The sequence below is a fragment of the Athene noctua genome, chromosome Z, assembly GCF_965140245.1.
Source record: "Athene noctua chromosome Z, bAthNoc1.hap1.1, whole genome shotgun sequence".
NCBI lineage: Eukaryota > Metazoa > Chordata > Aves > Strigiformes > Strigidae > Athene > Athene noctua.
In genome coordinates, this window is record NC_134077.1 from 42084353 (window position 1) to 42228531 (window position 144179).

Genomic DNA, 144179 nt, shown 5'->3' on the forward strand with positions numbered 1-144179 from the left:
AGGAGAAAGAGGAGGAAGAAGCTGGTCCTTCAGCAAAGGTATCAGAAGAGGGAATAACAGAACTGAAACAGGAGACAGAAACTACCCAGTCCCTGACGTCATCAGAACTGCGAGACCTGCGAAAACACTATTGCCGCCAGCCAGGTGAGCGGATCGCTGCCTGGCTGCTGCGATGCTGGGATAATGGGGCAGATGCTCAACAGCTGGAAGGTAAGGAAGCCCAACAGCTGGGTTCCCTTGCTAGAAATCGAGGAATTGAAAGGGGAATTGGAAAAGAGACAGCAATTTGCAGTCTGTGGAGACGGCTCCTTTCAAGTGTTAAAGCAAGGTATCCTTTTAAGGAAGATCTTATGGACCACACCCCAGGGAAGTGGGCTACTGCAGATGAAGGTGTCCAGTACCTGAGAGAATTAGCAGTGATGGAAGTCATCTATGGTGATCCAGATAATGATGAAGCCCCTAAAAATCCAGAGGATGTCCCATGCACACGGGCCATGTGGAGGATGGTGATTAAAGGTGCGTCATCCTCGTATTCTGCCGGCTTGGCCGAGATGTACTACCCAGAAATGGATGCAGGAGAAGGACTAAGATGTATGCCAACTGTGGAGGCAGTCTCTTCCTGGCTTCAGAACTTTGAAGAGAGTCTTTGTACCTCCTCATCTCTACGGGCGAGTGCCCTGGATGTTAGGAGCTCCCCAAGAAATCATTTCTCTTCTGTCCCAGTCAGGGGGAAAGGAAAGCCAAGGCGCATGACACGTGGCGAACTCTGGTTCTTCCTGCGCGACCAGGGGGAGGACATGAGGAAGTGGGATGGTCAACCCACCTTTAAGTTGGAAGCACGTGTACAAGAATTGCGAGGAAAGACCCCTGCCAACAAGAAGACATCTAAGAAGGTTGTTAATGTAGCTGGTGTAAAACCACAAGGAAGTAACCAGCGATCTCCCAGATACAGAAAGACTGAGATCACCTCCCTTGATCCTGAAGAAGGAACCTCCGGCCTGGCATGGCAAGAGTCAGACAGTGAGTACTCCGACCAAGAACAGGAATAGAGGGCCCCTGCCTCCAGCCAGGAGGAGGAAAGGGATGATCGGGTGTATTGGACAGTGTGGATTCGATGGCCTGGCACATCAAATCCACAGAAGTACCAGGCTTTAATTGACACCGGGGCACAATGTACACTAATGCCATCAAGTTATAGAGGGGCAGAACCTATCTGGATCTCAGGAGTGACAGGGGGCTGTCAAGAACTATCAGTATTGGAGGCCGAGGTTAGCTTGACTGGGGACAAGTGGGAAAAACATCCCATTGTAACTGGCCCAGAAGCCCCTTGCACCTTGGGCATTGACTATCTCAAGAGGGGATACTTCAAAGACCCAAAAGGATACCGATGGGCTTTTGGTGTGGCCAGTGTGAATACAGAAAAGGTAAAACAGTTGTCTAATGTGCCTGGCCTCTCAGAAGATCCTTTTGTTGTGGGACTGTTGCAAGTTGAAGAACAACAGGTGCCAATTGCTATGAGGACCGTGCACCGACGGCAGTATCGTACAAACCGAGACTCTCTGGCTCCCATCCAAGAATCGATTCATCAACTGGAGAACCAAGGTGTCATCAGTAAGACACATTCGCCTTTTAATAGCCCAATATGGCCAGTGCGAAAGTCTGACGGAGGGTGGAGGTTAACAGTAGACTATCGTGGCCTGAATGAAGTGACACCACCACTGAGTGCTGCTGTACCAGATATGTTAGAGCTCCAGTATGAACTGGAGTCAAAGGCAGCCAAGTGGTACGCCACAATCGATATTGCCAATGCATTCTTTTCAATTCCTTTGGCAGAAGAGTGCAGGCCACAGTTTGCTTTCACGTGGAGGGGTGTCCAGTATACCTGGAATCGACTGCCCCAGCGGTGGAAGCACAGCCCCACTATTTGTCATGGACTAATTCAAACTGCACTGGAAAAGGATGATGCCCCTGAACATCTACAATACATTGATGACATCATTGTGTGGGACAATGAGGCAGAAGAAGTGTTCAAGAAAGGACAAAGAGTAATTGAGATTCTTCTGAGAGCTGGGTTTGGCATAAAGAAAAGCAAGGTCAAGGGACCAGCACGAGAAATTCAGTTCTTGGGAATAAAATGGCAAGATGGACGCCGTCATGTGCCATTGGATGTTGTCAACAAGATAGCAACTATGTCTCCACCGACCAACAAGAAGGAAACACAAGCTTTCCTAGGACTTGTGGGATTTTGGAGGATGCATATTCCAGGTTACAGTCAGCTTGTGAGCCCTCTCTATCAAGTGACCCGAAAGAAGAACAATTTTCAGTGGGGTCCTGAGCAGCAACAAGCCTTTGAGCACATCAAACAAGAGATAGCTCGGGCGGTAGCTCTTGGGCCTGTTCGGACAGGACCAGCTGTGCAAAATATACTTTACACATCAACTGGGGAGCATGGACTCACATGGAGCCTCTGGCAGAAGATACCAGGTGAAACTCGAGGTCAACCATTAGGATTTTGGAGCCGGGGATATCGAGGATCAGAATCCCACTACACTCCGACTGAAAAGGAGATACTGGCAGCATATGAGGGGATTTGAGCTGCTTCAGAAGTTGTTGGTACAGAAGCACAGCTCCTCTTGGCACCACGGCTGCCTGTATTACATTGGATGTTCAAAGGAAACATCCCTTTCACACACCATGCAACCAGTACTACCTGGAGTAAATGGGTCGCGTTAATCACGCAACGGGCTCGACTGGGGAAACCCAACCATCCAGGGATCCTGGAAGAGATCGTGGACTGGCCAGAAGGTAGAAATTTTGGAGTGCGGCCTGAGGAGGTGGCTCGTGTGCAAGAGGCACCGCCATATAACGAGTTACCAGAAGATGAGAGGCGTTATGCTCTCTTTACTGATGGATCCTGTCGTGTGGTAGGAAGCCATCGGAAGTGGAAAGCTGCTGTGTGGAGTCCCACAAGACAAGTCGTTGAGGCCACTGAAGGAGAAGGAGAGTCAAGTCAGTTCGCAGAAGTAAAAGCGATCCAACTTGCCCTAAAGATTGCTGAACGGGAAAAGTGGCCAGTATTATATCTCTACACGGACTCCTGGATGGTGGCTAACGCTCTGTGGGGGTGGCTACAGGAGTGGAAGAAGACCAATTGGCAGCGCAGAGGTAAACCCATCTGGGCTGCTGCATTGTGGCAGGACATCGCTGCCCGAGTGGAAAACGTGGCTCTAAAGGTACGTCATGTAGATGCTCATGTGCCCAAAAGGCGTGTCACTGAAGAACATCAAAACAATGAGCAAGCAGACAAAGCTGCCAAAATTGAAGTAGCTCGGCTGGACCTGGACTGGGAGCGTAAGGGTGAGCTGTTTGTAGCTCGATGGGCCCATGAAACATCAGGGCATCTTGGCAGAGATGCAACGTACAGATGGGCTCGTGATCGAGGGGTGGACCTGACCATGGAGGCCATCTCACAGGTCACTCACGAATGTGAAACATGTGCTGCAATCAAGCGAGCCACACGAGTAAAGTCTCCCTGGAACAGAGGGCGATGGCTGAGTTTTCAATACGGTGAGGCCTGGCAGATTGACTATATTGGACCACTGCCACGAACACGCCAAGGCAAGCGCTACATACTCACCATGGTAGAAGCAACTACGGGTTGGCTAGAAACGTACCCTGTAAATCATGCCACTGCCCGAAATACCATCTTGGGTCTTGAAAGGCAAATTTTATGGTGACATGGTACTCCTGAAAGAATCGAGTCAGACAACGGGACCCATTTTCGAAATAATCTTATAAACTCCTGGGCAAAGAAACATGGCATTGAGTGGGTGTATCACATCTCTTATTACCCACAAGCATCTGGAAAGATTGAAAGATATAATGGACTGTTGAAGACTATGTTGAGAGCATTGGACAATGGGGGATGGAAGCATTGGGATATAAATTTAGCAGAAGCCACTTGGCTAATTAATACCAGAGGATCTGTTAACCGTCCTGGGCCTGCCCAAACAAACCCCCTTCATACTGTGGGAGGAGATAAGGTCCCTGTAGTACACACAGGGAGGTGGCTGGGGAAGGCAGTGTGGATTGCTCCTCCCTTGGGAAAAGGCAAGCCCACTCGTGGGATTGTCTTTGCTCAGGGACCTGGATGTACTTGGTGGGTAATGCGGGAGGATGGGACTACTCAGTGTGTGCCTCAAGGACATTTAACCTTGGGGGGAAAGTAATCTGTGGGATGAGTTGTATGTTGCAGGAAGTGATGGAGGAAGTAGGAACGATGAAGAGTGAACCAGACACGTGCAATGACGACCCAAACCTAGCCGGTGCTGGAGTCCAACGGTCAAGCATACTTCTGTCCTGAGCATCTATCTTGACAGATGGAAGCCAAGTCGCTGAACATCTGAAGAAGTGAAGAAAGCTTATGAAATAGATAAATGAATATTATGTGGGAACTGGGCATAACGTAAATGGTATGGAATAAGGGGTGGAGACTGTATTGGGTCTGGCTGAACTGGAATCGGTTTTCCCCTACAGCAGCCCTCACGGTGCTGTGGTTTATGCTGGGAGCTGCAGGGTGTTGATAGCACCCTGGTGTTGTGGCTGCTGCTGAGCAGTGCTTACACAGCACCAAGGCTCTTTCTGATATTTTCCCCAGTGGGACGGGGTGGGCAAGATCTTGGGAGGGGACACAGCCAGGACAGCTGACCCAAACCGACCAAAGGGATATTCCATACCATATGACGTCTGCTCAGTATAAAGCTGGGAGAAAGGAGGAAGGGGGTGGGGTCACCCTTGGTCCTCCGAGGCAACTACTATGCGTATTGGAGCCCTGCTTCCTGAGAAGGCCTGACATCGCCTCTTCATGGGAAGTAGAGAATAAATCTGCTTGCTTTTGCTTCCGCGCATGGACTTTTGCTTCGCTTTGCTTATATTAAAACTGCTTTTGTTTCACCCACAAGGGTTCGTTTATCTTCTTTCCCCTCTTTACCCTGTTGAGAAAACAAAGGGAAGGGGGGGGGGGGAGGGGGGGAAGTGATAGAGGGACTTGGTGGATACCTGGCATTTAGCCAGAGTCAAACCATCACAATCAGCTCTGGCTTGGGCCTGTTGTCCGAGCCTTAGCACTTCAGCTTCCATTGGTGAGCTACTCTGCTTTGCAGTAACTGCAAAGATCTGAGTCTACCCTAAGTTTAGGGAAGCTGCTTGAAGAGGAGTTTTTGATTGTTTATAAGATATATTAGGAAGAGACAGCTTTTTAATTTCTACCTTTACTACTTGGCTTTCTTACTCATGATTTTTTGTCTAATAAGCCACCTTCAGATTTGAATGGTAAAAACTCCAGAAAGTAATTTCTAGGTGTGCTTGGCCCCAGGGCTGATTTATTGCAAAGAAAGAGGTGTTTGTGCTGAAGTGGTAATGCAGTGTCTGGGAGGGAGCATGCATGGCAATTACCAGAGTGTCACCTTGAAATCTTCCTGCTCACTGATCACAGCTAAATGATCACTGGATGTAAGTGAACAAGGAAGCTAACACAAAGTGAGGTGAGCCAGACAGAGCATGTGTGTCTCTTTGCACTGTTAATTATGAGTGTGGGTGAGTGCTGCACTTCTTTATAACATTGCAGAAGTAACACTCATGTCGTTATTGAGATGGACACGACTGTGGTGGTGCAATTCTTACCCCTCCCTGCCGTCCTTGTTGGGCTGCTTGGTGCCAGGTGTGATTCCATCCACATTCCCCCAAGCCATACACCAATCTGTGGAGATAAGGACTGATAACCTTGAGGAGCCTGGCTCCTGCCCCTCCCAGTTGCTTGGAAAAGGTTATAATGGCCCATCATCTCCTGATGGCCTGACATACCTATGCCAGGGATGTGACCAGATGGAGAAATAACAGGGTTGCATGTTATTCAAATTCTTGTGCAACTGCTGGAAGGCACCAGATAGTATCTGACAGAAGTCAATTATCTTGGATCCTATAAACTGCGACCACCAGAGAGACCCTTTGAGCTCTCCTGGATTGCAGCGGGCCTGTGACCAGCGTCTCCCCTGAGCTGGGACGCCTCTCAGGTGTCGTCTGCTCCAGACGGAAGGCCAGGGAGAAGTCCACCCGCTCGAGTCTCAATTATTGCCCGTTGAGGAATGCCAAGGCATTGTGAGTATTTACTCTAAACTCGAGAGGGAAATTTTCTTTGAGCTAGCTTCTATTTCACCTGTTTATTGGTGTGTGTGTGGGGGGGGGGGTACGTACCCTTGCCCTTGTTCCTGTGTGTTTGTCCCTTTTGTGTTCATTTTACCGAATCCAAACCCCTTTGTTTCTGTATGTATATGTCTGGTTTGTGTATGTGCATGTACATATGTGTGTAAATCAAGGTACTGTTAAGTAAGTTAGAGTGAATATTGTCATTTTAGAATCTGAATAAGTTGCTTTTCTTTCTGAGTTATTTTGTATTGACAAATAGTTGTTAGCTATTAATAAATCTAGATTATTTTTCTAAATCATTACCTTGTCAATATTTTCATCTGCAACAACTACAAACACCAAATTGTGCAAAAATGGCTACTTCACTGCTCCAACAAGCCTTTTTATAACTTTATTAAGAGTATATGTCCATATATGATTGGTTTAATTAGAGACTAACAGTTCATGATTGGATGATCTCTTCTCTGTTGCAGCCTCAATAATCTTCCTTTCCTTGTGGTCAGGCAGTTCCAGTCTGGTAGTTCCTTATTCTTGTTTATTCAGCTCTTCACAGGACTTTCAAGCCTCTTAAGGGTACACAGTTACCTGCTTAAGGTCAATATCAAACTTATATTCTGATCCCTCGGACCAGCCAAGGTGTCCCATATGCTCAACTCTTCCCCTCCATTCTCTGGGACAGCAGACAAATCTGAGTATCTGCCTTCTTAAATCGCCTGGAAATAAAGTGCCCACTGAGAAATGAGAACACATTAAAGCCTATTCATATTGACATTTAGGAACAGGCAGGCATGAAAAAGCATTGCTTTTTTTCTTCCCCTTCTACAGCATGTGGGGCAAACAGAGTGCCAGAAGAACGGCACAATTTTAAAAGTACTTTAATTAAACAGAAGCCCTCATGAAATCCAGAATCTTGTATAGTTCAATTTTAAAATGCTGACATTTCTGTTCCCTGCTTTCATTTCTGTTTTAAAAGATAGAAACATTCTGCTTCTATTAATCTGACAAGCTATTTAAACTGTGAGTTGTACTCTATCAAATAAAAATAGAATAAAGCTGACACAGAGAAAGAGCTAATCAAGAAGAAAACTGTGGAGGAGAAGCCCTTCACAACAGATGTTTCAGGAAGATGACATCTTTCTCACATCCAGATTTCCGCATGCTATCAGACTCTGCCTGTCCCTCCATGGCCTGAAAATTGCTTTCCACCCTATCTTAGGTTTCTGATGTTTGTCTTTGTACCAATGCTTTTCTGCATACAGCATAAGCCAACAAACAGATAAATTGCTTTTGTTGGAGGGACCACACAGTATCACTTGGCTGTACAGAGAAACGGAAGAGGGAGCAGCAGCCAGAAGTGGACATGGGTCTTCTGCCCATGCTCATTCTATCACATTGGCCAGGGATAGGCAGGCGGTCATGTTCTTCTGCAGCAGCTACAGGAAAACAGGTAAATTCATGCCCTCTGCACTTCCAAGTACAGTTTTCAGCCCATCACACCTCTAGACTGAATGTATTTAATTCCATTCATGTACAGAGCTGAGATCTTGATGATAAAGGCATTGGCTAACCTCACTAAAATTAATTCCAGCTGCATCAAGAAGAGGTACTAGAACCATCTGCTTTGACTACAGAGCAATTTCATTTAAAAATTGCTTGATTATACAACACAGTCTTCTCCAATCCTTTCTCTTTACGTCTTGGGACATTTTGACTCTCTCAGGGTGCAGCTGATGGAGACCCAATTGCTAAAGCAAGTAGCAGCAGAATGCAGGTACCAGAGCTGCCAGGCTGTTACTTTTCAGACAGAAACTCAGAGATATTCTCCTTAGTAGTTCACATCTAACTACAGAAAGACTTCTTTATTTCACATCAGACATTTCTTGGGTCCTTTGGAGGTAGTGTGCAACCAAAAAGAACAGACTGTGTATCCCTAGGAAAAGACAGACTGCTAAGGCATGTTAGGAGCATCTGCTGGAGCCCAGCCCAATGCTCTGGGGACCAAGGCTCTCGACCAGACTGAGGAATGCAGCTGCCCCTTTCCCATTTGCAGGCTCAACCAGTAGCAAAGCTGAGCACGTATCCCAGAGACACACAGAGGACATTGACACAGCTGGTCACATGCAGTGCCAGAGGCAAGATGCTGACTACAACAGCATCCACATACAGGACTCACATAAGCACAAGCACAGACAACCAGTTCCCCTCCTTCTCGTGGGATGACTCATCCCACAGGCACCCCACACTCACAGATCCCCCCAAATATTAGCATGGACCCTCTACCCACCTGATACCCTAGCCCAGACCTGAGGCTCCCCCAGCTTGCCAGCTGGTCCAGTTTGAAGATAGTCAATGAATTACACATACACACCCACCGACTCATATGCAGCATTTTTGGGGACGATACAGACACTTGTCCTCTCCAGCAGCTGGCAGCAGGCACATGGGTTTTAACCTGTGGTCCCACTCCAGCCACTGGCACTGAGCCCCTCAGTCACACTGATCCCTCCAGTAGCTGATTTTCAGGATACAGAAGCATTTGCTGACCTGGTTAAGAGTGGAGGGCCCTGGCACAGCCTCCTGGGTTCTCCTGGGGCTCTTCTTGTTCCCCACAGGTAGGAATGGGGGCAGAGAGGGAGCTGCTAGGACACCCACAAAGGGCAGCAGCTGTGCTGATGGGGAGCTCATCTCTGCTGCATCCAGCAGGGCTCCTGGAAAGGGCTGGGCTGGGGGCAGGAGACAACCCCTGAGAAGCTGCAGGGTCAGGGACAGATACGGGGCTGCCCTCCCACCCTCTGGCCCAGCAAATGGTGCATCTATTTCCTGCACCATCACAGGGGAACATGAATGAGTCAGTTCATTACATTGTTGTGCAGCTTCAGAGGGAGGCCTGCATCAGCTGGCCCAGCATAGTTTTGTCCAGCCCAAAGGGGTGCAGCATGGATATGATGATGTGTTCCACCATGACTGCCTCTGAACACTCAGACCCAGATAACTGCCTCATCTTCCTGCACAGCCAGGGCAGCAGGGTCCAGAGGAGATCTGGTTATACATGTAAAAGGGATGCCTAGACATAGGAATGGAAGCTGTCCACTGGATCCCCTAGCACAAGCCCCACAGCTGATGACTGAAATGCTGCAGGGCAATGGCATTTGTGAGCCACAAGCTCCCCTTGCTTGGTGGAAGATTACTGATGACTCCACACATATTCTGAAGACATGCTCTTCAAAGTTATTGTCAGCTTGCACAGAGAGCAGGATGGAAGTCATGCTCCTCATGTAGGGAGGCACTCAGGCTTTCACTCAGCCCACCACAAGATGTGGGTTGTTGGAAGCATGGCATCATGTAGCTGGCTGCCTCCCAAACATCCAGGCATATGGGACAGAGGTTGTCAAGTGTCATGACCATGCTCTGCATAAGTTGCAGTGGGCTGGAGAGAGCTTCTCCTAGTGTCATGCTAGAAAAGGCCCAGCCCCATAGCACTTGAACCAGGGAAAGGGTTCCAGCATGTCCATAGTGCCAGGCTACATGGCGCTTTAATCAGGGCACCTGGCTACAAAGGGCTTGGCCTTCTGCATCAACAGTTGTCCTGTCTTGCTATGGAGATCATGGTTATGCAGCAAAAGAAAACACGAGCAGGTACATGGCCCTTTTTTTTTGCAAGATTTTCTGCCCAGCTCTGTGTTGCTCTATCCAGTGCTGGTCATGGATGGAGGTCTCATCTTTGGCAACGTGGGGAAGCAGACATCCTTGAACAGCCTGCCTCAATCATCTTCCTCTGCCTGGATGGGGCAGTGCCCTAAGAGGTAGTCTTCTGTCCCCCTTGGAGGCCTGTGTCCTGCTCTCTCCCAAGCACAGCATGGCCCACTGGGACATCATGGGGAATGTGGCCATGCCATCCTTGGTAAGGCAGAGGATATCTGGTAAAGAGCCTCCCTGTCAGTGACACAAGTAGCCCACCCTGCACCCTGTGGGGCTGCTAGATGGGGCAAATGTGATACATGGGACTAGCCCAGGGTGCCATCCCACCACCAGAGCCAGGCACAGATTGCAGGAAGCAGCCTAACTGCACCTAAAGCTCAAGCACCCACATCATCTACTCTCTGTGCAGACCACTGTGGAAGCATGCTTGTTATAATCAGACAAAGCCAATTTTTATAAAAATATATCTATTTTTATTTGGGTTCAATCTATTTAGGGTGGGAAGCAATAAGCAAAGCAGCGCTGGGTGCATGGAGAGCCGCAACTCTGCCACACGCACGCCGAGTTCAAAAAAACAGCGGTTTTTTATACTTCTGTGCCACCGTCTTTAACCAATCCTCTCTCATCAGATGATTGTCCTGCTTTTTCTCCATTGGGTCCTTTGAGTTGCTTGGGTCTGTGTCCTCCTCCTATGGGGTCTTTTGGAAGTCTCGAAGCCTTGGTCTCTTGGCGTGCTTTTCTCCTATTGGATCTTTTAAAAGCCTCATGATTCCACCTTTTGGCGGCTTTTCTTCAAGCAGCAGTTACAGGTTATCTCTAGGTGGGGGGGGGTGGGGGCGGTTTCCAAGAAGCAGTTACCTATTATCTCTAGGTGATGGGGTTTCCGAGAAGAAGTTTACCTATCAGCTCTAGGTGATGGGGTTTCCGAGAAGTAGTTACATTTTTCCAACCGAATGGCATACTTTATATTTTATCCATATATATTCAAACATTCATTGTAATATAGGTTATAGTAACTGCAAATCATTTCAAAACCCACACAGGGTACCATATTCTATTTTTACAATACTTTAGACGGCAGGATAGTGTGGTTTAACATTTACAGATCATTCAAACCTATCATACCCTCCTTGCTTAACTTAGCAAATTAGTTACAATAGTTTATTACAATGCTCATTGCCTCTGCACTGAATATCTGAGCTTGGAGAAGGCCGATGTTCAGCTGCTTGTCACAGGGCAGAGGCAGTGGGGAGAATAAAGAAACTTTCTTGTTGTGGTTTAACCCCAGTGGGCAGCTGAGCCCCACATAGCCACTCACTCACTCTCCCCACAGTGGGATGGAGAGAGAGTCAGAAGGGTATAAGTACTAAAACTCATGGGTTGAAAGTAAAGCAAAAACTACATGTGCAAGCAAAGCAAAATAAGGAATTTAAGAATTCATTAATTACTTTCCAGTCCACTACTTCAGTCCAGTTGGTCCAATTAAATCAAGAATTTACTAATACAGGTCTCAACGGGTTGCCTACCTTAAGCTCTGGATGGTTGGTTACAAATTTAACACCAGACATCTTTAGTAAACGATGAGTCCTCTATCACATAGGGATTATATGCACGTACTCTCAGAAATACTCACAACCTGTTAAGGGACATTAGGAGTGTGACCACCTCCTCCAGTAGCCTCAGACAGGACCCCTACTGCCTGGCTGCTGGAGCCTAGCCAGGGAACCAGGGACCATGTTCCCCACCCAGACTGAGAGATGCAGCTGCTGCTTTCCTGTTTGAAGGCTCAACCAGTAGTGAAGCTGAGCACATATCCCAGGGACACACATAGAGTAAGGACAGTGCCACAGCCAGTCACACAATCTGCCCAGATACAGCATTTTTGTCAACAGCACCCACCTATAGGATAAAACACAGACTTCCAAGTCCTATTTCTCCTCTTCAGCTGGTGGGGATAAATGTTCAGTTAGTGAAAGCAAACACACAGGGGCACACGCACACACTACTGTCTAGATTCACAAGTACACCCACATTTGCGGATCCCCTGAGTACCAGCATTGTCCTCCTGTTCTCTTGCTACTTGTGTGTGAATTCTGGTATTCTTTTTTGCAACCTTCAACACTGTGGGGGTCTTTAGAAATATTTAGCAGGGACCAGTCCAGCATGGTACAGAGTGTATTTTTGGTTTAAGTCCATTTTTAAAGTCCTTTACAAGGATACAGTCTCCAGGTCTCAGGTCATGGCACAGCACAGCTCATCTCAAGTGCATCTATACCAATGCATGCAGTATGAGCAACAAACAGGGGAAGCTTGAAGCCATGATGCAGCATGAGAACTATGACATAGTAGCCATAAGAGAAATATGGTAGGATGCCTCACATGACTGGAGTGCCGCAATCAATGGCTACAAGCTCTTCACAATTGATAGACAGGGAAGGAGAGGTGGTGGAGTGGCCCTGTATGTTAGAGAATGCTATGACAGCTCAGAAATCAAGTACAGTGATAATGGGGTTGAGAGTGTTTGGATTAGGTTAAGGGTCAGTAAAGCAGATCTTGCTGTGGGATTCTGCTATAGACCTCCCAACGAGAGCAGTGAGGTGGATGAAGCCTTATATAAACAGCTGGGAGAAATCTCACCATCACATACCGTTATTCTTGTGGGGGACTTTAAACTCCCGGGTATCTGCTGGGATCACAGCACAGCAGAGAGGGAACAATCCAGGATGTTCCTGGAATGTGTGGAGGATAACTGCCTCACACAGCTGGTGAGTGAGACGACCAGGGAAGGTGCCTCCTGGACCTGCTTCTTGTGAACAGGGAAGAGCTTGTGGGGGAGGTAGAGGTTGGAGGCCATCTAGGGTGCAGTGATCACAAGATGATTGAATTTTCCATCCTTGGAGAAACAAAGAGAGAGGTTAATAAAACTGCCACCTAGACTTCCTGAGGGCAAACTTTGACCTGTTCAAAAGGCTGATTAACAAAATCGCTTGGAGGCTGCCTTGAAGGATATGGGAGTCCAGGAAGGCTGGACATACTTCAGGAGAGAAGTCTTACAGGCACAGGAGCAGGCTGTTCCCGTGTGAGGGGAAACAAAGCAGGCGGGGAAGGAGACCGGCCTGGCTAAACAGGGACCTTTGGCTGGATCTCAAGAACAAAGGGAGAATCTATTGCCTTTGGAAGAGGGGGAAGGTCTCTCATGAAGACTATAAAGAGGTAGTGAAGCTATGCAGAGAGAACGTTAGGAGAGCCAAAGCACAGCTAGAGCTCAACCTGGCTACAGCTGTTAAAGGTAATAAAAAATATTTCTATAAATTCATTAACAGCAAAAGGAGTATTAGGGAAAATCTCCCTCCTTTATTGGATGCAGAGGGAAATAGTAACTAAGGATGAGGAAAAGGCTGAGGTGCTCAACGCCTACTTTGCCTCAGTCTGTAGCAGTGGAACGGGCTGTTCCCTGGACACCCGGCATGAGTTTATGAAAGGCAGGTCCCGCTTGACAAACCTGATCTCCTTCTATGACAAAATGACCCAACTATTGGATGAGGGAAAACTGTGGATATTGTCTGCCTGGATTTTCAAAAAGTATTTGACACAGTTCCCCATGGTGTTCTCATAGAAAAACTGGCTGCCCATGGCTGATCATGGCCTGGATGAGTGTAGGGTCTGCTGGGTCAAGCACTATCTGGATGGACAGTCCCAGAGTAGTGGTCAATGTAGCTAAATCCAGCTGGTGGCCACATCCAAAATGCAGAAGAATTCAACATCATAAAGTGAAAATGGAATATGGCTACCACGAATGCCACAGAAGTGTATTTTGTCTCTTTGGATTTATGACTTGGAAACCATGCTCTGTTCTTTTGAGCAACAGCAAAGAATAAACTAATGTACTCAGGTGAATTACACAGCACCAAAGTGATAAACTAAATATATCCTTCTAAAGTTGAGTCTATGCAGTATAATTTAAGGATAGCTGAATACAACAAAATGACTATTAGATGGACAGGTTATTTTTTCCTGTTTTACAGTTAACAAAATTTGGGCAGCCTGAATGGGCCAGAACACCAGTACATGTGTCTTGTCTATTCTGAGCCCTGTTTCTGCTTAGTGCTAAACCACACATACTGCCAAATCATCTGGCATGGTCATGAACACAGGTCAGGTGCAGCTATATTTATTTTGTGTGTATCTGTTGTCCTTTTGCATGCCAGCAAAAATGGGAACAAAACCATATATGCGTAAAAGATCCCATCTGTTTCAGAAAGTGATGGGGCAGACTCTACACTGCCTTCATGATGATACCCAAAATACAGGACTGAAAAAGGAGTTGGCTGTGACAATTAACAGGTCCTTGATGGCCCTGATTCCAGATAAAAGGGATGTATTGTATGTTGGGGATGCAACACATCTCTTAAGTCCCTGAACCTCAAGGGATACTGGGCAAATAAAGTCCCTCTCATCATAGGAGATCGGGTTTGAGACCATGTGAGGAATCTGAACATACAGAAGTCTGTGGGACCCAATAAGATCCATCCCAGTGTCCTGAGGGAACTGGCAGATGTAGTTGTTAAGTAACTCTCCATTATATTTGAAAAATCACAGCAGTCAGGTGACATTCTTAATGACAGAAGAAAAGGGAATATCACACCTATTTTTAAAAAGGGTAATAAGAAGGACCTTGGGAACTACCAGCAAATCAGCCTCACCTCAGTGCCCAGTAAAACCATGGAACAGATCCTCCTGGAATATATCTCAAAGCATATGAAAGACAGGCAGGTTATTAGAGACAGACAACATGGCTTCACAAAGGCAAATCATGCCTGGCTAATCTAGTGTCCTTCTACAATAGTGATTCCATCGGTGGACAAGGGAAGAGCTATACCTGGAGTTGGGAAGAACATTTGACATGGTCCCACACAACATTCTTACATCTAAACTGGAGAGATAGGGGCTTAATAGATAGACTATTTGATGGATAAGGAGTTGGATGGATGGCCTCATACAAATAGTTGCAATCAACAGCTCAATGTCCAAGTGGGGTCTGCACCAGAACTGGTACTGTTCAATACATTTATTAATAGCATAGACAGTGGGATTGAGTGCACTCTCAGCAAGTTTGTGGATGACACCAAGATGAGTGGTTCAGTTGATAAACTGGAGGGAAGGGATGACATCCAGAGGCATCATGACAGGCTTGAAGAGTGGGCCAGTGTGAATCTTGTGAAGTTCAACAAGGCCAAGTGCAAGGTCCTGTACCTGGGGGAAATCCCCACTGTCAGTACAGACTGGGGGATGAATGGATTGAGAGCAGCCCTGTGGAGAAGGACTGCGGAATATCAGTAGATGGAAAATTAAATATGAGCCAGCAATGTGTGCTTGTAGCCCAGAAAGCCAGTTGCAACCTGGGCTGCCTAAAAAGAAGCATAACAACAGATCAAATGAGATGATTCTCCCCATCTACTCTGCTCTTGTGAGACCCCACCTGTCCTATGAAGAAAGGATGAGAGAGTTGGGGTTGTTCAGCTGGGAGAAGGAAAGGCTCGGGGGACACCTGTTGTGGTGGCCTTTCAATGTATAAAAGAGGGCTTATAATAAAGATACAGAAAGACTTATTACCAGGATCTGTAACACCAGGACAAGGGACAATCATTTTGAACTAAAAGAGGGTAGATTTAGATTACATATAAGGAATAAATTTTTTATGATGAGGGTGGAGAGACACTGAAACACAGTGCCCAGAGAAGCTGTGGATGCACCATCACTGGAAGTGTTCAGGTTGGATGGGCCTTTGAGCAATCTGATCTGTTGAAAAATGTCCCTGCCTAAAGGAAGGGAGTAGGACTGGTTGAACTTTGAAGGTCCCTTTCAACCCCACCATTCTGTGATTCTGTGGGGAGGAAAAAGTGCTCAGTGACCAGCTGCCAGTGAGGTGGGTGACCCTGAGTGAAGGACTTCCTCTTCTGCCCCCTGTTGTAGCCATCAAGCACTTTACCCTCATCACTGATTTCAGCTGGCAGCATCCCCTTGTAGTTTTTCACCCAAATGCCTGAATGGTGGTTTGTCTTTCAAAAACTGCACAAGGTGTCCCTCTGCAGGACTTGCTCAGGACTTCAAAGGACAAGGATTGTGCTCTACTATGGTTTCTACTCGAAAACCAGTTCTTCCTTTTGAAAGCCATCATTAGACACGGCTGGTGGCCAGATCCACATCAGAGTAGATATGTGTGCTGAGAACAGTGTACTCAGGGCTCGGGGTTTCACTATTGGTATCTCCTGCAGGAAAATCCTTCTCTCATTCTGCAACATCCACAGCTCAGGGGCTTGGAGGGAATAGACATAAAGGAAGAAAAATATGCTGTTTCCGTGCCACATAAACACACAGCAGCACTGTCACCAGAGGAAGATGTGTAAGCAATGCTGTATCATAATTAAAAAGACAAAATCAGACCATAGTCCATCACAGCGGTAGATTTTTCCTAAGCCTCTCGCACACATTCTCCCTACAACTCTCCAGTGTGTTCAGTGAGAAAATCAAATGGACAGTGGCAACTTGCAGTCGATTACAGACAACTGAATGCTAACACTGCTCTGCTGACAGCAGCCATGCCAAATATAGCAGAAGCAGTTACCCAGATACAGGGAGCATCTCATTCCTGAATGGCAACCCGAGATATTAAAGAGATGTTTTTCATTATTCCACTTCAGGAACAAGATAAGGATCAGTTTGCATTTACTTGGAAAGGAATACAGCATACCTTTAACAGGTTACTTCAAGGGAACAAACACTCCTCCATCATTGTCCACAATGCCTTGGCAAAAATTTTAGCAGATATTTCTTATCTGCCAAGTGTTACAATATGTCAATACTTTGATGACATACTAATAGGAGGGGAAAACCCTGAAGAAGTTAGGCATGCCATGGAAAACATACAAGAAAAATTGACAGCTTTAGGACTACACATTACACCATCCAAATGTCAAGAGCCAACATGAGAGGTTAAGTTCCTAGGAGTCTAGTGGATTAAAGGAGCTGACTCTGTTCTCCCAGACACCCTAGAAAACATAGAACATGGACAGAATCCAGCTAGTAAAAAGGCATCACAATTAGTTTTAGGGACTTTATAGGCGCAAATACATCCCTGGCTTTTCTCTTATTGTCTGTCCTTTGAACAACCTACTGTAAAGGGGCAGATCATGGGAGTGGACTGAACAACATGACATTGCATTAGATTTACTGATTAAAGAATAAAGACTTTTCCAGCAATTAGGTCCTGTATGCCTAATCACGATTCAATCCACGTAGAACAGGGATTTAGTGATCATGGCTCCCATTGCAGTCTATGGCAGCAAGGACCAGAAGAACCAGAGAGACCATTAGAATCTAGCTCTCGCTCCTTCAGTGATACTGAAACCAGGTATTCAGATCCCGAGAAGAGTATGTTATTATTGGTACGAGCCCTGAGTCGAGCAGGATTGATAAGGGAACAAAGTGTAATAATCCGGGAAACTTTCTGTCTTCTGGAAGTAATCAGAAAGGCCGCAGCGCCACCCACTGGCATTGATCAGAAGCCAACAGTCCGTAAATGGTATGCTTATTTGGAAAGCATTAATAAAGTCATCTCTATTACAGAAGGTAATATCAAGGTATCTAAACTCCAAAAAGACATAGATAGCAATCTGCTATTTCAGACCCCACGAAGCAGACCATATCTCATTAGGGAGGCACCTCCATTAAAAGAGGGCAATGATCTTAAAGAGGTATGATTTACTTATGCATCATCCTACAGACAAAGCAATGAGTGGAATTACAAAGCAGTGACACCAAATGCAGCCACAGGAGACAGGCTGAGCAAAACAGGCAAAGGCAGTGCACAAGTAGGGGAACTTAGGGCAGTCCTACTAGCAGCACAGCATGGTACTGACCATATCTATTCTGACTCATACACAGTCTTTAAAGAAGCAACAGACTGGATAGGCCCCTTGGCAGTTAACAGTTGGCAAGTGAATAGAGTCCCAGTCTGGCAAACTGATAGCTGAAAACAATTTTTAGAAATAGGAGAACAGAGGACATTACATATTGGATGGGTGAAATGACATGATCCAGCAACATCAGTAGCTGCTCGATTTAATCAACAAGTTGATAGCCTTACCCAGTTGTGACAAGTGGATATCATAAATGATGATTATGAATGGGAACAACACTTACTTGAGTGGCTACACATAAAATGAGGCCACACTGGACAAGCCAATCTATATTGGGAAGATACAGCCCAAGGATGGCCTGTTTCTGTAAAATTATGTGAGCGAATAGTAACGGCCTGTTCACACTGTCTTTTAGAGCTCAGCAAAGATAATCCAGGTAAAGCATTTCCCTGACACATCCGGGATAAGAAAATGCTGTGGCACACCTGGCAAATAGATTACATAGGCCCTCTACGACCCTCAGGTGGAAAAAAATATATCCTGGTAGGAGTAGAAGTTATTTCAGGAATTACCATGGCCACAGCTGTTACTTCTGCCAATGGAGAAAAGAACAGTCCATAGTCTAAGAGGATGGTTTAGCACCCTACCCCTTCCAGAAGGGATTCAAAGTGATAACAGAACCCACTTTTCTGCTGCACCAGTACAAGAATTGCAAAAGAAGAAGGTATCCACTGGATATTTCATACTCCATATTATCCCCAAGCCCATGGTATTGTTGAGAGATTTGCTAAAAATTTACAACTCACCAGTGCCATCTATCAATAGATGGAGTGGAAATGGCTGCCCCAGGATGAAAGCTTGCTTGAACGACTGCTACAGCCATAGCACCACAAGTGCATATGGAGAATACCCTATGGGTCTCTATGCAGGACAACCTGTGTTAGTCAAACTACCACAGATTGGAATGGTAGAAATGGTACTAACCACTCCAGAGAATCTCTATGCTTGGACTTGGACAAAGGACAGTTCTGGAAAAATCCATCAAATTGATACCAGATGGATAATGCCCTCTTTCTAACCCATTGTGCAGTGGTTAGACAGAAGCTGAGCAATTCTTCCTTTTTTTACACAGGTTACCAGTACCCTATATGTTGGACAACTGCTCCTGGAGTGAAGGACTCCCCTATAGTAGTCTCGAGTGTCCACAAGGATTATTAATTTTTGTTTGGTTTAATTTGTGTATGTGCTTGTAAACCAAATGTTTTGGGGAATGTAACTTTTCATTGTGAACAAGGATGCCAATTGCAATTTCCACGTTCACACGCTTAGTTAGATAACGCTTGTAGCTAGGATTAGCAAACATGACATTTATAACCTGTATTGGAAAGATATGTTTTGGTTTAATGTGTTTTTATGTGTTATGGAAATGGATGACACACCACTGGAGTCAAGAAAGCACTCAGAATAGGAATAGGCAAACTTTACCTGTCCAAACCACTCTTGGTTTAGAGGATAACCTAGTCTTAACCTTGATAAAGGGATTTGCAATTTCCCTCAATGAAGCTAGTATTACTGCTTGCTTGCCCCTACCCAAATCTGTGGAAGACCCTCTTCCCATGGGTATTCTTCCCACAGATATAGCAGGAAGTCTACTAAGACTGTGGAATACAAGTGGTATCCTCCACATAATAAATGCTTATTCCTCACATAGAAAGCAAGTTGCTGTGTGACTTGGTCGTTCAATTTTTCTACCATAGACAAAACAAGTTGTATGTATTATGCAGATGAACATATAACTCTACCCTGTAATTGGATCATATGGGGTACCACAGATTTGCAACCTTGGGGACAAGCAACCAACATATTACAACATAACCAACCTATAAAAGCTTCCTGGTGCATACAGTGTAGTGAAGAGCGAGACTGCTCCAAAAGAAACAGCTGTAGCCATGACTTTTGCTATCTATAACTCTCCAATACTGACTGCTGCGCTTACATCCCTAGTATTATGCAGGACCTCAACAGCCAACTAGAGAAGCCACGGCAAGTAATGAAAGACACACGCAAGCTACAAGAGTCAATGGATAACAGCTGGCTTTAAAAAGCGTTTGGACTTGGTATTATCGGTTAGATCCAAAATTTGTTACAGTATGTGTTCATGTTCATTGTGCTTTTGTAAATGTACCACTGTCATAGCAATAACTTGTATAAAATCAACTATAATGAAAACTGTTAGCATAAGAATTATTCAACAAACTAACTATATCCCTTTAGAGTAGAAGAACCCAGTCAACTCCCTGGTCCTGAAGACCTTAATTAGAGACCACATTCAAGGGCATGGGTGTCACTGTAGTCATGGGGTGAAAGTGTTGGAAGTGGGGGAGAAGCAAAACAGCAAAAAATCTGCAAAACACACATTTTCTTAACATATGGTGCCCAGAACAAAAACAGGACAGGATAGAGATCCAGTGATTCATGTTGTTATTGAACCAAGGAGTATTGTGAAGAAAAGCAGAGGCCGTGCAGTCCCGTTCTTTCACTTTTCTCAAGGAACATTTGACGTGACTATGCAGATTTATCTCCCTCCTCCTTTTCTCTCAAGGACTGTTTTGCTCTGCTGACCTTATCTCTCATTCTTCCCCTTCTCCCACAAAAACAGCACACACCTTGCACCAAGAAATGTGCTTTCATTACTCAAGAAACAATGGCTTGAGCACAGTCCCACCCACTCACACATACATACTTAAATAAATACTACCCCGAGTTTTTATCTAACTTGGAGAGATGATAATCTGATATCAAATCAGAGGGACAGATCGATGCTCCTCCACCCCCTTTCCCTCCAAAGGGACACCTTTTGGTAAGATTTGGGCCCTTGGCTACACTGAGTGATTATCCACGAATTATGTGTGATATTGAAATTGGGTTCTTTGTGTAGTGCTATATAGCCAACCTGCAGTTTGTGCATTTATCATAGGCAATCTCAAATAATCTGTATATGTTGTATAAGAATAAACCATACTATTCATGAACCTGACTGCTTCTCTTGAACGCAACTGGACCTACAGCATATGGGCTGTTTGTGCATCTGGTGTAAGGCCTATAGTCACAGCCATAATTGGCACACTTATTAAAAGATAAATCCAGCTGCCCCTAGCCCCTCTAATCTCTGTGGACTGGCTAGAATGCAAGGGGATTAATCTCTTACCAAATTAATTCATTATCTTAAATGCAACAAGTAGTTAGAAGAATGACACCTATGCAAAGCCGGGTCAGTGGAACAAAGGAGGAGGAGGAAGGGTGAGATTTGCAAGTGCAGAGCATCCCTGCAGTCCATGGTGAGATTGCAGGGCTGCCTCCCTGTCACCCATGGATGTCACAGGTGGAGCAGATGCTGACCTGCAGCCTGTGGAGATCCCACACCAGAGCAGGCAGCTGCTCCCAAAGGAGGCTGGGACTCTGTGGGAAGTAGTCCCCACTGTTATAGTTCAGCACTGGGAGGATTGCAGCACACAGGGGTGACCGGAAGGACTCACACTGGAGAAAGTTTGTGGAAGACTGTCTCCCATAAGAGAGACAACACACTGGAGAAGGGGAGAATGTGAGGAGTCCTCCTGCTGAGTAGGAAAGAGAGGCAGATAGACCATAATCCCATTCCCTGTCCGCTGTGCCACTGGGAGTAAGAGGTAGAGATATCAGGAACAAAACTGAGCCCAGGAAGAAGGGAGGGGTTGGGGAAGGTGTTTTTAAGATCTAGTAATGTTTTTCATTGTCCCACTCTGTCTGTTAAGTGTTGCTAGTTTTAGTGTTTGAATTAAAGTGATGCTCTTTTTCTTCCACTAATGAGTCTGTCTTTTGCCCATAACCTTAATAAGCTACCTCTCTCTGTCCTTATCTCTATTTCCAAGTCTTTTTCTTCATTTTCTCTTTCCCAGTGCTGGGGGGGGGAAGGGGCAAAGTTGTCCTCTGGGCTCAAACCATGACACCAGGATACTGGGCCAGGGCCAGACCTTTGGTCTAATTTAGGTCAGTTGAACTTACCTTCTGAGGCTCTTCTGCTGAAAAAACTGTAAAGCTTCTATGAGGAGCAAAGCACTACCAACCTTAGCAATAGGATGAGGGTTTTGCTGCCAGAGCGCATTAGCAAGTTCCAAACGATTCTGTCTGTTATGTCCCATCTATAGCTGAAGTTGAAATTGTTTTAATTTGTGGATAAGCACAAGTTGCACTGATAACTCACTACAACTACAGACCTGTAGTTAGGTAAGTTTATAACTATATGACTATAGTCTAACTAGACTATAATTTGCTTGCCTGACCTGTTAAATGTTGTCATTGCATTTATTCCTTATGCGTAAGCATAGGACAGTATCTTAGAGAAGGGATTACAGAACATGAAAGAAGTAGAGCTAATAGCTGGAGGAGGGAGTAGTTTACAGGGTTAAATAACTTCAGGAACACTGATGTCATTCTTTGAGCATGTTTTCTAGGCCATTTACAAACCTATCTAATTATAGATTATAATTATAAAGCCTAGCATACTGGAATAGTAGCACCTGCCAAAATCAGTAATGTCAAAAGGTGGACATAATTAAAAACAATTAATTCTTCCAAGAATCAGCTCTGGCACACTGTACTAAACAACTCAGAACAGAGCTGTTCCACTGGGTTAATCAACAACCTAAGCTACAGCCAGGTTGCCATCTAGGTTGCAATCTGTAATGCCAATTCTAAGGTTGCAATCAAGTAATGCCATTTTCCTCTTACTCACTCTTTCCTCTAAAGAAAAAAAGTGTTTAATTTAATTTAATGTCAAAGTGCATGGTTCCATATCTTGTGAGTAGTTTCTGGCTGTAGTCTGACCACAAATCAAACTGTCACCCTTGCTATGCACCCCATTTCCACTACAAGTTTCAAAGGTCTTCCATTTGGATTGTTTCAGCTTGTGCCAGAGACAATCTTAAAGCACAAGTGGATGCTGTGAACAGCTGAGATCTTTAGTGGTCTCGCCATATCTTTTATTTCCATTTTCAGGTGGCCTTTATGCTGGCTTGTGCTAGTAGTAATGGACCAATCATTGCACATGTTATTGTATCATGAGGGAGGCTAAAATCTTCGCTTCTTCCAGCTGAACCAGGAAATTTCTTTTTAAACCTATCAGTTTCTCCCTTCCAGACGTGGAAGGGAAGAATATACAAGCAGATCTCAACAGTGTGATGACAAATGAAATTCACTTACCAGACAGAAGAATCACAAACCTGCAGGGGCCAAATGACATCTTCTGAAGTCCCCCTGCAGTGTTGTCAGTGAAATGTGTAGTTATTTGCCCTCATCCATAATGCTGCCCTGCACACACACATTGTGCAATGAATCTAAGGGAACAGACTGCTGTGTTAGGGTCCTCGTCAGGGAGTGGAAAATGTTTGCTTGGTTTTGCTTACTAATGTTCTTCCCCATTGACACGGCTATCAAGATTTCCAAGTAGCTTTCTGTCCACCTCCCTTTGCCCAGTTCCAGGAGAGCCATTCCAGACAGCCTTCTCAGGCTTCTTGGTCTCTTACACATGCAGAACAGAGCTGCTGGTGACTAATCAAAATGTTTGCAAGAGGGATCATACAGCTTGTGGCCACAACTGTTAAGCTGCATATGAAGCATCATTCCAGGTTACATTGCTATGAACTCTTCTTTTGCACTGTGATGCAATCTGTTATACATTGAGGCAAAGAACCAGGCAGGCAAGGCCTTGTGACAACTTCCTCAGAAAACTCTCCCCAGCTTCTGGCTCCAAGACTGGTCCTTCAGACCTGAAGAATACCAATGGCAGCCATGTGTCCATAACATGCAAAGCGCTGCTTCTGTAGAAGTGTGTTGGATCTGTGTGCATGGCAGGGTTTTTGGTAGCGGGGAGTAAGCTACAGTGGTGGCCCCTGTGGGAAACTTCTCAAAGCTCTCCTGGCTCCAAATCGGACGCACCTCTGTTAATTAATGTATTACAACATCATCAGCATGGTGGGAGGGGGAGAGGTGAAATTTAAAGCCAGTCAGAACATCGTGCAGTGTTAGTGTCTGACACTTTGTCCCTCAGCCTACAGACCTTGGAAGGATTTCATTCTATACCAGCCCAAAGAAACACAGCTTGCTTACTGTGTGTGACAAAGCTTCTGTGGATTCAGAGCAAAGAAGCAATTCATGTTTTAGCACAGCTGGACCCAAAGGATGTTCCTCCCCAGCTCTCCCCAACTCTTTTCTGTCCCCACTGGTGTCAATTTCCCCAGCCACAGCTTGTGACATGGTCAGCCACTCCTGCACCAAGGCAGGAATGTGAAAACAACCTTGCTATCTTTATGGAGGTAGACTAAGAGGGCGCTGGCATGCCCTGATGCAGATTGCTGCTGGTTTGGCCACGCTGCTCAGCCAAGGCTGACATCACTGAATTGCTGTCTTAAACAAAAGCCATGTGTGGATTTAAGATGCTCCAAGCCCAGGATCCATCAAGCAATAGCCAAAAAAGTGTTAAATATAGTATTTTGCTCAGAGCCACACCACACGATTAGACCTGTCTATAAAATTCACACTCTGTTCAAAGGAACTTGCATCCAGATATGTGACAGGTTGTCCTGGTTCAGCTAGGATAGGGTCAAGTTTCCCCAGCAGAGAGAGAGGGGGAAGGGATCTCCAGCCAGGTTATTCATACCATGGTGACGTCAGGTCCAGGGGCAGAGCCTTTTCCTTTTTATTTTGGCTTTTGGTTTTGGGGTTGCGCACACACACGCGGCGGGCTTGTTCCCTGACCATTTTGCGGTATTTCTCTGTGTATCTTTTGTCTTGTTCACTGTTATTGCTGTTTATTGTTGTTATCATTGCCACTGTTGTTGTTCAGATTGTTTTATCACACTGTTGTATTAAATTTCTTCTTATTTCAGCCCGGGGTCTGTGCTTAACTTCCAGCCCGACCGGCTGCGGGTGGGGGACGGGCAACAGCAACATGCTCTCCGGTCCCGGCAGGGCTGAAACCAGCACACAGGTCATGTGACAGGACATAACTTTTAAACTTAATCTGTCATAATGATTCTCTTTGCCCAGCAGAGAGGTGTCAATATTTCAAACACTTAATCCTCACTGTGACCCATCTTTTTCCATATTTCTCTGGTGAGGAAACAAGGGTCCCAATAAAAGTACTCAAAACTCTTTACCAGTACTTACCAGGTTTGCAAACTTAGTAAATAGTGATTATTGCTGCCCCAAATCAGTCTGATGTCAAAAGCAGAAAAGATTTGTCTTTCCCATCTCTGAGCTTCTTTCTTTGTCTCTTGTCCAGGCTGCAATACAGACAAGCTCTATAGGCAATGTGAGGATCCCATCCACTCTATTGCAAATTCCCTACAAGAACACAGAATACAAACACTATTCCTAGCCAGAGAAAACTATTCTATCACCAAGTCTATGAACAGTACATTTTAGTTGAACATCTAGTGTTACTTTTCATAAAAAACAGATATGTCCATTCATTTTCTAGAGTTTGGCACTACATTAAAAATTATCTATAGTGATACTCATTTTTCCAAGGTATATATCAGTAATAAATCACACAGAAATAAGAAAAAAGAAATAAAAATATTTAGTGGTTACCTTCTCCACATATCAGTAGGTTAACGGTTTAATTAAAAAAGAACACACAAGACCACTTGCAGAAAACTCATTTTAGAATTAATTTTGAAGTCGAATCTGGCTCTCCTGGAGCAACCGTAATTCACTCTTTTGACCTGACTTCTGGAACCAGATGAAGAAAAGCAGAGGTGTAAAAGACTTACATTAAAGAAGATAGCTGGGAAAAGTGCAGTGACATTCTCTAAATTAATAAAGCAATGAGACAAGAACTTGCACTCTCAAAAAAGGTAAATACATAACATATTTGAAGGAAAATAAATTACACCTAGCTTAATAAACTTTATTCTGCATTAAATTAGCAGATATTTTACTATATTCTGTGGCATTACAAAGAATATATATTTTCTGAATATTTATAAGGGTAGGGGTTTTTTTATTATTATCCACCCAAATTACTTTTCTGCAGTTTGACTTTAAGATTGTGGTCTGCAAAATTAAGTAATGAAAATTAAGCGAGGAATAAAATCATTGATTGATGCTGAAGGACCTTCGCTAATGTATTTTGGGTAATTCTGCCAGCTAGACTTGTTCTTAATATAACTCATAGTTAACAGAAGGCAGCTTGCTGTCCTCACAGAAGTCACGCAAACAAAAGTCTCTGAGAGAACTGAGGGCTTACAGCATGAGCCGCTTACCCACATGCTGCTGCTGCGGCCCGGCAGCGAAGTGTGTGCCATCACGGCCGCCCACAGGCAGTGTGAGGGGCCAGCCTGCAGCCCCCCACGGGCACCATGGGGCTAGTGGGCTACCCCACAGCAAGGAACAGGAAGCAGCGTTTCGATTTTGCCTTTCCACAGGGGTTCGCTTCCACCTTTTCGGTTGGAAGGGGCTCGTTTGGGTGTGAAGGTACCGTGATTTTGAAAAGGTGAATTTTACGGTGACTCCATGGGGTTGCTGGGGACGCAGAGTATAATGCAGGTGGAGGATGACTCTTGGGAGAAAGCAGTCTTATTCCAGCTCTGAGGGGAAAGTCCAAGACTGCAGGATTTCCCCAGGTAGTTCCTGTATAACAACATTGCCAGGATCAGAAGTCTTAAATGCCCTGTGCACTGAAAATGCATCATCCAAAGTAGGTTGTATGGAAGTGAAAAGTATCAGTCACTGCACTATCATTATACATGTACTTAATTAAATACACTGTTCTCCCAAGAGAAGGTATGAGGATTCTCATGAGAACCATAAGGGATGGATATGTAGCAAGAAATACTGAAATTTCTGAAATAACTAAAAGCTAGGCTAATAACTAAAATCTAAATTATTAACTTCCTCTTTTGGATCACCTTTTATCTTAACAAAAGAAGTTTTATTTAATAAAAAGGTGATCCAAAAAGAAGGATAATTTTTTGAAGACTCAGTGTATTACTCAGAAATGCTTATATCATTTGCTTTGTCTTAATTTAAAAAATAGCCATAGGCTGTCAAAAGAAATAATGTTTACTAATATAGCTCAGCTAGGAAATTCTCAGTAGGACTTAATATTGGCAGGTCAGGGAACATAGAAGAAATAGTAACACTGAAACTGTTTGGGTGGTGAGCTCAGTTTCAGTTCTTTCAAAAAGAAATCTAGCATGACTTTTTTGTTCAAATAAACCATGACAATACTATAGCAGATGTGAATGAATGAATGAATGAATGAATGAAAAAGCCTAGAAACCAAGATCAGAAAAGAACCTCTGATACATCAGAATCAATAGAACTGATGTACTTGCCTGCCTCTACACGCTCAGAAAGCAACACTAATCAGCATGCACAGGGACATGAGAGAAAACTATCAGCAATGCAGTGTACATACAAACCTCCTGAGTTACTTTTGTTAGAGACTCTGTCTGAGGTATCTTAAGTCTTTGCAGCCACAGACTGAAAAACATAGATAGTGTGCATGGAATGAAGAAGATGCAAATCTGTAATGACAGAGGAGGATTTTTACTCAGCCTTCCACCAGCCTGAATCTGCCTTCTGGCCAGACTCTGGAGCACTCTGCACCATTACATTGGTTGCTTATGGCACCAAGCTGCTGGGCAACTGCACAGACAATCAACTCAGAGGCCTGTTTTCTTCTGAAAATCTAAAGTAGCCACATGTCAATCGGCTTGTCAAAGGACAGCATTGCCTAGAGCATAGTTGTCTAAAAGACAAAACAGAGGGAAGAAAGGCAAAAAGGACAAGTCCTTCTGCAATTTAGCAAACTTTTGTTACTTCAAAATAGTGCTGCTCTAAGTGGCCTCACAGTCACTAAGAAATACAGCAGGTGACCACAGTTCAAAAGCTGTGCTATGGTCAACCTGCTAGTATCTTCCCTCTAGCAGGCATGTACTGGTTGTTTACCATCAAGCTACAGGGAGAGGTCAAACAGGCAGTGGACAGAGATGACCATGGAAATGACTATTTAGTGTTTGATCAGTTTTGGGAATACTTTTTGGTATAATACAGTTTAGGTTCATCTCAGGGGCTGACAAAAGGAGAAGCCATGAAATAAACATACTCTGGGCTGAAGCAGAGTCTCCTTTCCTTCTCTCAGAGAGAATCTAAGTCAGTGTCTAATGCCTTGAGGATTTTGCAGTGCTGTGTTATGTCTCACACATAACAGTACTGGACAGCACCACCAGATTATCATGCAAAACATGACACATCTTTAATTTTGCAGATATCAGTCCCTCATGAGCATTCCTGACAGTTCTGATTTTTTTTTGAAAGATGAAAATGTTTTCCGGAAGATCTGAGGCCTTAAGAAAGAAACCTGGGACATTCATATGCCATCTCTTGTGTGTAGCTTCTGAAAGAGGAAAAGTTTTTCAAAGACACTGTAGGAAGGAACCTTCTGAATTGTCTGTGTTCTGGGAGAGGTTCTGAAGGGCAAGCAGTGGAATAAATCAGTAATTCTTTCTTTCTGCAATACATGTTTTTTGCCAAAGCTTGAAGAAAAATGAAACCCCCAGAGCATTCTGGTTCAGAGTTCATGTAGTGACACACAAAGGTAACTCGCAACCTTGGCGATTAGGTCATATGCTCCATCCCATCTCTCATCAGATTAACTGTCTGTTTGTGAATTTGCCTTTACAGGGGCTGCACAGCAGACTTGATTTCTGATTGCTTTCAAACAGTGCCACTTCCTGGTTTAATTGGAACCACTTCACTTCATTAACCATTGATTTGTAAGAAAAGCTGGGATGTGGACTAGACATTGTAAGAGACTGTCAGCTGTTTTGTCTCGACATTGCTGTTGCACCATTACCACTTCCTGAGCTGTGGGGTGGTGTAAGAGACTGTGTCAAACTGAGGTCTGTTTTGACATCGCTGTTGCACCACTGCCACTTCCTCAACTTAGCCTTGACATCCTGTTGATCAGCCTGAAGCTGAAGCAACTACACCTTGCGTAACACTGTTGTGGTTTGAACTCAGCCAGTAGTCAATTACCATGTGGCCATTTGCTTACTTCCTCGCCCCCTTCCTTGGTGAGATAGGGGAGGGACAAAAGAAGAAATTCATAGGCTGAATAAAAAAAAATTAATAATAGTAACAAAACCAACAGTCACAATAGTAAGTCCAGATAAAATGCAGTAGTGGCTCATTGAGTGGTGTCCAGTACGAAGCCTGCCCCCAGCAACGATCCTGACTGCACTGGAATATGCTACCACACTGACCAGGAAACCGAAATGGGGCACGGGAGAGCATGTGTCCACCTATATACTGAGTATGATGTCACATGATATGAAATGCTCCAATGATAGATCAGGACCTGGCCCTTCAACTATACTCCCTCTCAGCCCAAAGAAAGTTAACTCTGTCCTGGCCAAAACCATGACAAATGCCTACCAAACTGCGCTTGCATGCAAGGCCATGTGAAGAGGAAATCAGCTTGAGGAAGATATGCAGAGGCTGAAGGCATTGCCAGTCAACTGCCCCCCAGTACGACCACCTCAAAGACTTGAGCATTCACGCATGAAGGAACATGGGGCGGCAAGTATGACAAGGAGCTCCATGGAAATGGGCAGGCTTTTCATAGAATCGTGGGAACTGGGAAGATAAAAGAGCTGTGTACTCTTCTCTCAGTGAACTCCCCATCATCTGCATCGAGAGGAAACCAGTGGAACGCTGCTGGATACAAGGTGGTGGTAACTGATCTTGTTGCATCTCTTCCATTTTTCTTGCTTAGTTGTTTTGATCTTTTCTTCTCTCTGTCTGATCACTATTATCTCTTATTGTAGGAATAAAGTTTAAAAGGTTGTACAGCATTTGACCCTGTTTGTGTCTTAATCTCGCTCTTCGGATCATATCAAAACCTCCCCTGGCATTGCATCAGGACAGACACATCCTAGGCAAAAAATCCGTCCAGGAACGTCCACTTGCACTACTGTAATGGGCTAAAGTCCTAGGTCTGAAAGTGAGGTGACTGAACCAAGAGGAAGTCTGATACTCTTCTTTCAAAGTTTGTTCATATCCTGACGAAAGTTTCAGTAACTATTTTTGGAGCACCCTAACCAGTCACAAATCCTCCGTTTACTCTTCCTGACTAAAACTCTTTAAGAAACACCAAGCTACAGCATGCTTCAAATGTCCCCAGCTAGCTCCCTGGGATAGATGGGAGAATCTCTACTCATAATGTAATTTCCCAGACATCTGCTGGAAATACAAGAAAGCGGAGCAGGACCAGTCCCAGACATTCCTGGAATGTGTGGGAGATAACTTCCTGACACAGCTGGGGAGTGAACCGACAAGACAAAGTGCCCTGCTGGATCTCCTCTTGTGAACAAAGAAGGACTGGTGGAGGATGTGGCACTTGGAGGCTGACTAGGGCACAGCGATCATGAAATATTGGAGTTCTCTATTCTTAGAGAGGCTAGGAGACAGGGAAGCAGAACTGACATCCTGGACTTCCAAAGGGCTGACTTGATCTTGTTTAGGCACCTGCTTTTCATGACCCCTTGGGAGACAGTCCTGAATGGTATAGGGGTCCAGGAAGGCTGGACACTCTTTAAGAAGGAAATCTTAATGGTACAGGAGCAGGTGGTCCCCAGGTGCTGTAAGAGAAGCCAGTGACAAAGACCATCCTGGCTAAACAGGGAGCTTTGACTGCAACTCAATGAGAAAAGGAGTTTACAGCCTTTGGAAGAAGGGGCTAACCGCTCACAATGACTACAAAGATGCTCTGAGGCTATGCAGGGCAGAAATCACAAGTTCTAAAGCCCAGATAAAAATTAATCTGGCTTCAGTAATTCAGGGCAACAAGAAATGTTTCTATAAGTATGTCAAAAAGAAAAGAAAGACCAGGGAGAGCCTTCATCCCCTGCTAGATGCAGGAGGAAACATGGTAACAAGTGATGAGGAAAAGGCTGAGGTGCTTAATGCCTTCTTTGCCTCAGTCTTTAATAACAAGACTGGTTGTGCTGAGGGAATCCAACCTCCTCAGGCAGAAGACAGAGACTGGGAGAACGACCCCCCAGCAATCCAGGAGGAGACAGTCAGTGACCTGCTGCATCACAGAGACCCACACAAGTTCGTGGGACCAGATGGGATACACCCGAGGGTGCTGAAGGAGCTGGCTGGGGTGCTTGCCAAGCCGCTTTCCATCATTTACCAGCAGTCCTGGCTGACTGGGGAGGTCCTGATTGATTGGAAATTGGCCAATGTGATGCCCAGATATAAGAAGGGTTGGAAGGATCCAAGAAATTACAGGCCTGTCAGCTTGACTTCGGTGCTTGGGAAGCTGATGGAGCAGCTCATCCTGAGTACCATCACACAACACGTGCGGGACAATCAGATGCTCAGGCCCAGTCAGCATGGGTTTATGAAAGGCAGGTCCTGCCTGACAAACCTGATCTCCTTCTACGACAGGGCAACCTCCTTACTGGATGAGGGAGAGGCTGTGGATGTTGCTTACCTTGATTTTAGTAAGGCCTTTGACACAGTTTCCCACAGCGTTCTCTAGTGAAACTGGCTGCTCATGGCTTGGATGGGCCCATGCTTCGCTAGGTAAAAATCTGGTTAGATAGTCGGGCCCAAAGAGTTGTGGTGAATGGATTTAAATCCAGTTGGCAGCCGGTCATGAGTGGTGTCTCCCAGGGCTCGGTTTTGGGGCCACTCCTTTTTAACATCTTTATGGATGATCTAGACGAGGGGATTGAGTGCACCCTCAGTGAGTTTGCAGATGACACCGAGTTGGGTGGGAGTGTTGATCTGCTCGAGGGTAGGGAGGTCTGCAGAGAGACCTGGACAGGCTGGAGCGATGGGCTGACCTTCCTTCCAGAGCATGTGCTGTGAAGTCCAGGTGCCTTCTTCCTAAATCAACAAAATCATTCTCCCTATAATAGTGTCTCTGTGTCCCTTTGTTCGAGTCCCCCTTATCTTAGTTTGCCCATTCTAGGAGTTGCCCAAGTGTCCACTGAAGTCTTTGAGTCTCTGCTATCAATGATTTACGCAGGGAGCATTTTAATCTTGTCTAAACAGACAAAGAGGCCTAGGGAAACAGATAAGGAGTCAGGAGTCCTTGGAAAACAAACAAAGCAAAACATAAGCAAAGCTTTGAAATAAATGAAGCAAAACACAAACAAAGCTTTCAGGCATCACAGTTTAGTCTTAATCAATAATTGCCAGAAATTAATTTGTTTGAGCCTTTTCAATAGGAATAATGCAAGGCTGACCAGGCTAAAGGGAAAACATCAAATATCACATTAAACTGAGCCTAGCTTTTGTTACATTCTCTGGACTAGGGTGTGTTCCACTGAAGCCACAGACAGCTCAAAAAAATTGGCTTATGACAGTATTAGCAGAGACAACCCCAGAACAGAAACCAGGAGGATGTACAGCATAAAAACAGCCATTAATCTGAGTGCTCTATAAATTACAACAGTCTCTCCTGCCACACAACACCAGTAGTCCATCCCTGACTATGATCCCACTTCATTGTAGGTAGTGAATGTAAAGTCTTTATGATTGTCTTGGTTTCAGCTGGGATAGAGTTAATTTTTCATAGTAGCTAGAATAGTGCTATGTTTTAGATTCAGTATGAGATTTGGTATGAGAAGAATGCTGATAATGCATTGATGTTTACAGCTGTTGCTAAGAGATTAAGGACTCTCCAACTCCCCATGTCCTTCCATGCACAGGTGTACAAGAAGCTGGGAGAGGGCACAGCCAGAGTACCAGAACCAAATTAGCCAGTGGAATATTCCATAACATGTAACATCATGGCCAATATATAAAGGAGGGGCAGCCAAGAAGAAGGGGATTCTCTCACTTCAGGGATTGCAGTTGCAGGATCTTGGTTTGTCAGGATCACTAGCCAGGAACAGGCTGGGCATCAGTCAGCAGGTGCTGAGCAATCGCATTGTGCATTACCCACTTCTACTTTATGATTGTTTTGTTTTATTACAATTACTAAACTGGTGTTTTATCTCAACCTAGGAGTCTCCCTTTATCCCTACAATTTTCCCTCCATCCCCCAGGCAGGGGGGAGGGTGAGCGAGCTGCTGTGTGGTGTTTGTCTGCTGGCCAAGTTCAAACCATGACAATGATCTAAAACCTGATAGGGAGACCCGTCTGGAAAACACTGCTCCAGTCAGTCTGGGTGCCTAAGGCAAGCTTCACTTTACTCATCATGGGAATACCTCCTTAGCAGAGGAATAAGTGGACCAACAGCCAAGACGAACACAATGTATGTTTTTATTCACGAGGGTGTTCATTTCCAGTGAACTGGGACAGCGGAAGCAACATTAAAGGTTGTAAAAAACATAAAAAACATTCATATGTATGTAACTCCGAATTAAACCTGCTAAAACTTGGATCCAGGCTTGGATCCAGGCCAAACTACATTAAAAGACAGTAGTGGTTTGGCCTGGTAAAAGGATATTTTCCTCATCTTTCTTTCTCTCCCGTGTTGTTTTTTCTGTATTAATGTAATCACATATTGGAAATTGTTCAATAAAATACTGCTCTGGAGAGACTTGTGAACTCTAAATCCAAGCATCCTTGACCACCCATATTTCCCTGCTTTCCTAAAGGTGTTACCTTGACTACGGAAAAACTTCCTTTGTTTGTAAATCTCTGATTTATTACACATGAAACACAGAACTTGAAATTGGCAAAGAATCTGAGAGATTTAGAATATGAAGTCAATAACCATTTGGCCCTCAAACTCATCTGGTTAGCAGTGGCTGTGATTTGTGGAGAAATCACTCTATAACTTTTGGAGTTATAAAGTGGGTATGTTTATTCAGCGCTGGGCGCATGGGGGATCGCTCCACCACAAGCATGCGCATCGTTTGCAGCTCCCGTCCAGCTTATATGTTACAGAATAGTGCATATTCATAAAACGCCTATACATATACATAGTCTACCCCCGCCTCCCCTCGCTTCTCATGGTAATCAGGTCTCCTCCCTTTGCGCCTGCCTATTGAGCTCCTTTGGCCTTGTTCGGTGGTCGCAGATTTATGGGCGAGGGTCGCATAGATGAAGTATCTCCTCTTCCTCGCTGATGAACTTTTCACCTTGTTGTTCTGCGCAGTCTCAGTTGTTTCCCTGGGCCCTGGCCAAACCACCAGGTCAGTTTGTGCTAGAATCTAGGATGATTTGTTGCTGGAACATACAACTTCAAGGACCACAAGAAACTTCTCTTTGGGCTGGGAGATAGTTGCCTAGCAACGTTATCAACACCTGGTATGTCTTGTTCGAACAGTCCCATACGCCTCCCCTTGTTTTTGTGCAGACCTTGCACCATCAATCTAAGATTGTTTAGACTCCCTGTCTCATTCCCTCCTTTTCTTCTTACTTAGTAAATTCTTTTACTACCTATTTATCTACTTCTTAACCTATTTCCCTTGTCCTATAATATGTTAGTACTATCCTACAAATTAGTTAGTTTATTGCTTAAAACCCGGATTGTGATATAAAGCGTCATACATAGCTTGCAAGCGTTTTGTAAGTCTCCAGATCCATACATATATACCTACAGTAAGGATCAACAAAATTGCTACAGATATTAATAAAGCAACCCCTGGGTGAAGGGCTGTGTTTAAGATGCCAGTAGTTGTCGGCGACCATCCAAAGAGTGTATCCCACCAATTATGTTTCCCTTTCTGCTCAACCATCTTTAAGACCTTCTTTATCCTTTCCCCATCATGAAAGGTTGTGAGTAAAGTTTCTTGCCCTTTTTCCTTAACTTCTTCCAGTATCCGGTGTAAGTCTGGGTGTTTTAATAGGCTTTCTATATGACTGACATTTAACCCTATGGGGACAGGAAGTACCTTTACCATGAGGCTGCTTTTCAAGAGGGAATGTGAAACCACCGGGTCAGAATAAGTGAAATCACACCCCAGGATGATGGTGAAATTACAAATACAATAATTTAGATGCTGTATCAATTTCTTCTCTCGCCCATCTATGATTATTGTGTCACACAGTGTCCTTAAACATGCACATCCCTTTCCGGTATAGACAATAATGGTCCTCAAATCTACGTTGGGGCATGCTTCAAAGTGGCAAATCTTTTGGTCAGTATCTAAGCAGGTATCCTGGGTTATTAAGGTATTACTTTCACATATAAATCCCTGTTGTTCTTTTATGATACAGGGTTCGAGATCTACTGCTTGCCATTTATTACCAATATTCATAGCCCAGGTCTTATGTTCAAAGGGGTACAGTAGAGTCCCGTTGTAATTGACTCCAAGACTTACAATGGGGTGTATGGTGATTAATTTTGCATCATATATTGTTAACACAAAAGTTGTTACTGTATGTGTGTCAGGCCTATAGGTGAAGTTGACCATATTCCACCATGATTGTAACTTTGTCTCTGTGGCACTATCCCAAACTATTTTTCGAATTTCAGTGGGAAGTGCACCCACCTCTTCTTTCCTTATTACAGATTCTGCTACTGTTTGCATCCATAACTAGGCTTGTATGCAACTTAGAGCTATGGCGATATTACCTTGTAATGCTCCCAAGGTTTCAGCAATAAGTGTGTGGTCTTTTGTTTCTTTTTGCTCCCAATCTGGCATTACTTTTGACATTGCCCATTGATGTACCCCTAATGCTGATAGTGAAGACCTCAATGGCTGTTGTAATTTTGATATATCCCTTGTAGTAGCTGCTAATTTGTTCATGATTACTTCTGAATCTATTGAATTTAACACTCCCAATTCGGTTCCTAATACTCCGGTTAGGTCCCTCTGTGGTCTTTCCGGTAGCCAAGTTGTCCATCCTTTGTCTGAGGTTCGTAAGAAGGGGGAACAACGTGGCTCTATATTAGAAATGTTAACTTGCATCTGTAATTCTACCTTTTTTAGAGACCATTTTGGATTGATCAGCACTTGCTGTTGGTCTAAGTGTCTGATCACGTACGGGCCGACCTCGTATACGTTGGGTGTAAGATTTACAGTGATTGCTGTGGTTGTCATGGTCACTGTGCTTTCAGTTGTGGTTGTCACTAGGGTAGTCACCATGTTAAACTTAAAAGATAGCCCTAGTTTATCCTTGGTCCAGAGACATGTCACAGAGACAGCTGGTTGAGTCAAAGTAAAATTATACCAGCATTCTAGATCTTTTGGATCACATATATGACCAATACTTGACACGATATATTTGGGATTTAATATCTTGATCTCAGACACTGTAATCTGACGCACTGACCAATGGGTGATTTCATTCATTACTCGACACCCTACTCTAATCTTTTGCCCTACCGTTCCCCATAATTGCGGTACTCCATTGACGTCTTTCCATTCAGTTTCTGTATACACCTCTATTTCCCGCAACACTACAGTAGCTAAAGTCAAGGTTGAGTTAGTATTGGTTATACCCATGCTTCCAGTATACCCAATGTACGCTTGCGACCATGGCCATTCAGCAAACCTTTGACCAGGCATTTGGGGAAAGGAGATTATTAGACTTATCGTGAGAAGCGCAGTCTTCCCGGCTGAGTTTGTGTAACCTTCCATGGGGATTTGTGGGCCCTCTTTACTCGGGTGTGATGAATCCAGGCTGAGTATTCTTTAATCTTGATGGCCATAAACGTTGTGAGTAGCACTTGAAACGGCCCTTCCCATTGTGGTTCCAACGTCTTTTCTGTAACAGACTTAATATACACATAGCCTCCAGGCTGAATGTTATGTACAGGCCCATCTAACCCTCTACCCCGAGTTCAAAATACATGTTTCCCAATTTTATTGAGTTGTTTACTTAGTGCTATCATGTATGAAGTCATAGTTTCCTCCCCAACTTGCATCAATGTTCCTCTCTGTACCGCGTAAGGTCTGCTATATAACATTTCAAAAGGGCTCAACCCTTCCCTGGCCCTCGGTTTTGCTCGTATATGCAAAAGTGCCAGAGGGAGAGCCTGAGGCCAGGTCAGGTTTGATTCTTGTCCAAGTTTCACTATTTGCTGTTTAATCAAATGGTTTATCTTTTCTACTTGGCCACTAGATTGGGGACGATAAGGAGTGTGAAGTTGCCAGTCTATACCCAGATGGCGACTGATTTGCTGAACTACTTTCGAGATAAAGTGTGGTCCTCTATCTGAGGATATAGTTGCTGGGACCCCAAAGCGTGGAATTATTTCTTGTACTAATATTTTTGTCACTTCCTGAGCTTTGGCAGATCTAGTGGGGAATGCTTCTGGCCAACCTGAAAAGGTATCCGTTAATACCAGTAAATATCGATACCCCCCTTTTCTTGGAAGTTCTGAAAAATCAATTTGCCATTGTTGTCCCGGTCCATTTCCTTTTCCAATCTGGCCTACTTCTAGAGTGGGGGTATTTTTAGGATTAGTCTGGAGGTAAAGGTCACACTGTTGAGTCACCTGTCTTACTATGGTATACAGATTTCTAGCTCTAATACTCTTGACTAAATATCAGTATAGGGCCTCCGCTCCCCAGTGCCCTTTCCTGTGTTCCTCTCGCACCAGGTGTCTAGCTAAACAAGAGGGAATTACTGCCTTCCCTTGGGGAGTGATGGCCCAACCTTCTTCATTATGTGATCCTTCTAGGTCTGTAATTAATTTTTGATCCTCTTTAGTATAATTAGGCTTACCTTCTGGGATGATTTGCCCATCAGGAACTAAAACTCCCTCTATTCTTACCTCTCTTTTGGCTGCTTGTTTTGCCTCTCTGTCTGCCAGTTCATTTCCTTTTTCGAAATCTGAGTTCACCTTTTGGTGGGCCTTAACATGCATGATTGCCACTTTTCTTGGAAGTTGTACAGCTTCTAGCAGTTCCAGAATTTCCTTCCCATGCTTGATGTGTTTCCCTTGTGAGTTCAACAGTCCTCTTTCCTTACAGATTGCTCCATGAGCGTGGACTACCCCAAAGGCATACTTCGAATCTGTGTAAATATTCACTGTCTTGCCTTGGGCTAGTCCTAAAGCACGAGTCAGTGCGATTATCTCTGCCTTTTGTGCAGAGGTATTCGCAGACAGTGGTCCTGATTCCAGTATTTCTTGGGTGGTAGTAACAGCATACCCAGTATACCTCCTGCCGTTCAAAACATAGCCTCTCCCATCTGTAAACCAGTTCTCAGCATTTTCCAGAGGGGCATCCTTCAGATCTGTGCGGCTTGAGTATGTTGCCTCGATGGTCTCCAGGCAGTCATGTTGCACTGGTTGTCTTGTATTTCCACTTACGAAAGAAGCTGGGTTAATAATGTTAGTTACTACAATCTCCACATCACCTTGTTCTACTAATTCCGCTTGATATTTTAAGAACCTTTGGGGCGAAAGCCAATGTCCCCCTTTAATTTCCAATACTGCAGACACTGTGTGAGATACAAATACAGTCATTTTCTGGCCTAAAGTGTATTTTCGTGCCTCTTGTATATTTAGGACCACTGCCGCAACCGCTCGTACACATCCAGGCCAACCTTTAGCGGTTGTATCTAGCTGCTTGGAGAAATAGGTGACTGCCCGACAATACGGGCTTAAGTCCTGTGCCAGTATTCCCCATGCAATTCACTGTTTCTCGTGTGAAAAGAGAAAGAATGGCTTACTTACATCTGGGAGTCCCAAGGCCGGAGCTGACATCAGAGCCTTTTTTAACAGGTCAAAGGCTCGTATAGCTTCCTTATTCCATTGGAGATTTTTCTGTTGAGTGGCGGTTAGTGCATATAAAGGTTTAACAAGCAATCCATAATTATAAAAATCCATAGTCTGCACCACCCAGTCATTCCCAGGAACGTTTGCAGTTCTTTCACTGTCTGTGGCCTTGAAGTCTGGCAGATCGCCTCCTTCCGGGCTTGTCCTAAAGTTCTTTTTCCAGCACTGATTTCATAGCCCAGATAAATCACTTCACGTTGCATCACCTGGGCCTTTTTTCTGGATACTCGGTAGCCCTGAAGTCCCAAAAAATTTAAAAGGCTTACCGTCCAAGCCATACAGGTTTCTTTTGTCTTGGTGGCAATCAGGATGTCGTCTACATATTGTAACAGCTTTCCCTCTTTGGGTGGGTTTGGGGCTTCCCACAATTCGAGGTCTTTTGCTAGCTGGTTACCGAATATAGTGGGTCTGTTCTTAAATCCTTGTGGCAGCACCGTCCAGGTTAACTGGGTCTTCCGCCCACTCCTAGGATTTTCCCATTCAAATGCAAATATTTTCTGACTGGCTTCGAGGAGAGGGAGGCAAAAGAAAGCATCGTTGAGGTCTAAAACAGTAAACCAGATTAGCTCAGGAGTTAATTTTGTCAATAAAGTGTATGGGTTTGCTACCACTGGGTAGAGATCTTCAGTTATTTTATTTATTGCTCTCAAATCCTGAACTATTCTATATGACCCATCGGGTTTCCGAACAGGTAATATGGGGGTGTTAAAATTAGATTCGCACTCTTTTAATAACCCTATTTGCAAAAATTTTTCCATAACTGGCTGAATCCCTTCCCAATCCTCCTTCTTTAAAGGGTATTGTTTAATTCTTACCGGTTGTTGCCCTTCTTTGAGGTTTACCTCTACGGGCAGAGCGTTCTTCGCCCTTCCAGGTGTATAAGTGGCCCACACCCGGGGATACACTTGATTGACAATTTCCTCGCTAATTTCTCCTTCTGTGGGAATACTGGTTAGAGATAAGCTCATGAGTTGTATGAGTTCTTGGTCATTTACCTCCAGAGTAATCTCTCCCTTGTTAAAAGTAATAGTCGCTCCCAATTGTTCTAGTAAATCCCTCCCCAGGAGTGCTTTTGGAGAGTTAGGCATATACAAAAATTTGTGTATACCTAACTGCTTTCCCAACTTATATTTCAAAGGTTTGCAAAAGTATGCCTTTTCACTTTGGCCAGTAGCTCCCATCACCATAACATAATTTTCTTCTTCTAGGGGTATTAAGTCCATATTTAAAACTGAATATGTTGCTCCGGTATCCACCAAAAATTCCACTTCCTTTTGCTTCTTCTCTAGCTTTATTTTAACCAGTGGATGCGCTAGGGTAGATTCCCCAGGTCCTCGTCACTGCTCCTCTAAGTTAGTTAACATCTGCCGCCTTTGGCGGTCTCCCCTTTTTCCTTTGTTTCTCCACCCCCTTGGACATTCATTTTTCCAATGTCCAAACTCCTTGCACATGGCACATTGGTTTCTTTTGAGCGGGGTTTGTCCCGTTCTCCTTTGTTCTCCTTCCTTTATTACTGCCAGAATTTTCTTGTGCCCTTTCTTGTAGTCCTCTTCCCTATTCCGAAATACCTTCCATGCTTCTTCTAATAGTGTCTCTAAGTTTCTTCCCCCCGGAAGAGGTAATTTCTGAAGTTTCCTCCTAATATCTCCTGTGGCTTGCCCTAGAAACAGAGAGACTAAGTGCTGTATCCCTGCCTCTGAGTTCGGGTCTAGAGGAGTACTACGGCGCATTGTATCCCTCAGCCGATCCAGGAACTCTGATGGGGACTCGGATGGACCTTGTTTGATTCCATAAAGTGCTGATCAATTTATGGTTTTAGGAATAGCCCTTTCCATTCCTCTTGCAATCCACTCACGATATGTCTGTAATCTTTCCACGTGTGCAGACCGGTTAGGGCCCCATTTCGGATTGTCATGTAGGGGAAGGAACTCTTTATAGTCTCCCCCAGCAGCCCTGTAATGGTCCTCTGCCAAATTTCGTGCTGTTTTTAAAACCAGCTGTTTTTCAGTCTCAGTTAAGTGATCTAATAATAGCTGCATATCTTCCCAGTCTGGGTTATGCTGCCTTATTATAAAGCGGAAATACCTAGTTACACTTTCCGGGTCATTCCGGTAATCTTTAGCTTTCTTTTCCCATGTTTCTAAGTCAGAGGTGGAAAACGGCACTTTTACCAGCATTGTACCACCCTGGGGTCCCACCGCCTCCCTGAGAGGTGCTTGAAGGACCTTTGAGGGAGCTTGGCCCCGTGTTCGGGAAGATACTGGGCTATCAGGAGGAATAGGTTGTTCTTTCAGGTCCTCATCCTGTTCCTGTATCTGAGAAGGGGGAGGTCTAAATAAATCCTCCGAACTTAGTCCATTAGCCCTCCGAGTTTTATCTATTCTTGTGCACCTTTGCCCAATGCTGCATGATGAACAGCACCTTTTTAGCTTTCCTTTTATTTCTCCCCTATAATCCTTTTCCAGGGCAAGCACTAAAGGGTCTTGCGGAGGGATTAATCCGCAGTCCCTTTGCCACTCCGGGTGATTTCGGAGGGTAAAGAACATGTCTGCATAAGACACCTCGTTCCACTTCCCTTCCCTCCGTAAAAATAACATTAATTGTAACAGTGTATGATAGTCTAAAGTTCCATTTAGTGGCCATTTAGCCTCCTCTTCTAGTCTGTAAAGTGGCCACCACTGATTACAATATTTAATCAGGATTTTCTTGCTTTCCGTACTTCCCCTCCCGGCTATATCTTTCCAGTGCCTGAGTATGCAATCCAATGGGCTTTTCTTTACGATTCTTCCCTGCTTATTTCCCATAATTGTTCCCGATACTCTGCACACCTTGATCTCCTCGTATCGGACAGTACCACTTATATCAACAATGCACTCTGCTAATACCCAGGCTTAATGAAAATTACCAAAAGTAGGAGCATAGGAGCACAGAGAAAGCAGGGGATTCTCTCACGAACTCAGTCTGGTACTACCAGTCGCTCAGAAGGAGCTGTGTACAATCCTTCTAGCAGGTATAAATCATTTCCCTGTGCCGACCATTCACTCCTTCTACACAAATAATCCGACCAAATCTAATCCAAACCGACAGGGAAGGGATTCACTCTCCCATCTCCGGCTCATACAATGTTTTCACAAGACATACAAGGACAGTGTATTATTTAAACAAACATAAACTTCTCATTTATCTTGCAGCAGCTGCCTCTCAGTCACACAGCGGCGGCGGCCTCTCACTCACACCCTGCCCCTGCAGGCACGCAGGCACACAGCAGCCTCTCACTCACGCAGGCACACAGGCACACAGACACACAGCAGCGGCTGCTCTCACTCACACCACACAGGCACACAGACACTTAAAGGGCCCATCACACTTTTCACTCATACCACAAAATATACCGAGTTTAAACAATCACCAAGTCCGTTTGTAACATATATCATAAACCATTAAACAATTAGCAGTCAGTTCAAAGCCAGTATATCCACAATTAGTGCACTATACGATGACCTGAAGCAAGATCCTGCAGGTGACGGGAATTACCAGTACACTGCCCAAAATGCAAACTGCCTCTTATATACCAGTCATCGGTAGTTTGCCCCAAAAGATCTTACTTTCCCGCGGATTCCCAAAGCCAAAACCAAATGGGTATACCCCCTCCTCGGGACTGAGCCGTGCGCCAGACGTCTCTGTGCGTCTTACCAGCAGCCCGTTACCCTTAAACATACCTCTGTCCACGGATTAGATGGTCCCTGTCTGCTCCCGCAGTGGACAGCTGGGAGCGGAGTTCCTCCGAGAAGAGCTCGGGGTGCACCTAGGAAGTCCACCCGTCAGCAGTCGACGGCAGCCGAGCAGAGATAGAGTCCCATCTGGGTCGCCAAGATGATTTGCGGAGAAATCACTCTATAACTTTTGGAGTTATAAAGTGGGTATGTTTATTCAGCGCTGGGCGCATGGGGGATCGCTCCACCACAAGCATGCGCATCGTTTGCAGCTCCCGTCCAGCTTATATGTTACAGAATAGTGCATATTCATAAAACGCCTATACATATACATAGTCTACCCCCGCCTCCCCTCGCTTCTCATGGTAATCAGGTCTCCTCCCTTTGCGCCTGCCTATTGAGCTCCTTTGGCCTTGTTCGGTGGTCGCAGATTTATGGGCGAGGGTCGCATAGATGAAGTATCTCCTCTTCCTCGCTGATGAACTTTTCACCTTGTTGTTCTGCGCAGTCTCAGTTGTTTCCCTGGGCCCTGGCCAAACCACCAGGTCAGTTTGTGCTAGAATCTAGGATGATTTGTTGCTGGAACATACAACTTCAAGGACCACAAGAAACTTCTCTTTGGGCTAGGAGATAGTCGCCTAGCAACGTTATCAACACCTGGTATGTCTTGTTCGAACAGTCCCATACGCCTCCCCTTGTTTTTGTGCAGACCTTGCACCATCAATCTAAGATTGTTTAGACTCCCTGTCTCAGCTGTGCCCTCTGCATGACAGGCAAGCTAAACTGTGTGACACAAATATTGCTACTTGAAAACATTGTATGGGAGTTCTTCAGTCAGGAAGGTGTGAAACTATTGTTCCAGACCCTTGGTCTGTGCACAAGTTCTTAAAAACAAGGCTTCATGTCCCTCACAAGACACCTCACCTAATGGTGGAAGCACTATTACCCATACAAAACTGCAACGGCAACCTGGGCCCTGTCCTCCTCACCCAGCTGTACGAGCACTGTCCTCCTACACTGGAGCCCAGAGCTTTGCCCCACTGTGCAACACCTGTGTAAAAGAGCATGACAGGGCCTGTGTATGTCTTCCAGAGTGTGCTCAGGATGATGGTCTGGTTACATGTATGAAATGCCACTCCAAGGACAGTTTTTTTGCACAGTGAAATGACAACACCCCAGTTGAGCCAAGGTATGGCCCAGAACTTGGCAGTGGGCCAGGCAGCAGACCACTGTATGGCAGACACCACAGAGGTTGTAAAGCTTTGACAGAAATACGACTTTTGAAATCTATTCATTTTCTGAAATGTCCCTTAATACCGAAGTAAAATGGAGTTCTGTAGTTGATCAGAGAAATCCTGTCCCCATCCAGCATGGGTGAAAAGTCCCCAGGTGAGAGTAAGGACAGGAGAAACATGGAGTAAACTGAGAAACAACACCCCTCATTCCCACATCAGGCAGTGTACGTGAGCTGTGAGTTTCTTCGAGCAATGTCCTATATATAGACTTGTGATTAACAAGCATTATTCATAGTTTTCTCTCCAAGGCTTTTTTTACACAAAGGATTGCATTTAGGTGTCAGCAAATTGATTTCTTTAAAGTGCTCCAGGACCCCAAAAACAGGCAGGTCCACTGCCAGAGTATGTCATGGGAAGTATTTAACTTAGGCATGCCCAGGAATTTTAATAGTAATTTGATTCCCCTTCCCTACAAAGTAGGTTCAGGCTTTAGAAAAAACTACCTGATTTAAGGATTAGTGATAAAAACGATACGAAGGCTGAGAGAACTTGGTAGTGCTTGAGCCATGAGACAAAATACACATCTCCTAGGACAAGGATCACATTTGTGATGCTGCACTTGCCTTCCCAGCCCTCACTTCTCTGCATAAGCTTCAGTGTCACAAGTGCAAAACAAGACAAAATGGCATCAGGCAACAGGTGGTGTGTGGTCCCAGCACCCTGACAGTAAGGTAATTAAGCCAACTGGTGAAGGAACTTTGACCTGTTCAAAAGACTTGATTAACAAAATCCCTTAGAGGCTGCCCTGAAGGATATGGGAGTCCAGGAAGGCTGGACATACTTCAGGAGAGAAGTCTTACAGGCACAGGAGCAGGCTGTTCCCATGTGCGGGGAAACAAGCAGGCGGGGAAGGAGACCGGCCTGGCTAAACAGGGACCTTTGGCTGGATCTCAAGAACAAAAGGAGAATCTATTGCCTTTGGAAGAGGGGGCAGGTCTCTCGTGAAGACTATAAAGGTGCAGTGAAGCTATGCAGGGAGAACATTAAAACAGGCAAAGCACAGCTAGAGCTCAACTTGGCTACAGCTGTTACGGATAACAAAAAATGTTTCTAGAAATTCATTAACGGCAAAAGGAGGATTAGGGAAAATCTCCCTCCTTTACTGGATGCAGAGGGAAACATGGTAACTAAGGATGAGGAAAAGGCTGAGGTGCTCAACGCCTACTTTGCCTCAGTCTTTAGCAGTGGAACTGGCTGTTCCCTGGACACCCAGCCTCATGAGCTGGGACATGGGGAGGGGAAGCAGATAGAGGTCATCACAATTAAAGAGGAGGTGGTCAGAGACCTGCTACACCACCTGGATGCACACAGGTCTGTGGGACCAGATGGGTTACACCTGAGGGTGCTGAAAAGTCGGCAGATATGCTCGCCAAGCTGCTTTCCATGATTTACCTGAAGTCGTGGCTAACTGGGGAGGTCCCACTGGACTGGAGGGTGGCAAATGTGACACCCATCTACAAGAGAGGCAGAAAGGAGGATCCAGGAAACTACAGACCTGTCAGTCTGACCTCGGTGCCAGGGAAGGTCATGGAGCAGGTCATCTCAACAAGTCATATAATGGACAACCTGGGGATCAGGCCCAGTCAGCATGGGTTTATGAAAGGCAGGTCCTGCCTGACAAACCTGATCTCCTTCTATGACGAGATGACCCAATTATTGGACGAAGGAAAAGCTGCGGATATTGTCTATCTGGATTTTCAAAAAGCATTCGACACAGTTCCCCATAGAATTCTCATAGAAAAACTGGCTGCCCATGGCCTGGATGGTCTGCTGGGTCAAGCACTGGCTGGATGGACAGTCCCAGAGAGTGGTGGTCAGTGGAGTGGTGGCCTGTCACAAGTGGTGTTCCTCAGGGCTCAGTGTTGGGACCATTTCTGTTCAACATCTTTATTGATGATCTTGATAAGGACACAGAGTGTATCATCAGTAAGTTCGCAGATGACTCCAAGTTAAGTGGGAGTGTCGGTCTGTATGAGGATAGGGAGTCTCTGCAGAGAGACTTGGATAGATTAGATCGGTGGCCAATGCCAACGGGATGAGCTTCAACAAGGCCAAGTGCCAGGTCCTGCACTTGGGCCACAACAGTCCCATGCATGGCTACAGGCCTGGGGAGGTGTGGCTGGAGCTGTCTGGAAGAAAGGGAGAAGAAAAGCCCAAGGATTGCACAAAAAGAGATATTACACTTGTAAGTACTGATTTTTATAGCAGAATACTCAATCAGCCAAGTAAGAAAAGACCAGTTGCATATAAAATAATACCAGTTAGAGTTTTCTCACACTGAATTACTTGTGGGGTAAAAAATGCAGTTCGTTGCTATTAGTTGCAGGGCAGGTTTATGCTTCCAGTGCTAGTTAACATGACTATTAGCACAATTTCTTGTTGTAAGTCTTGGGAATTTCAGTCAAACTGGAATTGGTTTTACTCTTATTTATTAGATTAGCACCATGTTCAGTTCCATCATGTATTTCTGTTGTTTAGGTTTTCAACAGTGTTTTGCAGCCTACTTTTAAATGACTCAAACTAACACAAAGTAATGGTAATAAAATATAAAGCATCAGGTTTGTTTTTTTCTGTCCAAATCAAGCCAGAAAGTCTGAAGTTCTACAAGTATTTTTTCCTGAGACGATACAAAGCATTGACTTACAAACAATTGTTGCCACAACTATTTCAAAGGTCACATTCACAACAGACACTGATGGTGGTGCTTTAATCATTCCTGAAGTGAAGTATACATGTCATTCCTCCTGAAAATCTGAGAGATTTCTTCATGATGTATGTGCCAATTAAAGAGACCACAATTTGTGTACAGCACTAAGTGTCCATGTACTTTTGCTTGCATAGGTGAAGGAAGCTTCTGTCATCTCTTAACTACTCCAGCATTAACAGAGGTCAGAAAATCTTTTATCACACTCCCATGAAACAGAAGCCTTCCATCCAAGCACATCTCTAGACTTCTGTAATAGCTGCTGAAAGTGCAAGAAGGAAAGCAGCACACCGACCCAGGCCCATCACTGGTCAGTTTACAGACACAAGAAAGCAACCAGTAGTACAAAGTTCGAGGAAGTATTAGAAGCACTAATAATGACAGCATGAAAGATGTAAGAAATGTAATGCTTGCTCAGTTAGTACTAACATTTAGTTACTTTTAAGTGACTACATACAGGCAAAGGGACCTTTCCGCTTTAAGTCTCTCATGCTGGTATTTAAATGAGCTGGTATGTGACAAATGCCTAATTTCTTCAGGACATTTATACATTGGTACTATCAGTGCAAGTAAGAAACATGTATGAATCAAACCCTGACTTCAGGCCAGACCATAGTTGTTGGCAGCTCCTAACAAGCCAATAGCAGGAATCAAAGCCCTTCCTCCCTTCTAAGTATTTACAGAGGGTTTCACAAGCTATCAATTTGCATTACTACATATAAATACTGCAAGAAATTCAATTACTGTAGCTTTGCAGCTTCACTGTATTATTTTGTCTGGGCATTTCAATTAATTTTACTTAAAACTTCCCCCATACCTTTGATATGCTCAGGTATTAAAATAAATCTCAAGGATCTTGAAGGAAAAAGCTCTTGAAGTTACAAAGAGGGTAAGCACCAATGTTTGCCAAATACCACAGTAGACCTATTTTTTCAAAGGCAAAACATATTCAGTTCATTAAGCAAAGCTTCCTGTAAGTAAGAGGTCTTTTTCCCCTAGCAGCTCACCAAAGTAAAATAAAATTAAATCAGAATGCATGTGTGGAAATGCTTTATAATCTGGCATGTGTCTACATGAAAGCTGCAGTCAGCCCCTGTGCATCAACATCATCAGGTAAGGGTCAGATTGAAAGTAACACATACAGGTCGGAAAAGTACCTTTCTATCCACAGATGCCTAAAAACATCAGGACAACTGTGTGTTTCCTCTTTGTAGCTGAAGTCATATTGTTTCTTGTCAGTTACTTGCCACACACTTGTCACAAACATATTGCCATTCTGTGCAGTAGAGTAATACTTTGGGCCATGCTAGTTCTGAGTAAAAGGTTGATTATGACAATGCAATGCCACGCCACCATTGTTTCAGTCATGCTGTGTTTGTTCAGTGCTATATTATGATGATTAGTTCCTTATGTTCTTGGGAACAAATTGGACAGTAACTTGCAGCCTGACAGTATTTCAGTTAGTTTCTCTGCTTTTATTACCAAGCATATAATATTAATTGGCAAAACACTGGATACAAGCTTCGCTAGCATAAAATCAAAACATTAAGCAATAATCCCAAAAGGCTTATTCAGACAAAATTGGCCACCAATAGTACAAAAATTACACAGCAATGCAAAGCATAAAAAATTGTAAACTTTCAAATGAAGCTAAGCCAAAAATATGGTTTTATACTGTGACAGTTCCAGAATCTTTACTATGCCACATATAAGGATAAGGGCTTAGTGGTTGCACTGGCTTATTTTTCCTTAACTGTAAAATAATCTTGTTGCAGAAGGAAAGAACAAACTCTCCCTTTGTCCAGAAAAGTCACTTGAATTCAAGATTCCATTAAACAAATGCTTTGAGTTTCAAGTGAAAATAAAAAAATACTGGAATATCAGTATTAAAAAATTAGGGCTTCTTCCTTCAGCCACACCTGTTTGCATGAGTGGAACCATCCAGATTATTACTAAAGTTACCAATACAAATGTTCATAGAATTGGACATTTAGTTCCTACCCTACCACTAGTATCTGGCCAGGTCACTGTGGCTCTGAAAGATTTCCTAAAAGCCCTAAGGATGATCAAAGATGGATCAAATAGAAGAACCAGAGCTTTAATTTGCATATAAATAAACCATAACTCCACAGTAAAACATTACTGTTGACTTGCCACAAGACACAAGTTCCCAGCAAGCATCTGTATTGATTGCAAATTTAAAGCAGAGATTGAAGCACTGTCCATGTTCCTTAATGTTGTACTCTCTGCAACTTTTTAATTCAGCAACAGATCTCAAGATCTTAGTTACACTTAATTATATCTTATGTAGAGATTCTAGTGTATGTAAAAATCTTTTGCCTTGTTATCAACTGTAGGCAGACTAACTGAAGCACAGGTTGCATTAACATTTCCAGTGAAACATCCAAACTGAAATGATTACCTGAGGAAATACAGCAACTTGATTTTTCTGTACAGTCAAGCCTTCTGTACAAGTACTTATTTTAAGTACTTAATTCATCTTGCTGATTTTCAGACTGGTTGGCTTTTTCCTATTATATCTAGCTCAATGGCAAGATGCATAACGCTGTAAAATAGGCTAGTTATATGGTTATATTTATCATCCCGTAGAAAAAACTCAATCTACTAGGACTACCTATGATGTTATAAAGACAGTAAGAACCAGATAAGCTCATAGCCTATTGGAAAAAATAGCACCATCACAGTTGTAGTCTGCTATTTTTTATGGTCCCATATCCCCAGAGGTGATAGTGTTGTGTATACTATTGCACAACCAATAAAAATAAATATTCCCAGGTCTGATGGTACACCAATACACCAGACATAACTATGGCACAAAACATTTTCGGATAGGCTGCAAGTCTTGCCAATTGCTTCTACAATTCACATTAAGGTTTCTGCAAGATCTTTTATTTTAAAATATTGCTGACAGATAGTTCTTGTACTTACACAAATTTAAATCTCACACTTCACTCTTAAGATAAAAGGAAATAAAAAAAAGTCCCCTCAAATAGTCCCCCAAAAAACCCCACTTGAACAAGTGAGAGAAACCATCTACATTCCTTTTAAATTTAATAGTAAGTAGATGCTACATTTACAATTTAAACATATGCCTAATAAAATGCATGTTTCAAACCTATTGCACAAAAGCACAAGTAATGCTCTTTATCCATACAAAACAAAAAACATACAAATAAAACTTAATGTAAAAGGAAGAAGCTTGTAAAAACATCTTACAATTTCATTTTATATGCTCGTAAATAAAGCTGGATCACTGAAACCAAAAATACTTGGATGGTAAAATAAGACAGAAGGTTTAAAATAGAATAAATAATTTCATAAAGTTTAACTTTAAAACCCCAAATCTTATTTAAATTCCATATTATATATTCTATCTGAATTCTCTATGTTTAATGAAACTATATTTCATGAGACTCTGAGCCTGGGTGATTCATCAGTTTCATTGCTGCTGAGTATAATGCAATAAGATACTTCTTTACTGCAATTATTTACCAGCATAAGCAATTGTGAAAACTACTTCACAGTAATGGCATCATCACAAAAGCCAAAAAACCTAACATGTAACAACTAGCACTAAGAGTACCTATGCTGAGTCCAAATTTTAGTCTAACTCTGAACAGTATCAGGATTACTTTACCCAACATAATCTTGATATAAATTCACTGTCTCTTAGGCTTCACAGAAGTGAAACAAGGCTCTGACCTAAAGGAGACCTTCCTCAATTCAAATGTATTGTAGTCTTTTAGTAAGGCTAAAGGAAATAAACGTATGGTCCAGACACAGTCACATCCCTCCTAAAGGATGTAGCAAAGATGTTGTGACATGTGATTTACAAAAATAACTGAGTGGTTTTGGTTTTGTTTTTTTTTCTTCTTACTGTTGAGGTTTTATCAGATTAAAGACATTGTCAAAGCAGCTACACACTATTATGAGCAAAAACCCCAGCTTTAAGTATTAATACTGGCTTGAATTTATGTATCCATATAGGTATAAACATAGTTTTCAATATATTGATAGCACCATAACAAATTCAAGTGATTCTAAAGATGCTTCTAAATTTATATGTTCTGTATTGTAGATTGTTACAGCAAGAGATAGATTTAAAAGGCTTCTGAATTTGGGTGTTTGTAACTAATTTCTCAGTTGCACAAGTACACAGGAAAGTACCAAAATCTCGATGTACTTTAACAGCACTGCATCTTGTCATACAAAAGGTTTCTGCAGTACACACACACTCTGAGGTAGACAGATCTCATATATATACATGTATTTGTTTTTATGTGTATATATATCCTGATTAAGGTGGTTAATCAGAATGCTGCCTGGCAGCCTTAATTTTATGTCTACAACTGGTACAGCCAGTGTCTGTATACTCAGGATGCAGAGAGGGTGGACACTAACAGCCCTATTCATATTATCAGTGCCTCAGCAGCTGGAGTCAGTCTCTTATTTACACTAGGACAGTGACAGCCACATAAAGAACTCCAGAAAGGCCAAATACATCAGTTTTGTGTACACATCCATACCACCTTCATTCACTGTTTCATGAAAAGATTAGAAAACTGGTAGACCCATGATCTCATTTGTTCTCTTCTGCCAGTTCAAGTAATGTTACAGACAGAAAAAAAAAGCTAAAATACATATATCTGAGTCCACAAACAGTAAGACAAAACCACAGCCAAGTTCCAATTCCATTGTTCATATGCATGCACACACCACCACCCCCCCCCCCAACAAACCCAGCCATGCAGCCCAAATGTGGAGTTCTGTCTAACTCAAATGCAGCTATCCTACACACTCATCTGCAAGGACAGCAGCACTTTTTGGCCTTTGTGTGGTTCTCTTTTCCATCTCCACAGCTCAGTAGGCTCCTTTCATTCTCTGCTCACATGCTTTTCGTTTTGCCATTCACATCTGTGACTGTAACTAAAAATGAAGAGCCCTGTTTTCAAAGGTAAGCACAAGTGGGAGCATTCCTTCTGCAGCAACAGAGATGAGAAAGGAGGACTGAAGACTCCAGAGAAAGAAATTATGGGACACATGCTGAGGAATGTGGTACTTTGAGAACTCAAGAAGAGGACAAGGATTTAAAATGCTTGGATAAACTTCTTGCAGTATCAGCTTATGGAGTATTAGTTATGGAATAACAACTAATACTTTCTAGCATGAGAGGTGAAAGAGCACAGCTAGAGGAAGGGCAGTTACAGGCAAACTTTTTTATCCAAAATTTTCTTACTCAAAGACAATTTATCAAAAAAATAACAGGGTTTAATAATAGGTATAACAACTAGCATTTTCAGCTGACTGGAAAACTCTTCTGAAAATTAGAAGGTTAACTATTTCCAGCTGCCAATAATATGGCATAGCCTGTTTTCAGTCACTTGACATCTGTGCCAGACAAACACTCTCACAATTATATAGGCTATACTGTATATAGCTTGCAGAAATCACTTTCAACTACTGTTTTTAGAAAGTCAACCATCTCAAAAAGCCTTACAAAGTGCAGTGAACCCTGGTAGGTGCTACTGAGGATGCATCCTTTAACATATATAGATATAAGTGTGTAAGATGTATGCACACATACATACATTGCCTTGCATCCATTAGGGCTGATGCAAGAAAAATTATCGGTTAAGGCCAGAAGGTGCTAAAATAATCTTGTCTGACACTCCCCACCACCTCCACCCCAATACAACTAGGAATTGTGTTAAGGAAAATGCTATGGTTTCCTAAGAAAACAGGTAAAGGAAATATAAAGCTGCCCATAAGGATCTGAGAAATCAGTGAAATCAAAACTGTGCAGTATCACCCAAAGTTGCCCAAGAGTCAGTGTTTCAATAGCTACTGAGAGTAATTTCTCTCCAAATTAAAAACTGATTTCTGCAAGCCACAACTACATAAGAAATGTTTATTTTTTAAAAAGTTCACCAGTCTAGCACTTTTGAGTATTTGTTATTATGTGGTAAAATTTATGCCACAGTAAAATAACAGGGCACATTAAAATAAACTGAAATAATTTCTATTAATCTTACCAAATCAACATGCATAGGTGAGTATCAAAACTCTACTAAAACACAAAGTGAGGGAGAGCAATAACTGGGCAACAATGACAAAATTACTGGTTTCCCAGATTTTCAGAAGTTTTCAAAGCAGCATAATAAATTATCACCAGTCACTGTATCATCAGGCATGGTCAATGCTCTGCAGAATAACTTGAATAAAGCCAATGCAATCAGGCAATGCTATATAAGACTAACACTTTGCAAAAATATAGTTTCTAAAGATTCAGAATGTGAAAAGTAACTAAATACAATGGTGTCAAAAGCAACATTTTTTAAATGACCCCACAGCATTCTAACTTATTTCTGTGTAACTGTAAGAGATAAATCAGGCTGAGCTACATGGAACTGTGAAGAGTTTTCAGTATCCGTAAACTTAGTGCTGGTAGTGTCCTGCTGAGTTGCGCCTTTTCTTCCATACAAAAAAAAGTATAAATATTTTCTGTCCAGAAATCTAGGTAATACATCCCTAGAAGAAATACTCAGAAGGACAGTCCTCTATGAAAGCCCTACAGTCTTCCAAAATTATTCAGCTGGTTTGTGTCATGTGATTAGTGGTGCACTAAGAAGGTGCCAGATGATAGTCTCTGCAAAAAACTCTGTCCAGAAGGACAATAAAGTTCTCTCACAGCAAGTCCATTTTGGGTCTGTAATGTAGCAGTAGAGGTGCTTTCTGCAAGACAGAAATATCAGGGAAGTTAAGAAACAAAACCAGCACTGATTTGTTCAGTAAGCAACACACTTGTTTCCTAAACTAAAGCTTAAAAATGAACTATCTGACCCATCAATGCAATTTAATCTGTGGTGCTCAAACAAGAGATGAAGAATCTCTTCCGTTTTGTCTTGGGAGCTGATCACCTTAAGATCACTTCTGCCAGGTCTGTTGAACTTGGAAAACCCATTCCCAAGTGAGAAATGCAGATGTCTAGAAAGCAGCATAAGAGCACATGGTACTTCATATTTAACAGCTCTCACTTGATTCCTCTTCTGTGAGCCTATCCATTGGTTTTTTTATGAATAGTTAAACTTCTAACATCCACATCCTGCACCAAGGAGTTGTGTGTCTCATGAAAAGAACTGCTCCCTCTTGTTTATTATGGACCTTCCACCTCCCAGTTTCATTTTACATCCCCCACCTCTTTCACTTGTCAGTTTACAGTTCCCTTTTCCATGTGACTCACAAATTCATAGATTTCCATGAGAAAGGTGAATAGTAGACTTGTACACATCATTTTGCACATCAATTTGATGCTAGTTTGGTTCTCTTCCCCCGACCCCATGAAAACCCCTAACATTTGCTTTGTATCCTTTTATATGTATCTACATTGAACTTAAGGTGCTCACTAATCACCTGTCACTCAGAACTGTAAAGGCTTGCTTTAATCCTTTGTTATCAACCTGTCTTCACCATCCTAAAAAAACACAGCGTTGTCAGTGCACTGTTACTGCACTACTCAAATCCTTTTCCAGGTCCACCAGGAACATCATACAAAACAGACTGCGGTAGGATTCCACTCGTGACCTCTCTGCATTTCAAAGACTGACCATTGACTTCTAATCCTGTAACTCTTACGCAAGTCAATTGTTTTTCTATGCTAAAACAGAAAAATGCTTCCTTACTCCCACCTGCACTTCTAGATATGCAACCAAAGCCATCAAGTGGTTCTATGTCAGTATACACTGTAAGCTCAGACTGTGTTGCTTGTCCATTATGAACACTAACTCCTAATTCAAATATCCCCAAATACACATATACTGACATACAATGCATTCTTACACCCATTCCACTTGAGCTGCCATTATTAATGTGATAACTAATACTCAAAATAAATGCCTTGCTGATTACTATTCAATTGCATAAAGGAAGTTGTTTAAAGAAACCACAATAAGCAAGTCAAAGATGTACTCAAACATTTTAACCAGCCTTGTCTATGGCTACTAAACGTTGCTAGAAGTTTCCTTAACTAAGGCAGACAAGCACTGCAATTACTGCATCTCCCTTAGAAGTAAACCAGCCTTCTTGAGCTACAGAAGAGGACTGTGTTGAAATTTTCTGCCTTTTCTGCATAATAATCAATTTCCCCTATGTGGATTAAAACCAGTTTTACCTGGAATAGCTAAAAATACCTCCTTGTGGCTTCCACTTCCTTTGCGAGACTTGATGACATTTTGACAGCTGATGCAGTGTTCCCTTTTCCCTTGCAATTAATACTGAATTTCCATTTCCTTCATTTTATTGGAAACAAAATTAATACTTGGTGTTTAAGAATGCTGTATTAGATATTTATTAAGGTATATTTTTATAGAGTTTGCAGTTACTGCAGTTTAGTTCCAAATTATGCCTATTTTATAAACATTTTATTTGGCCATTTCATGATTTACTGGGAACCACTGTGTCATACCTTAAATCTCCATCTAGTAACAACTACAAACTTGAGCGTGTGGTCCTTGCCAAGAATCTCTTCATTGCATAATATGTCCAGCTGACAAAACAAAGACAACAGTTAATTCATTGGGACACAGTACCTGAAACAATGTATTTCAGATACTACTACAAATGTTTGACATTTTTTTTCTCTGAAGACACTGGAACTATTCATCTGCAAACTAAGTGGCGAGTCCTGTATAGACCCAAGAAAGGACAAGAAGATGGCTGTGTAACACATAATTCAAGAAACAGTGTATCCTTCTGTTTTCTGAAAGTAAAATCATACTAAAAGACATTCCTTTACAAAGGAACAATCCCACACTTTTCATAAGGTTTTTTTATCTGCAAAATAATTAAAAAAATATATATATTACCTCATTAAAAGAAGAGAGGTTAAGTTTTTTGGCAATGAACTTCTTTAGATGCAAGACTGTTGCCTGTGCCGAGCAACGAATCCATTTTCGCTTCAATCCACGCAATTTGCTGCTATTGCATTCCAAGCAGATGCTTACCTTCAGGAAAAAGCAAGAAGTCAGGACTGGCCAGAACAATTTTCTGCAGTTATAATTATGTATTCCATATACAGTTCTTATTAATACAACAATGTGAAAAAAGTACAATATTAGTTAGTATTCCTTAAACTGAAATGCCCATAGTCCTATTAAAAAAAAAATTTTCTAACATCTTGTCAGCTAGTAAAAAGCACTGTTGCAGCCAAACTGGATCTGGACAAAGAAGTTCAAGAAAGAATTCTGATGGTAAAACAAGGTTGCTCCAGTCCAAATTCACAGGCTGCCAATACCTCAAGAGGACCCTATGTCAAAAGCTAGACTAAGATAGATAGTAAGAATACCATTGCCACGTGGTTGCTTCTAACATCTTGCTTTTAATGCAACTGCTAAATCCAGTTGAAACCAACACTTTAAAGTGTTTAAAAGATAATTTATTGTTTAAAAAGGATACAAATGAAATAACACATTTTTTAAATTCTGAAGATTATCCCCACACACACACCCCGCCCCCAGATGTCTCTAACTTCTATGCTTCAATTCTCACTTTTTTACTCATCCAGTTATTCATTACTTGGTCTAAGGTCTTTGTGATGATTTACTTTATGCAGTAATTGGATCTAGTACTACATACAATCCCTTTCAAGGTTCTCATACATTATCATTGAAAATAAAATTAATTCAAGTTGTACTCTGGACACACATAACAGGAAAACATAAAAGAGATGGTTTGTTTATCCCAAAATGAGATTTCACTTTCAAAGATGCTTTGTGTTTAAAACTTAATGGTGAACTTCACAGCTTTCATACTATTTTTATGGTATAGAGGTTTAAAACAAAATAAATAGTAAGGTAGTAAAAGTGCAAAAGGTTTCATTCATGATTACTGATAAACATTCAGCTCAATGTATCACAATAACACTGTGATACACTCCTTCAGAAAGGGGGCTGAATAACCTGAATGTGTTTTGAAAGGAAATATTTTGGAAACTTATAAACAAACAGAACTATCAGATCTTAATGTAAATGTCTTCACTGCATTCTCCATTCCTGCTGAAACCCAAAGATTAAACTCATGCTTACACAAAAGCACTGAGCAACACTGCATCTTGTTTGTAGCAGAGGACAGAAAAAATAGTTTGAAGCAGCTATTTTTCTTCTTTGTTAGCTTATCAAAGCACTAAAGTTAAAATACAAGATAAAACTAAAACATGCCCTGTGAGCTCACCTGTTCATCACTTCGGTGGTAGTCATTATCTTCTTCATGTTTTTCCTCTGAAGTTTCTTTGTGTGAATTTTCATCTGTTTTAGTTTCACCTTAAATAAGAAACCAGATATATGGGATAGCACTCTGCAGCAGCTTGCGATGCTAATATGATTAAAGCAGCACAATTCAGGACTGCAGTACAGAATCAACTTGCTTTTCCTGATTTGTGCTTATCTGCTTAAGCAACACTAGCTGCTAACATCCCCATGCATCAAAGGGAGGAATACATACAGAGAGCAACCTTCAGTTCAACTGCTAGCAGCCCAGAAGCTGGGTAATTTCACGGCCCCCATGTAGGCACTACTCTGGAGATCTCCTTTGCTAAGAGTAATATGCTATGTCCAGCTAAAAAGAAAGATTCTGTGCACAAATAAGTGACAAATCAACAATCCTACACTCACTGCATTGTGCAGTGTTATAAAACAATTGTGATTGTAATAAACCAACTAGGTACATACCTCCAAATGTCTGTTCATCAACTTACTAGCCATCACCCGCTCAATACAGAATAAATAAAGACTATTTACCATTTCGATGGGAATCTAGGTGCTGTTTTGTAGAACACGTCTCCCCTTTGATGTCCCCTGGAACTTCCATGCCCAGTTTGTGATAAAACTCCCTTTGCTTTTTCATTTCCGCTGTTTAAAATTGTAAATATTAATCCCTGTAATAAAGTTCTAATGCAATATTTAAGAAGTTATTTCAAATCCCTTCCCTCTTCAGTGAAACAGGTTTGCCAACAAATAGCGGTATTGTCAGCATTTACTAATGTCTCTGATCGTATCAAGTCATTCCTCATTTTACTTTTCAGAGTTAGAATAATACAAAGTCATTCATATAGCTAATATTATAGCATTCCCATTAGAATTAGATAGTATGTAAAATAACATACCTTATTTTGAATCCCTCCCACAATATTTCAAATTACTGTTTTTGAACTTTTATTTATAGTTCTGATTTTCTATATACTAGACATAATTTTTAAATAATCTATTTAATCTTATCAATGTTTGAAAATATTCTGGTTTTGAAGCTTAAATGGATTAAAATACTCTATTTAAATGAGAGTTGTACCACACATTAAGACAAAAAATTACAGAGCAGTTACTATAAAGTACTTCTATAGGTAAAACAGATCCAGCTGCAAAGAGGATTATGCCTGAAAGTTACCTGCTACAAAAGGATTCACACAGTGGCAGAAACATCACTGAAACTAAATTGTTCTGCATTACATTCTACCTTTGAGAATTCTAGAAAGTTGGCACAACAGGTTTAAAGTACACAGTTTAACAAGACCAAATGAGTTAATGTGACAAACATTTAAAAGCTGAACCCTCATTCTGCTTTACTTAACACTGCTTTTCAAAGAAACATCCCATCTTTCCTCCCAACACCCTCACCCTCAATTGCTGCTAGTACAAGTATGAAATTAAACTACTCACTAGAAATTACACAAATTAAAAAATATGTTTTTCCACTGTATTTTCCTCAGTTCACCCTCCTATTTTCATCACCCAAAACTTTTTTAAGTGTTAAAACAGTATGTGCAAAACTACCTATAAGAAAGGTCACACAACAGCTTACCTTCTTGGAGGCCTGGCACAAGTTTGTAAACAATATCTTGCATTGTTCTGTCATGACTAGCAAAAAAAAAAAAAAAAATCCAAAATCAAAAGTCAACCATCTTGATTCAAAACATTTCTCTTAAAAAAGCTCTAGTACTAAACTGGTGTAAAATCTCTAAATTCACTGAAGAAGCATTTCAACTCTCAAATCAGTGTTTATATCACACAAGAGAGGACAATAACATGAAACAAGTTATGAAAAAGTACAGGCTAAGACAGAAACACAATGGAAGTTTGAGGAAGAAGGCTTGGACATCTAGAGGATGACACTCCATGGAACAGCCTCCTGCCTCAAGGCAAGTATGTCACTAATAATCTCAAAATTCTTTAACAACTGTGAAGTAAACTAATTATTACATAAGAATCACGGATAGTCTGTTTCTCTACCCTTACAGACTGATCTCTCACATTTCTAGATGACTTAGTTATCTCTACTAGGCTTCTCCAAAAATGCAAAAGAACAGTTTAGAGAAAAAGACCACAAAAATAACATTTTACTTTGCTCTGAAAAGCCAACATTTTAACTGTTAACAACATTGTGTAGTTGGTAAGTCTGTACAGGTAGTGGATGCGGAGATATGGACACGTACACGACCAGTATGATCAAGCAATGCCAATTTATTGAAGGTAAGCAAGCCCTTTTATAAGTTTCTCCTGTGCACACGAACGGTACACGGTGCAATCCTTATGATTGGATAGTTAGCTTTGTCCACGCGCTTCAAGCCTTCTCACGATTGGATAATAAGCGCCACACTCAAATGTCTTTCTCTGCTCAACCCATCTCCTGGATTTGGTTGCTGAGTTCTTTGTTCTATGTCCTTGCCGAGGCGTGCACATGTGTAGGATTGCTCACATGTCCATTATCTCCCAACATATCCCTCTTTTTGTTTTTGAGCAATCCACATTCCGTGCGGGCTTTCTTCCAACGATTATTAATACAACAAACTAAGCATGGCAAAATAATAACAAACATAACAATTCTAACAATTACAACAATTCCAACAATTTCCCCTTGTAACAACTTCTTCAACTATCTGTGAACATAGTTACCTTTCCTATGTAACTTGGGCCGCTACTGGTTTGGAAGGGATTTCAATAAACACGTTCAGAATGTATGAGCATTAATCACTGTTAGAACCATTGCAAGGCTTAGGATTGTGAGCTTGACATTCTTTCCAAGGCTGCACCCAGCGAGATGGAACCCACCGTAAGCCATGATCTGTAAGCAAACACATATAACCTCTGCCTGTTAATTGTACTTTAACAGGTCCTTCCCATTGCCCAGTATTTAAGTTTTTGAACATAACTAACAGTTGCTGTGTGCCCATAGATTGTTCAGCATCACTCTTTATTGCTAAACTGTGAGTCATCATTGGTGGTTCCTGACGTTCTCCTGTAAGCCTCAAAAAATTCAAAACATATAAAACTTTATTTAATCGTTCAGCTGGCATCATATCTGACATTCCCCCTTTTTGTTTTTGAAGCATTTGTGTCAGAGTTTGATGAGCTCGTTCGATGATTGCTTGTCCAGTGGGAGAGTGTGGAATTCCTGTGCAGTGTTTAATGCCCCATAAGATACAGAAGCACTGGAAGTGTCCAGAAATATATGCTGGACCATTGTCTGTTTTGATCTTTCTTGGCACTCCAAGTACAGCAAAAGAACTATATAAGTGTTTTTCAACATGTTTAGCTGTCTCTCCAGCTTGAGCTGTAGCCCAAATAACCATGGAGAAGGTATCAATAACAACATGTATATATTTTAACCTACCAAATTCTGCTATGTGAGTAACATCCATTTGCCACAATTGTAAAGGTGATAGGCCCCGTGAGTTAACTCCTGATCCCAGACCAAACCCTACTTTTTGACAGGATGGGCAAGAGGCCACAATGCCCTTCGCATCCGCAAGAGGAATTTTAAATTGTTTATGCAACATTTTTGCTGACTGATACAAAAAATTGTGAGATTCTCTAGCTTGTGCAAACAAATTTGGAGAGGGCCCAGACCAGGCTGGAGCAACCAATTGATCAGCTAGTTCATTTCCATACCCTAATCCTTCTTTGGATTGGTGACTTCTGATGTGAATAATAAAGTAGACAACGCTTCTCTGATCAAGAGTGTGAACTAGTTGTTGCAACAGTTTCCCTTCTGTATCAGGCACAGACATTAGGGCTTGACAAGCTATTGACGGCAATAGTCACAACACTTCATTAGAGAAATTGACTTGTAGATCTACTGCTGCAAAGGGTCCTGTACCTAACAACATTTGCGCTTGAACGAGATAAAGTGGATCACCTTGTGGTCGTGGCTGAGCTTGCTCATTATTAGCTAATTTAGCCCATGCACTTTCAAACAACATTTTTCGAGATGGAGTTAATGTAACTGCTGCTATTTGATCAATATCTTTTGGAATTAACAGTGATGATGAAAAAATATAATTAATAATTTGTTTTGTTAATTGATGATGAAGACCATTTTGCAGTACTGAAGCTCTAGCCTTTTCAAGCAATTTCCAGTCTAAATGATCCCATTCATGAGTACCGCTAACACTATTAATAGAAACAGTAAACACTTGTACACTTTCAGGAATAAAAGACCCCTCCACTATAGCATCTCTAATAATCCCTTTCCATCGGTGCATGGCCACAGAGGTACTCTGCACCTGTGAAGAAAAAAGATGTGAAGTTGTAGGATGAGACGAAGGAAGTGCAGCCTCTGCCTGTGATGATGGCAAGAATGGATTAGAAGCAAGTACTGAAACTGAACAGTCAGGTGGCGGGTCAGGAGCAGACGGTTGCAGTTGCTTGCCAGATGAAAAGGTACACGATCTGTGCTCCATCTTCTCCTCCCGTGTTGCAGCCAGTTTTTCAAGCTTGTCTATAAGTTGCAAGAGTGAAGTTCCTTTGTTTGAAACGCCGACTTGTGAGGCGGGGGTTTCTCTCCCTGCGAGGAAGGTGCAGGCGGCGATACGTCGGTTCTGCCCACATTCCCATCTGCGCCCCGCCCCCCGCTGGGCTCCGTTGATGCCCCCGCTCTCCCCTCGCTCTCCACTCTCATGGCGCCAGGCGCACTTCCAGCATCGCCCGCTCCCGCCCGCTCAGCTCCCGGTCTAACCCCTGCAGCTCGCTGCGGCCCCGCCAGCGCGACCGATGAAGCAAACAGTTTTTTTGGCTGACATAGCGCGATGGAATCTGCCAGCAGCGCAGGCACCGGAGGCGGCATATCAGAGCCAGAAGCCGCTTCTACAGCTGCAAAGGCAGAAGTACCAGCCATGTGGTCACCAGCCATGCGGTCGCCAGCCGCACGGTCACCGCTCAGCTCCTCTACTGTCCCGCGATTCAGCTTCCAGAGCACGGGAATAGTCACTCACTACTTCTGCCGACCTCCCCCCCTCACTGATCGCGTCCCAAAGCTTTTTTCCTATGGATTCCCAGGTAGATATCTCAAATATGAGACCTGCACTGGAGATAAGTCATCTTTCCCAGCTCCATTTCACCAAGCCTTTCAGGGTGGACTTATCTTATTTTATGCCCTCATGGAGAGGATATCTTGGAGGACTTTCACTACTGCTTGCTCATCCCTGCCGAGAACAGACCCCATTCCTCCCCGGCCGCCTCTTCTTTTCGCGGATCTTCAACCCAAATTACAGCGCACTGCTTCTCACCTTCAGACCCCGGGGCAGGGTCTGGATCAGTTTCAACCAGCTTTCCACCCTCGATTGCACCTCCTTCAAGTCCCCAGCGAAGACTTGTGCCAATCTTGAGGGTCCCTGTTCAGGCGCCAGATGCGGGAGCTATGGACAGGCACACGACCAGTATGACCAAGCAATGCCAATTTATTGAAGGTAAGCAAGCCCTTTTATAGGTTTCTCCTGTGCACGCGAATGGTACATGGTGCAATCCTTATGACTGGACAGTTAGCTTTGTCCACGCACTTCAAGCCTTCTCACGATTGGATAATAAGCGCCACACTCAAATGACTTTCTCCGCCCAACCCCTCTCCTGGAGCTGGTTGCTGTGTTCTTTGTTCTATATCCTTGCCGAGGTGTGCACATGTGTAGGATTGCTCACATGTCCATTATCTCCCAACAAGTGTAGCTCAAATAAATGAAAAGTAATAATCCCACTGGAACTGGAGCAGCAGGATTGGTTAAGATTCTAAACTTTAATTACCAGTTCATTTTGACAAAATTCTGTTTTACTCTAAAATAAGTCACTGTCTGAAAGAAACAAAGTATTACCCTAAATTCCAATTAATAAATAAAATCAGAAACATTTCAAATGTCTGCCTTGGCTGCTGCAAGGTCATTACCCCAAGTGAGTTTGCAATACCAAATCCTGAATCTGACTTAAACAGGAGAAGAGGCTTGCAAGAGTAGTCTCAGGCTTCTCATCACCTGACATATACACTTCACAGCAGTGGAGACCAGTAAAGTAGTACAGAAATGATGACAAATCAAGAGATTTACAGTCAACCATTACAATCTTTTAAGTAGCACTACAAAAAGAATCAAAGTATCATTAATTCTAAATTCATGCAATTTCAACAAGTAGAAATCCCATTTGCACAGGCTGGGACTTTTATGTGTCACATACGTATTGCATGAACATTTCCCGAAGTACTGCAACGTAATCAGCTATCAATCAGAGGTGAGAATTTAAGAGTACTCAGAAATGTGAAACAGGAGACACATTTGGTTTACCTGTTTTCCAGATAAAAGGAGATGAACAGGAATGCAAATCTACACTCTAAGACATTTTGTAAAACTCCTGACACTCAATTCTTTATTAAAAAACATACATATCCAGAAGCAGTGTGGGCAAAAGCTGTTTCAGTCTTGAAGGGGCGGTATTTTGGAACTAGTTCAACTAGGTCCTTTGCAGTGTATTCAAGGACCAAAACCAAGTAATAAATTTCCTTCTAGCTGTTCTCAATTTGATGCTGTTTCCTGGCCCCTTCTTGCACAGAAAAAAGCTTCTGAACCAAGGCACTATTATATTCCTGTAGCTTTACAGAAGACACATATGCTGTCTTGTCAGTTATTTGTTCTTGTCTATCGTCATCTACTTGTCATATAACATATTATCAATGTACACTACTACTCTTCAAATGCAGAGCTGGAATAACAAGTTTCAAGCTCTTGAATCAGGATCAACGTGAGCAATGTCTGTATCAACAGTGTTCTGTAAAAGTGAAGAGAAATCAGGCTAATTTTCTATAAGCTTTGCTTCAAAAGTTCTTTCAGAACTGAGAAAGGCACCCTGAAAACTACCACAAAAAAAGCAAACTCTTTATAAAGGCAGACAAAACACTATGTGATATGCAACAGCTAGGCCAGACAGACTGCCACAATAGATTAACAGATTTTCATCAGCAGAAGTGTTGTGGTTTAATCCCAATCAGCAACTACACACCATCCAGCCGCTCACTTCTTCCTCCCCTCTCACAGTGGGAAGGAGAGAAGAATCCAACGAAAAAAGAAAGAAAAGGTTAAGATAAGACTATTTTAGTAACTAAATAAAACAAAATATAATCAAAGTAACAATAATAACAATAAAATACAATAATAATAATACATTATTAAGGAATATATACTTGTACATATTGTAAGACAAAGGAATATAAAAAAGAGAGAGAGAAAAAAAAAACAAGAGAAGTGATACACAGTGCAATTGCTCAACCCCCACTAACCAATGTCTGAGTAGCTATCTGCCCCCACAGCAAACTCACAGAATAACAGAATTATCTAGGTTGGAAAAGACTTTGAAGATCATCTAGTCCAACCATTAACCTAACATTGACAGTTCCCAACAACACCATATCCCTCAGTGTTATGTCAGCCCGAATCTTAAACACCTCCAGGGGATGGGGACCCCACCACCTCCCTGGGCAGCACATTCCAATACCTAAAAACCCGTACTGTAAAGAAATACTTCCTGATGTCTAGTCTAAACCTTCCCTGGCACAGCTTGAGGCCATTCCTTCTTGTCCTATTGCTTGTTACTTGGTTAAAGAGACTCATCCCCAGCTCTCTGCACCCTCCTTTCAGGGAGCTGTAGAGGGCGATGAGGTCTCCCCTCAGCCTCCTCTTCTCCAGACTAAACACCCCCAGTTCCCCCAGCCGCTCCCTGTACGACCTGTGCTCCAGACCCTGCACCAGCTTCGTTGCCCTTCTCTGGACACACTTGAGTCATTCAATGTCCTTTTTGTAGTGAGGGGCCCAAAAACTGAACAAAGGAATCGAGGTGCAGCCTCCCCAGTGCCGAGTACAGGGGTAAGATCCCTTCCCTATACCTGCTGGCCACGCTAGTGCTGACACAAGCCAGGATGCCATTGGCCTTCTTGGCCACCTGGGCACACCGCTGGCTCCTGTTCGTCGGGCTGTCAATCAGCACCCCCAGGTCCCTCTCTGACTGGCAGCTCTCCAGCCACTCCTCCCCAAGCCTGTAGCACTGCTGGGGTTGTTGTGGCCCAAGGGCAGCCCCCGGCATTTGGCCTTATGGAAACTCCTCCAGTTGGCCTCAGCCCATGGCTCCAGCCTGTCCAGGTCTCTCTGCAGAGCCTCCCTACCCTCGAGCAGATCAACACTCCCACCCAACTTGGTGTCATCTGCAAACTCACTGAGGGTGCACTCGATCCCCTCGTCTAGATCATCAATAAAGATGTTAAACAGGAGTGGCCCCAAAAACGAGCCCTGGGGGACACCACTCGTGACTGGCCGCCAACTGGATTTAACTCCATTCACCACAACTCTTTGGGCCCGGCCATCCAGACAGTTTTTTACCCAGCAAAGCATTGTGCCCATTCAAGCCATGAGCAGCCAGTTTCACCAGGAGAAAGCTGTGGGAAAAGGTGTCAGAGGCCTTACTAAAGTCAAGGTAGACAACATCCACAGCCTTTCCCTCATCCAATAAGCAGGTTGCCCTGTCGTAGAAGGAGATCAGGTTTGTCAGGCAGGACCTGCCTTTCATAAACCCATGCTGACTGGGCCTGAACATCTGGCTGTCCCGCACGTGTTGTGTGATGGTACTCAGGGTGAACTGCTCCATCAGCTTCCCAGGCACCAAAGTCAAGCTGACAGGCCTGTCATTTCTCAGATCATCCTTCCAACCCTTCTTATATCTGGGCATCACACTGGCCATTTTCCAATCTGTTGGGACCTCCCTGCTCAGCCAGGATTGCTGGGAAATGATGGAAAGCGGCTTGGCGAGCACCCCAGCCAGCTCCTTCAGCACCCTCGGGTGTATCCCATCTGGTCCCATAGACTTGTGTGTGTCTGTGTGATGCAGCAGGTCACTGTCTCCTCCTGGATTGCAGGGGGGGTCGTTCTTCCAGTCTCTGTCTTCTGGCTGAGGAGGCTGGATTCCCTCAGTACAACTAACCTTGCTATTAAAGACTGAGGCAAAGAAGGCATTAAGCACCTCAGCCTTTTTCTCATCACTTGTTACTATGTTTCCTCCTGTGTCTAGCAGGGGATGGAGGCTCTCCCTGGTCTTTCTTTTGCTCTTGACATACTTACAGAAACATTTCTTCTTGTCCTTGATTGCTGAAGCCAGATTTTTATTTGGGCTTTAGACCTCCTGATTTCTGCCCTGCATAGCCTCACAGTGTTGTTGTAATCACTGTGAGTGTCTAGCCCCTTCTTCCAAAACTGTAAACTCTCCTTTTCTCCCTGAGTTCCAGCCAAAGCTCCCTGTTCAGTTAGGGTGGTCTTCTCTGCCGCTTGCTTCTCTTAGAGCACCTGGGGACTGCCTGCTCCTGTGCCATTAAGACTTCTTCCTAAAAGACTGTCCAGCCTTCTTGGACCCCTATACCCTCCAGGATCATCTCCCAAGTGATTCTGTCAAGCAGGTGCCTAAACAAGTCAAAGTCAGCCCTTTGGAAGTCCAGGATGTCACTCCTGCTGCCCCATCTCCTGGCTTCCCTAATAGAGAAATGTATTATTTCATGATCGCTGTGCCGAAGTCAGTCTCCAAGTGCCACATCATCCACCAGTCCTTCTTTGTTCACAAAGAGGACATCCAGCAGGGCACCTTCTCTGGTCAGTTCACACACCAGCTGTGCCAGGAACTTATCTGCCACACATCTGAGGAATCTCTGGGACTGGTCCTGCTCTGCTGTGTTGTATTTCCAGCAGATGTTTGGGAAGTTAAAGTCACCCACAAGAACAAGGGCAAGCGATCGTGAGATTTCTCCTAAATGCCTACAGAATATTTCATCCACCTCTCTGTCCTGTGTGGGTGGCCTATAGTAGACTCCTGCTACAACATCCACCCTGTTGGCTTTCCCCCTGATTCTAACACAAAGACACTCCACCCTGTCATCACTACACTTGTACTCAATACAATCATAATAGTCCCTAGCATACAGCACCACCCCACTGCCTCTCCTTCCTTGTCTATCCCTCCTAACAAGCTTATAGCCATCAACTGGTGCACTCCAGTCATGGGAGACATCCCACCATGTTTATAACAGTCACTACATCATAATTTTCCGGTTTCATCATGCCTTCAAGCTTCTGTTTGTTACCCATGCTGTGTGCATTATTATACATGCACTTCAGATGGGCTGATGTCCCCAGCACCTTTTTGCATTTAGAGTTCCTGAGTCCAGCCTGAGCTTTCACAGCTTTTACCATGGTTACTGATCCATCAATATCCCTTGCATCTTTGTCATGGTGCATGTCTCCATCCCTTGCCTCCACTGAGATGGCAGGATCATCACGGGCACAACAGCCCACAAACTGTGGTAATCTACCCTGGGGCTTATGTCTGGGAGTTCAAGTTTTGTCCCCCTCCCCTTTCAAATCCAATTTAAATCTCTCTCAATGAGCCCAGCTAACTCCTGCCCCAAGATCCTTTTTCCCCTCTGGGACAGGTGTATCTCACCTGATGCCAAAAGGTCTGGCATCCTGTAGACTAACCCATGATTGAAAAATCCAAAGTCCTGATGGTAACACCAGTCTCGGAGCCACAAGTTCATCTGTTGGGTTCTCCTACAATCTTCTTCATCCATCCCTGCACCTGAAGGGATGGAGGACAACACTATTTGTGGCCCCAACTCCTTAAGCAGTTTCCCTAAGGCACTGAAATCTCTCTTCATTGTTTTAGGACTTATCTTGGTAATATTGTTGCTACCTACCTGAAAAACCAAGAGAAGGTAGTAGTCCTTGTGTCTCACTAGAACAGGGAGTTTTACCCTGAGGGCCTTCACCTGGGCCCGAGGAAGGCAGCAGACTTCGCTATGAAGCAGGTCTGGTCTGCATATTGGGCCTTTGACACCCCTCAGAACAGAGTCACACACTAATATGACCCTTCTGAGTTTTCTTTTAGAATGTGTCGTAATACTTGGTCTAGAGTGACCCGGACTTGGTTGACCTTCATCTTCCTCCTTGTATGACTCATTTTCTTCATCCTTCTCTACTTCATTCAAAAGTTCCAGGGCCACTTATCTATTGTGGAGGGGTACCATGGAAAATAAGGGAAGTCGGGAGGGGATTTTTCCTGCCTCCCTGAGCTGGGACCTGTTTCCAGCCTCCCCCATCTCTCAGGTTCCCTCCTTCTGCCTGGTAGCAAGAGGGTGAGGGATCATCTGCCTCTTTTGGGGCCTCCATTTGCTCCTTATGCTTCAGGGGTGCTAAGGTGCTACTCCACCAGTCAATTTTCCTTTCACACTCCTTAATACTTCTTAATCTTTCTACCTATTCTTTGAGTTCCACCACCAGGCTGAGCAGGTCATCCAGTAGATGACAGCACACACAGGTGCTGTCACTGCTGCCCTCCAGCAGGATTGACAGGCTCAGGCACTCCCTGCAGCCTGGGACCTGGATTGCTGCATGTTTGCATGGCAACTCCGTCTGGGTCACCACATTCTTTCTGGTGGTGGTTCTGATGCAAGTGGAGACCATAGTTCAGTCTACTCATGGAGGACGGTATGAACCAGCTCAGATAAGCTCTAGACCCAGGAGAGGGACTATGCCCTGTCAGCTCACCCTGCCTGTGTGAACTGCCATGCCACAGCCTTCTGACACACCATGCCCTGTTTGCCCATCCCGGTCACCACACTCCCGGTTGCCACCTCCCTGGAGAGTTCTTGTATGTGAGGGGTGTTGGGCATCATCACTCCAGTCTTCGCCCACTCTGAGTCCCCGCTACCCTCGTTCACAGCTCACTCTTCCCCCTCAGAGCAGGGGGCGGCTTGAGGCACTCCCACTTCCCTGGGCTTCTGCCTTCTCAGCTTGTGGTTTTGCCACAGGTTTTTGACACACTCAGAAGGGTCCCCTGCCGCTATCCTCCTCTTCTCCACCCAGGTTTATATAGTGAGAACATGATGTCCTATGGTATGGAATATCCCTTTGGCTCGTTCAGGTCACCTGTCCTGTCTATGCTCACTCCCAGTTACTTATGCACCTGTTCACTGGCACTGGGAAACTGAAAATCCTTAATTTAGGATAAGTACTACTTAGCAACAAATAAAACATCAGTGTGTTATCAATATTGTGCTCATACTACATCCAAAAGCACTCTACCAACTACAAGGAAGGAAATTTAACTCTATCCCACCTGAAACCAAGACAAAAAGTTACTCCAGTAAAACAAAAGGAAAGCACTGAAGGAAAAGAAAGGGAATGTCTTTTCCAAAAATAAAAGACAACCAAACCAAAACAAAGCTACATAGGGAAAAAAAAAAAAGTAATTATGAACAATACCACATTCATATTAAGCCAGAAAGCGAGAGCACTCTGTAGGAATCAAAACAGAACGAAGGACAATATTGTTCCATTCTAGAGATTAAAGCCACTGGTTGAATATTTTTTCTGCCATATTCTTACCAGTTCCTATGAACTAAACAGACCTTTCAAAGATTAACTGAACAATAAAGCTGCAGTTATTTCTCTCATTACTCTGTCAGACACTGAAAAGCACTGTTCAACTAAGACTAATTATTTTGTTTCATTTACATAACTTTTATAACTGAAACATACAAAATGAGTAATGACTAAATCCTATTAAAACTCATAGAGAAATTAAACAGGAAGTGCATACTTTGCTTGCTTTCAAGTCTGGAAGAAGCTAACAGATGTCAAGGAGTTGCAAATTCATAGCAAAGTTTGATCCCTTATCTCCTCAATCACCTTCAAACTTCCTTTTAAATGTTGCTGGATAAGCAAGTAAGAAAATTTAGGAAAAAGCTGTGCTGCATTAAAGAGGCTGAAACAGTCTAGTGTGAATTTAGTTGCACTTCTGCTTTCATACTTACCCAATATACTGTAATGGGTGGCTCTGATGTATAACAATTCTACAGGTCGGACAGGTGTTGTTTTCCTCCAAATATTTCACTAGGCAGCTTCTACAGACTGATAATAATGACATTCATAATTAAAAAGAAATAAAAGAAGCATAATGAAGTTTGGTTTGTACAGTCACAGAAATGCACCTTACTGAAATTTACACAAAGTTAATTTTTTACGTCATGTAAGTGTGATGTCTAATCATGAAGAATACAGTTTCCAATATCTGTCACTAATGTTCTTGATACAGGGAAGTGATGCACCAGAATTAAGGCATCTGTACCTAGCATAAGTCTTCCTAATAAAGTATATAACAGAGAATTCTACTCCAGAATTTATTAGAACAGCAATTTCTATCAGGTCAACATCATATTGCTTGCATCATTCAGCTTGCACAGATGATATTACAGAAACTGTATCCCATTAAGATACTAAGCCTATTTGCCTTAACCATGGCCACATGTAAAAGTAAAGAGTTCAGTGGCAATGAACCCAACACAACAAGGTTATTTCAAAGTTGGATACTTTTTAAAAGAACAGAAAACTCAAAAAATGGATATCCAGGTGCTATTTAGATTCTAACTTTCACAAAGTACACTACTTGTTAAACTTCTACCAGGAAAAAAAAAAAAAAAATTACATGGGCACAGACCTTCAGTATTTGTAAAATGACCTGGTAGAAGTTGCTAATGCAGTCATTCATTATAAAGCTGCATAGTCTGCATAGTTTTTGAGCTGTTTCCATATGCATATATATAATCATTTCATTCAAAGTAAACTATTTATACTAATGCCCACCCCCTTTCAGAAACAGTACTCTATTACACACTGCTACATGATATCCTGACACACTTGAAGTTCCAACTCAAAAATGGAGAAAAAAAAAAAAAAAAAAGGGGGAGTAGGGTGGGTGCGAAAAGTCAGAATTAACTTTTTCTTAAACAGCAACACTTCATGTGATCTTGGTAGTAATGCACTCAATCTTATCACATAAAATTACTGTAACTATAAGGCCGTCACCCTCTCAGACAGGATGATAGTACAATTAAATAAACACCTGTTAACATAAAAAAAATATGGATCAGCAAATGAAGCATAGTAAATCTATGTTATTCATTGTATTTACACGCTTAGGATGACAGTACTGTTGCTGACAGAGGTTAGATCAAGCCTCGTAGCTTTGCACACTAAGCACAGATCTCACACAGCAGACTGTTTCAGTGGAGTGCCAGAGCAATAGATCCTTTTGAAAAGTGAAGCCAAACCCCAGTCTTACCAAGTCAGTAGAAGCAGGGACAGGTATTCTGGGAAGAGTAAAGGGACATTGCCCAGTTGTGTAGGGATGGGGTCAGGAACACCAAGGCGTGGCTGGAGCTGAACTTGGCAAGGAACACAAAGAATAAGAAGGGCGCTTCTATAGGTATGTCAGCCAGAAAAGGAAAGCCAAAGAAAGTGTACCCACCCAATGAACATGACTGACAAACTGGTAACAATGGACAAGGAGAAGGCTGAAGTACTTGAGTATTTTGCCTCAGTTTTCATTGGCAATCTCTCTTCCCACCCCTCTCAAGTGGATGGACCTCAAGGCAGGGACTGGAGGATCAAAGTCCCTCCCACTATAAGAGAAAATCAGGTTTGTGACCACCTAAGGAACATCAACATACATAAGTCTATGGGACCTGAGGAGATGCATCCCAGAGTCCTGAGGGAACTGGTTGATGTAATTGCCAAGCCACTCTCCATGATAGTCATGGAAGTCAGGTGAAGTCCCCAGGACTGGAAAGAAGGAAACATTGCACCAATATTTGAAAAGGATATAAAGGAAGGACCCTGGGAACTACTGATCTGTCAGCGTCACCTGTGTGCTTGGGAAATTCATAGAACAGAGCCTCCTAGAAGCTATGTTAAGGATGGAGGACAGGGAGGTGATCTGAAACAGCCAGCATGGCTTCATCAAGTCCAAGTCCTGCCTGACCAACCTAGTGGCCTTCTACAATGGAGTAAGTACATCAGTGCACAAGGGAAGAGATTGGACAAGGGAAAAAGATATAGATGTCATCCAAGATATGGATGGACTTCTGTAAGGCCTTTGACACGGTCCCCCACAACACCCCTCTCTCTAAATTGGAGAGATAGGGATTTGATGGATGGACTATTCAGTGGATAAGGAATTCGCTACATGGTCACAGCCAGAGAATAGTGGTCAACAGCTCAATGTCCAGGTGGAGATCAGTATTGACTGGTGTCCCTCAGTAGTCAGTATTGGGACCAGTACTATTTAATATCTTCAGCAACAACATACAGAGTGGGATAGAATACATCCTTAGCAAGTTTTTTGATGATACCAAGTTGAGTGGTGTGGTTGACACACCTGAGGGATGGGATGCCATTCAGAGGGACCTGGACAAGCTCAATAAGAGAGACCACGTGAACCTCATGAGTTTCAGCAAGATCAAGTCGAAGGTCCTGCACCTGGGTTAGGGCAAACCCCAGTATCAATACAGGCTGGGGGATGAAGGGATTGAGAGCAGTCCTGCAGAGAAGAACTTGGAGTAGTGATGGGTGAAAATCTGGACATGAGCCAGCCATGTGTGCTTGCAGCCCAGAAAGCCAACCGTATCCTGGTCTGCACCAAAAGAAGCATGGCCATCAGGTCAAGGGAGGTGATTCTGACCATCTACTCCACTCTTGTGAGACCCCACCTGGAGTACTACATCTAGCACTGGAGTCCTCAGCATATGAAAGACATGGACCCGCTGGAGCGGGTCCAGAGAAGGGCCAAAAAATGGTCAGAGGGATGAAATACCTCTCTGATGAGGAAAGGCTGAGAGTGTTGGGGTTGTTTAGCCTGGAGAAGAGAAGGCTCTGGGGAGACCTTACTGTAGTCTTTCAGTACTTAAAGGGAGCTTATAAGGAAGATGGGAATGGACTTTTTAGTAGGACCTGTTGCAACAGGACAAGGGATAATGGTTTTAAACTAACAAAATGTAGATTCAGACTAGATATAAGGAAGACATTTTGTACAACAAGGGTGGTGCAACACTGGAACAGGCTGCCCAGAGATGTAGTAGATGCTCCATCCCTGGAAATATTCAAGTTCGGGTTGGACTGGGCTCTGAGCAACCTGACCTAGTTAAAGACTACTCCTCATTACAGGGGAATTGGACTAGACAACATTTAAAGATCACTTCCAACCCATACCATTCAATGATTCTATGATTCTTTCTAAAACAACATCCCATTTCAGTACATCTTTCAGTTTGGGCTAGATATACACTAACCCTTCCTAAACTGAACTCATCACAAGTCAGCTTCGGTTCTGGCAGGTTTGTTAGTCTAAGCACAGCATCCAAATAAATGCAATTACATAGATTATGAAGGGTGCTGCAGTCTTCTAGTTTGGTTCCTTTTTCACAGGGTCAAGTTTGGATTAATAAATTCTCCTGAAACTGGAAGTCCTAGGATCATGGGACAGCCCATACGGGGGGATCATTCTAGGCTTTGAAACAATAGTATTGCTAGAGTTTTTATACTAACTACGATTTCCAAAGTCCCTGATCTCCATTTACCCAGATACTTGGGCGCTGATTGTAGGTCTGAACTGAGCTGTACATTTTCTTGTTATTTTTACAGTACACTTAAACACATCAGAGAATTTTCATTAGAAAAGGAACAGGCAAGGTTAATCCTCACTCTTTTTTTTTTTTTTTTTTAACAGTTTCATTCCTCTTCACTTTTTTCATTTCTATATCTAGCTGAAGAAATACAGTTGGTCTTTCACCATCCTCATGAACTCACAAAACAATACCTTTCATAAGATACGAGGATTATCCTTTCATAACATAAAAGGACAGCTTTCACACATAAACAGTAATGAAACTCAAATGAAACTCAAATTATAAATGTAAAGGCTTAACAAGACCTGCATATATCTGCTAGCCTAGAATTCTTATCAAGAAACCACATGTAAACTAGGAAAGACTTATCAGTGAGTTACTACTAACAAAGTTTTTAAATTATAGGCCTGCCTGTCACCAATAAACTAAGGATATAGCAGAGAGCAAAAAAGCTTCTTTCCTTCTGAATTCTGTTTTACAAAATGAAGTTGGCCCTGTCCCTCCAAAGCACTGGCCATGGTCCTCCAAATGACTCTTATCAAAGGACTTGAGAGCTACATTTACTACTGAAGTGAAGAGTCTCTGTATGTCTAAAGGACAGAAAATTAGAAAAAAAACAAAAGAAAAAGATAAGAACACCATGCAGTTCAGCGTAGAAACAGAGAAAATTTCAAAGTGCTGTAATTCAGCAGAGAATCCAGTATCTCAAAAGGCAGGTTACTTTCAGGATAGATTTTGCAAGAGTGCTTTTCCAGGAACATATATTATTAGCATTAACATACACAATACAAACAACACCAACATGTATAAAGTTTTTGAAACAAGACAAGGCTATGTGCCTCTACTCAGAAAACTGTAATTCTACAAGGCACACACTGAAGTAGTATTCTGAAAACATAAACTGCCAAAATAAGGGAGGGACAAGTCACAGGGAGCCGGTGAAACAGAAGCTAGAAAGGAGCGTTCCCTGGCTGTAGCATTGTGGATTAATCTAAAAATTTCCTCCACAAGCAAACGTAGGAAATGGTGTAGATGATGTTAGTGAGAGGGTTTTGTGGGTTTGGTTGTTTTTTTTTAAAGAACCATATCAGCCACATTAACTTATTACAATACTGGTTTTGTAGATAATCCTGTTAATAGCTGCATCAAAGAATTTGGCACAGAACTAAGAAGTGTAGCTTAAGGATCTCTATACTTCAAAAAGAACGCTATGGAAATTAAGATGTGAAACAGATGCAGAAGGGACATGAGAATAATCAAAATGACATGGAAGTGTGACAAGAACAAACTCAAAGCTGATGAACAGAACTACTAAATGGAATACAATGGAAAATGTAATCTCTCACAAATCATGAGCACTGTGTTTCCCCTTTGTAAGATGTTTTAGGTGAAGACTAACTTCCCTGAGACTTTCATTTTATGGAGATGAAGTCACTGTCACCAAATAACTCCTCCCAAGAAAGTTTAGGATTATGAGTCATTAAGCTATTCAAACAACATAACTAACTTTATCAGAAGAAAAGTAAAATACTGTGACATAAGGGCCACATTAAAATATGGGATGTTTGAAGTTGTATGGCAAATACTATTTAATAGATTAATACAAGTGCATATAAACAAAACAAATAATATTCTAAGCTCCGATCAGATGAAACTGGACAAATAGAAGCTCCTGGGTGACACAGATGTGGGTAAATTGCAGGGATTCTGAATACACAACTAGAAAAAAATACTCTTAGTAAAATTGTGTAATGTAAGGTGTAAAGGCATTGATGGGGCTGCTACAGCAGATATTTAATGTCAGTACAGCAGGGCTTCTGGACTGAAGGTTAATTCCTCAGCTGATACCTACCTCGGCAAAGGAAACTGATAATCAGAACAGATTCAAGACAGAGAATAGTACTGGAGTTACCACTTTGGACTATAAGGGTGCTTCTGCTCAGAAGGAATCTTTCCGGATCTTTGGTTGGAACTGTGCTAATATGCAAGGTTTCCACGAGAATATTGCAAACCCTAGCACTCCTATATCCCATGATGTCAACAACAAAGATGCTGGGATGGACTTACATACTCAGTTTTTTTGAAAAGGCTTTGCAAGGTTCTAGGGCATACTTCACCAATGTGAAACTAGAAATTCACAAAACAACATAACAACAAACAACTACCTCATTACAACATTTTGCAACAAAAGCTTATTTCTAGGGTACAATACAATATATTTGTTCTTTATTGATAAACTATAGCTGTTTTCTGCATAGGAACAGGAGATCGAGAGACATCTGGAAGGCTCCAGGTGGAGAACACCTATGTCAACTGTCACAAAAGAGAGAACTAGCCATTCCACATCCCTTTAGAGGAAGACAGACTGTATTCTTGAATGCATGATACCACTAATTGTATATGGCTTCATGTTTGTGTAGCACAACTTTAATGTTCTCTTCATTTACTTTATTAAAAAAAGTGGATAATCTGTTAAAAAAAGTTACATCTATGCACAATGGATTTTTTTTAATTTCAACTAAAACACATTAAAACATATCGCACATCAAGTTAAAAAAACAAAACCAAACCCGCTGTCTTTAACTTAATTATACTTCTACTTACAAGTATGTAAGCATTCTGTCACAGTAGTAGCATCAATCAGGTATCCACTGCACAGACGACAGGTTATATGGGCATTAATGTCCCAAAGCTTAATCTTTCTTGTTAGCATCTTTGGTGTCTGCAGAAAAGACATATCAAAGTAACACAGCTGTAGCAATCAGGTAAAAATAATTTGTGAACAAAGATTAACTAGAACTAACCCTGAAGATATGATCATACTGCTTTAGGCTCTCATATACTGTATGCATATGCATGTGTGATACCACTAACTTTTAAATGACTTCACAGAAGTGAAACAGTGTAAAACCCACAGCATTTTGCAAGTCAAAATTTCAATGGCATAGAAAGTCTTTCTAGTATTCAGTCCCTTTACCAACCAACGCACTTGGATTTAAGGTGAACCCCTATTATTCTAGCAATCTAAGTCATCATATTCAGTTAATAATAGGAAAAAATTCACAAAAATTTGGAGAGAGAAAATACTCAAAACAATTTGAGAATCAAAAGCATTTTGATAATTTCAAAGTCGAAATAACAAGGTCTAATTTGGCATAGACAGTTTAACCACACTTTTAAGTGTGCCTTGTTCCAGTATGGTTAAAGCATAATATTGAAGCTGTGTCTCAATAACAGAGTTGGAAAGTATACCTTCTGAAATCCCATTTTATTTAAAATCAATTAAAGAACACATTACAAACTAAAATAGTGTCATTGGCAGAGTTGCAGTTTGTTGTATTAAGAAACTTGAACTAGAAATTTGAGCTAGAAAATTTTTCTCCAGAGCAAGCGATGGCATAACCACTACTAAAAGGAAGAAAAATCAGAAATTAAAAATTAAACAGCTCATTTAACTATTTTGCAGCAACCTCAATTGCTTTTAGAGAAAACACCACACAAAGCCTATGCCTTAACAAACTGTTACCTTCTAACTATAGCTATATTTTATTTTTCACAATAAATTGAAATGAAAATGGTACTGTTACCATAAGTGGAAAGCATTCAAGTTAATTAACAGAACAGGCTAAACTGGCTTATAACCTATTACATTTGATTGCCACATTGCAGAAATCACACCCTACACTGTTTTCCATTAAAGTGACTTTATTCCCCTGACTTACAAATACTCATTTTCATTTAACTTATTTTGGAATATATTTCAAAATATGAAGTCTCATGTTTCCTAAATTTTACATAGAAGTATCATAACCAGGTTGTATGATCTTTTATTTAATTTGTTATGTACTTTTGCTATTTAATGAAGTGGTACTAAGCAAAAAGAACTATCAAAAGGCACATGTTCACACTGATCTGAACTATACCAGCACTGAAAAAGTACTTAATATTCCATTATAATCTTTGGAAAAGCACACCCATTGTCCTATATAAAAATGTCTAAGACAACTTCCATATCTCATGGCTAAAAAGTAAATGACACAAAAATCAAACTTTATGGTATCTGACATTTCTTAATGAAGCTAGTGACTAGCCATTACAGCAGAATGAAAATGCAACTTGGTTTTGCCGTACACAAGATAGTTCAGAATCTCTGCTAGGAAATTGAATTACTTTTCTAAATCGTATTTTATAGATTTATCTCTAACCAACTGAAAACCAGCCACATATTAAATCCTTGGAAATTAGTGCATGTGGTCTCCAGTTAAAGAAGCTACTGTAGAAAGTAAGTACATTTCTATGGCACAGGGGAAGAGCTATTCAACATCACTCTTTAAGTGAGTCCAGGAAATGGCTTAAAACCAGTAGTTAAAAAGAAAGCCAAGACAATGGAAAACATAATTCATGACTGGCAAAAAAGAAATTAAACTAAGGATACTTAAAAAGGCAATATCAATACAATTCCAGTTACTTGCCTAGGCAGAAATTCAGAAAAAAGTGTTCAGGATCACCACAGACTGAATCCAAGCTCTAATAAGGCAGAAGAGCCAAAGATATTACAGTGAAAGAAAATAAATGATGTTTTTTTTCTAGAAAAAGCATGACCATTTTTCCCCACTACACACACAATAGAGTCAAGCACTGCTACTAGGAAAAACCACCTGCAATTAACAAAAAACAGTTCAGATGGTATATAATATTATGAGAACAATGAATGAACCATACGGTGAAGAAGGTAAAAATACCACTAAATGGTAATAAAGCCCATTGTGTCAGAAAAAGAGCACAGCAAAGGTAATACACACCCCACTGACTGAATGGAAAACAAAATCATGCACTTTTTGGCAATGGAAAAATACATGGCTTCTAGAATATCCAGAGCAAGCTTGTCAAATCAACCTTATGAAAATTTTATATACCTTTCAAGAATGACAAAAAAACCCTCTCAGATGTCTAAAGAACAGCAACTGGGAACTATTGGAAGAAGCAGCAGAATGGGAACAGGTTTTTCCAGGTCATTAGACACCTCAGTTACAAAACAATACAAAGCCTCCTGTAGAAGATTTCTCCAGAAGGCAAGGCCCATGCTGCTATCTTGCAGCTGCTAGAACAAGAGAATGATCTCTTCTCTGAATATGCAGAGGCCCAAACATGGTAGCTGCAACACAGCTTCAATCTCCAATAAGCAATGCAACTTTCAAGGCCTGTAAGCAAGCTGTTGGATTTCACTTTAGCTTGCATCTTGTGTAATTGATACCTGTGTCCTTCTAATCTCAGCAAAAATAATTGGAATGCCTCTCATTTTTCAAAACAGTTACTGTATAACAATAAGAAGCCTTATTAAAAATAAGTTTAAAAAAAAAATAATTTAAAAGGCCAGACAAGTCCCTATCTATTTAGAAAGGAAGGGAGGAGCTAGCAACAAAATGGTGTATTACCAAGATATCAGTTCAGTTAGACAACATATTTAAAGACTCAGACTTTGAAGACAACTTTAATTGCTTCCCAGAGGGAAAGAGAAAAAAAAATAATTTAGCAAAACGACAGATATATGTAAGGAAGAAACAGAAGGACTATCATTGCAGCCTCATATAAGAAATTAAAATTCATTAATAACAGCAACAAATCAAAAACATGAAGTAATTCCACATTCGTCATCTGTCTGTTTTGTATCATTTCAGAGGAAAGTAGAAAACATAATTGCAAATTTTGCCACCAACTTTTTAAAATCATTATTAATGTATTTGAAAAGGATGCACAGTCATACTACAGAATACAAAGTTAAGCTACTATTCACAATACTTAGGAATAAATTCTGCATGTGGGTAGAGGCTAATATAGCATGACTTCCACATCCCTAATGGGAATATGCTAATGACTGTCAGCTCAGAAGGGATACTAGTCTATTTGAACCACACATCTGCTCTTGGTAAGGAGTCCCAACATTCCCATGTTCCTACAGCCTGCTGCCAAACAAAAGTTAAAAGTCACATTAATCATATAAAACCGTCAGGTTCTTAACACCCCACCAAAAAACCAGACCAAACATACTTTTTAAATAAGCATACATACACTGAAGTACACTGCTGTAGGGGAATAAGTGTGGATTAGATCTGAAGATAGAAACAAACCAAGGGTGCAAAAAATTTCTAAGACATGATAACAAGCATATTATATCATAAATCTCCAAGCTCTATTTCTATGTCATCTTAACTCCACCTTAATTATTATAGAGTACCCACTATTTCAGCATTACAAGTACAGTAATGAATTAAAAATCTATTTATTAAATATTTAAGATTATATATCACTCTAATCTGCTTGCAAATTTCAGTTAAAATATTGAGTTCATCAACCATGCAACAGAAAAACCTAGTTAATTTTTTTTTAACTGCTAGGCTCCCATGAAAGCAAGATGACATCTATCTTGATAAAAACTCAGTATCCTTCAGATGTTTCAGCATCTGTTTTTATTACTTAGGTAGCACTCTCAAAGAGCTACTTCTACCATACTAGTATGTAGTAATATAAAGAAAGGAGGAAAATCATGTTTAACAGCTGCTGGATGTCTCTTAACAATTCTGAATGAAATTACATTCTGCTTAGACTACTGACACTTTCTGTACATACCATTAATCCATGTTAGTAATCTCATGCAAATTGAAACTATACAGAAAAATTAAGTTTGACTAAGATCCACGAAGATTAGCCAGACTGACCTATTTTTCTATTTTCTAGGCAAATTCATGTTTCCCTTTAATACACCTCGAGTTGACATAGAGTTTAGGGATTATGGTGTAGTTAAGAAGGGTCAGTGTTAGGTTAATGGTTGGACTTGGATGATCTTCAAGGTCTTCTCCAACCTAGATGATTCTATGACTCAAACACCTCCAGGGATGGGGACTCCACCACCTCCCTGGGTAGCACATTCCAATGCCTAACAACCCGTTCTGGAAAGAAATGCTTCCTAATATCCAGTCTAAACCTTCCCTGGCACAGCTTGAGGCCACTCCTTCTTGTCCTATCACTTGTTACTTAGTTAAAGAAACTCATCCCCAGCTCTCTGCAACCTCCTTTCAGGGAGCTGTAGAGGGCGATCAAGTCTCCCCTCAGCCTCCTCTTCTCCAGACTGAACAACCCCAGTTCCCTCAGCCACTCCCCGTACGACCTGTGCTCCAGACCCTGCACCAGCTTCATTGCCCTTCTCTGGACACGCTCGAGTCATTCAATGTCGTTTTTGTAGTGAGGGGCCCAAAACTGAACACAGTCATCGAGGTGTAGCCTCACCAGTGCCGAGTACAGGGGTAAGATCCCTTCCCTATACCTGCTGGCCACGCTAGTGCTGACACAAGCCAGGATGCCATTGGCCTTCTTGGCCACCTGGGCACACCGCTGGCTCCTGTTCAGCCAGCTGTCAATCAGCAGCCCCAGGTCCCTCTCTGACTGGCAGCTCTCCAGCCACTCCTCCCCAAGCCTGTAGCGCTGCTGGGGGTTGTTGTGGCCCAAGGGCAGCCCCCGGCATTTGGCCTTATGGAAACTCCTACAGTTGGCCTCAGCCCATCGCTCCAGCCTGTCCAGGTCTCTCTGCAGAGCCTCCCTACCCTCGAGCAGATCAACACTCCCGCCCAACTTGGCATCATCTGCAAAATTCCCTTTGAAAAAGGAAATGAGATTTTTCCAAATCTGAACTCAAGGTGGTATCTTCCAGAAATCCCATCTTCCCATCTCTCACAGAGTGATATGTTGAAAAGAAAGCTAAAAGTTAATTCAGAAACTTCCAAAACAAGTTATCTAATCTTAAAAAGAAAAAGAACTGAAATGCAAAACCGTCTCTGAATACACATTCCCAAGCAAGCTTGCAGTTTAAGAGAATGGAAATGTTCAGACAACCTGATAAAGCACTGAGCAACCTGGCCTGACCTCACAGATTACTATACTTTGAGCATTTGGATTACAAGATCTTGTGATGTCTTTTCCAACTTGAATTATCCTATAATCCTAAGAACCTGCTACACTATTACACTACCTTCACCTAGCCATGTGACAGACAAGGTGAATTTCTTACTGTTTTGACTGCTCTCAAGCTTTAAACAATTCTTATCCAGTCATAATCACACAGACATCAACTCAATTAAGTTATTATGAGTCCAAAATCTAAAATTGATTGCTTTAAAAAGAAAAGTGATAGAATCAGGTTGAGGTTAAATCATACACACCAGCTCAAAGTAATAATAGGAGGGGATGATAAGTCTATTGTTCCAAAACACCACCCAGCTTGATGTCTTCTTGCAGAAAATTTTAAAAATCAAAACAAAACAAAAATGTATCTCCAAACTGAAACTTCATTAGAGCGACTTTATGAACTCACGTAGACTACGTATAGACTGCGTAGTATTAATTATGAGAATACAGCCTCTACAATGACCGAGACTATTTGAATTTCCCTCATTTTGTAATGTGACCCATCCATCACTGTGTAGAAGATGCATGCTCAAGAACTCTGAATCTTTCACAGGGTCACAGCCAAGTTTGGAAGCAGAAGTCTCAAAGAAAGTTATCATCCTATAAAAAAGCAAGCAACTTCAGAGGACAGAGCAGAATCTGAACATTTACAATGTCATTTTCCGAACCCAACAGCTCCTTTTTCACAGTTGAACACTGCAAACCTTAGGCTCCCATCAGACCTCTATGGCAATTAGTATACAACAGAAATATCATGCCTTAATTTAGCTTTTAGAAAGCCAAAGCCAAGCAAGGTAAATCTGTAGGACGCAGCAGTTCATTAATTCTTCTACATGGAGTTACCTGCTTACCAGTAACCTACTACAGCAAGCAATCTCACACAAACCGTAAGAACTGTACATAACTTTTGGAGAACTCTCATTGCACTGACTGAACAGTGACATCTGATAAAAAAAGCAAAAAACAAAACCAGTTTTTCACTCCTTACCTAGCCAACGTGTGAACACAAATCACAATCCTTCTCCCTCAAAACCATGTTGGTTTTAGGACAAAGTTACTCTAACTCCTTGGTTCTATAGTCACAAAACACTTTTCAACTACATATGTTTCTTAAAAAAAAACCCAAACAAACAACCAGAGTAAAACATGCAACAAAACACATCAACCTGAGCCTCACCTGTTTTTACAGGAAATGTAAAAAGAATAAAAAAAAAAAAAAAAAAAAAGGACCCCCCTCAGCAGGTCAGCAGGTTACAGAGATTTATGAAATAACATAGATTGGAAGTAATATCCAAACTACTTTAATCCAACCTTGTGCTCAAATTAGGCCCATTTAAATTGAGTTGCTCTAGGCCTATTCTTGCTACACACAGAAAACCTTCCAGAATGAAGATTCCACAGCCTCTCTAAGCAACCCGTTTCAGGGTCTGAGCACTCTCACTGGCAAAAAGTGCTCATGCTGTCTCACAGCTATGTCCTTTTTTGCAACTTGTGTGCAACGCTTCTCACCCTACAAGTGCACACCTCCAAGAATAGTGCAGCCCCATCTTCTTTATTTCTGTCCACAGGTGTGTTGAAAACAGCAATAATATTTCCCTTATTGTTAGCATCATTTTCTGTAGGACTTTTGTAAGTATAGCATGAAAACCAGCAACACCAGAATCTCAGTCAACAGCAGAAGGGCCACTTTTAACCCAAGTTCTTAGAACTTCACACTGTGAATTATTTTTAAGTCAGGACAAACAAATCAGCATTGAACTGCTTTAGAGAAATAGAAAACATTCTAAAGTTTCAGAAACCTGAGTCATGCCTAAAAAAGAATAAGGAGGTGCTGTTTAAAAAAAAAGAAAACAATGAGAGCCCTGAAAAGACTGAATTAGACCAATCTTTCTCTTAGAAAGACAAACAAACCCTACTTCCTTAAAATTTTCCACTTATGAGTCCTGAAAAGGATGGGAGACGTAATAGAAAAGCTATGCAGTTCAATTTTGAAGAGACAGTTTTCCTAACAGCTGTAAAGCAATTAATTATTCAGAAGCAACATACCGACAATGGAGAAGAGGCATTCTCTTTAAGTGCTAGAACATGAACCCCAAACAAAGACACAAAATGTTCCAGACATCCAGCTAATATGCAAGAAATGATCACTTGCACAAACTTTAGTATTTTTTCATCTTGGTTCCAACTGACATTCTTTTATACCACACAGTTGGCCTGATATCAGCTTCTCACTGCCTGGTAAGTCTTACATCACACCAGGACAAAGTGAGTGAAGACAATTACAAAAGCATCTGAACTATATTCCCAAATAAAAAACCAACAAACAAAACCCCACACACAGCATCATGAGAGATTGGCAGAGATATGTACATGCCAGCTAGTCAACTGGTTTTGTTCATGCTATACTTCATCCACTAGAGCAGTGTTCTATTAAAGTAACCAAGCAACAAGGTAAGCAGTGTATTGCAAATTTCTCTACTGGGTCACCAATAAAACAAGCCTAAATGTCTCTGTACAAGCTTTCACCTTTCAGACAGACTTCAGCACTGCAAACTATTATTCATGCAAGCTTACAGAAAGGATCAGCAGAAGGACTCCTTAGAAGTATGGCCTTATAACTTACATACATACTAATCAAGAATATTTTGGCCTACAGGAGGCATACCTCTTAAAACAGCATTTCTTTTCAGAGTCTGCCATCCAGAGACCTGAAAAGACAGAAAAATAGTCTGAAAGTTAACATCCCAAATTCCTCAAAATCCAGCTGCCACAAAGAAATATTTAGCTCACTAAATTTACCTAAAAGTTTCTAAGTATCTATATTAATTTAAGATAACAGCAGGGCAGGGGCATTTCTGAGTAAGAAAGAGAAAGGGGGAAAATACTGTCAAAATTAGATCCTCAGGAAAGAAAAAAGAAGAAAATCCTGTGTAATACAGTCCTATGAAAGGACACAACATAGGCAACAAAAATTACTCAAAAATCCAAGTAGTCCTGTCACCATGTGATAGCAAAATGAAAAGAAATTCATAATCTTCATAAATGACAGGGAAAATAACCAAACAAACAAGCAGAAACACTGAACCACACAACCTATGGACTAGATACGGGTCAGTCTGTAAGAAAACAAATTTTGAAGATCCACAGCCAGATGAATATTATTCCCACTTTACAAGCTATATTTGCAAGTAATCTTCTCTTTGTTTCTTAAGTTTCCAAAAATACTTTCGTTCATGGAAATAATTTGTATTTGTAAAACCTCTAGATATTTTCCAAAATAAAACTGTATTAACAGAAAAAAGAAAAAAGAAAAAAAAAAAAAAAAAAGAGAGCTTTGCCAGAGGATAATCTCACACAAATAGATTAGCTTGACAGAAGGCAGCAATTTTTCTTATTAATTCAAACAGGAAATACTCAGATGTTACAGAGACAGGTAAAGAGTACTATTACTTCAGCCTTGCTGTTCTAAAAATTTCAAAGGCATAGCCTGTAGTTACTGACTTTACTGTTACATTGCTAAGGGAATTATAAATACAATGATACAACTAGATATTAATAATAGCACTACATAAGAACACTTCAGTACAATGCAAGTAAAAATCTCTTAGCAATTCCACTGTGAACTTCCCTGACTGCATTCAGAGAAAAAATTAACTGGAAGCAATGCAGAGTTCTATGAGATGCTCCTTTGTTGGATTCCACAAAAAAAGTCCTCACCAAGGATGGAAACGCCCTCATATGGACAGGAAAAGCAACTCCAGAAGGCATTTCTCATAAAACCCCATCTATTTCTGCAGCAAAACATGGAGAACAGAGCAGTCAATGACACTGTTTCTGAAAAAAACTGAGCCAGAGGCTTATCACCATTCCAAGAGCATATCATAACATAAACTTCTGAGTTACAGCCTTTCAAAAGTAATTGTCATGCATCTTCCCCCACTTCTACTGGAAGAGGACAAGGTAACACTTTTGTTCAGCTGGAAGATAAAAGTGACACCCAACTTGCAGGGAAAAAGACAACAACCAAGTGAGTCCTAAATCACCACCATAAACTGCACATTCTATCTAGACAGCTGTTGGACACCAGGCAAGTGGATTGTTCTCCTGATACTGCACACTAAGTCAGAAGTGAGTACTAGTATTCCAAAATGGATTTCCTTTAAAGAACTGTTCAACTGCTATGACTGCTTTTGATAACTTGACAGATTAGCAAACTGTAATTCTCATTTGTACCACCTAGCTTTGTAAAGCAAACCAGGAAGTTACTCTTACCAGATACAAATCCAGAACTGAAGTGAATGCCTAAAGGATTTACAAACCGTTACAACCTTGCTATCTTTTAAAAGGATAAGCACATATATTTTTCTTTTGCTGAAATACAGTATAATAATGTTATCTTATTAAAAAGCAAAAGTATAGTGCTCATAGTGGAGCGAGCTGGAGAAAAAAAAAAAAAAAAGCTGCTTGTGGCAGATGCTTGTAATTTTCCTAAATAATTACTGAAAAGTACTAAGGTCACAGAGCACTGAAAGCTGAATGACAACAGTAATAGAAGCAGCAGGTATGCCTTAATTCACAAGGACAGTTCACTAAAGTGAAATCTGCAGCTCTAAGAACAAAACACGACAACAATGGAACTTTCAGACCCAAAATTTACCGTGGGAAAGAAAATTTTCAAACCTGATGCTTATGATGGCCTGGCTTATGCCAGGCATAAGCCTCACACACTTTTGTGAGTAGATGCATGCAGATGAAACCCAACAGACAAACCTATGTCTAGAACAAGTTGAATTAAACTGTAGAAAAAAACCCCAACAGTCCTTGCTACGGCAGACAGTTTAATTATTCTAAAATACATCCAATAAATATTAACTATTTTGATATTTTTAAGTATTAAATTTTTAATACTATTAAATATTTTAATTTTTAACACATGTTTCCACAATCTACAATATTAGCTGAACAGGCCTGCAAATATCTCATTTCGTCAAGGTAAGATCCAAAAAAAGCTCCTGACACTCTGAATATAACCATGAAGAGGACTAATGCCTCGTTAAAAGGTAAGTCTAATTCATACTTTCAGCACAATACAACTGAAGGCAGCATTGCATGGTCATCAAGTCAGTGATTGCAAAGAAATACAAGCAAAAAACTTTTGCCTCTTTAACTAGCTGGATTAAAACACAGAAATAGCCTCTTATTATAATCCATTGCAATAGAAAGATGTAAATTGTTAATGGCTGAACAGACAGTTTGGTATGGAAATTTACTTAGCAGTAACTTATTAGAATAAGATCATACTGACCTGCAACAGATCAAAAGAATTTGGCTAAATGAAACGATTTTAAAACTCCACTAGCTTAATATGAAGTACCTTGCACTCTTACAAATCTTTCCATCACATGGTAAGATATCTGCAAGTCAGAAATTCATTTCAAGAAAACAGAAAAATAGTCATACTCCTATTTTCATTGCTAACAAGGTCAATACAGCCTACACAGTACTCTAGAGAATGATGAGGATATTACCTGTTGAACAAGTTAAGATGCAAACCAACTTTTTTAAGAGGTAGAGGGATAAAGAAAACAATATTTGTGGATGCTTTAGTTTCAGATATCAAAGTTGTTTATTTCAACAGTTGTCAGGTTTATGTTGTTGAATTTGTACTTTCAAACTTAATGTGTTGGTCACTTTAAAAAAAGAGAACAGTAACTTCAAACATACTAGCACTAAGAAGGTTGGGCTAGATTACACAAAATCAATAACGTAAGAAAATTTTTCTTCGAAATTGAGTTTTAAAATATTGTAAACGTCAATAAAATTCTTTATGTGGTGTTTGCAAAGCACGATTTAACAAAGAAACTACCAGAAATAAACCTTTGCGTCGAGCATAAAGAAATAGGTTAAAGACTTCAATTTGCTTCAGCAAGCCAATTTAAGATTAACAGCCCATGTACAGTCTTTTATGACATACTTCAACGGCATAATTATATGTTAAGGCAACAAATGCATCCGTGTCCTCTCATGCCAGCAACTTCTCACATCTCAGTGCAACTCCTCACAAATCGCCTTCCCGATTTCCGATAAAGTATTAACACCACCAGAGGGCACCAGTGTCCTAACTTCAATAACGCAGGTATACACCTTAGTAGCAGAGAAAAAAAGGACACCACACACACACACCCCCAACCGGAAAAATAAATTAAAAACCACCTTTATAACTTTGTTGTCTCTGTCTTCTTAAAACAAAGATCTACTGAGCATGAACACAGCATTCAGTTAATTTGAATCAGTATAGTATTCTGACATTATTGTGAAAAGAGCACTACCTCCAGAATACAGGAAGCAGCATGTTTTCTCATGCATTTGTTCAGGCAGTTTTGTTGTTATTTAAGTTTACCTTCTGTTGAGTGGAATACAGCATTTCAGTTCTGTGCTTATTTCATGGGTATGCTGAGCAATTTGCCAAGATCACATCACATGTGAATGCACTGCCAGGTCAGGTTTCTCCAGTTCCAGTGGAAATTAAGGTATTAATTTTTCAGCATCTCAGAAAAAATAGAAATGGCCTGCAAGAATAGTACACTACTTTTTTCACTGTTCTGAGTATCTGCCTCACTGTTACATGGCTAAAATACTACTAAAAACTGATATGCAATTGGTCCCAAAGAAAGAATTCAAATCTCAAATAATTTAATATTACTTACAGGAATGAGTGTCATACTCTATTACAATACTCTTGCAAGGAAAGCCACTTGCCTTACAGTCTTCTTGAAGTATTTGTTCTTTTCCTCTGAAAAGATTTAAGAGTGATGATTGATCTCTTCAATGGTGAACACTGTGGAGGTGAAAGGCAGAGCAGCAAAGGAGACTTAAGGGAAAAATCAGGCTGCATCTGGTAGCCCAAAAGAGGAATGCTGCAGCAGCTCCAAGACCCCAGCCACAACTAGTAGAGAGGCTGAGTACATATTCCCAGTAGGGACATACACAGACAGAGCACACATATACAACAAATATACACCATACCTAGTGACAACAGATCAACCAAAACACACAGAGCACACATAAGAACGCAAATACACCAACAGCCTCACTCTGCTCCACTCTCTGGCTGAGTAGAATGGAGGTCAACTAGTGAGAACATATACACAAAAGTGAAAGCTGGATCTCCCCAGCAGCTGGACTCAGACCCCCAGTCTGCCCAGTAGCTGTCCCCTGGATCCCAGTCTCTACAGTTGCTGTCACTTCAACATACATACCTTTGAGGCTACAGTTTCACTCCAGTTGCTGGTACAGACTGGGGTCTGGTTGCTAATATGCATGCACACACAGAACTCGCTGTGACTCATTTGCTCTTCCAGTAGTTCCCCCCTCCACCTCCCACCACAGTGTCTCACACTTAAAGACACACAGGCACAAATATACAGATGCCTGAGACTCCACTGGTCTCCCAGTAGCCAAACGCCTGTGGTCTTGCCCTTACAGTCACACATTCACAAGCAGTTTCACCCTTAGAGATGCCCAGATCCTACAGTGTCCCTGGCAGTCAGCAGGACTCACTTGGTCACACCACCAGCCAGCTCCTCCTCTGGTCTCCCCCTTAAGAGAGGCACACATGCCTGGCCATGTCACCTACATGCAGGATAGCCTGGTTTGCTCTTCACTAACACAACTGTAATTGCTGGCACTAGGGACACATGGGCTTCTGACCCCTGATCCTACTCCAGTGTCTAGCACTTGGTTTTGCTCACTCCAGTCACTCCAGCAGAGGGTTGTCAAGCACACGATCCCCCTGGCCTGCAGCCCCACTCCAGCTGTGGTGCCCACACCCTCACTTGCTCCAGTTCTTGGCACCATGGACACATGGGCCCCAGTGACCTTGAGGTCCCACTCCTGTTGCTGGCACTTAAGTCCGCTCATGACAGTCTCTCCAGTGGCTGGCACCTTGGGCCCTCCAACTGGTGGTCTGACTTGCAGTTGCTAGCACTCAGGCTCCCACAGACACACCTGCACACAGAACAGAGCATTCCTCATCCAGGAAGGAGTTAGAAGGAATTTAAGAAAGTAAGACAGATTTCATCAGACATAAGGCATAGCCAGACACATGCACTGACCAGCCAACTATTTACACATGCCCAGGATTCTAAATTCCCTCTTACCCCTCTGTTTTCCTATGTTTGTTGCTCCCTGAATCACCTAAACACCTCTTTTCCCCTGCCTTTGGCTCTTCCCCAAAATATCCTGTAAGTCCTTTGCAATCCCAGAATGCTCTTCCCCCTGCTCCCTACATGTCCCACACCCCTTGAAGCAACACCTCCAGTCCCAGTCCAAATGGTGCTCCAGCACAGTCATGGGAGTTATGTCTGGCCAATGGGGCTGATGGCTCTCCAGGGAGAGCCCTGGTTATGTTATATACCTGATTGGGCATGCACCCTTTTATGTCCTTAATGTGGGTTCCCTGCCTGTCATTGTCTCCCTGTGCTACTCTGGGTTTGTGGAGATAGGCCTTTGACAAGCTGATGGGCCTGGAAGTAATTAAACAGGGTACAATTATTCCATCTCTGCTGCCATTGTCTCTCTGCATCTCTTTGTGGGTGTGCAGATGAGATTTACCATGTAACCTAATAGTTCTCTCTAAAAGCATGTTCCAACTAAATTGCAGATAAATGGTTTTGACAGATGGACTGTTAGATGGATAAAAAATTGGATAAGAAATGGGCTGGATGGCCTCATCCAAAGAGTTACAGTCAATGGAAGTGGAAACCAGTGGTGTCTCTCAAGGGTCCATATTAGTTCCAGTACTATTTGATATTTTCATCATTGACATAGTGGGATTGAGTGCATGCTTATGAAGCCTGTGGATGACACCAAGATGAGTTTTGTAGTTGACAGACTTGAAGGGATGTCATCCAGGGCAACCTCAATAGCTTTGAGGTTCACACTGGGCCAATGTGAACCTCAAGAAGTTCAACAAGGCCAAGTGCATGGTCCTGCACCTGGATCAAGGCAATCTCCAGTATCAAACCAGACTGAGGGATGAATGGATTAAAAGAAGCCCTGGAGAGAACTTGGTGACACTAGTGAGCAAAAAAATTGGCCATGAGCCAACAGTGTATACTTGTAGCCCAGAAAGCCAATTGTGAAGTGCAGCCCGCGGGTTAAGGGAGGTGATTCTCCCCCTCTACTCTGCTCTCATGACATCCCGCCCAGAGTACTGTGTACATTCAGAGTACAGTTCTGTGTGATTCACGGAAAAATGACTTTACAACTCAGAGTTATAAAGCAGGTATGTTTACTCTGGCCAGGGTGCAAGGGGATTTCTCCACAAAGCTTGCACACAAACAGCACATTTTACCAAAAACTTAGCGTGTGGTTATCCATATTCATTGGATTACATAACACAAACATATATACACACGAGTAAGGCTGGGTTAGTTCTAGAGTCTGGTGTCAGCAGTTTATGTTCTCTCTGCACCTGCGCATTGCCTCCTGGTGGGTGTCTTTGGGAGGAAGGCTCACAGTCCTCCTCAGCTTGTACTTTTCCTCGGAGCATGTGCACATTCTCTTAGCCAATTTCTTGAGTAACAAGGGGTTTTCAGCCAATTTACTCATTCTATCTTACCTAAAAGTACCAGTGTATCCATTTCTACCATTCATATATGGCTATCTTATTCATTACCAAGACTAAACTAGTTAGAGCACATCTGCTTTCCAAGGACAAAAACATATTCTTTGCTGAACAATGCAGTTCTTGGTAGGTTTCCACAGTAAACTGCTTTGTTTTGATGAACACAGTAGTCCTTGGTAAAATTCCACAGAACAGTCTGGGCAAGCAGGATTATTAATCAAAATTACCAATATTCAAAAATACTGTAAGTAATACTTATATCAATTTATAGTAAGCTGCAGTTTGTTATAAGTAAGTCTCAAAGCAAGTAATCATTTCTCTGTATCATGTGTCTCACAGCACAAGAAATTACAGCAGGTCCAGAGGAAGGCCACAAAAATGATTAGAGGGACGGAACATCTCTCCTGTGAAAAAAGGCCAAGAGAGTTGGGGTTGTTAACCTGGAGAAGAGAAGGCTCTGGGGAGACCTTATTGTAGCCATTCAATACTGAACGGGGGCTTATGAGAAAGATGGGGACAGACTTGTTACCAGGGCCAGAACTGACAGGACAAGGGGCAACAGTTTTAAACAGAAAGAGGGTAGCTATAGATTGGATATAAGAAAGAAAGTTTTTCTGACGAGGGTCATAAGACACTGGAACAGGCTGCCCAGAGAAGTTGTGGATGCCCCATCCCTGGAAGTGTCCAGTGTCAGAGGCTCTGAGCAACATGATCTAGTGAAAGATGTCCCAGTCCATAGCAGGGGAGTTGAACTGGATGATCTCTAAGGTCCTTTCCAACACAAACCATTCTGTGGTTCTATGATTCTAATCAAAGTAAATGTTAGCGACTATTCAGCCCTGCAAGAAGGAAATAGTTAAACAGAGGGTGCAGAACACAGGATGGATCCTCACCAAGAACAGTTCTTTCAAGAAGTTATTTCTCAGCTGACCAACAAGCAAGTATTATTTTCTCTGTACCAGACCTATAAAAATAGGGCATTCCACTGCATGCTTAGAAATAGTTATCCCTCTTTAGGCTCTTACAGGAATGCTTGTGGAGCATCCGAATGCCAAAACCAGAGTAAACTGCTGACAATTAGATACATACTTCAGCTGCAGTTCACAAAAGAAGAGAAGCACATATGCATGACCATGTAGTGTAACTTTACATTCATGTGCTCAGTCTAAGATAGTACAGATGATTCCTTAAGGAAATCAAAAGGAAATCTGCTAAATTAACATTTCATGAAGTCCCCTTAGTGTTTACAGTTTATCCAAAAAAAAAAACCAAAAACAAAACCAAAAAAAAAAACAAACCCCCCCAAAAAAACAAACCCAAACCACAAATAGTCAGCAAGCCTGGAAGTCATCATACCTACTTTTTAAATCCCATTAAAGCTAGTCCAAAGATCTTCCCTCCTCTTCCAAATACGGAATAGTCTACCAAATGTACTTAAGCATAGAGTGAACCCCCCAAGACTAATTCAGCCATGATATCTTTCACTCTGTGTATTGGAAACTGGAAATACATAGAAAGAATATGGCCTCTCAAAGTTCATATTATCTTAAGACATGACATTTAGAATAAAGAGCCTTAATTTACTGTCACATCTAAAATACTACCGCTAGAAAAAAAGGGTTTAACAACCCAACCTTTCCAGTTACACAGCACAGAGTGCACATAATTATTCAGATAAGCCACTACCCTAATGTTTCTTTTAGGGCCTGCCACAACTAAGTGTGAGTTAACAGACTGACTCTTATAACCAGCATAACATCTTCCACTATCTGAGTTTCTAGCCAGTTACAACCCAATCTCAGTTCCTTCATAATCACTATTTCAAAACACAGGTTTAAGTTAATTTCACTTAAAGATCACAGACTCATTTAGGTTGGAAAGGACCTTTAAGATCATTGAGTCCAACTGTTAACATAACACTAAGTCCACCACTAAACCATGTCCCTAAGTGCCATGTCTACACATCTTTTAAATAGCTCCAGGCGTGCTGTCTCAACCAATTCCTTCGGCAGCCTGTTCCAATGCTTGAAAACTCTTCTGGTGTGGTGAAGAAATTTTTCCTAAATATCCAGTCTAAACCTTCCCTGGTACAGCCATTTCCTCCTGTCCTTGCTTGTTACTTGGGAAAAGAAACTGACACTCACCTTGCAACTCCTTTCAGGTAGTTGTAGAGAGCGGTAAGGTTTCCCCTCAGCCTCCTTCTCTCCAAGCTAAACAACCCCAGGCTACTCAGCCATTCCTCATAAGACTTGTGCTCTAGACTCTTCACCAGCTTCATTGTTCTTCTCTGGACATGCTCCAGCGTGTCAGTGTCTTTCTTGTAGTGAGGGCCCCAAAACTGAACACAGTGTTCAAGGTGCAGCCTCACCAGTGCTGAGTACAGGGGGACTGATCATTTCCCTAATCCTCTTGGCCACACTATTTCCGATACAGGCCAGGATGCTATTGGCCTTTCTTGGCAATCTGAGCATACTGCTGGTTCATATTCAGATGGCTGTCAACCAATATCCCCAGGTCCTTTACCACTGGGCAGCTTTCCAGCCACTCTTCCCCAAGTCTGTAGTATTGTGTGGGGTTGTGGAGACCCAAGTGCAGGACCCACCTAGCCTTGTTGAATCTCATACTATTGGCTTTGGCTCATTGCTCCAGCCTGTCCAGATCCGTCTGTAGAGCCCTTCTGCTCTCAAGCAGATCAACTCTCCCACCCAACTTGGTGTTGTCTGCAAACTTACTGAGCATGCACTCAATCCACTCATCCAGATCACTGATAAAGATACTGAACAGAACTGGCCCCAATACTGGCCCCGGATTTGTGACTAGCCACTAACTGGATTTAATTCCATTCACCATAACTCTTTGGGCTTGGCCATCCAGTCATCTTTTTACCCAGCAAAGTATATGCCTGTCCAAGCCATAAGCAGCCAGTTTCTCCAGGAGAATGCTGTGGGAAATGGTATCAAAGGCTTTACTGAAGTCTAGGTAGACAACATCCACAGCCTTTCCCTGATCCACTAAGCAGGTCACCTTGTCTCAGAAGGAGATCAGGTTAGTCAATCAATTTAAAAACTAGGATATTACAAGGCCTATAAAAAAGTGGTATTATCAGAATGTACCTACCTTTCAGGAAGTGATTAGAAAGTCACCATACCCTCTAGAGCAAGCAAACATCAATACCTATTTCATTTTTACATATTCCAATACTTTGGGTTCTTTTAGGGGAGGAGGATGGGGTGGGGGTAGGGGTGCTGAAACATTTCACTGTTCCCTAATGCATCAGGAGCTTTCTTTAGAAGGTATAACTTTTTAAGCTGCAGGCAAGTTCTTGATTTCTTCCCACTATCTTGAATTATGAGAGGTTTGTGTCAGAGGTACTGGACCCTGGCATCAAGAACACTTTGCCTACAAAAGACATTCACAAAGACATGAGTCATACAACTAAGTGAAAGAGAAGGTGAAAAGAGGATAACTTAAACAGTACCTAAAGCTCTAGACCGCTATTACATTTTTATCTCTGAAGTATTTCCCAAGTCTAAGTTTATTTCTTTTAAGCACTGTTTTGAAGAACTAACAAAAAATAACAACAAAAACCCCCACCTTATTTTGTGGACAGCAAGTAAAAGCCCCTTCAAGACAGACATCTAAAAAATATTTACTTAACACAAAAGTATTACTATCCCTACAAGAGTACTGGAGAAAAATTTTAAAAATCCACTAAGCTCATGATCCCAGTTTTAAACTACGTAAGTTGGTAACTCAAGGGCTGTTTTGGTTTTCTTTTTAATCGCTAGTCCTGGTTCCATAACTAGACAGATGAGTGAGATATTTTTTCTTTCCCCTCCCTGCAACCAAAATAAGCTCTGCTTGAATACTTCTATAGTAAAATTGCCTGAACACAGTATGTATAACTTAATCTTCAACATTACTTCCCAAGACACTGCTTCAGTGACGGGTTTTATGCCAGTCAAATTTTTAAGTCAGAAATTCTTACTATTCCCTAGTTACTACACATTACTCAAGTTTTTAACACTTCATTCATGATCAAAAATCAAAGAAATGACTAGACAAGTCAGGCAAAGTATGAATAATGTGCTCTTTAGCCAACTTACTTGAAATAAAGTCTGTCATGTTATTTTAGAGAATTAAGATCATGATTAATAGTAATGTCATCCATGAGGTAATGAAAAAAAACCCCGAAGTAAAGACTCTAGTATCACTTTCATCAAAACATCCTCTGAAAATGACCACGTATTACTCATTTCTTTGATCTGTTATGCTCAAGAGTACTTCGGTGTTCTTTGAGGAGACTTGACTAACAGGTTAAAGAGAAACTCCTTGGGGTGTAATTACACCATCACTAATAGTTGCACTAGGGTGGCTTAAGAAATGTCCACCCCAAAGAAAAACTCATTCCCTTTTCCATGGGTCTCAGTCATGTCAACGCAAAGTAAAAGACATCACTGTTAATAAATGACATGTAAAAAGTAACACAAATGTTTGAGATAAAGTCAAAGTAATTATTAGGACACAGTAGCATTAAATCTATCCATTTAGTTTTTATTCATCCCACACACTTACCTTTTATGGTACAATGAGAGACTGATACTTTTCCATAAAACACTTGTTTCTGTCTACACAAAATGAGTTATGTCCTGCAGGAAGTTGTCAAAACAGAAAAGATGACAGTCCAGAGTTTCTGTCTTGAATGTTACTAAGTGAAAGACATGAGGAAATAAAGGACTTGAGTAAGGCAGAAGAAATAGAAGTGAAGTTGGAGACAACTGAGTGACTCAAAACTGGGTCCTATATCCCTTCGCACAAATTCTGGTAACTTATTTCCCGTCATTTCACTATGCAGAGAGGAATAAGGAATGTCAAACACCACCTCTTCCCAGCTGTTACAGGAATTAACTTTATTTAAAAACTCAGAAAATATAAGTACTATAAAAATGTTAAATATATTTTTTTAAATTCACAACAAAACTGAGCCACTCAATCTCACCTTGACATCTAATCATAAAAAAGCTCAAAGTTACTAGACACATGTTTAATACCAGGGCTGGATACTAAGACATTTTAATATAAGGTTTTATTTAAATATTTACTTTTATATATTGCTTAGATTTGGAGTCTCTATTAAAACTGCCTGTATTAGAGTTTTGAACAGTCAAACAACTACTTGTTTGCTAAATTTTAGCCAAACACAGGCACACAACTGATCTCTCAACGTGTCTGCAGCCAAAGAGATATACTAATACCCAAATTATGCAAGTTAGTTCTTTTTTACCTGACAACTGATGCTTATAAAGCACTAAATTAAGGAAGACACTTTGTAAATCAAGTAAATAATTAACTGTTATTCCTTTAATAAAATTAACTAAATAAGATAAATACCAGTTTGTCAGTAAAAAGGCAAAAAAATACATAGAGTTGTAATATGCAGTATTTTACTGTACTTTAAAAACTCATCTACATCTTTGTCTATCCATTACTGGAATAGAACACTGCAAAGAAGATAAACAACATCCCTGCATTGAGACTCATATTTCATTTTCTGTAAATGCTGAGTATAATTAGATTCATAGAAGCTCTGAATTCATAGTCACCATGACTTAGTAATATAAAATCCCCCATATACAGTGCCTTCTATCCAAACATGTGAAAGCACAAGTTTTAAACTTTAGTAGTATTTACTGCAGCCATAATCAGATATATATTAACTCAGAATGTGTCATAGGTCAATATCCATAGCCACAGTTTGCTGACAGTGCAATTTTGTAAGCCACTGGTGAAATACCTTCTGAATCAATGTTCAATTCTAGTTGAACACATTAAGGAAGAATGGCATAAAACTGGACCAAGTACCAGAAGAGTTATCACAATTAGAACACAGAGTGTGAATGAAAAAAACATCTGTCCTGCCTATATTCACCTATCACATCCTGGTCTGAGAGGGTAGTACAACTGCTACTTATAAGCTAAGGAGAAAGAAGAAAGAATTATTTAAGCTAAAAATATATGATGGAAAGGAAACACATGCATAAACTATCTAAGAGTTAAGTTTAGGAGAACTTTAGAAAAATGTTCCCAAATATCTGTAATAGTCTTACACTTCAGTTAACCTAGGTAATTGGGAACCTTGTTTATTTAACTAGAGACAGTGGGAGATGGTGGAAATGTTAGCAAAACTAACTAAATGATCCAGACAATATATTGGGCTTTTATCATTTCTCTATGATGGAGGCAAGGTCACAGAAAACTCAGGAAGATGAAAATACATACATGCTTTTCCTTCTCAGTATGCCAACTGCAGAGCAGCAAATGCAAGCTATGTAACACCTGCAACTCTTTGGTTTGCAGTGCATTTATTAATTGCCTCTTGTAAAGGCTACCTGTAACCTCTTCAAATCTGTCTTGTAGAAGTCCACTACGGAGTTTTGTTGCAAGAGTATATATATTGAAAGAAAGTGAAAGTTCATTAAAAACATACAAATGGGAGTTCAAAAGATCACAGGAATTAAGCACTCTGCTTCTATCAAGCTGGAGACAGATCTTGGCATTAGCTGCCTTCAGCTCTGAAGGTAAAAGCAAACACAGTGCAAAGATGCAAGACTAAGGTTTTCCTGACTTCAAGCAATGACGACTGAAAATTGCCTTATATGAATATGCATAAAGCATCAATATTAAATTGAAGCTGGCATTTTAAAAGGTTTTGTTTAGGAAGAGAAGCAGTAAGAGTAAAAAGTAAGAGAACAGCAGACTTTTAAAGTAAGGAAAATAGATATACACACTAAATGCAACCTGGCCTCCTTATTTGATTACTACCTACCCACCATCACAACTGTCAGCCACAGTATGTTATTTCCCGTATTCTGCCTCCTCCACTCTTACCACTGCCTCAACTCTTCTTACAGAGTCAGACAAGGGATAAATATGTATCACATCCACCCAAGACAACACTGGCAAGTGTGATTATGGAAGAGATCACATTCGCTTAATTCAGCAACAGGAGGCTTTTCAAGTGGCAACAGATGGCAGGCATTTCATCAGAAATAAAACATGATCAGGAATATAAAAGAACACAATAATATTTTTTTTATAGATAATTTCAGTTTTCTTTCAATCAGAGTATTAACTTACAAAGCTGCCTTAAGTGCAGTTACAAAGATCTACCTTGAGCTTTTAGATTTCAATACAGATTTCATTTTATAATGATGTGTTATCATAAAATCAACTCAAAAGTCATTGGAACTAATCCAAGACTCCTGCTATGCTGCCATGTTACAAAAGAGGGGAAAGAAAGTAAAATATAAAACCGTAAAAAAACCCACAAAATAACCACCAAAACCAAAAATCATGCATTCATGTAACTAGCCAAATATGTACAAGCCAGGATTAATCCAATTCTCAAGAGTACTCTAAGCATGACTAGAAATAATTTTTTATACCTTTATTGAAGTGTATTAAGATATTAGGGGGTTTTCTCATTTATATGGTGGTTTGGTTTTTTTTCCTCAAAGCAGCCATCTCAAAAGCATCATAGTACAATCAGTTCTTAAACTGTATTGTTCTCATGTATTAATATCATAAAGCTAGCCTGTAAACCTCAAAGAAAAAAAAAAGATTAAATTTTGCTAGGTTTCTTGAATAAACATTTATAATGGCGGTTAACATACTACCACAAAAATACAGGGACATTTAGTATTGTGAATTTCTATCATTTAAGACAGGACAAGAGTTAATTGACTTTTCCTGCATAGGTGAGTAGGCACCTAGCTAGGAAGTCAAATTTCAGAAGTAAGATATTATTAGCACCTGACTTTAACCACCAGCATTAGAATTCCAAATTTGAGAACCAGTACGGACCTCGTTTTCATCATTGGAGAAGTGTCTTTGGTAAAAGATCTACAATGAGCAGCAGCGTCTCTATAGACATTTTCATTCAACAGCATGACAATTCTGGTTCATTGTACCTGCAGCACCAGCTGTTAAGGGAAACAGGACCCTCTCATCTTCAACCCCAGCTTTCCCAATCACTTACTCCTTTTAGCTTCTGAGGCAAGTAATGTAATGGGCAGAGTAGGAGTCCACAGCACAAAAGCAGAGGGAAGGGAAAAGGCAAGATAAAAAGGTTTTGGAAATGTCAAAACTTTTAAAACTTGCTGTCTTGCACTGGTTTGGTTGCTCTGCTTGTAATCACTGAAATTAGAGATGTGGTACTTAACTACAGTGTCAGTTATTACAAAAATACTAAGCCCATTTAGAGAAAGTTAGGGTTAAATTTTATTACCAAGAATTTTATGTCTTTCTTTTACACACCCCAATAAACTGAGTACCATCTCAAAAAAAAAAAAAAAAAAAAGATAGAATCATAGGACAAGGACCTTTTATAACTTTTGCACTCATCTGTTAATAGGGGCAGCAGAGTTTTTAAAACTTACTTGACTGTCAAAAAACTCTACAGGTTTGTATTTAAACTCAGCCAGTACCATACCCTCCACAGAAACCATTTTCACACAGTTGCTTTCACTGGTTTTCAGAGTTGCAGAAGTATGCAAATAGTAACAGCAAGCATTCAATGTATCTACCAATACTCTAAAATCGTGTTACGGTGATTTACAGTGATGTAAGCTATTTCCATTTCATTCTGGTAGAGCTTAGACAGCTGCAGCATAAGCAGAGAAGAACTAAGTGTATTTCCTCATTTTCCCATCTGTCTCAAAGCAGACGTTTCATTTAACATTAGGTAACCTAAAGAAATCTGTCCCATTTGTGAAATAATCCTATCAGAAAAGGTGGTTTAATGGTCTCAAAGATCAAAAATATCAACACAATTATTTTTAATTTTTATTTTGAAAAATCATTTTAATCAGATGGGCCTACTACTGTATTTGTGGTTTGCTGTATAATACCTACATGCACAAAGTTCCTTCATATAGACTCATAAGGCATAAAATTAAAGTTTAGTTAATGAAACTCTTGTTAGAAAAGCTTTTACAGATTACATTGTCAGTATACTTTCTTTCAAGAAAAAGATTCTGTTGTCATTTTGAAGTAAAACAAATTTTCCCTTTTCTAGCTGTCTTGAGTAGCAGAACTTCAGAATTTCATCACTATATTGTTCAAAGCAGCTCTTAATAGAGTCTCCTTAAAACAGCATTTGCTGTGCTGTTAGTGCTGTTTCAAGGCTCAGAGATGCTTTGGGAATGACTCAAAGCTGTGGATAGTCTTCTGCCAGACTGATATATTCACTTACAGGAAAGTTAAAGGAGAACTTGAGAATGCTCAAGGGAAGAGGATGCACTACACAGCAAAAACTGAAGTTGGTTTGACAGCAGCAGCTTGGCTCCACAGTCTGTGAAACCACATCCTTCAAAACTCTTCAGTGCAGTACATTCCCGACACCTCTTCCAATCAAAACATGCTTAGTTGTTCAGATCATGAGTTGTTCATGGTAGGGTCTTGACACAGTCCTAAGAGCAAACTTACAAATACTGGGATGCAGAATATGTATGCAACAGAAGTTAAAATTTTCTGCAATGTTTGAATGGACAGATTTGATCCTACTGAACAATTTTTCATTTCTGATTATGATTTACATCCAAATTACTCTTTACCATCTGCTGTTTTCTTTGTTAGTGATGAGAGTGCAAGATCATTTCCAATCCACTTTCATTACAACCATTGATAAAACTGGGAAGTCGTCTTAAATTGACACAGTTCTTAAAGTCTTTAAAAATATTATAAACCAGCATTATCTCAGGTGTGACCTTCATTTCATTAATGAGTACCACTACAACCTTCTCTAAATAAAACCTGGCTCATTATCACAGATGAAAATCACTTCTAGAGGCAGGAGGCTTTTGAAAGAGACTACTCTTAACCTGAGTACTATCCCAGATTAAGCCTTGACAAAATGTTGTAGACCCATTTGTCATATACTAGAGAACATGTTCCCATATCCTCCTTGTTGAGAATTTAGAGACAGAGTCCTAGGTTCAGCTGGGATAGTTTTCACAAGAAGTTTGGAAAGGACACAGTCAGGACAGCTGACAAGACCTAGCCAAGGGGATATGCAACACCATATGACGTCAGGCTCAGTATGTAACTGGGGAGCCGGCTGGGGAAAGGGGATAGAGGTGGGATCGAGGCTTAGGAATGGGCTGGCAGGGGAACACCTGACCATCAGATTCTGGGTGGTGAGCAATTGCATTGTGCATCACTCGTTTTATAATTGTTTTATTAGTATTATTGTTATTACTATTTCTTCTCTCCTTGTGTTGTCCTATTAAACTGTCCTTATTACAACCCACGAGTTTTTACCTTTTTCCTTCTGATTCTCCTCCCCATCCCAGCAAGACAGGGAGAGGAGTAAGTGAGTGGCTGCATGGTGCTTAGTTGTCAGCTGGGCCTAAACCACAACAGACAGAAACTATATGCCATTAAAAAGACACTTTGTTTCAATTCAATACGCATGGATCAGAAGGAAAGGAACAGATTCTCGACTTCCAGTAACTAGAAGTTAGTCAAAATCAGCCTTGAACCTCATGAAGAACAAAGTCCTTTTGAAGCCAAATCTTCAGTGAGATTCTATCTGAACCCACATCACTTTTTTGAATGTTTTATATCCATGTACTTCAGAGAAAGTAATTTAGGGCTTAACCACAGCTGAAACACATTGTAATCTTCATTACTATGTCCTCTGCAAAACAGTTGAGCAACTCAAAATACCAAGTGACTTTTAGTTGCCATTTGAACTGGTGATGTAGATTGGCACTGACTGCTCTGACTCCATGAAAGATAACAAGGGCTTGAAAAGTTCACCATGGATAAGCAAGAAGCCTTATGGTCCTGTGCCATCAACTCCTAAAAAACTTTTAAGTTTTGGTTATCTTGTCCTTCCTCCCTCCTCTTACATACATATGTTTTAAATTCCATCATTCATTTCATCCATTCAAAAATCTCAATCCTCCAATGAAAACATCTAGTTACATAAAATTTTATATATGATTCTTAAAACCCCAGAAACCAACCACTTATTAACAAAGAGAAGGAAAAGGTGCATCCCTAGTGAGTAACTGTATGGTAACCTGAGTACTAGGATTTTGAAACCTTTTGTCTGAAATGGTTACAGATGTCTATCAGAAACAACAATTTTCCCCTTCTCATGCAAGTATTGCCTATTTTTGAAAAAGAGAGGGTAAAGAATCTTCATATAGGAACCAAAGATAATTCTTTTTGGTATTTTAGTAAAAGGCCTTTAAAAATTGAGGTTTTCAGCCACCTCACTCCACTTACTGATCCAGACATACTGGCAGCCCAGTAAAACAGTAGCTGTCAAAATGGAAATCTGTAGTGACAAGCCAGAAGCAGGAAGGTGATACAATTAATCTGAATGCACATTTTACCAGCAATCACTTTACAGGGGGTCTCTCCCATATTTCACAGTCCTCCCAGCGCCATAGTAAAACAGCAGGGGCTTCCTACAGGGGCTTCCTACAGAGTCCCAGCCTCCTTCGGGTGCAAATATCTGCTCTGGCATGGGGTCCTCAGCGGGCTGCAGGTGGGCATCTATGCCACTGGTGACCTCCATGGCCTCTGCCCTCTCACCATGGGCTGCAGGGAAGCCTCTGCTCTGGTACACCTTCCCTCCTCCTCCTCCTCTGTTCTTCCACTGACCTCAGTGTTTGCATAGGTGTCTCCCTCAGAACTCCTCACAACTCCCACTCCTCTTCCCAGGTTCCCCTTCTTAAATATGTTATCACAGAGATCTGCCCACAATTGCATTGGCTGGGCCTTTGTCAGAAGTGGGTCCAACTTGGAACCAGAGGAGCTTCAAGAAGCTTCTCACAGGGGGCTGCAGCTGCAGCCCCCTCCCCCACTACCAAAACCCCCTGCTACATACAAACCCTACACATTCTACCCCTCGCCTCTGCAAATCACATATTTAAGAATTTTCATTAAAATCCACATTCATTACATAAAACAATATTCACAAACTTCACTCACATCAACACAAAACCAGAAAAACTAAAAAAGACTTCCCTACATTAAAAAAAATCATCACAATTCTGAAACACAATCCACACCTTATTCCTCCACCACAATTACAACAGAAATTCCCATGATTATTCTGCTAACAGGGTTTAGTCTGTGTTTTGCCCATTACCTCTCCCAATTCCTATCCTCATCTCACATTCCTCTGCCCCACATTGGGCACCAAAAAGGCCTGCCATGGTTTAAACCCGGTCGACAGCCAAACACCACTCACTCTCCCCCACCCTCAGGGAATGGGGGAGAAAGTTGGAGGGCTAAGGTTAAGAAGATTCATAAGTTGAGATAAAAAACAATTTAATAACTGAAATAAATTTTAAATAATAATTATAATTATAATAGAAAATGCAAATGGGTAATGCACAATCTGATTGCTCATCAAATGCTGACCAATGCCCAGCCCATTCCTGGCTAGTGATCCCAAAGAAGAGAGAACTGTGAAACCACCCCAAAGACCTGAGTGGAGCTTCCTGATCAACCCTTATATATACTGAGCATGACATCAGATTCTATGAAATATTCCACTGGTCAGTTAGGGTCCATTGTTTTGACTATGCACCCCCCTAGCTTCTTGTGTACCTGTGCACTACCTGGACATGAGAAGGTGAAAAGTCATTGATTTTTTAGCAGCAACTAAAAATATCAGTACATTATCAACATTCTTCTCATAGCAAATCCCATCCTGAATCCAAAACACATCACTATTCTAGCTACTAAGAATGAAAAAAACCCAACCCAAAACAATTAGCTCTATCCCAGCTGAAACCAGGACACATCCTGGCGTAGTTTAAACCCAGATTACAGTATTTGATGCTTAATTAATCAAAACAAAATTTAAAGATTTTAAAGATCTGAAAAATAATCTATGCCTTTGGTTTAAGAACTTCAGCGATCAAAGCTTTCAACTTCACTGATCTGTCCAATAACGCTTCTGTGCTACTGTAACAAAAGATGAGCAAATGTTGCTAGAATTGCCCTATACCTTGCAAATGGTTAGTAGGTATTCTGTATTCTTTCTGGATTCAAATGTACACACAGTAACTTATATAAGGATAGCTACCCATGAACCATACAACTCAAATGAAAAGGAGCTTTTCAAAATATTTCTTCTTTTGTTCTTGAAACTCAAGGAGGGCTTTGAGATGTACTCCACTCACACTTCTCCTATTGTTCTAACATTCGGCTCTTTCAGATATAAATTGAACTAACCATATAACACAGTTATTGTCTCCTTTGAACTCTTACTGCTGCAGCCTTCTTACTCCACACAAGATCATAACCTTTCAGTTGACTGAAGTCTGAAAACAAACCTGATAGTTAGCATTATTTAGTACTAAATTATATAGCAGGATTCTAATCAATAGAGCAGAAAATATTTTTTCATTTCCACCAAAAATTATTCAGTCCCCCATATCTTCCAGTATTTGATTGCTTCAATTCTTACCTTGAAGTCCTGAAACTTAAGTTTTGAAAACATTTTACCTTTTTCTTTTTTTCTCTCTTAAAACAAATATAATTGTTAATTGAAAACATTGAGGAAGGGACACAAGAATGCAATACAAAATCAGGACCATCTGATCTGGGACTTGCAGGTGTTAAAGCAAAAGCATCAAATGCTTGTATGATTTCAAGACTGCCAGATTTCTCCTTATTAAAAATACTGTGCTACTAAAAGCTTTGTTTTTCTTAACAAGGAGATAAATAAATCATTTCAATAATACATCAGTCCATTAACAGTTGGAATAAAGCTACAGTTGTCAGTCACTGACAGCAGGAAAAATGTTCATAACCTCTTAAGTTTACTCCAATAGCTTGTAATTCTTTGTCACTATACCTGCAAAGGGCTGGATACATCATCTAAGAATTTACTATATTATTTCACTATTTTGGCATATTTTTCAAGTATCTAAGTGACCTCCCCTCACTATCTTTAAGAACATTTCGCTTTGTTCAACATAAAGGAGTTTGTACTGCTAGACTTAAGAGAACTTAAGAGAAACACTTAGCTTTGAGTCTTCACTGGTATAAATCCAACTGATTATAAAAACTAAAATTACACAGTTTTTAAGCCTTGTATCAAATTTAGACACCACTGCTAATTTTACAGCAGACAGTATTCACAAAGTACTTTATGTTTAGAGGATAAAAAGTACAGTGAGTATAAATAGCAGAGAACTCCGGCTTTATTATGCAAAGGCATACACCACCATTCTTTCAACTAGCTGTTAACATAAATCAAATAGAATCTGTTTTCACAGTGACCCTTTTCAAAGTTTTATAGGAAACACTGTTGCAACTACTCATCATTGCTTTAAGACCTCAAGTACAATAGGATAGGAGAGAGGGAGACTCAGATCATCTGCACTGATGGCATTTATGACAGTCTGAGCAATACCAAGTAGCCCTGCGGAGCAGGGCCAGTTTTCTTGAAAGTCCTCATAAATTTTTGGATTTTCAACACTCTCTGGCTCAGTGTAACATGAAGAAACTGAGGGTGACAAACAAGTTGTGAAGTCTAGTATACATACATCTTAAGCTCCACCAGCTTAAGCAACAACTCGGACAACACCATGTCTGAATTGTGTTCAATTCAGAGAATTGCTTTTCTATTCCACAATTCTCACTCTGCAATGTGCATCTGCCCCTTTCTTCGAAAAAACACACAAGTCTGAGAACAGAATCAGCCCCTTCAAAGAGCTGATTCAGTCCAATAATAAGCTAAGATACAATTACATATTTGCCCAAAAGCTGAAAGTGAAGAGAACCTCTTCAAGTGGTAAAACCCCACATCAGTATACTTCTCATTGATAAAACTGACTGTACAAGTCAAGGCAACGTAACCAAAAGGCTTGATTATTTTTAATAAGTGGGAACACAACAGTCCTAATATTTTGAGACAACACAGTAACATCTGACTTTTCTGTTAAGAAGACTTGCCCTTCACTAATACCTTGGACTGTGTCAACTGAACTACTGAATTAGTCCTAGGACAAACAGACTAAAGCCAAAAGTTAAAGTTTTCAGTGAGACGTGAATTGTTATTTCCACTTTATTGAGTAGAACTTTAGCATAAATGAAATATTAGGAACTTAAATTTTTAAAACAAAATTAATCTTTAGTTCAGTATGCTTATGACAGTATCACTGAAGTAGCCAATTCTATCTTTTCAGGTTCTGTTAGAGAGAAATCTACAGTACTTCATGTATCAATTTCAGTGTTAATAACTATTTTGATTGCAACAGCAGCATGGAACTTTTCAAATCCTACCATGAAGATCCTAGCCACTGTTATATCACCTAACTCTAAGCTAAGCTACATTGCTGCTTCTTCGCAATATTCCCCTTTCCCTCCCTCTCCACCACTGATAGACATACTAAAATACCAGGAGAAAATCATCACTTATTAGAGAGGGTGCACTTGTCATGAAGCAGCATCGGCTCCTATTCTAGCAGACCCTTCTTTAGTATCAGCCCTATAGGCCTTATGTAGCACACATATTTCTTCATTCCATCCATTAGATGTGACAAACTTCCCTTGAAAGACAGTGGACAGTCAGTCACAGTGCTGAAGGGCCAAAAGTAATTTCTGTCAACCTGCAATGAAACAGATGAAGTGTCAAGACACAGTGAGGCCCTCTATTCCACAGCTGTGCAAAAAATCCTCAGGCCCATTTGCCCTCTGCAGAATCAAGTGCAATGAATATACACTTGTCAACCCTACAAAGGCAGGGAAAAATGAATCACCTGGACAAAGGAAGTGTGCTCAGCAGAACTCTCCTTTTTTCCTGTTGTACCCATGTAAACTGCACTCAAGCCAACTGAGAAATAGTCTTTAATATAAACAGCACTTAAAATGAAGATTGCCATTAGAGTGACAAAAGCACATATGCTCGTAGTAGAAGAATGAATATTTGAGAAGAATTAGGGAAGAAATGGCGATGTTCAACAGGTAATAGAAAGTAATGAGAAAGATAGTAGTTTGAACAAAGGAGGAAGAAAGGGAAAGTTATTCTCCTGGAAGAATGACAAAATACACCACTGAAATACTTTATTGTGGGGTTTTTAATTCCTTCCAATTTGTAATTGTATTGGGTCTGGCTGAACTGGAATCGGTTTTCCCCTATAGCAGCCCTCACGGTGCTGTGGTTTATGCTGGGAGCTGGCAGGGTGTTGGTAGCACCCTGGTGTTGTGGCTGCTGCTGAGCAGTGCTTACACAGCACCAAGGCTCTTTCTGATATTTTCCCCAGCGGGACGGGGTGGGCAAGATCTTGGGAGGGGACACAGCCAGGACAGCTGACCCAAACCGACCAAAGGGATACTCCATACCATGCGACGTCTGCTCAGTATAAAGCTGGGAGAAAGGAGGAAGGGGGTGGGGTCACCCTTGGTCCTCCAAGGCAACTACTACGCATATTGGAGCCCTGCTTCCTGAGAAGGCCCGACATCGCCTCTTCATGGGAAGTAGAGAATAAATCTGTTTGCTTTTGATTCCGCGCGCGGACTTTTGCTTTGCTTTGCTTATATTAAAACTGCTTTTGTTTCACCCACAAGGGTTCGTTTATCTTCTTTCCCTTCTTTCCCCTGTTGAGAAAACAAAGGGAAGGGGGGGGGGAAGTGATAGAGCGACTTGGTGGATACCTGGCATTTAGCCAGAGTCAAACCATCACAGTAATGAAGCAGACTATAAAGACAGAGGAAAAACGTGCACTCAGGCAATAAGCAGAAAAAAAAAAAAAAAATCCCCCAATAGAGTAATTCTAGCTTTTTCAGCTCCTGGCTTGACATGTTGACCATACCACCTTTACCATACTAAAACAGAACAAGTATATAAAGAATATAAAGAGCAGCCATAACCTGATATTCTAATCCAGACATTTTACCTTTACAGCTTTTCAGGAGTTAAGTCCAATAACTTTATCCACTAAAAGCAGCAGAGAGCACAGGGGTTTAAAAGTATCTTTCAACAAAACACACAAGACTTTCATAACTACATTTCACCAGACATATTTCTCATAGGTCACATGTTCTGAACTCATCTTAAGATGTCTGTATTTAGGATACATCGCATAAAGGTAGGACTCCAACCTCACACTTTTGTCAGGCTTAATGAAATTACTACAGCAACATAAGCCTGGTATCTGGTACTCCCTTAAATTGCTATGTTGCTCATGTAAAACAAGCACTACATTTTCAAGTCTGACTGCAGAAGACAGTATTCACAAGTACTTGTCTAAATGACCAGAGATTTTTTTTTAGTGGGTTGCTTTTAGAGGGAGGGGGTTTCTTTTAAGACCTGAAGCAACCATCCTTTTGCATTCCAGCCCCAGTGCAAATGAATGAAGAATGCACCAACTTTCCTGTTCAAAAAGGTTCACAATATTCTCAGCAAGATAATAGTGTTTGAAAACTTAAACTTGGAGAAAGAATTATACCTTTAAAGTCCCCACATTCAGTTTATTTTCATTTCCTCATCATCATTAGATCTAGTGTTCTGCATGTGTGTAAGAAGGGAGGGAAGAAGTTAAATGTCTAGCGATACGAAAACATACATTATCTTCCACAAAGAAAAGATGTTTCACAGAAAAGATACCTGCAATAATCAAACCTTCTGTTTGTTTGTTGTGGGGTTTTTTTTGTTTTGCTTTGGGTTGGGTTTTTTTTGTTTCATTGGCCACGTTTCAATAAGGAAAGATTTCCAAAATTTAACTGCTAAGACTTTTTTTCACTGCATATTCTAATAATGTGTTCAAGAAAACCTCGTAGAATATATGGAATATCATTCAATCATAACAAACTTTGCATCAAAGTCACTATTAACAGGTAGGTCTGCAAATTCTGATCAAAAAGCAGAGCAACACTATTACAATATCACTATCTTGTCTGTCAGTCCTAATGCTGTAACAAGACACTGGTTTGAGGGACAAGACTCTTGACAGGAAAATCCAGTGGAAAACAATATAATGAGAGGATTCAGCACTTAAAAACTTGAATTCTTTGCTATGACCTGGTAACTGCTGTGACCTGATATTTGCTGTTTTATTTAAAAAAGAAAATTCACTTCATCAGTACACAGGAGCTGAAAGATCTGAAGTATTAAGGCAAAAAAAAAATCTCACCATGAGACTAGTTTCACTTGTTTAAGGCCTTTGACGGCCTCATTTCTGTGGATTCAGAAATTACCAGTTGCAACCATCCACTTCCCTTGCCACCTTGAAGCAAAAATTCCTTACACATCAGGTGCTTATTTTAACAGTATAGAATATTAGCAGAAACCACTGATGAAGGCAGCTTTATGCCAGTATGCCATACTCAGTGCAGCAGTAGAGCAAGGGGAAAGTCTTCAGAGAAAAGCAGGTAGAATAAGAGCTAGATCCAGCAACTTGCCTGTCAGCCATAACTCTCAAGTGCTGTTCTTACAGCATATATTAGTAAGATGTCCCAAAATGATAGTCTATACTTTCCTTCTTATGTCCAGTAAGATTTACACTGTAATAAGGAGTAGCCATGAAAATGTTCTCTAAATTTTCAAGTATCAACAGCTTAAATGAATCTCAGAGAAAGTAAGCAATTACCAGTTTTTCTTACTACAACTTACTCAGCACCTGCTGCAGCACTAACAGAAGCTTCGTATATTTCACCTATCAAGAGAAATTAACTACCTCCTGAACAGAAACTTCCCATTCCAGCCCTCCATATAGTCATTCTGTCACATGTTTAAGTCTGTCTCTCTAGAGTCAGAAGTATAGAAAACACATCTTTGAACAGCACAAAAGTTACATCCCTCTTTCTTATCCAGACACTATCATGACTGGATAAAAACTACAGCCTCTGGGATAGTTTAGTTTTAATCCATAAAGGAGTTGAAGACAAGCTCTGTACTTAGATTTTTTGCACAGAACTCCTCAGAATCCCTTAAAACAAGGCACAGATGTCAGCTTTTACAGGTAAGGGAAGACTGTTGGTGAAAATAAAGAAGTAGAAACAGAAAACTATTAGCTAAGGAGCTAGCTCTTTCCAACTTCAAGTAAACAAAGACATCACTAACAGCCAGATGAAACAAATAAAAATAATAAAATAGTAATAAGAAAAAATAAAATGTGTAGAAGAATGGATCAGTAGACCAACTTTTTTTTTTTTTTAAAAAAAAAAAAAAAAGAGGCATCTATGTGGAAAACGAGTACGAAAGCAGACAACCACTAAAAGGCTTTTATGCTGGAAGGAATAAGGCATTCACAACAGCATTTTGTGATTCTATGATATACTGCAGAACATTTCTACTCCATAGCAGCAGATCAGAAAGCAGCAAGTTGCAAAGAAAGCAGTGGCAAGACATCTGTGACCTAAAGCTTTTTATATCAATCTTTATTCATTTTACATGAAAAGGTATCCATCATTAAAAACATCACTGAACTTACAGAATTATCACAAAATTGATAATTAGTATTCAAAGAGATGGCCATTACCAACAAAACTCACATTGATACAAAATGTTCAAAAACTGTAGAAAGAAAATATTATTTGAAAAGGTTTATCCTAAATAGGGTCTGACAGTCCATGCAAGGAATAAATAAGTAAATAAACACTACTTTTGGTATGTATGGTAATAATTGCATTTTGGGTATACCTTAAGACTCCCCCCAGGAATTTTTAAAAGCAAAATAATTTTCATAGACCCTTATTGCTTCCTACAACAAATTTCAAACACTAGATGGATGTGTGACGTATACAGTAAAAAGGGAAGAAACAGTCTTTCAGCAGATATGTTAACAACTGCAGCCTGCTAGCACTACCTGTAGTGCTTGAATTTGGTTCCTCTCTACAATTCATCAAGAACTGCTTTTGGAAATTGAACTCTGCCATAAGGGACAATCAACATAACTTACAAACACTAATAAAAATAATAGTTGATGACATCTTCACTGACACTCTCTCCCTCCATTATTTAAAACACAACTTAATAAAATAGTTCACAAAAACCATGCATTGTTAAAAGTCTGGCAGACAAGTACAGAAAGGACACTGCCTCACAGTGATCTCCACTCAGCAAAATCCTGGGCATCTGAAAGACTTTTTGCCTGAGGATGTACAATGTGTACATCTCTTCATACATTATGAGCATTTTAAAGAGTAATTTCAGGGAAAAAAGGTTCATTCCTTTGATTTTGGATTAAAGCTGGAGAAGAGAGTACTAATTTATTTTTTTTTTTCCATTTCCATGCTAAAATTATCAATGTCTGTAGATGGTGATAATGGATGACTAACTGGAAAAAAAGGTTACTTATCATGGGAAGCAATAAGTGACTAAGGAATCTGGGGAAGAAGCAAAAGCAGCTCATTTTTCCCTTGTCTTCACTCTTCCAGTTAATGTATCTTACAGTAACATCAGACCTAATAATGGAGGCTACAGAAGAGGAATCTGGAATCTTTTCACTTATCCGTATACCCTGTATTTCCACACTCTAAAGATAAAACCGATCTCCATGACACTTTCCAGTCACCTCCAGAAATTCAGTTCAGTGTCAAGTCATGCCTGTGATTGGAGAATAAATGTCCTGACAGAGCAGTTCCTTTGAATGTCTACCTCAAGTTCCACTAGGCAAGTCACTTGACCCATTTGGTGGAGCAATGGAGGGAGGAACTGAAACGTGGGAACAGAAAGTACTTTCCCTTCCCAAAGAGAAGTAGCAAAAACACTTCCTTTGAAGACCATAATCCATTTACATACTTGATCAGTGAATGGCTTATATACTGAGCTAGTCCTACACTTACTTGTGTCCTACTGCATTGTTAATTTCAGTAAAAAAGAAAAAAGCCACTGTAAAATACCTTTTTGTCCAAGAAAAATGAAAACACTACAAGGTGTTATCCTTTCTACATCTATAACACTCTGTCCAAATTCAGGCCATTTTTATTCATAGAATCATGTTAGAATCACATAACCCATAAACTATAAACTATTATCATTTGGGCACAATAACCTTACTTAATTTGAGTAATTGTTACAGATTAGAGCAACCATATTCTTGATAAACAATTTCTGGTGGTAGCATCTAAGACTATGCTGAAAAAGTTTCAGTTAAAATGACTGCAACTAATACAGTACTTTTTACACCTACATATTTCAAATATAATAATAAAATTAAACCTTTGAGTACCAAGATTCACTTAATACCTGGTGGATCAATATACACAGGCTGCTTCTGGTAACTTCTGTCAAATCTTGAGAGAATTTGACATGCAAGAACATGAACTGAAGAAAATTAGCTCCATTAGCTACCCAGAAGCTTTTTTATCTGGTCCAGAGCTATTTATGCCACCTCAGATATAAGCTTATACAAATCAAGACTAGTTTTCTTGTGGACAACAGTTGAAATAAGAAGTATTAATGAAGCATTTTATGAATATAAATACAAGTGTTTTCTGAAATGGTTACAGAATGACCTAATCTTGGGAAGATTTTCCACCTCATTCTGGTCAGTCAAGAAATAGAAGATTTGACACATAAGATTAATAAATTAGCATGCAAATAAATTACTTATTCTGGTGCCACCAAGCATAATGCCACTATTAACAAAGATAAAGAATATTAAGAAACACCTTTCAATCAAACTCCTCAATAATAGTTAGATTGAAACTTTTGGAAAAATACGTATTACAACATTTCAAACAGTCTAGATTTTATATTTCACTGCAGAAACAGATATAGGTTGTAGCAATGAACTTCAGGATTTAAAAGTACAGATTCAGGTAAGGTAATGCCAATTTACCAAATTCAAACACACTGGGAAAAGAGGGTTAGGAAGGAAAACACATATATGGATTTTCCAGGGGGAAAAAAAAAAATTGGGCATCTCTGCAATTTGTCCGAGAACAGAATAAGCATAGGTCAAAGAACTTTCTTTTACCAAGATTTTAAGTAAACACCTGTGAATTAATCATCATCTTATGGCAACTCAATACAAAAAGCATGATCTTAAAGCATAAATTGATTTAAGATGCAAGGCTACTTTGCAATCAGACTTGGGAAACTGCTACAGGAAAAGGCAGTCTAGTTACCTACTTCATTCAACAAATGAAATAAATCCATGGAACTGTTCCTAAAAAAGGTAAATGTTTATCTCTAAACTTGATGTATTTCATTCACAGAGTTTATTTTTTTACTACACTGTTTCCACACTAACACAAAATAACTTTTCCACAAATGCAGACTATTGCACAGGCCAAGAAGAACTTGCATTTGTGTATAAGAAATTCTAAGGGAGCATTTAACAAGTGGTGGTGTTATGCTTGCTTTTCCCTGAAAAAGACTCAGTAAAGGTTGAAAAATACTCAGTAAACAACCAACTAGTATAATGCTAGAGAAAGAAAGACTATGAGAATCACTTGCTGTTAACACCACAACTGAGAGCCTTTCATAAGTACAGACAGAAGCAATCAAACACTGTACACTGGTTTGGGGTTCCCAAGAGAAAAGAAAGGAATAATTCAAAGATGGAAAGAAAAGCATTTCAAGAATTATTTGATTACAGTGTGCTAGCATTCTCTTAAAGTAAGGAAATAGTATTAGAAATATCTTTAACAGACACAGATTTAACAAAAGTTAAGAGTTTGAAATATAAATAATTAGAAACGGGAATATGTATTTCAGCAGTGTGCATGATTAGGTACTTAAGTACATAAAAATTATCTTACCTCTTGCCTATTTTGAATCCTCAAATCAAGATCAAAGTCTAGAACATACTTGATATTTTAGGAAAAAAAATATAAGCAAAACAAAACCCAGTTATTATCACAATGGAACAGTATGAAATACAATGATCTGAAACACAGGAGTTAAGATCCCAGTTCATTTTGACCTTACCCCCTACACATAACTTTAACTTCCAAATGTCTTTATGTTTTTGTTAAAAGTCACTCTGAATGAACAAAGCATGCCACTGCATTAAAAAAAGCGCCAAATTTCTCTTCACTTACTAGACAAAGTGTTTATTTTTATTGTATTGAGCAGTGGCAATGTCCTTCATAATCAACAGACCCATGTCTCTTATTACGTCAATCTGTGAACTCAAACTAATAGTTCAGATACAACAAGAAATGTCGGAGACAAGCATTCATAAACAAAGAATATATAAGTTAGCCAGCTGTACTGTACCTTTCAGGTTGTTCTTTCAGGTGACAAACTAGAAAGCCATAGGGCAGAACACATTACCTGAAAAATCAGCAAACACTGCACTGGCAATGCTTACATATTGTCACTCAAAAATGGTGTTTATGGTTATAAACATTACATTAATGTTTATGTGCACATTGCAGGAGAAGACAGCAGAGATAACCTGTTCCAGCGTAAGACCATGCATAAGTTACACAAGATTTGCATAATATCCAGTAACATCACAATGAGTATACAATAGTCAACTAAAGATACATACACTGACTGTCTGGTTATGCAGAGAGTAAAGAGAAAGTTCTTAACTAAAACTGAAGAACTTGACAAGACAGGCATTTGCAAGTCAGCAAATAACATGATACTCATTCTGGCAAGCGGAAAAAATAACTTTCTTAATTAAGCAAATACTCCACAGCACATTCTCGCCCACACACAACATATACAGAATGCTTCCTACCTTATGCTATTGACAAAGCAAAACTATCCTCAGTTTCCAACAATAAGGATAGCCTCACACAAGAAGGATTCTTATTGCCACCGAGACAAGCCCTTTTAATGTAGACAAAGTTCTAAGTTATTGTCAGTCACAAGGTCAGAATAAAAAATAAGTTATCTGTTAATGTCAAACTAAATATATGTCTATATGGATAATAAGAAGTCTCCTTGCTACTTTGCAGAGAAATAGAAAATAATAGTAGAGTTAGTTTGAATAAGTTTTCCCACCAGCAGCAAAACAACAAAAAAGCCTGATTTTCTTTACACTTGTATATTCCTCCCTTACGATCTTACCCTGCATTGTAGGAACACCCACACACACACCTCAATTACCTCCAGTTCTCCCCGCCCCCAGCCGCTCAACAATTTCCCCCACTGGCTCCGTCAACTTGTGATTTGGAAAAGCAGCAGTCATAACTGTGTGAGCAGTCATCTTTTGGCACAAAACCCAAGTAACTCAAGCTCACCATACTTTGTCATTCCCCCTTCTTTTGAATGATCTGTACTACCCCCTGCCTCTGAGTAATACACGATGTGTTTGACAGAGGAATAAAAAGATCCTTAAGTTCCTATGTATAGTATATGAAGATTCCTAATATAAAGTCCTGTTTCTGATTAAGAAAAAAATAATAAAAAATAAAAAAGGGAAAATGGTATCATTGATCAACTCACTGATGTTTATTCCTTCCTACAATGCTGGCAATATGACTGCAAGACTTCAGGTCTCTGCAGTAGCAATCAAATTTTCAATAGCAAATAAGGCTTTCAATCTCACTACTTCTCACCTCACTGAATATTTCATTTTTCATAGTCTGTTGATTTAAATATAGATGAACTTTTTCTCAGCTAAAATTAACTTGAGAAAAACTAATTCAGGTAAGAGCAGGAAGTTTTTTCTTGGCTTTTTAGAGCAATTATAGAACAAACCACTGTTTACACCGTCTTCAGTTTGCAATGAAACTATGTTACATATCACAATAGCAAAGATTGCTTTTAATGCAGAATAACACCTTTCTCTCTTTCCTTTCATTGCACTTATGACTTACTAGCTAAATTTACAGTCTAATACAGCAAGCATGCTTTTTAAAAAGGTAGGTGCAAGGAATACACCATTATCAATACAAGCTTCCATTTAGTAACTCTACTTCCACATATGTACCAATTGGCCAATAGTTTCAAAACAAAAAATAGAGAAAATATTTATTTTTACAACATACAGTATCTCATTACACTTTCTTGTAAGCTAACATAATCTCTTAAAACATTAGCTAAAAAGTGAAACACTACCAACATGCATGCTTTCCAAAACATCATGTCCACATCCTCTTTGTAGGTTGTACCTAGCTTAGAGCTTCAATGGAAATGCTTCTACTTTTCAGAATTTCTCAGAGTTCAGGAATTTAATCTGGAATTATTTCAGTCCTGTGAGATCATTACCTGACAAAAGCTAAAAAGGCCACCTGGGTTAAACACTCATATGGGAAAAAGGAAATGGAAGCTATTAAAGCAAATGTAGAATGGTTCTTGGCAAGAAAGCTTACTTATATCTCAAATATAAAGCTTAGAGATGACCTCTTCTAAATCATGTAGATAGTCGGATAAAGTAAGTGTAGGTTGGGCAGCTGCAGCTACTAGAAGCTGTACTTTATAGTCTCTTAGTAGCAGAAGTCTTTCATAGGATGGTAATTAATGTCTGCCATTCTAGGCATTAGTATTAGGCTAGCACAGTTACAAACTCTAAGCCAACTTTAATACAACATTTACAAGTGTTCAGTCTTGATTTTCTACGGTGACAAAAGAGTAACAAGATCAAGCTGGCTAGGTTGGCCCACATAAAGAAATTAAGCCAATTTTCCTCAAAAAGTGGTTTACAAAATGCTTTAAAACATATTAATTTTCAAGCTTTCTGTTGCAGTACCTCTACACATCTCTCTAGAAACCTGTGTGACCCTTTTCTAATGAATCCTACATGATCTTACCAAGTACTTTCAGTTCTGCACAGGTTCTGTATTCTCTTAAACACATTATAAAATACGTACAATTTAAATTGAAATCATAAAGCTACTGAAAGAGTACAAGGTTTCCATTTCTACTTACCCTGTTACCAATCAGAGAATTTTATGAATTGCAGAGCACCTTTACAAGACACAAGTACCACAGTTCAGATTCTCATCTGACCTTCCACTAAAAGAACAAACATAAAACTCACAAGTATCCTACCCAACAACATCAATAATATGTTTTGAAAGCAAACTATATAGTACTAAAAAGACTCGTAACAAAAAATTCAGCATATGCCTAATAGTTCATGCTGTATAAAGAAAACCAGTTTACAATGGAAGATATATACATGGGATGCTCCTTAAACATAAGATTGATCTCAGATGGTTGGTTGTTTTTGATTCAAACACAAACTTAACTCATCTGTGAAACTATTAAAGTCAATTATGTAAGATTATTTTCAAAAATATCAAACAATCTATTTTCAGAAGAATGTTCCAGAGCATATACAAATAGTAAAACAGAATTTCTTGAACTGGTTTCTCAGAGGCACACCTGTCACACAGAAGGCAGGAAACAGCTAAACTGACTGGACACAAAGCCTGCATAGAGTGATAGGTTTGCAACACTCAAAAAAAAAAAAAAAAAAAAAAATCACAAACCTGTGAAGTAACAAAAGAACATCCAAGTACTTCATAAACCATAATACTAAAACTTCCTATAAGCCTTATTAACTTCTGGCCATGCTAAACTTTCCACAGAGGACACTGAAGAAATACCTGATATTTTCAGACTAAACCAGACCAACTTAAGAGACCAAATCTAACAGTATCACAACTCGGTGGATGAGAAAGTAATCAGAATTTTGTAGTATCAAATATGTGTGTGTGCGAGTATATCCTTAGACCTTAAAACAACTCAAACCACAAGCATTCGGTATTTTACCTATGAGTACCACTTCATTTCCTGTCTCACAAGACTTTAAAATCCCATATGCCACTTAGATACACAGCACTTAGAACATACACCTGCACGGCTGAGGTGCGGTATCTCCACCACTACCAACCGCCACCCCATCCCTCAAAGCAACCCTTTCTCCCAAAGCCATGGGGTTTTTGAGTCCTGAAAACCCACCCCTGAAGGGGAGGAAGCACGCCGGGACAACTCGGGACAGCTCCATCCACCCCGCCTCCCCAGGCAGCACCGCCTTGCCCGCAAGCTGTCCCAGGCCCCTTCACACAACAGGCAACGCTGCTCGCAGGTAGGAAAGGGTGGAGTTGGGGGGTTGTCAGGGTTTCCTTTCTCCCAGAATACAAAATCCACCTTCCCCTGGGACAAGGGGGAGCTGTCCAGACAGAGAAAAAGACAGAGACAGCCCACATGAGGTTCCCTGCCGGCGGAGGGGTGTCTGGGGAGGAGAACCCTCCACAAAACCCAACCTCTCCTGTCAACACACACACACCCTCCTACCCGAGAATACAGCGTGCTTACTGCAGCAGGGAAAGTTCAAGCACAGCCCTCCTCCGCCCAAACCCCGGACACCTAGGGAGCAGAGGGCCCGCTCCTCCACAGACCCCCACCCCTTGGAGAGGAGAAGACCCCCGCACCGCACACCCGTGCCGGGAGGGCCCCCACAGTCCCCCACTGCAAACACCTCAGGCAGGCCCGCCCCGCCCCCAAGACCCTCGCCTGGCCTCAAACGGCTCGCGGCCCTACCGCGGGGCGGGGGAGAGCCGGGACCTCGGCCCCGCCACCGGCAAGCCACCGGCGGGCCTCCACGCCACCCCATCCCACGCAACGCCGCGGCCCCGGACTGACCTGACGGGGGAGGGGCGGCGCCGTGTCCGTTGACAGGGGAGGGGCGAGGTCGCCTCGGGGCTGGCGGGGGGTTTTCGTCCCCGCCACCGATCCTTCGCTCTCCGGCCCGTCCTTCCCCGGGTGCCACTGCAGTAAGAAAGCAGAGGACGCGAGCGTGGTAACGCGAGACAGAGGAAAACACCAGCCCCTCTTCCCCTCCCCCACCGAAAAATTAAATAAACAAAAAAAATGAGGGAGGGAGGGAGGGAGGGAGGGAGCGAGAGGAAGGGGGGGGGGGGGGGGGATAAAATTAAAAGGCTCGCCCCGGAGTTTAAAACAAAGAGACGGAAATAGCCGAGCGCGGCCCGAGGAGAGCCGAGTGGGGGCGCCGCGCTCAAGGCGCATGCGCGCGTGGCGCTCAGCTGGGCACGGCTCCAGTCTCCTCCTCCCCCGGGGAGCGGGGCAGGCCCACAGGCGCTCCCTCAGCTCTCGCCGGGCGCTCGGGCCTTGGGGAGCGGTGTCGGCCGTGGGGGCACCGCCGTGGGGGCACCGCCGTGGGGGCACCGCCGTGGGGGCACCGCCGTGGGGGCACCGCCGTGGGGTCCTCTGTGCCACCTGCCAGCAGCCTCTGGCCGCCGCGGGAGCCTGCCCCGAGGGTCGGAGGGAGGGTGTCCGGGTCCCCGGGATGCCTAGCCTTGAAAAATCAGTTGAACTTGTGAGCGGGGTGAGGCTAATGACGGTGATTTACTTTTCGACAGGGTAGGGTATGGCTTTTCATTGCTCTAAGGTGGCTCATGTCTCAAGGTTTTCTTCAAAAGCACATAGGTGTCTTTTTAACGGATGAACGTGTAACTTGAATAGGAGCTGGGAGAGCTGGTGGCAAGACACACAACTTGATGACAAACTGCAGGTGACTCGAACACCCCAACTGATGAAATCAAGAAGATTGTGGCTTCTGAAAGTTGAAAGGTATGAGGCCTTAGCTCAAGGAGCATACTTAAAGCTTAGGAAACCCATGCCAATTTCAATTTTACTCTTAAGTGCCTGAATGCCAAGGTTGCAAAGACAAGTTCAACTGTCCAAACTCTCACCAGAGCAAGCTTTATGTTCCCAATTATGCATATATTTTTAATTTAATGCTTTAAAATACCTGCATGTTTCCCTCTTTCTTTCCTGCCTGCCAACCAAGAATGAGCGACAAGACCGTCTTCTGCTTAGTCTAAGAATGCACCTTGAAATGGTCTGTCTTGACATGGCACAGTCCTACAAGATGTTTTCCTCCTTGTCCAACAGACTACTGAGCCTTCATTGTGTAGCAGGATGTCAGGGTCTGTGCTTGGTTCTAGGAGCTATGTTATGCAGAAGCTAAGCCTGTATTAATAGGAAATATGCCAGCACTGTAGATTTGCTCTGATTAACTACACAACCCTTGAAGTTAAATAGATGCATCTTGTCCACCAGAAATTTAAATGCTATTTTCAATTTAACCACAAATTACTTTGTGTGGGCCTCTGCTTACAGAGGAAGTAATGAGGCCTCCTGCCTAACTTCTGGAATTGGGGTTCGAGTAGCCAGAAGCAAAAGTAACAAATTATAAGAGTGTGCATGAAATTATAAACCGGATGCCTGCTTTGTTTTTTTTCTGTTCCTCATGTTTCCAGAGCCAAACACTGCAGGTCAGGAAAACCATTCAATCCAGAGTCTATGAGTTTTGTTTTTCTCTTATTATAGATGTTTTTTAGAAGATGGTACCTGAAGCAAAGTGATGTGGCCATGCCTACTCAAACAATTAATTTATTTTAATATACCCCTTGTGACAAGACTGTTGTGACCCTCAGAGAGCCACAGCAATTGTTTGGTCTTTATTCAACCTCATTACCCGAACATCAATTCTAATGCCTTTGGCAATGCCATTAAAGAGTGTTAACCTGTAAGTGATATTTCTAAAATACAAGCTTAGCCAGTGACTAGAGTATCTAAGATCATAACTGAGTAGATATGAGTGCCTTGTCTGAATGGCAACACTTGATACTAGGAGAGGAATGAAACCCTTTGTTAACATTGCAGTCAGTGAGTGGTGATCAAACTACAGATTTTCAGAGAATGATTCACAGGTAACTGCAAATAGCATTTAAAGGATTTCTTCTGTTACCTTTACATGTGTTAGTCCTCACAGTTTTCATACAAATAAGCATAGTGTGAACGCAGGTAGATTGAAGCTCTACCTTGTGGAAGCATGTATTTCCTAGCTAAAACAATTCATGGAAGAGAATCTATTTGAGACTTCTTGACAGGAAAAAAAAAAAATCACAAACAATAAAACCCAAAACATCTCAGGTAAAAGAAGTCCTTTAGGACTTCTAACAGTGAAAAGGTATTGGTCAGCAGGAACACATTAATGGTAATGGTATAAACAGGGAAATGTCTAGAAACCCAACAAAACAGGATATTTTCATGAACAGTAAAGCACAAAGTAGGCAAATATATGACAAAATTAGTTTAGTTTAAGACTGATCATACTACAGTGGTTACAAACAGCAATTTGAGAACTAGTGTTTCCAGTAGTTGCTTGGTTCCTTTTCAGAGCATTAGATCTATATTGATCCTGTAGGCCTATGTGCTAGACTGATTGCATCAGAGGGTGCTGAGAGAGCCTGTTGATACCATTGCAAGGCTGCTCCCTCTCTATTACTTTTGCAAGATCATGGTGAGCAGGTAAGTCCCCTACTACTGGAGAATGGTAAATATTTCACCCATCTTTGGAAACATCAAGAAAGAAACTTGGTCCCTGAAAGAATCATGGAGCAAATCCATCCATGACATTTCTGAACACATGAAGAAGAACATGTCTTACTAAAGGTAAATCAGGGTGGACCAACCTGATCTTCTTCTGTGATTAAATGCCTGGTTTTGTGGATGTGAGAAATGTGGTGGATGTTGTGTATTTAGACTTTAGCAATGCTTTTGATGCAGTCTCCCATAATATTATTCTCCCACACTAGGACATTATGGCCTGGATAGATGAACTACTGGATGGATGAAATATTGGCTGCATTATTGGTCTGAAAGAGTACTGGTTAATGGGTCATATTCTGTCTGAATACTAGTAACAGCATGAAGTTCTTCAACAATATTCCTGGGACCTGTTTAATATCTTTGTCAATGACTTGGACATGCAGAAATAAGTCTGTGGACAATACCAAACTGGGAGTGAAGTCTATGTGCTTGAGGACAGGGCTGTCATTAGGAGAGACCTAAGCAGGCAGTTGGAATAAAATTCAGGAAGTAGAACGTCCTGAAGCAGACTTAACTTCCTGCAACAGTACAGGCTGGGGTGTGACCAACTAGCTGGAAACTGTATCTGTAGAAAACAATTTGTGAATTCTTGCTAAACGTGAGTCACCAGTGTGCCCTGGCACTGATGAGAATTAACAGTATCTTGGGATGTATTAACAGGCTAGTACATTGGGGGACATGACTGTTCCTCTTTATGTGGTATGATGTGCAGAAACAACTTGTTAGAATGAGTCTAGCATAGTGTGTCCAGTTTTGGTTCAATATGAGAAAGATACTAATAAACTTGATCAAGTCCAACAGGAGGCCACCAAGATGGTAGTGGGTCTGAAGAACAAACACATCCTGCAAGGAGAAGCTGAAGGAAGTGGAATAGTTCAGCCTGGAGAAGAGATGCCTTCAACACCTACAAGGGTGTCACCTAGAAAAAGCGGAGCCAGACTCTTTAGTGAGGCAAATGGCAGGAGAATGAAAGACAGTGATCATAAAGTGAACCAGGGAAGATTCTGATGGGACAGAAAGGATTAAAAATATCACTATGAGGATAGTTAAACTTTGGAAGAGCTTTCCTAGAGAGGTGCATTGTGCATCTTTGGAGGTTTTCAAGACCAGGCTGGACAAAGCCCTGCTTTAAGGAAGAGCTTGTGCTAGAGACCTCTTGATGTCCCTTCCCTAAATGTTTTTGTATTTCTGGGATTAACTGTCAAGCAGAGAAATCAAAATTGTCCAGGAAAATCTAGATTAACAGAAGAAAGAGTATCTAAAATAGCTGAATCATCTTGGGAAGACCGAGCAACTTTCTAAAAGTTCATCATTGCCTTTTAGATCACGTGTGAATAGGCTGATCTGGGTGACTAAACTTTGTCAGTGAACTGTTGACTGCTATCTCCATGCTTCATCTCTCACCTTGGCTGCTACTAGCTCCCAGTAGGCCCTCAACAATTACTGCCACTCCTAGTACCTGTTAGTTACAACTGAAAACTCAGAGCATTTCTAATCACCATCTTTCACATTCAGCCCTTCTTAGTCATAAATCTTCAGTCAGCAGTGGATTCATTTAAATTTCTTCATTCAGGTTCAAATGGCAGGTAGCAAGAAAACACTGTGGTCATAACCAAAGATCTCAGAGCAGGACTCTAAACATCTTGCAGCCTAAAACTAAACCCAAACTTTCACCAGCTTTTGGCTTCTAGATGAATGTACCATGCACTAATTATGTGAGTAACCTATTCTTATGGGAAGGATCTATAAGATTCAGGCATTAGCAGCACAAAATGATCACTTCAGAACATATGCTATACATACATTTATATACATATAGATATATATGTAAAATCCTGTGTTTTGACATCTCCTTTTTTACACTTTTTCCTCTTACGCCTCTAGTTTTCTTTTCTGGATATCCACACACACATATGTACCACATCCCCTTAAAACGCATGTATGTTACAGGCCTGCGTTGTATTACATTAGTCTGCACTTGAAACTTTGCACTGAGTATAAAACAGTCCTCATCACCAACTTCTGAAAAGTTAGCACTCATTTAATTTAAAGTTTCAGTTCCTCAAGATGCAAGATGCAAGTTCTTGTTCATTCAAGTATATCCAGATTTATTTTACAAACTTGCAGACCATGTAGGTTTACAGAAATGCTTAGACAATGTCACTATGCTTCAGGTTTTTAATAAAACCAGAATTATATACAAGTGCTGTTCTAGCATTGTCAGTCATAATATTTTGGCAATAGAATAGGTTTTAAAGTCTTAGGGAGACACCACTGACATTTCTGACTGACTTTGTGGTGTTTCCAGCCCCATAAGCCTCCATTCTCCTGCTAATGACCAGAGAAGACCCTTAACAATTAAGAGATGGTGCACAGCATTTTATGAGCGTATTGCACAGTAGATGAGGTTGGAAGGAACCTTTAGAGATTGCCCAGGACAGTCTCCCTGCTCAAAGGAGGATCAGTTAGAACAGTCTGTCTTGCTTCTGCTATTTATCACAAGATCAAAGACTGCCATTCTTACAATGTAGATTCTGTGTGAACATCCTGATGTTGATCCCTATGATGACTGAATCATAACTGCATTCTTGTTCAGGAACTACTGGGAGCCAATCTTATGAATGTCACTTTTACCACAAGTAAATTCTGATTTCAGAGATGTAATCTATTAATCATCCTATACTGGAGAAGATATGATTTAGCATCCCTTGTGGACACAGCTGCATAGTCAGCAGGCCAGTCAACTGGAGAAACTGACTGAAGAACAGCTGTTGCTTCATCAATGAAACAGCTGAAGCAGATGAAAGGTATGTTTTGTGTAGCCAATGCATGCTGTGTCATGCAGCTCCAGATGGCTCAATGTGAAGAACTGTTTGCTAAATGGTCCTACCATTAAGTCCCTTCATGTGCTTTGCCAGCGATGCTAGCCTTAGAAGCTCACTTCCTCACCCTTTCCCCAGCCATTTGCTAGGAGGATGAGGTAGGGCCGTGAAAGGTTATTTGATTTACCAAGGGATTCAATCAGTGGTATCTCTACTGTGTCAGTTTTTGATAGGTGTGTCGTGAAGAATTACAGTGTCCATTCTCTGAGTCTTTCAAGTAGATTTGACAACCTAGCCTTGCTTTGTTGGTGTGATTGTTAGAAAGTATTTTCCAGTTTCTAACCTTGCTCTTCCTGCTATGATTTTAGTAGACAAAGCAGTTCATACTCTTTGTCTTTGCAAATACTTGTGACATATCTGATATAACCTCCAGTCAGTCCTGTCTTGACTAACTACTTTTTCCCTCATTTTGCATCCTAGGTTTGGGGCTTGCAAAGTTTGTGTTTCTTTGCCACAATTTTCCCAGTTAGCTGCCCCAATAGACCTTTATTCCTCTGCACAAGACCAGCAATTTCTTTTCAAAACAGAGAGATACCTTGCCTTCCCTCAGGAAAGCAGCTTTAACAACATCTGCTTTCACCATCCAGATGCTTTGCTCTAATATGTAGAAACCCAGTGATGCAGTTTGTTGACACAAACCAGTCTTGGAACCCACACTCTCCCAGAAACACTATGACAAATGGGGAAGTATGGTCTGTCATACAAATCTTATGCTGGGGAGTTGTAGATCAGAGGCAACTTGGAGGTTCACTGCCCCACAAATTCAGGAACATAATGAAGTATTTATCAATGTTTTGTTATTGATTTACTTTAGTTTAAGTGTAATCCATAACAGTTTTTACCTCTGTAGCTGTTATGCAGCTTCTTTAAAGCTGTAAGAGTAGTAAGTAAAGCAGTAAGTAATTTCTTTCAATAATCTTTAATCTTTAGGTTTTGGGGAGTTAATATCTTTCTCCTTGTTGTCCCTGCTATAGAATTGACAAGGCATGCTGTCTTGGCCTCTAACTAAACAGTTTTATCCCTATTCCAATCTTCAGCATTTTTTAATAATTGAAGGATACCATAAAACCTGGAGAAATTTAAACCCAAGAGACAGGTATTTAACTATATCAGTCATTCCAACCCACCTAAGCTCTTCAATCCTCACTGTTACTTGGTTTTCAAATTCCTTCATTTCCCATATCAAAAAAATCCCTGGTTTTCTCTCTAGCGTCAAACTCAAATAAATCAGGTTCATTAAGCCCTCTAGCCAAATCCTCTCACTCTACAAGACAAACTGATTCAGCAGTCATTTGGAAAAGATGAGAGACACTATTTTAGCAAATAATAACCACTTAATGTAACTCTAGGCTTACAAATATTCCCACTGGTAAGTGAAAGATTAAGGCTTTTGGCAGAGAATGTCAGCAACTGTTAACTAGCAATTTGAAACTCCTGGTTACATATTCTTCCTCACCAGAGATCTCTTTGTGCTTCAGAGATGAGCATTGGATAGAAAAGTGGAAATAAGCAGGTGACTCAAGAAATAAGTGTGTTTGTTACCACTAACTATTTACATAAACATAGCTTAGATCCATTCAGTGTTTAGTTTTATAAACACAAAAAGCCTCACCCATATCCTTACTGTTAAATGATGAGATTTACACTGGGAGCAGGGGGCATAAGGGAGAAGCAAAACCAAAACCCACACTCAGTTCCCAGGAGCTCTGCATCTGGGATGTTCCATTCTCAGAACTTGAAGCTTGCTCTAGTAAGAGGAAACCTACTGCACTGTGCAAGTCAATGTATTGTTCCTTTGACTCTGGGCTGTAGTTACTGCATTAAACCTGAGGAGGAAGTTCCCTTCCTGACTGGTGCAGTTCTTATGATCATAAGTTATCGTCTGGGTGCTAACATACCAGATTACATATATACAGAACATTGGTGAGATTTTTGATTGCCTACATATGTAGAAACCACTAACATCACCAGTAAAATTTCAGCAATTCAATTTCAGATACACTCCCAGACAACATGTACAAAATCAAAAGCAGAGATGAAGAATCAGAAGTAAATACTGGGAAGCGGAGCAGGCTACAGGAGGAGGTGATGGGCACTTGGAAGAACTCAAAACATTTGTTCTTGAATTACCAGCATGTGCTGCTACTAAATTGCAGAGGTAGGGTTTTTTAAGCAAACGGGCTTCTTGCTATTGATACTAGAGTGCAGTACATGATGTCCTTTCCCTTTTTTTCTTTTAATCTGAGTTGATATGAAACTGAGGTGCAAGATGCAATGATACTACAATGAAACCTGGCAGAATGCTTCGTATAAGGTGTGCTTGGTTCACATCTCTTCAGGGTCATGACTTCTTTTTCCAGCAGCTAGCTGCAAGACCGATGCATGAACCTGACAGCTTTAGAAACCATGTTAACCACGTGGATGCAGCTGTATGTATCCAACCTGCTCACATTTATCTGCTGCGTTGTTATCTGTGTTGTCCCATATGTACCTTCAATCCTCCACATGTTTTGCAAGTCACAATACTGATTATAGGACACTGTGTAATTCATGGTCCACTTGCTGCTCCAAGTAGTTTTCTGTATATGATTAGCTCTGGCTCTGGTTCGTCCAAGCAGGGGGAAGGTAGCCACTCTGACTTGGATATTGACCATCCACTGCTGACCAAAACCAAACTAGAGCTTTGCTGATTTCCAGAATTGTCATTTTTCTCTCTATTTTTTTTTTTTGGGGGGGGGGGGGTGGGGGAGTGGGATGGGAGTGTAAAATCAGCAGACAGATTTTATTTCTTAAGATTATCCAGGAAAAGAAGGAGGTTCATTTGTCTTCCAACTCAAGCATATCACCTTCATATATATTTAAGATTTGGATTTTTTCTACTGTATACATGTTGTGATAGACAAACTGTGCCATGTATTATACACTGTATATTTATACAGTATGATACAGTTACCAGTCACTTCTCATTCACTGATCACTAACATTTCTGTGGATCCTGACTGAAATTTGAGGTGTTGGTTGTTAGGGTTGCATTACCTAAGAAGGGTATGAGTTAAGAGATAAGAACTCTCAACAGAGACTTATTAAAATATTTAGTTCTCCCCTTTAAAACACTTGTTTCACAGAACAAAATCCTGATCAGATCTCCCTTGAGAGAGCAGGTGGAGTGCAAACAGTCATACAGTTTATAGTATGTTTCACCAGGTCATGTAGACAAGAGGACACCTCAGATAGCACTTCTGAGATGGAATGAACAGTTACAAATGAAGGAGCAGGCAGATCATCAGGTGTAATGTCATCTGGGAATCTCTTGATTGACTGTATATGTATCTTTTTCGGTCAACAAAGTTACTTCTATTACATCAGACAACAAAAGAGGGAGGGAAGGAAAGAAGGAGGAACAACAGGTCCACACAAGTGACTAATATGGGAGTGTTGATCCTGCCTGTTTGCATTTCAGGCTAGGCTTCCTCTCAGAAACTGTCTGTAAAGCAACTGAGTGTCTTGACTGCATGCAGTGAAGGAAGTGAGTACCAGTCAAGTACCTCAGTCAATGAGAAGAGCCCATAGTCCTGGAACTGTTGCAGTAGAATCAACAGCAGGGTCTTATGGGGCCAGGAAACAGACACTCAAAGACTACGGCTACAGATAAGCATTTTTTCTTGGGACTGGATATACCATGTTATGCTGATGAAGAAAAAAAAAAAAAAATAGGCCTAACTTCACAGTGTGTAAATAGGGAACGACCTGTAAGTCAGTGATCCAGGTTGTCTGTGTTGTTGGTACTACTCGTCAAGTATCATACTCAAAGAAAGAAATGAGAGAAAGTGCATGAGAATAAACACATATAGAAAATGTAGACTAAGAGGAAAGACTAGTGGAACATGGGTTTAGTCTAAATGCATTTGAGGGAGGCAGATCAAAGACAGCTGAAAGTTTTGAGGTATTTTAGGGAAAATTTTTCCAAAATTTTGGGGGAAGGAAAGAGGTCTCTATCCTAGGAAGCTAAACAAGCATCTGCCAGGCTGACAACAAACATACCTGTAAATCTAGTTGATCTTACCTTGGGGTGGGGGTCTTATTTTTTACTTCTGGGAATCTAGCTTCCAGCATATCCTCCAGGAAACTGTCCTGTTGCAAAAAGTTCTGCATCAGGACTTCACCTTGAGTGAAGTTAGTATAATCATCACTTGCTTCTATGTAGGTTTCTAAGACAGGAATGGTTTAGCAATCATATGTAACTGTATTTTGTAGGGTGACAATAGCCCTCACTTCTAGGATTAAAGTAATTTCAGTGAACAATTCAAACTTGTTAGCCTACAGAGATAATCTCTGAGAGTTCCCAATCAAGTTTTCCATTTCTTCCTGCACATACAGAAGCTAGATTTGATTACTGCATCCTTATTTGCTCTTGCAGACATATAATTTTAGCTTCATATTTACTGTGATCAGGTCTTACTGGAATTTCCCTTGCTGTAGGGTGAATCACTACACTGTAGAAAGATTAATGGGTACAGTGCACCTCTACTTTTCTTCTACATCTATTGTTTCTTTCTTTCTGAATTCCTCTGATTATATAATTCCAGATATAACTTCTCAGTACATTTTACCTGCTAAATGGTTCTCCATTTCTAAAGACAAATTTGCTGCAGGTGCTTAGTAGTGTCTTTTAAAACACAACTTTAAAATCAAAACAGCCAATTTTCTTTTCTTACACTTGCTCAACCAGCACAAATTATTTTTGCTGATTACTGTAATAGTCTCACTGATACAGGAGCTTTATCCCCAAGTTTCAATTAATATTTATATATATAAATTTTATATATAATATAGAGATCTATATCACCTATTGTCTCGTGGGCTGAAGTGGCACATCCTTCCTTTCGTGGAAAGACACATAGCCCATGCTGTGATCTCCAGCATGGCTGGGGATTCCTGTGGCCTTTGGTAGACTCCTTTTTATTCTTTTCCTGATCTTCCTTGGACATTCACCCCTAAGCTTTCCATTTCTCTGCAAGTTTCCCCTATAGCATTTTCCACAATGGTATTATAAGAGATTTATAAATCATTGTGGTTGTATCTGGGTGATGTCCAGTATACTATCAAAAAGAACTCTCCCTGGTAAATATACCCACCTGGTAACTCACCCAAGGTGGATTTGGTCCGTAAAGACCACCATAAGATTTATAGATTTAGGATCAGCTTTCTTGTGGCAGAAAAAAATATGGGGGCATCCTGATGATACGCTAAAGCTTGTCAGATCAGTGTCAATAGCAGAGGAGTTTCTGCCTCATGTACTAGAAGGTAAATGTTTCAAGATGCTGCTGCAGCCCTTGAGGTGAAGCATGCCTTTGACCTAGGAATCAGGAGAGAGACAGAGGGAGAAAAGAAAGCTCAAGAAGACTAATTAACACCATCAAGACCTCAGGAATTCATATGCTTAAGTTGTAATCATACCTATTTGTGAGACTAGCATATTCCTGCTGCACCAGGCACAACAGCCACCTCACTCTGAAGAAATAGTCCATTATGGAAAGAGCTATGTTATGATAAGCTGCATTGGGTGGCTGGACTTGAGTGTGGCAAGAATAGGCTGCACCTGCAGGCATGGGGGACTGTGTCCTGAAATGGAGCAGCTCTAGATGGCTGCGACTTCCCTTTGTAATCATGTCCAAAGGGGCACAGGGATTCCATGTGAGACCTTCTGTGCTAAGTGATACACTCTGAGCCATCCCATGCAATAGCTGGGTCTGCATCACATAAGTGATTCTCACAGCCTTCTTCAAAGCAGGAACTTACTTAGAGCACCACCTAATTATCACAAAGCTCCCCAGGAGCATGTAAGACATTCTACTTTAGGTGGAGAGTCTCAGGACTGGAAAAGGATTCAGATGTTTATATGGGAAGTGGAAACTGGGTGACTTAAACCAGTTTGATAGTGACCTATATTTATCAAGAGCTGCACCCACACCTAGGAAGCACTTTTTATAATTTAGATAATATTTATATTATTATAATAATACATACAATTTTAGATATTAGCTATTATCTTGTTTAAATTTAATTTATAAAATTTAAATTATAGATTTTTATAACTGAAATTATCATTATGTTAACATCCAGTTAAATAGTATGGACTAGTGAAAAATATCTCCACCTTCCCCCAGTGAAAACAATGCATTTTATGAATTAAGGTTTTTTTTTTCTGGTTGATCTTTGTGATTCTTTCTCACAGGGGAACCAAAGTGCCCTGCTTTTATAGTGTTTACTTGGAATAGTTCATACTTAGTACTTTACCCAGGGAGGAGGTAGAGATGTAGCCTGGAGGCAAAGAGAAATGTTTAATGGTGGATATAAGACCCCAAAGTAGCTATTTCTTTGAGATAAGATATTGATGTCTTGAAGCCAATACTTTTGTGGGATAATTGTCTAAAGGCAGTCTTAGACATCTCAAGTCAAGGCAAATCTGTTGTAGATATTAACACTGGAAGTGTTTGGACTGTACTACTCTTTATTACCAGAGAACCTAGTCATAAAACTTTATACCTGGTTCCTCCACCTCCCCATCATCTATCACTGTGTAGTATTTCTCATTTTTCTTTAGAAAAGTATCTGAAAACACAGGGAGAAGTGAGAGATAATTAAGGACAAGGTCCAGTTGTCCCATGAACATATTTGCGACATAAGGTCCTGCAGAGTTTGAGCCTTACCTGAACCCTCCGGGGACTTGGCAGGGAAATCTTTGCCCCCAGCACAAGCAGGGAGAAATCTGCACTGTTTTTTTGCAGAGATGACACAGCTGTCTTGCTTGGGAGCTTGCATTTAATGTTCTCTGATTGCCAAGTCAAGTAGAGCCCTGCTGCCATGTACTGAACAGGGAAAGTCCCAAAGTAGATCAGCAACTGAGGCACACCCAAATCAAGATCTCAGTGTTTTCACACCTCTCCTCTTCTGGCTCTACTACTTCTTCTGTGCCTCACCCTCTCAGCTAGATGAGGAGGAGGAAGAGTGACTGATCTTTTTTCAGCCTGTCTGAAGAGACCATATTGTTCTGATCAAAGGTTTCCAAAGGTTTCTGAGGTACTACTAAGCCAGCATGAAGGAGAAGGTTGCGGTCTGTTGGGACAGAATATTACTCTGAAATGGTTTGGCTACTACTACTGGAATGTGTAACATAAAATAATTTGGGAAACCCTGAACTACAGAAAGAGGGAGATAGAGGAGTTCTGGATTCTTATATCTAACAACTTAATGGACAAATATGGTACCTCCACTTTGAACCCTACTAGTCAAATCAGCATCACTCTCCAGGATGCTATTCTTGTCCTAGGCAACATTTTGAAACAACTTCAATTTTTAGGACTCATCAAGATTTAAAAAATATGGGCCACAGAGTCAGACCATCCTTGGAATTTTGCAGGGTTGGTGGGCAGGTAAGCAGGAGTTGGGACTCTATCAGTGCCTTTAAAACATTGCAATGAATAATTGCCCCTTCTAAGAGGAAGAATGGTTGTCCAGAGCATCAGATTTTTTTTTTTTTTTTTCTGAGCTCAGGCAAGAGGTAGATATCATGCCAGCTTAACATTTCACAGACGAGAAAGTGATTCTCAATTTTTTTGTAAGTCAGAAAATGCTTTGTTCTGTAAAGAATGAGGGGAAAACAGAAAACAGCTGACTACTGGAAGGGAACACTATATTTTGACCATCCCATCTACCACTTAATGCATCAAATAAACTAAACAAAAGTGAAGGATGAAAAGAGAATAAAAGTTGCTTTTGGAAGTATTAAATACAGTTTAATTACAGTAGTTTGGTTTTCAAGCGGGTACCACTTTACCTCCTTTTTATCTCTGCCCAACTCTTTATTTAACAGTGTTACTTCAGACATTTACATACATAACAAAAAAAGAACAGTTCTGCCTGTATCTAGGAGACATGGCTAGCTGAAAGTTATGCATAATGGTTATTGGTTATGCATAAAAGTTTTAAAAAATCATTGCTCTCCTAACAAAGGGCTTTAATTTTACTAAGCCTTGATACCTACTCACAACATATGGAAACAGTACACATAGCCCACTTTCTGAACAGCTTTCTAGTTTAGGTCAGTGCAGTTAGTAACTGGAGACCAGAAGCACAAGGGCATGTCAATCGCCCATCCCTGGTTAAGGGGCGAATCACCTATGATGCAGAAGCAGTACAGACTGTTGCCCTTATGGTGCAGAAGCAGTGTTGACCAGTCTAGCAGACCGCTAGAAGGGAGGGGTGGCCACCATTTCGTCTGCATACACCCACAGTCTCCATATTTGCCGCCCCTTGCAGAATTTTGCCCTAGGCAGAACCATGTGTGCTGTCTGCCTGTTCATTTCAGCCCTGCATGGAGATATATTACTGAAAGCAACAAAAGTAATTACTAAGTAATTGTACATTTTCTGTTTGCACCACTGGATAAATGAGGTCCCAAACCCAAGTCATGAACATGTTTCCTACAATCCCTGAACTCAAATAGACAATATTATAAAACCAGGTCAAGCACATTTAAGTAATGCACACCTCAAAACCACAATTAATCTTCCTCAAGAAGCTTATTTCAAACATTTCTCTTCCCCTTTCTTCCTGGCTCTTCCTTATTTTCCTCATTACCTAAATTCTTTCAAGGAAGTTTGCACACCACTCTGTGTTTTTATCAGGATATGTACAGTGACTTGAAACCAAGCAAGATTTACATTTATTTAATACTTCCGTTGCAGCTAGAGCTTCGATTAAGTTCTACTTGCCTCTTCACCAATTGCCTCTTCACCAACATGTAGTATATCCAGCACATCCAAGGGTGCTTCAGCTTCAGCCTCAAAAGTAGTTGTGCAGAGTTGGCACTTGCTGGTCTTTTTGAATGGGAGGACAATTGTCAGTGGACATGTTAGGTCACAGGTCAGATGCTAGATAAGTTATCTGATTCAATATAAAATACTTTTGAAATATTCTTGGCCAGAAAATGAGCTGAAGCTTTTGAGCCACGTTGTGTTTTAAGGACAGCTCTGTTTCAATTAATACATTTCAGGTTGAAAGGACAGGTCTGCTTTCGTAAGTTTATGTGCTCCAAGACCCCAAATCAGGCTTTGTAGTTCTGCAAATAAAAAGAGATTTGAGGACAAAAATATTATCTTTGGAGGCTGTAGGTGGGATTTCCTGAGTTCCTTAGGGTTTATTACCCTTAGAACAAGGAAACAAAATATTTTTTTAAGACCTCAATTCTGAATAAGATTTTAGATAATGTAGGAGAAAAAAAAATGCTTCCCCAAATGGTACAGAGACCTAGGGCTCATCAGCAAGAGATGTACCTGCTAATGCATGTCTCCCCAGACCTTCAGACTCTGAAATTTAGCCAGAACTGTCTACTTCACACCAGACAACCTGGACAAGATGCCACAACCACATGTCTTCCTGACAGTTTATTACTGACTATGGAGATAAGCATCAGTGTTTCCCTTGACAGCTGTGAGGACTTCTCTGGGAAAATAATGAATTGATAAGACCACAAAGAGACAGACCTAGCTAGAAACCATAGGGAAAGGTTGAAGTCCAACAGAACCAGTTGCTAAACCAAGCAGAAGTTCAGGAAGGAATAGAAACCATGTCCTAAAATGAGGTCTGAGCCACTGGCAGGCCTCACTGACAAGCCCGTGTCTCCAATGACAGATCTGAAAACTGGAGTTCTGGAAGCTTACATGGAAACTGCAGCATAAGAACAGACATTCAATCTGCTTAATAAGGTGGAAGATAGTCATATGGCCAAGAGAAATGGAAAAGGTTCACAGGCTGTTACACATCAAGGGCTTGGCAACTCCCAAATAAAATACAGAGTATTGTAGCAGAAGCTTTTCATTGCCTATGGGCTAAGTGAGATCTCAAGTGATGTCTTCTGCAAACAAAATACAATTTCCCAGTTCCTCTCCGCTGCATCAGCTTTCCCTCCCTCCTCCAAAATAGAGACTCATTTGCCCCTTCCAGTGTCAACATCATTTCTCCTGGAAAGATGTTATGAGGAGTCCTTCCTCCTCCCAGCAGGGCAAGTTACATTATGCACTGTTTCATTCAAACATAGATCAGACATAGATCAGCACTGACCTATTTATGTCCTGCATTGGCCTGAAAGAACTAGCCAAGCTTTGTGTTTTCAGTGGTCACTAGACAGGAGTTTGAAGCAGCAAGCTCATTTTCAGGGATGAGGCAACCAAGTTTCTCTTTGCCTAGGAGAATTACTGCCCTTATTTCCAGTGTGGATCTACTATGTTCACTGTTTGCCCAGAAGGCTGGGATAAAGCTAGGTATTTTGCCTCACTTATACTGAAGAGCTCCTGAGTATATATATGTGGCTTGGAAAAGACAGAACTTTCATGCATTTCCCTAAAGTAATCCAGACCAGTCATGACTGGAATGAGATTGTCTTCACAGAGTGATATCAGCTTGCCCATAATTGCTTTCTCCAGACAGAGCAGTCAGCATCAGGCAGGATTGCCCATAGATGTCACCTCCTGTAGTGGCCAGGAGAAGCTGCTGTAATGCCTTTTCCTCTGTGTTTGGCTTTTAATATCTAAGGTCACAATAAGCAGCCACTACCCAGTAGAGCAGGAGGAAGTTTAGCAATATGTGTGAGCCTGGGATTATAGTGAGTGGGCATAGTGTAGGGGAAGTTTGTTATGTCAAAGAAGGGAGATGCCAAAGTGAAGTTCAAAGCAAATTTCAGAAGGCAGCTGGGTCCTGAATGTGCTAGGGCAGAGAAGTAACAGTGAGAGAGAGGCTGGGCATGGACATAGCCATGTGGTTAGAGTTGCATTGCCATGTCAGAATGGAACAGTGATGGGGTCCTCCAGCCAACAGGCAAATCAGCAGGCAAGCAGTGAAGTACCAGAAAGTGCTGGGGACAAAGGAGGGCAAAATGCTGAGGAAAGTGTGGAGGCCCACTGGAGTGAAGGAAAAAACACGAATGCAGAGAGCTGATAGTCCAGTTAAAGAAACTGGGCAAGGGAAGATGCTCAGTGATGATGTGCAGGTTTGACCTCAACTGGCTACCAGACTCCCACCCAGCTGCTCTCTTACTCCCCCTCACCAACAGGGCAGGATGAGAATATAAGATGGAAAACCTTGTGGGTCAAGATAAAGGCGGAGCATTTGCTTGTCAGTTGCTATCACAGACAAAGCATACTCAACTTGGTGAAAATTCAAATTTATTGACAATTAGAAACAGAGTAGGATGGTGAGAAACAAAGACAAGTGTAAAACACTTTCTCCTCGCTCTACCCCTTCTTCTCAGGCTCAACTTCATTCCTTCACTCCCAACTCCTCTACCTCCTCTCACCTCAGACACACAGAGGAAGGGGAGTTGTGGTCAGTCCATAGGTTCCTCTCTGCCACTCCTTCCTCCACACACTGCTCCCTGCTCCAGTGTGGGGTTCCTCACATGGGATCAAGTCTCACGAACTGCTCCAATGTGGGTCCTCTCCACAGGGTTGCAGTCTTTAAGGAACAGGCTGCACTAGTGTGGGACCCCACGGGTCGCAGCTTCTGCTAAAAAACCTGCTCATGCATGTGGTCCTCTCCATGGGCCACAGCTCCTGCCAGGTGCTTGCTCTGGTGCGAGCTCTCCACAGGATGCAGCAACTTCTTTCAGGGCGTCTCCACCTGCTGTGATGTGAGATCCTCCACGGCGACAGTGTGGATATCTGCTCTACTATAGTCCTCCTTGGGTTGCCTGGGGACAACCTGCTCCACCATGGCCTTCTCCACAGGCTGCAGGGAAATCTCTGCTCCAGCATCTGGAGCACCTCCTCTGCCTTGGAGTCTGCAGGGCTGTTTTGCACACCTTTTTTTTTTTTTTTTTTTTTTTCCTTCTTTGCCTTCATGGCATTTTTGCCCTTTTTTAAGTACTTCCTCCCCAAGGTGCCACACCACCTTGGCTGAGGGGCCTCAGCTGTGCCCTGTAGTGGATCTGGCACAGATCAGACCTGGCTTTTCCTCACAAAGGCCCCCCTACAGCCCCTCTGCTACTGAAACCTTGTCAAATAAACCCAATACAAGTGAAAAACTCTATAGGTTGGCTCCGGGTTTCTCCATGGAGAGATACATGGGGAGCACTTGCTAACTAGAAAGAAGGGAGGAAAGTGGAGAGAGATCAGGAGTGCATGGCAGCCTCATCCACTGATGGGGCACAAGACAGAAGGAAAGACGTGGGCAAAACCGTGGAAGATTAAAGAGGAAGGGGGGAAGGAGCAAACAATAAGGACTGCAAGGAGGCAGATACATGGAGGAGTGGCAAGTTAATGGGCTCATGGCTGCAGGGAGTGAGGAGGAATGGCCATGAGCAGAGCAATGAGCTGTGCAAGAGGAGCAAAGGGAAGCTGGGAGACACACACCTTGAGATCTACTAGGCAAGTTAAGCAGGGAAAAATTAAGCACAACTTAATACTAAGGAAGAGAAGATTATTGCAGGGAAGAGGGGAAAGAGTTAATACAAACTATTATGAAAGTCTGTAGGAGGGGAGGAAGGAGAGGAAGAGAGAAAGTGAATGAGACAGCATATGAGGTTTGAATTTGTTTTTTAATTATTACAGAAAATTTTGTACCTATACATGAAAGCTAATTCCCCATTTATCATGTTCAGGTATCCATACTGCAAACACTCTTTTCTTGGATGCTGCTTGAAAGTTTTGGTAGGCAAAATGAAATGGATGGTCCCCTTTCTGTTTGGCATGTGAACTGTGACTGAGCCCTGAAGGTTATTTGGCAGTGGCACAAGGTTATGTGCCATGACCCAAAGCCAGACAGCTTGTTGGATTTGGATTGTGTTTCCAAACTCACACTAGTGCATTGCTTTCTCTTTTACTTTCCAGCCAAAGTACACTGCACTAAGGTACAGTTGAAGCTGTGAATTTACATCCAGTTTTGAAAGGACATTTCAGCATGTGGGATGCCTTCTAAAAGCCAGCTACTATAAAGCCCAGGGATTTCTAGGTTGAGCTTTTCCAGATTTGTTTAAACAGCTTTAGTTAAGAAATTGTTGGGCCACTCCGCTACCCTTCATCCAGCTCTGTGTACAAAGCCCTGCAATATTCAGTCTTATGACTAAGATAACAGTAGTTTATACTGGAGAATCCTAAGACTTGGGAAAAGTCTAGTAAGTGCCTCCTCTTAGTCCCCTTCACACCTGCAATATCTGCCCAGTTCTGTAACTGCACACTGGGATGTAGAAAAACTACTTACATCAAAACCAAAAAGAAAGAAATCAACTTTCTGAGTGGAAAAAATGCAAGTAATTCCTCTGGAGATAAGTAATTGCATATCTAAAAACTCTTCTGTAGTGGCCACAAAGGTACGCAGGAGGAGAACCTGCCTCCCACTGTCACTGCACTCGTTGGGTGTAACAGGGGAAGTGAAGCCCTAGCTCCCCTACCCCTTCTTCCACCCAGTAAGGACTGCAACGCTTTCCCTCAAGAAGGCTATAAGAATGTAGTGTCTCTTGACCCAGCCACCTGCTATCACAAATGTGGCAACTGAAGACAGAGGTCACTACTTTATTGATTAATTTTTTGGAGGTTGGCAAAGAAAAGCAAATATTTTGGGAAGGCAGAGAAAAGACAGGGAGTGTTTACACAAGCCACATTTCTTAGGAAAACAAGGATCAAAGTCAAAAGACGACAGCTTAATATAAGACATGCAATTTATTTCAACCAGGCATTCTCATAAAGGACCAAATCTGAATCATGGCTTTGTGGCACATATAGCAGTCATCCACTGATTAACAGTCTTCCTCCAGGGTTAATGAGTCAGCTGAATCACTCACACATTATGAAAACTACAGATAAAATATAGAAGCACTATCATTTTCTTTGAGGAAAAGGCAGTGCTGATTAATGAATCCTAGTCTGCTGAGATTCTCAGTCATGGACAAGAACATATTTATCCCTTCTGTGAACTCTGAAGATGATGTTATTCACCAGTGTCTACTGATTTGGAGTGATTTTAGGAGGTGCAGTATAGGAAGTATTGCATGCTCACTCTTAAAGTCAGGCATCTGGTTTTGGTTTCTTACATTAATACCTTTAATCCCTTTTGAAATATTTTGTTCTTTGATATTTATTCTTTGTGAGAAGCAAAATTAAGTTAGCAACCTACTTCCATTCTCAAACCCCATTTTAGGTTCCCAGATGTTTTTGGCTTAAATAAGAGTGTCATTTTTCTCTGAGAACAAAGAAGATTGCTTAGGGCACAAGCAGTTCTGAAGTAGCAACCGTTGTGCTAGCCTGCTTTGAAACCCTGGATTTTTCCCTAATATTTTTCTGCCTTCTTTGTACCTCAAATCATAGTTTATTAGCACTGTATTGATCTTTTTGAAAAGTTTGTCTTCATCATTAATCATTAATTAAAACAGGCTGAAGGTAAAGGACTTTGGAGAAGGCAAGCAGATAACAGGGCTAACACTAATTATATGACTCTTTTAGCACACAGCACTCTGTGAAACCATCAATGTCAACCTAAACAGGTTTGTGAATACAAAGTTTTTCACTTAAATCTATCCTTAAGACATTTAAATGAAATTTCCATTATATGTAAGGAGAGAGTCAAATCTTCACATTTACCTCCAGTCTAATGAAGTGGGCAGTCTGTTCAATGGGCTGTTGCATGGGCTGAGGACAGTCTTGGGACCATCCAAGCACAGGACTACATCTGTTCTAGCCTCCTTATTTACAGATGGGCCCCCAAGCAGATTCCTACACTCCTTTCACTTCGGTAGATTATGGGTGAGGGTGGGAATAGGTCCCACAGTGGAGCCCAAATCTCTGGCAAAGGATTCTGTTGAGTGCTGCAAGTTAGAATTTAATTAATTACTGAAGATAAATCTCTAAAGGTTAATCTATACCCATTTATTTAAAGATTCAGCTTGGTTCATATAACACTGGGTAATTCAAAGTTTTGTTGCATAGTACATTATACAGTTCCCATATGGGTGCTTTTCTCTTTCCAGAGTTCAGTGTCATTATAGCATTTGCATACTGAGCAGCCACCCAGCACTTTGTTAAAATAGCCTGTTTGGCCAATAATACCAGCTCAATTAACTTCAGTTGTCTGAAATACGTATAATGGTCAACTGCATAATGCTAAAAAAGCATAACAATAAAAAAATTCTGCAAGAGTTAAAAGACCTGCATCTGAGTAAATGGCCTCAAAAGTAATTCCTCCTCATTAGCCCTGTATCTTAACACCAGACAGACACTAAAAACTTTCCTGAAACTCTCCTGAATACAAAACAGTGCATGATTCTCCTTGAGGAGGAGAAATTTTCTCACAAAGACTTTCAGCACATCCTGATTTGATAGCATGTGTAGCCTTCAATTAGTACAGCATGCAGGAGTTACTGTGCCGTGAAAAGAGGAGCTGTGAAGAAACAGATATGCAGGGAAGAGTAGGTAAAGACCGAAGTTACTTCCATTTGATGTGATCTGATCCTTTTAGGTCCCTGGGTTGTAACTCGCACTCTGCATGAAGAAAACATATGTGGTTTGACTTCTTTTCCTGTCTTTCCCTCATTAAAAATCTACTTTTCAGCCCCACTTACGGCCTTCCATTTCCACTGTGTGTTTCCAGAGGTACTCCTCTGTCCCATGGTCAGAAGACAGCCTCTCAAGCTGTGCTTCCCTGTCTGGGACAGGACCCACCTGAGATCTGAGGTGTCACAGCTCCTCCTCATGTTCTGTTCCTCTCCATGAGCCTCCAGCGAGTGGGTTTAAACACTGACAGGGTTCTTGTACATAGCCACTCTCTCCCGTTATGTAATCTCCACTGACAGCACAGCTCCATCTGTGCCACATTTCCAAGCATGTGGAGGAGGATCTGCAGGCTGCAGAATTATTTCAGTGGCATAAGACTTCCAGAAGCTTTTGCAGCCTTTAGTGCACAAGAGTTTGAGGGCAGGGAAGATGCTGTCCCACCCTTCTCTCTTCCCTCCTCCTAGGTTAGCCTCAGTATCAAGGACCAAACTGCAAACAGGATAAACTGAGATGCCAGGCTCCTACAAAGCAATGACAGTGATTAATAGTGTGATCATGCCAAGACATTTGTGGGTTCTCTTACTGCAGTTCAGATTTAAAAAAGAAAATTGAGAAATGTTTTTGCATGATGCATGAAAGACTCACAGTGACAGGATATTTCTATGGTGACCAGTGCAGCATCATATTTAGACTATAGTGATAAGAGACAATGGCAGAGTCCTGGCTCCTGAAGTAGCCAGATCTTTAGGGAATCTGAATACACTTTAAAAGGAGCAAGAAAATATTTTGAATGGAAAACAAAATAGGAATATGGATAGAAAGACTGTTCCAGCCATGTAGAAATTTGGAGCTGAGGTATGGGGGTTCTTGGAATACCAAGTACAGCTCTGCTGTTTTTTCAGTATTTCTAGAGCAACAGGCAGAAGACAAGCAGAAACAATGGGCACATATGTGAAGCTGTATACCAGAGGAAACAAGGGCCGTATTTTCAGCTTCTCATTAGTAAAACACCACAACTCATTTTCTTCAGCATGCACATTGAGGTTTTGTTACTAAGGAAGCCAAGACAAATCATGAGACACAAGGCTCAGACCCAGGAAATAGAAAGTAATTCCAAAGTCCATATCTAGGTATAATAAATCACACAGGATTTCTTAGAATAGCGATCTGTAAAGGGAAACGCATTATCCCTTAGCTCTGTGCTGATTTCTTCTGAAGAGCCTTCATGTTCTGAGTACTCGAAGCTGCTAGTATTTCCCTTTTTTACAGACAGAAAGCATATACCCATGTTAGATTTCAGCTGTCCCTTTCCTTGCTAAGCTGTTTTTTTCTCAAGTAACATATTTATAAACATTTTCTTGCACTACTTTTCTCTCTGGAGTAGACCATTAATCCTTTTTACCTGCTCATACCTGGTGCTGCTACTACAGTTTCTGCCTCAGCTTTTCTTACCCCTCTCCAGTAGCCAAGGCATCATTTAGGTTTACTTACAGAGGCTCCAGACTCCTTTTCCTCCTGTAAGCTATATACCTGGATGAATTCCACCTTATTTGCCTGGCTGTATCATGACAAATTAAAAGTCTCTTTTTTTAAAAAAAAAAAAAAACAACAACAAAAAACCCACTACTAACTTCTGAAATCAGGATAAATTTGGGGATCATAGTCTGATGAAGAACAGGCAGTAGAAATATATTTGGTGACCTGAGGCCAGAGCAGTTGTCACCAGTACTACAGCTTCAGGGCAAAGAAGCCTCAGAACAAATTAGCTCCTCCTGCCTATATTTGTCCTCCAAGGCGAGGATTCAGCCAGCACAACAAATACTACCCCTGTTAGTTCTGGAATGCTAACACATTGCAGAGGATATTTCAGGAAAATGAGCACAGCTGAAGCAATGTTCAGGAAGCTGTGAGATATTGTAGAATAATTTTGTTCACAAGGGACCTCTGGAGGTCTCTGATCCACGACTTGCTGCATCACCACTCATGAAGTTTAAAGCAGTGACAGCTGACAGGCCTTGTCCAGTGGACCTGGGAAGATCCACAGAAGTGATTCCATAGCTTCTCTGGGTCTTCTTTTCCTGGGTCTAGCATCTTACTGGGGAAGAAGGGGCTTTTTTAGTCTCTGACGAGTGCCTTTGGTACTGTCCCTCTGCACCTCTGAGAAGAGTCTGGCTCCTTCCTTTCTGTTCCCCCACTCCAAGGAAGTTCCAAAGTCTCCAAAGAGTCCTCCTTTTCCTTCTGGTCTCTGGACTGAACAAAGGCCTTTCTCTCCACCTCTTTCCAGATGTGCTGTGCTCCAGCACCCTCCTCATCTCTGTGGCATCTGTTGAACTTTTTCCATGGAGTCAGTGGTTCTCCTGCTCTGGGAAGGCCAAACCGGACATCAGTCTCCAGATGCAGTCAGGTTTAGTGGTGCTGATGTAAGCGGAAAGGACTGGGATGAGGTGCCTGGCACAGAAGTTTTGGCAACTGAGTCTGTATGGGCTATCCATTAATAGTGGCCTTCATTCTTCCCTGGGTTTGAGAGGGGGAGCTTTGCGGTCAGAAATTGGTGCACACAAGATACTGTTTTTTTCCAGAAGGAGACAGCAAAGTGTGAGTGATACAGAATAAATTGTATAGAATAGTTCCTTAACACTGCGCCAGTCCTGAGAGGAACACCATTTAAAACTGTCCTCACAGGATGCTGAAGAACATGTGTTCCTTTCTACTGTCTCATACCTAAAGTTCAGTCTGATTTTCTTTGGTCTCATAAGAGGAAAAAATGTGACATATTTAAGCTTGACATATTTACATTTGTCATCTATTTTGTGCCATGAGACCCCCTATATAATTGCACTTATTGGTTTGGGGTTTTTTTACTGGCAGATGCTGATGTATGAAACTGTGATCCAGGGTCTTTCATAATAAAATGAATGCTATTCCACTGCCTATCTGTGCAGGAAAAAGGGTTTTCTCGTCCAGCGGAAAACAACCGAAAGGCTTCCTAACACTGCTAACTTGGGACATCGGCAAAGACCATACTAATTCTTAAATGTCACTAGAGGTCTTTTGGTTCAAATTTTTGTAAGTACCTTTCAGAAACTACACGGAGACTTGTCTCCATACAATCTAAAAGATATCAATTTCCAAACAAATTATTTTCAGAACTAAATAATCTATCTAAAACTGTCTTTCAAACTTCCCTCTCATGTCTAGAAATTATTTTATATTCTTTAAATAAGATATTGGATTTGGAGCTTGACTTTAAAGATGATCAGTTACAATTTCATTCTAAGTAGCTTAAGTAAGATCTAAATTTGAAAAAGTAAAATGAACCCCATGGTTCAAACTCAGCCCTACTGTAATCATTTGACACAGGAGGTACTTGCAAACAACCCTAGAGAATGAGAAAGCAAGACCAGTTCTTTCCTTCAGTGGCAAGAACTTATTGTCTGCAAACCAACAGTGTCAGATACCATATGATGGGGAAGAGAGAAACTGCATATAATTATTGTTTGCAAGGTGTTTAAAACTCATCTGGGAGCCACTTACTGCCTTTAATTGCAGAGAGTTTGCAGACCGTGCCTTCTTTTCCTCAGTCTTTAATAACAAGACTAGTTATACTGAGGGAATCCAGCCTCCTCAGCTAGAAGACAGAGACTGGGAGAACGACACCCCTGCAATCCAGGAGGAGATAATCAGTGATCTGCTGCATCATATAGACACACACAAGTCTATGGGACTGATGGGATACGCCCGAGGGTGCTGAAGGAGCTGGCTGGGGTGCTCTCCAAGCCGCTTTCCATCATTTACCAGCAGTCCTGGCTGACCGGGGAGGTCCCAACTGATTGGAAATCGGCCAGCATGACACCCATCTATAAGAAGGGTCAGAAGGATGATCCAAGAAATTACAGGCCTGTCAGCTTGACTTTGGTGCCCGGGAAGCTGATGGAGCAGCTCATCCTGAGTACCATCATACAACACGTGTGGGACAACCAGATGTTGAGGCCCAGTCAGCATGGGTTTATGAAAGGCAGGTCCTGCCTGACAAACCTGATCTCCTTCTACAACAGGGCAACCTGCTTATTGGATGAGGGAAAGGCTGTGGATGTTGTCTACCTTGACTTTAGCAAGGCTTTTGACACCGTTTCCCACAGCATTCTCCTGGCAAAAATGGCTGGTCATGGCTTGGATGGGCACAGGCTTTACTGGGCAAAAAACTGTCTGGATGGCCAGGCCCAGAGAGTTGTGGTGAATGGAGTTAAATCCAGCTAGTGGACGGTCACGAGTGGTGTCCCCCAGGGCTCAGGTTTGGGGCCACTCCTGTTTAACATCTTTATTGATGATCTGGACGAGGGGTTTGTGTGCACCCTCAGTGAGTTTGCAGATGACACCAAGTTGGGTGGGAGTGTTGATCTGCTCGAGGGTAGGGAGGCTCTGCAGAGAGACCTGGACAGGCTGGAGCCATGGGCTGAGGCCAACTGGAGGAGTTTCCATAAGTCCAAATGCCGGGGGCTGCCCTTGGGCCACAACAACCCCCAGCAGCGCTACAGGCTTGGGGAGGAGTGGCTGGAGAGCTGCCAGTCAGAGAGGGACCTGGGGGTATTGATTGACAGCCCAACGAAGGGGAGCCAGCAGTGTGCCCAGGTGGCCAAGAAGGCCAATGGCATCCTGGCTTGTGTCAGCAATAGCGTGGCCAGCAGGGACAGGGAAGGGATCTTACCCCTGGACTCGGCACTGGTGAGGCCGCACCTCGATTCCTGTGTTCAGTTTTGGGCCCCTCACTAC

The 144179-nt window shown here is 41.4% G+C and overlaps 1 protein-coding gene across 4 annotated transcripts; it reads right to left on the reverse strand.

Moving 5' to 3' along the window:
* Positions 1–45873: 45873 nt before the first annotated feature.
* Positions 45874–118332, reverse strand: PCGF3 (polycomb group ring finger 3). Of its 4 annotated transcripts, none has more exons than XM_074931394.1 (10): positions 118214–118332; positions 83719–83761; positions 75699–75816; positions 69447–69543; positions 58149–58204; positions 57092–57202; positions 56526–56614; positions 55163–55300; positions 54763–54843; positions 45874–53033 (listed from the first exon to the last, which is right to left on the reverse strand). In XM_074931394.1, exons 3-10 carry the CDS (start codon positions 75805–75807, stop codon positions 52986–52988), a joined length of 729 nt encoding a protein of 242 aa, XP_074787495.1. In that variant the 5' UTR covers positions 75808–75816; positions 83719–83761; positions 118214–118332; the 3' UTR covers positions 45874–52985. The 4 variants fall into 4 exon arrangements, with proteins under 4 accessions (XP_074787495.1, XP_074787496.1, XP_074787497.1 ...); XM_074931395.1 differs by lacking the exon at positions 118214–118332 and adding an exon at positions 87454–87474; XM_074931396.1 differs by lacking the exon at positions 83719–83761 and having other exon boundaries at positions 118214–118326.
* Positions 118333–144179: the final 25847 nt, after the last annotated feature.

What these genes read in the sequence shown, in the direction of transcription:
- PCGF3 (XM_074931393.1), bottom strand. Translation starts at nt 75,831, where the DNA reads ATGTCTTTTCTGCAGACACCAAAGATGCTAACAAGAAAGATTAAGCTT. An exon ending in CACCCATTACAGTATATTGG is followed by an intron (nt 58,205 to 69,446) that starts GTAAGTATGAAA and finishes TTTTTTTGCTAG; the next exon opens with TCATGACAGAACAATGCAAG. An exon ending in ACCACCGAAGTGATGAACAG is followed by an intron (nt 55,301 to 56,525) that starts GTGAGCTCACAG and finishes TTTTTCCTGAAG; the next exon opens with GTAAGCATCTGCTTGGAATG.